This window comes from Lissotriton helveticus, chromosome 10 (genome assembly GCF_964261635.1).
Source record: "Lissotriton helveticus chromosome 10, aLisHel1.1, whole genome shotgun sequence".
NCBI classification, from domain to species: Eukaryota; Metazoa; Chordata; class Amphibia; order Caudata; family Salamandridae; genus Lissotriton; species Lissotriton helveticus.
In genome coordinates, this window is record NC_136071.1 from 51881358 (window position 1) to 52025536 (window position 144179).

Here is a 144179-nt window from a genome sequence, read left to right on the forward strand (position 1 = left end):
TCCCCCAGCGCCTTGAGACCCTCCCGGGTGAGTAGTGCGCTATACAAATGTCATGATTGATTGATTGATTAGGGACAAAAAACAATCCAGAAATTTGGGTAGACTCCTGTAGGGCCATATACATTACAGATGGTTGTTATTAATCTTAATAGTCAGTAAGATCCATTTACCTGCACCATCTCTGACTTCATTCATAACCTGAAGATGTAAGGATTTGAGAACCAGGATTATTACACCAGTTGTGCTATTAACAGCATGTGCAACACAACATCTACATAAAAATGCAATGTGCTGTTTTTTAAGGTGCTTTTCTTGTAAAGGTGAAATTTGGCAGTTTAGTTTTGAGAGCTGAGTGAGCGCTCTCTCCTTTTTAACTGGGTTGCATAGGCCTTTTACATTCCAGGAAACAATATGAAAAGTATTCACTTTAGAAGCATATGATGACAATTAGGCAACAAAAACTTTAATATAAGCAACAGAAACTGTAGGAGGATTGGTTAGAGGAAAAGTGGTGCAAATGTTACAACCATGAAAAGCCTACCTGAGAGGAAACTCATAATATGCTTGGCGGAACCGTGGCGGTCCCGCCAAGCATATTGTGCCTTTAATTGCCACTCCTACACAAGGGAATAACAGTTCCCTGGCATAGCCGGCGGTCCCAGGGCTCTCCGACTGCATGGCTGTCCGACTGCCCGAGTTGTAATCAGGCAGTCGTACCTCCGGTGCGGCAGTGGCTGGATCAGCCACCAGAAGTCTGGCTGTCCTCGGATGGCCATATTCGTAATAGGGCCCTACGTGGCAGAACCCTTTTGGTATTGTTCTCATGTCAATATCCTCCTGTCGGTATTGGTATTCCGGTTGCAGTGTGCTAATAACAATGACATCGTAGACTAGCATTACATTTAGAATAGAATCCATTCAATCGTGAAGGAAACAGTACTAATGGTGGTCAAGATTTTTGTTGTACATAAATTAAGTAGGCAGCAGGACACGTCTTCCAGTAGTTAAGTTGGATTTATTAAGTTACAAGGAATAAGATAAACAGCAGAGCGCAAAGCCTAACAGCTGACCAGACCAACTGCCAAGGCTAGAATCCCAACACACCAGATAGAACACAGCTAGATAAGAAGATAGAAACACAAAGAAAGGACTAAAGAGTCCAAGAAGCCATATAAAGCTAAGTATAAGTTTACAACAATTTTATAAATGATAACTTCTAATGAGGTTCACACTCCTGCTATGGCATTAGTTCTTCTATACTCATATGAAGCCTCAGTAGACATTGTTGTTCAAACCCATATGGCAGTCAGCCTACCGCTTCAGACTGACTGATCACAGTGCCCCAGTCACCTAATAGGAAAGAAGCAGTGTGCTTGGTTAAGAGAGATTAAGAGTGGTTAAATAGGACTCTGAGTGTGATGGGATAGAGAGAAGAGGGGTTGGAGGACAAGGGAGGGATGACAATAAGACTAAGAGGTGGAAAAGAGGATCACTGAAAAGGATGCTGGAGAACGAGTGGGCTTGAAATAAAAGTGGAAAGGAGGATGCTGAATTGAGAGAGGAAGTGAGTCAGAGTTATGGGTTTTGTAAAAATAAATTGGGAGAGAGATGTGTTAGGAACGTAAAAGCAAAACAAAAGTAGAAGAAAAATGATGGACTAAGGGCCTGATTCAGAGTCTGACAGATGGGTTGCCCTATCACAAATGTGTCAGATATCTCGTCCACCTTATTACAAGGTCCACAGGATATAATACTAATGTAGGGTCCACAGAGATGGTGACCTGAATAGGACAAGACCATCCAGCAGCAGAGGAGCAACTACTGTGAAGGGAGACATTGGGATGTGCTCTGAATCAGCAGAAGATATTCTCTCTCCTCTTGGGTAGTAGTATGGGTCCTTATGGTTATTAACACATTAGGCTCATGCAGATTTCATCATGCAGGATTCTAGGAATCTTGGACTCTTAACAGTGGGCCATGCCTCTGTCTTTTAACTATGAAGATTGCTGTGAGTAGGTGCTCAAGTTCAAAGGGGGTTCAGTAGCATGACCACCATATTTGCCATAATAGAAAAAAGCCTATTCCCAGATGTTGAGCCTGCCTTTCCATGTTACCGGCCAAGCAAAACCGTCTTAACTTGGACATCCGCACTCTTATTGCAGAATGTTTACGTGGAATTTTCAAAGGAAGGTACTTTGCTTCTACTTATTCTCAGGCCTTATTTCCTTCAGTCCAAAATGGTAATTGGGGGCTATTTGAAGGAGCATGAGCCCCTTCTGCCTTCTCCCTATATATGTTCATGGGAGAGGATCTCTGACTACAGAGAAAGAGCTCGGGTAACCTCCTATTGATTTGTTCTTGAGTCTTATTACAGGGGATAAACCACACAAAGATTTACACCCATCCACTCCCATTGATTTATTAGTAGCCATATTCTTTAATAGCAAATGTCTAACATGTCAGGCTATCCCAATTCACATACTTACTGAAAGGTTGGAGAAATGTAGCAAGTCTTAGTTTCGTCATTCTTGTTTTCGTAATGTCCATCCAAATAGAATTAAAAAACCTATCAACAAAGCTAACGGTGCTGCAAAAACACTGTCCACTATTTGGAACACTTTGTCATGTTTTAAGTAATTGAGTGATGATTGTTTGCCCAGTATAGTGCCATTGAGGCGTTGATACTATGCCTTCTATTTCTTCTATAGGTGCTTAGTCCTCAAAGTACAAATGAATGCCCACAACTTGACTACAGTGACAGAGTTTATCCTCCAGGGCCTATCAGATGTTCCAGAGCTGCAGGTCACACTATTCATTCTATTTCTGGCCATGTACCTGGTAGGGGTACTAGGGAACACTACCATCATCACACTAATTACTGCTGACCCCAAGCTTCACACGCCCATGTACTTCCTTATCAGGAACTTATCGCTGATCGACCTCCTCCTCATGACAGTCATCGTCCCCAAGCTCTTGATCAACATTATCTCTGTAAAGAAGACCATCTCCTTTGTCAATTGCATGGCCCAGTTGTTTTTCTTTGTTTTATGTATGGGGATGGAGAGCTTCCTGCTTGGAGTGATGGCTGTTGACAGGTACATTGCCATCTGCAATCCTTTGCACTACTTGTTGGTCATGAACAGGAGAATGTGTGCTCTCTTGTTGTCTGGCTGCTGGATAATTGGTGTCCTGCACTCCCTTCTGTACTGTGTGACAACCTCACTGCTCCCCTTCTGCAGCATGAACAAAATTCAGCAGTTCTACTGTGACCTCCCACCGCTGCTAAAGCTCTCCTGCTCCAACACCGATTCCAACGAGCTTATCATTTTAGTTGAAGGTTTCATCCTTGCTACAGCCTCCGTTCTTGCTATAGTTGTCTCCTACGTCAACATAATAATCACCATCTTGAGGATCCGCTCTAGAGAGGGAAGGCAGAAGGCCTTCTCCACCTGCTCCTCCCACCTGATCACTGTTACTTTGTACTATGTAACTGTTTCTTTTAACTATTTCCGCCCCAAATCCAGCTACTCACTAGAAAAGGACAAGTTTGTGACCCTGATGTACACTGTTGTCATACCAATGCTTAACCCTTTCATCTACAGCCTGAGAAACAAGCAGGTGAAAGGTGCTTTCAGAAAGATTTCTGGCAGATCAGCTCTATAGAAAGTAGCACCTCCCTTCCAACGATGCATTTGTGCATTAATTGTGACCATAAGACATTACTATGTGTGCCTTTGCATTTTTCCAAATGGAACAAAATTACACATGTAAAATCACTCTTATTTCATAAGGTATACTGATTGAAAAGATTCAAGCTGTGTGACTAATTGCACTTTTCAATGAGATAACATGCTGACTTCCTCTGTTTGGGGAGCTTGCAGTAATAGCCGCCCTTTTTCCATGGCTATACCCGAATTTATTTTTGTGTATAATCTGAGAAAAATGTCTTCACAGGTGGAGGCCATTTAAAGCTAGCACAGATTGTGATCATAATCTGTAATTGTTATGAGACTGGTCTAGGTTAACTTTATGTATCCATTTGTTGCATGAACAAACAACAATCAACAAACCCAAATTGTCTAACTTTTGAAGTGTATATAATTTATGGGTGGAGATTGGATCAATATGTGCTTTGGCATGTAATTTGGCAAAATCACATTTGAAGGGATTACACATGTATGCTTTTTTAAACTGTTGGGTTGTATGTGTGGGTGAGTTTTATGATGGTGAAATGGGTGTATTACTATTCTATGTTCAGCATGTAACCATATTGTGATGGATCCATCATGGGGGCAGGTACGGATTCACAGGTATCATGTCGCCAGATATGTAGACAGAAACATATGTGCCATGCAGTAACATCATATGGGGAGGAACCTCAGCACACAGCGATTATTCCAATCATATGAACTCTTGAGGGGGCCTAAAAGAGCTTCCTGAAACTGGGTATTGAATGGGGCTTATTTATGAGCCCTTGAGTCACTTTTGCGCCGCTGGTGCGTCACTTTTTGTGCCGCATCAGCAGTATAAAAAATGCGCCATGTTGCATCATATATACAAAGTGACGCATCTAGGTAGATGCGTCATTTTGTAAATCCCTGCGCCACATTATACCTGCATCAGGTATAATTGTATGCAGGGTGGGCGTTCTGACGCAAGTTAGCCTCGTAGAAGTGACGTAGTGAAATCTATGAGATTTCACTGCGTCACTTCTAGGACGCAAATGCGTCAATATCTTACGCCTGCCTCACAGCAGGCGTAAGACTGACGCAGGCACATATGAAATGGGACTTGCCCATGTGAAATAACCCATTGAGGGAGTTGCGTCACTTTTGTGACACACTCCAGCAATGCGTCATTTTTGCGCCTACAGAAACGTCAGAAATACTGATGTATCTGTAACTTCTTGCGATATGATGCATCATACTGTAAACATCCAGCATGTCGCAAGGAGGGCTCAATGGAAAGTGACGCATCGCTGTTTGCACGCAGCGATGTGTCACTTTTCATAAATGAGGCCCTGAATATTTCTGTAACTCAACCTAAAATAGGAGTTCATGTGACCTTCAGATGACGGGCAATAAAATGTTGTTGGGAATTTGATAGACAGTCCAAACTTATTTGGTCTAAATAAAAAAGAACTGCCATTTGTAGATTGCCTACAGTCGGGGCATTTTAAAAGCACTACTCTGCAAAGTCCCAGTCCAACTCCTGGGTTACATAAATATAAAATGTTATGACCACCTCACATTGCTATAATTGTAAAACATATTGTGAAAGACATCAAATCAATCCATCTCTCTAGTTAGCAAGCCCAGTTGTGGTCACACAAATTGACACACCACAGATATCCCTGCCCCGCAGGCCTTTCCTCTGTAGGACCGGACATGGCTCAACCAGTGGACACTGATTGCACCTCTGCTGCTGATGTACAACAGGACTAAATATGTAGGAAAAAACCTTTTTGCAGTGCTTTGGATTTGTGTTCCCCTCTCTGTGTTTCCTTTGTCTGCCTACTTTGTATCTATATCTTTGAGACTACTGAGGCAGGTCATGGCTTTGCGAATGTGCAGTCAAAGTACCAAACTCTGCTGGACATGGTTTACACTCAGAATTATCCTCACTCTTTTGTTTACTACCCTCTCAAAAAGTTAGGGGAAGATGTACAGTTAGTGTTGGTTGATCACATCTGCAGGAGCACTCACCTTATAAAGTCTGTCCAAGGAGAATGTTGACAGATCCCTTTCATGGCCACTTTGTTCAGTCCTTCAGAATTTCTCTTCTCCCTGAGTGTCCTTTGTGGATTGCAACAGGTGGCATGTTTGCGAATATACAACTAGAAGAGGTAAACAGTGATTGGTGCATATGACAGAGATTGTCTTCATCTTGGTGTAAGCAACAATGTGCATGAAGCTCCCCCATTAAAAACCCTGTAGACACTTATTGAAAGTTTTGTGAATCAAGATCCAAACTTGGTTACTCTTGAAGAGTGGCTTGGATTGGACCTTCTCCTAGAAACATTGGGCCTTATTTAGAGTTTGGCGGAAGACACAATCTGTTATAGATGTTGCAGATTTTCCAAAACCTCATATTACAACTGCCATAGGATATAATGCACTTGTAATGTGTCAAACAGAGCATTCAACAGGTATTTCAATCTGAAGAAAGCAAGTGAAGTACTTATAAGGAACTAAAAGTCAGACTATTGACATTCTTGTTACCCAAGAAAAATGTTTATTGCAAAAGACACATTTCATTCCACTGTTTAAAGGTCTGGTGAGACGACTGATTTATTTCAGAATTTCGCAAGTTGGACAAAACACAGACCATAGCTCAAGTTTTTCACACAGGGAATATCGAGGCTGAAATAATCACCAAACACTAACATCAAAATGTAACTTAGAAATTAGTAAATATTGTGAAAGACTTGTTCATCAAAGATAATGACCCCAAATGTCTAGGCTACCAGTGTGGATGCCACCTGCCACACACCAATCTACGACTTCCCAATCACAGCAAGCACCATAAGGGTAGTCTCTGTCACCAGATGACACAAGACAACTCAAGGCCAAAGTCACACGAACCTCAAGATCACATCATAGCATTAGAGAAGTCACAGCTTACAATGATTATTCCCCCATATCATCCACCGAAAGAGAGACAATGAATGCAGCCAAACACTTCTCTATTAGAGGCAGTTTTCTGATGGCTGCTGCTGCTGCTGATGGCTTAGCCTGTCTTGGACAGTGATATCTAAAGAATATAATTTTCAATCTTAGAAACTCCATTCTTGGTTGACACAGGTACCACAATTAATGTATTTTGCAATTGTGTCAATAGCCATTAATCAATCATTCAATAAATGGAGAGGGAAAGGATCACTTTTAAAGCGTTATGCACATGTCATCGTATCATTGGGGGAAAGGCGCCCGACCCCTTACAAAGCCTTATCACTCCATACAGACCTAAGCGGATGCTTAGATCCACTGGTTCTGGCTTGGTAGCTATCCCCAAAATTAACAAAGCACGCATGGGGGGCAGATCTTTCAGGCTCCTTGCAGCCAAGAGTTGGAACATGCTTCCGCTAGAACTGCGTCTAGAACCCTCTGAGGCTAAGTTCCGTAGAGATCTCAAAACCCACCTGTTCCGGTCCGTACTGGTGTAACCAATCCCTGTCTGGCCTTCTCATATTTTCTCACTCTAGCGCGGGGACACGCCGGTGCGCGTAACCAGGCACTTTACAAACTTCCATAATAATAATAATAATAAACCAGTCAAATTCTTAACAATAAATTAGGAAACCTAAGGCATAGACGACATTTTCAGATTGTATTTCCGAAAATTAACTACACTTCTTTCTGCATAGTCCCTGAGTTCCTAATTATTTTTTTATTTGTATACACACGTTTCACTTTCGTGAGTTTTGTGTACTTTCTGCTCAAGTCAAGTCAAATTAGCTTTATTCTACAGAATTGTCATGAAAGCACAGACATCAGTATTACAACATACAATTTAAAATCTATAAATATTCCACCTCTTAAAATCAGTTTAAGAAAATATTAAACAATGAACTGTCAAAAAAGTAGTTCTAAAAGTTATTAAAATACACAATTCATAAAGATCAACATTAAACACAGTCATTTCAAAGCTCCAGTTCATTATAAAGAATGCAGGGTGACATTAAACAGATGGATCATTTAGGTAATCCTAGTGAAGCGCCCTGGCACGGATAGACCAGGCCCAACCCAGGAACGTAGCCACTGCAATTGCTGTTGGTAGCGATGAGCCCGTGGTTAGGACTCTCAGCGCCTCTTCATGCCTACTAAAGCCTAATAGCTTGCAAATCGGTATTACCCACATGGCACGGGGTTTCTTGTATAGTGATCAGAAAAAGAACAGGTGACTGGCCGTTTCTTCTCTATCATGGCACTTTGGGCATTCATTCACAGTGGCCCCTACCCATTTACTGGTAAATGCCCTGATAGGTAGAGTACCAGCCCTCAGCTGGAAATACAACTTCCTGTCAAATGGTTTCTCAATGGCATCCCAGTACTGTTCCAATACAGGCTTTGTCTTGAATTCTAAAAACCGGCCCGTCAAATGTTTTACTGAGCCACTAGAGCATACTGTTGCCATTACCATATCCCAGTACATCTCCTTCAGGGTTTTCTTTGACGGAAAAAGAGCGTTGAGGGGATCAGCCCATAGTTCACTCAAACCTAGGTTCACCAACAATGTCCTGATCTCTCTTAGCCATTTACCCTTCTGAAAACGATCAGTATCCATTGCGTCTTTGAGCCCCTTTGTGTAGTGTGCAAGTTCAGCCCTACACCATAATCTTCGCCAATATAAAAGTGGGCGAAGATTCGCCAAGTCCATTACTGCTTTCCTACCCAGGTCTAGCAGCAATGGGTGCATAGGTGTACTTTTCGGGAGGCTGGTAACCTTTCGCAAAAAAGAGTTTTCCGCTGCAGATAGGGTAGATAAGTTTGAAAACCCCCAGAGCTCATCTCCGTAAAGAGCGGAGCTTAGCACTTTCATGCCATAGATCTCCATCAATGGACTGATCGGCTTGGAAAAGGATGATCTAAATTTGGCTGCAAGGGCCCCGGCCTGTTGTTTATGCTTTATTGTAGCTACATCAATTTGTTTAGACCACCCCATATCTGCCTGTAGTGTGACTCCTAGGTAAGTAAATGCATAATTTTTTTCGAGGGGTACATTATTCATATATACCTTACCCCTAAATGGTCTGTGCTCATTAAAGGACATGAACTTAGTTTTTTCCGTATTAATTACGAGGCCCCGGATGGAGCAGAAATCCTCAAACCTACCTAGGGCTTTTTGCAAACTGCTGGGAGTTTTGAAGACGATTAAAGTATGGTCCGCGAACATGAGGATGAGTGAAGTGGTGTGGCTCACTGGTTAGAGGCGGCAGACCCGTAAGCAGAGGACGGCCCGGGACCAGGGTTCGATTCCCGACGCGGCAGGGTCGTGGACCAGGGTCAGCGGGCTCGATAATTCTCGCCTCGGTGCCTACTCCAGTCAGGGACCACACTCGGCAACTCTGGGCATTAGCTTGCCTCATCTTCACAACGGCCCCCCAGACCGCCGGGGATGCTTGGTTGCACCTTAGAGATACCCATTAGGGACCATCTCTCAGGGTGAGCCAGGACGGGTTCCCCAGCGGTCGAAGCGCGGAGATACTCCTCCGGGAGTTGATTCTAGCGCTATATAAACCCACAATTAAATTAAATTATATGTTCTTCCGCCAGCATCGGGGCATCCGAGGGGACCGCAGAGAGGAAATCAGCCACCCCGTTAACGAAGAGTGAAAACAGGGTCGGTGCAAGCACACAACCCTGGCGCACTCCTCTGCCAACAGCAAATGACTCAGTCACCTCACCCTTGGACCCCCACCGTACCCGTGAATGGTTACCCTCATGTAGGCGGACGAAAAGGATAGTAATTTGGAGGACATCCCCATCTCACTTAAGACACTCCACAACCTACATCGAGGCACTAGATCGAAGGCTGCCTTCAGGTACACAAATACTGCATACAGGGCCCCTTTCTCCAAGACAACTGTCTTCCAATAGATATTAATGAAACGGAAGACCTGATCAATTGTACTTGTGAGTGGTCTGAAAGCCGCCTGCAATGGGGTGAGGATTTGTTCATCTTCCATCCAAGATTGCATTTTTTGAAAAATCAGTCTGGCCATGATTTTTTGAATGGAGTCTATTAGACTAATAGGCCTATAATTTGCTGCTACGGATTTGTCACCCTTCTTAAATACGGGAATTATCTCTGCCCCTTTCCATGAGGCTGGGATTGGGGCACCACAGGCAATTGCATTTGCTAGATGTCTAATGTACAATCGCCAAGAAGATTTGTGACTCAAAAAGACGTCTGCAGGGATATTATCCATTCCAGGAGCACGTCCACCATAAGCGTGGAAGGGTATACTCAGATGTGAGTCCCTTGCTCATTGCACCATCAGGATTCAAGCAAGCCGGGCCGACGACGCCTGAAATGGCAGAAACCGGTCCCCGGAGCTTGTTTCCTTCCCAGTACAATAATTGGCTTGGTAGTTTGGTTTGCCCTGTTCCCATCATGCACTGGGACAGGAACAGACTAATTTGCATATAGCCAAGTTCTGAGCTGGGATGGTGCAGTGAGCTAAAAAACGGTGATGGATCAAGCCCTGATCTTTGGACTGGGTAAGAGTGGTCTGCTTAATTCAGGCACTCTGTTCATCACCACCCCCTTTTCTGAATCATTTTGTCCACCATAAGCGTGGAAGGGTATACTCAGATGTGAGTCCCTTGCTCATTGCACCATCAGGATTCAAGCAAGCCGGGCCGACGACGCCTGAAATGGCAGAAACCGGTCCCCGGAGCTTGTTTCCTTCCCAGTACAAGAATTGGCTTGGTAGTTTGGTTTGCCCTGTTCCCATCATGCACTGGGACAGGAACAGACTAATTTGCATATAGCCAAGTTCTGAGCTGGGATGGTGCAGTGAGCTAAAAAACGGTGATGGATCAAGCCCTGATCTTTGGACTGGGTAAGAGTGGTCTGCTTAATTCAGGCACTCTGTTCATCACCACCCCCTTTTCTGAATCATTTTGTCCACCATAAGCGTGGAAGGGTATACTCAGATGTGAGTCCCTTGCTCATTGCACCATCAGGATTCAAGCAAGCCGGGCCGACGACACCTGAAATGGCAGGAACCGGTCCCCGGAGCTTGTTTCCTTCCCAGTACAAGAATTGGCTTGGTAGTTTGGTTTGCCCTGTTCCCATCATGCACTGGGACAGGAACAGACTAATTTGCATATAGCCAAGTTCTGAGCTGGGATGGTGCAGTGAGCTAAAAAACGGTGATGGATCAAGCCCTGATCTTTGGACTGGGTAAGAGTGGTCTGCTTAATTCAGGCACTCTGTTCATCACCACCCCCTTTTCTGAATCATTTTGTCCACCATAAGCGTGGAAGGGTATACTCAGATGTGAGTCCCTTGCTCATTGCACCATCAGGATTCAAGCAAGCCGGGCCGACGACGCCTGAAATGGCAGAAACCGGTCCCCGGAGCTTGTTTCCTTCCCAGTACAAGAATTGGCTTTATTGTTTTGTTTGCCCTGTTCCCATCATGCACTGGGACAGGAACAGACTAATTTCCATATAGCCAAGTTCTGAGCTGGGATGGTGCAGTGAGCTAAAAAACGGTGATGGATCAAGCCCTGATCTTTGGACTGGGTAAGAGTGGTCTGCTTATTTCAGGCCCTCTGTTCATCACCACCCCCTTTTCTGAATCAATAAAATAAGAATGGGCATACGGATCAGTGTTCTGTTCATCCGCCAAGGGAGCATACTGGGATTCAAAGTATTCGACCCATAAGTAATGTGCAACATTATTCTAGGGGGATCTGGGCACCCCCCCTGTCCCACTTAAACGTGTCCCAAAATACTTTAGAATTCCGGGACACGGATGCTTCCTTAAGTTCCTGCCATCTTGCCTGGTCCCAAAGTTTTTTGACTTCTTTGACTGCTTTCCTGTAGGAATCCCACGCAAACCTCACTCTCACTTGGTCCTTAACACCTAAAGCTGTTGCCAATGCCCTCCGTGAAAGGCGACATTTATAATTAAACCACCTTTCCATTTTCTTATGCCTGCCTTTCTTAATGTTAGCAGGTTTGTAGAAGAATAATTTTAGCCTATTAAAGAGCATAGTATGCGTCTCCTTAACCTGCAACGGCAGGGTCTAGCTTCCCTCGCCAGTACCCCACACTTCCAGTACCCTGTCTACCTCCTTATTCATGGCTGATAAAGTTTCAGGAAGTTCGGAGACATTTCTCCATTTCAGATGCTGCATGTCGTTGGCTAGTGCCAGCTCTCCACTCCCAGCCTCTACCCTTTGAGGTGAAGCTTCTTCTAACAGCCCATTCATTGTAACAATAAGCGGGTCATGAGCGCTTTCAGCACGAGTGGTAACGACCATGTCCCTTACAAACTGCCACAATGGCAGACTTACTAGCACATAATCAATGCGGCTCGTTCTGAGGCCATTATTAATGTAAATGTAAATGTACATGAATTTATATAGCGCAAATCACCGAGCGGTTTCTAAGCGCTTGCTTAGGGAACCCGTCCTGGTATTCCCCTGTGAGATAACCCCGGCAGGGTATCCGCAAGGTGAAAGCCAGGCATCCCGCCGCGAGGGGCCGTTGTGGAGATTAAGCAAGCTATTGCCCAGAGTCGCAGAGTGTGAACCCGTGAATCGAGTAGGCACCGGAGCGAGAATTGTCGAGTCCATGGACATTTTAGGACTCAAGACCCCGCCGAGCCGGGAATTGAACCCTGGTCCCGGGCTGACCTCTGCTTCCAGGTCTGCCTCCTCTAACCAGTGAGCCACACTTCTCCATTAAAAGTATCGGCCCTCTGCTTGTCCGACAGTGTTTGCCCATTTACGGCCCTCAGCTGCTGGACTACACACATCCCCTGACCATTTCTTAATTGGCTCAATCTCTAGGGTAGGTATGCCCCATTTTACATCTTCATCCTCCGTGAGGTACTGATCCACAAGCCCTAGGGGTTCAAACGTAGTATTGAAATCTCCCACGACTATCGTACCAGTATTCCTCGGCATACCATCCAACAACCCCTCCAGGTCCGCTACAACCTCTGAACGTCTCCCACCAGTAAGGCCTCTTGCATAGACGTTAAAAAATGCACAAGCTAGGACCCTGCTCTGGGATGATTTTTATTGCAAGGATATCAATGTTATATGTGGGTATTTGGCATACTTTGCACCGCAAAGTCTGCCGTACCCAAACCAGTAAACCCCCCCCTTGCTCGGCCCTTTACTTGCTTTACCGTGGGAACCTGAAAAGTAAGATACCCTAGCCGAAACACTGACTCTACCGCCCAGGTCTCCTGAAGGAGACATATATCATGGGCTTCAATAAACTCTGACCGTCCTGGAAGTTCTAACTTGGAGCCCAGCCCTGCAATATTCCAGGATAGTAGAGCCATACCAGAAGCCCTGTAAGTACCACGGTCCACTGCCATGGAGCAGTCATCCTGGGTCGGGGTTGGATCAGAACTCAAGGTCAACCACGAGGACAGCAACAATCCATTAACCCCAGTTCCACCAGGGGATTTTAAACTAACATCAACAGCAGGGGCGGTGGGTGAGATTTTAAAGTGATGGGGCGGAAAGTGATTGTGATACAGCACCGTAGCGAACGAGCACAGCGAGCGAGACCGAACCCCAAAAGGGGTGCATTTTCAAGCAAATTTGAGAAAGCAGGAAGGTTAATAAAGCAATTGTGAAAGTGCAGTTATTACATTAATAGATGGCATAACATAGGTAGCTGCTTATTCAGTATAACCACAGAGCTTTATACATTCCGCCCTATTATGCTCAGGTGCTGAATTCAGACTATAAGACTTTCACGGAAATCTTAGCTCTAAGAGTATAAGAAGTTGCACAGCAGTGTAATGGTTGCCAGGCTCGTTCCGCAGGAGCGTCAGGAACTTGAAGAAAAGTCCACAGTCTTCCCCTATGGCCTTCCGACTCTATAAGACTGTAGAGTAACGAATGGCACACCAGGGGAAAACAGGGAAACAAAACAAGGAAAGGCGGGGGAAGAAAAACAGGTCTTGAGCGCGGGAACCTCTTCGTGAATTCTTGAAGAATAGGCAGGCTGTAAAGGAAGGAAGATGTTACACTCTATTCTTATCTATACTACAGAGAGTATGAACACACCTGCATATACAACCTACACAGCTTTCATTCTTGGTTCTAGTAGACAAATGGCAGGTTAACATAGGTTGTACCCCTATGCAACAGAAGGATAAGATTATGAGCACTATGGTCCAACACAATGTCAGTATATACAATGAAAAGGTATGTATGGCTCATCACTCTATTCCCAGAGTGGAGTAAGAGGAGTGCGTATTCTTCTGTAGGTTATACGTACAAAGAATAATCTGCCAGGAGAGAGTGGTGATAAAGGTCACATGAAAGACTAACAATATACTGAATATAAAAGAGGCAGCGCAACGCGCTGTTACCGTGATTCTGGTTGAGCTGAGCTTTATACACACACTTTACATATGTCCACGCAAGTACCCCAAACATAACCTCTTCGGGAATTCTTGAAGAATAGGCAGGCTGTAAAGGAAGGAAGATGTTACACTCTATTCTTATCTATACTTCAGAGAGTATGAACACACTTGTATATACAACCTACACAGCTTTCAGTCTTGGTTCTAGTAGACAAATGGCAGGTTAACATAGGTTGTTCCCCTGTGCAACAGAAGGATAAGATTATGAGCACTATATGGTATCAAGGTTTTCGCAAGTTGCCAAGGGGAAAGGTTTGATAGGCAACACAAGCAACGAATCGTTCAACCTGCGGGAGAAAGCTCCAGCCAGTGAACAAAGGTGAGCAAAACTGTGTAGTCTCCAAATAGAACAAACACTACAAAACTTTTAAAAACAGAGATAACAATGCATTTCTTACCTCAATCAGAATTTTTTGTATTCAACCAACAAGTAGCAGCATTCACTTTTTGTAAATGAAATCAGCACGTCTGTCTTTCAGTGTAGCAAACTTGTCAATTACTTTCATATTGAAGTCCGGTATCTTTTGGACTAGCTTGCTCTCTACAGACAGCATCGCCAAAGCATTTAGTCTTTCCTCTAGCATGGTGTTCCTGAGGAATGTCTTTATGCGCTTAAAAGGCTGAAAAACATCGTTCAGCTTCTACTGTTGTCATTGGAGTCATAATCACAATTTTGAGTAAAGTCACTGTCTCTCTAAGTGAGTTTTCCATATGCAGTTTATGAATTAAACTCAGCAAACTCAAGGCGCTTGTGGCCTTCCGGTACACAGGCATTCCGTAGAGTACAGTTAACTCAGTTCTCAACTGCTCTTTTTTGAGCATAGGATATGCTTCCACAGCCTGATTCAGAGCACGCTCAGGGAAGGATTCATCATATTGTGCAAACTCTTGCAATAAAGTGTCAGTCACCAAATGTTTTGTGAATGAAAAATGTTCTTTTGCCTGCACAATTACAATATCACATATCTCTTTTCCAATTCGAACCAGAGAGGTGATGTTTTGTCTGCGGTTTGCAAAAATAGAATGCTCCGGCAGTTTGCTCTCCAAATCGTCAACCCCATCTCTCACTTCCATTATCTTTTGTACAAATGCAGATGTAACGGCTTTCACAGAGACAGTATCTATGTCTTTTCGTTGTAACTGATTGTATAACCCATTAACATGAGACATTATGTCATGAAATAAAAACAGTAAGAACTGAAACTCTTTGTCTTGTAGTGTTCTAAGAAAGCCATGGGCTTCATTCTGACTTGTGCGATCAAAGTCTTCTCTGGATGATATGGCGACAAAACATTTCTCAAGGCCCTCCCTCTCTTCAAAGATTAAGTTGACTGTACGAATGTGAAAGTTCCAACAAGTTGAGGATCCCCTTGGTACGCTTTTGTCCACAATCTCATGAAGGGCTTCTGTTCTTTTGGGGGAACGTGTGAAGAATGCTGCTATGCCTCCGATATCCTGAAAGAAAACTCGTGTCTCTCTGATCTTTGATACCGCCTGTTGCATAATAAGATTGAGTTGGTGGGCGTAACAGTGCACAAAATGAGCATTAGGGTACACATCTCGAATTCGTTTCTGTACTCCACCAAGGTTTCCACTCATTACGGACGCACCATCATAGCTTTGTGCGATAAGTTTTTGTTTTTGAGGCAGGTCCGGGAAAATTAAGTCCAGTTGACACAGTATAGCTTCAGTGATGGTTGCTGCACTAGAGTCTCTTAAATGTGTGAATGCACAGAACCTCTCCACAATGTTTCGGTCACTGTCAAGGTACCGAAACACTAACACGGACTGTGTTTTAGTGGCCACATCAGTGGTGTCATCAGCCTGAATAGCCACAAAGTCTGTGTTTCGCAACTCTTGCACAATATGGCTTCTTATAATTTCGAGCACACAGTCAAGGAGTTCATTTTGTATTGTATTAGATGTGCCCTTAAAGACTGTAGCACGTGCTAAATGTGTTTCCAAATCCTTGTCTATGGTTGACATTAAATCCACTAGGCCTCGGAAGATCCCAGGTTTTGAGGAAGTTTCTGATTCGTCATGGCCTCGCAATGCCAGTTCGAAAGCACCACAGAAACGAATGCAATCAATGATCCTGGATAGATTTTGTCTGTTCCTATCAACACCTTCATTGTGTTTTTGAATGGATTTGCGATATGCATCACTTATCTGCTGCTCAATTGGTGCGTCTTCCCCCAACATTCCCAGTCTTGTCAGGTTTTCCAGATGATTTCTTGTGAGCGCATGCTTCTTTATTTTTTCAGAAATGTGCTTCAAGTCCACTAGTCCTTGTCGTGTCCAAGAAAAGCCACCACCAAACAGCAAGCAGGGGAAGCAGAACAGAGAATTTGTTATAGGGCACCCTGTAAGCCAATCAGCTTTTGTGTACCAGGCATTTGAGAATGTACGTTTTGACATTTTTCCTCTGTCCTGGGTAGTTTGCTGTAGGTTTATTTCAGGCTGATGAGGTCCTAATTGCTTTATCTGTAGTTTTTGTTCAAGTGGCCGTGACTGGAATGACCTTGCAATCAGCTCTTGTACTGTATTCATGATGGTGTGTTGCTGGCCTTACCAATATATATATTAAAGAAACCTGTCAATAATCAAAGTACAACGTATAAGGTGCAGTGCAATAATATGAAATTTCAGTATAAATACATATATCTTGTGCATTATCGTAATACATCTCAAATGACTGCTAAAAATAGAGCCGTACTCGCTCCTGCCTCTCTGTGCCATAGTGGTTGCTGGAGGCCCCCCTGAAAGAGACACTGCTTGAGGGCCTGGAGAGTGACCAGATACATAGCCCTAACTCCCATGTAAAAAAATATACGGCATCAGTTTCCTTACCTTTAACACTGGTGTTTGCTGGGTTGTAGCCGGGGTGAAAGAGCAGCAAAGGAGGTTGGGGTCCTCTTGTTGTTTGCTGATAAACCTGTCAATAATCAAAGTACAACGTATAAGGTGCAGTGCAATAATATGAAATTTCAGTATAAATACATATATCTTGTGCATTATCGTAATACATCTCAAATGACTGCTAAAAATAGAGCCGTACTCGCTCCTGCCTCTCTGTGCCATAGTGGTTGCTGGAGGCCCCCCTGAAAGAGACACTGCTTGAGGGCCTGGAGAGTGACGAGATACATAGCCCTAACTCCCATGTAAAAAAGATATACAGCATCAGTTTCCTTACCTTTAACACTGGTGTTTGCTGGGTTGTAGCCGGGGTGAAGGAGCAGCAAAGGAGGTTGGGGTCCTCTTGTTGTTTGCTGATAAACCTGTCAATAATCAAAGTACAACGTATAAGGTGCAGTGCAATAATATGAAATTTCAGTATAAATACATATATCTTGTGCATTATCGTAATACATCTTTGGGCTGGTTTCGCAATTGATCATGTTTGAACAGAAGAGTGGAATATGTGATAGACAGACAGACAGGCAGTATAAGAAAGCAGAAAAAAGGAGTGAGCGACAGACAAGGGAGAAAAATAGAATGACAGAGAGGAATACTGAGAAATAACTGGAAGAAGAGAAAGGAAAAAAAAGACAATGAGAGGGAAAGAGGGAGACGATGAAAGAGGCCTAAAATAGCTTTCATGTGAACTTTTCCCTTGCAAATGAAGAAAACAGTGAACCCTATTGTGAGACATGACCATGTGCTTCACGAACAACCATGCCGAATCCAGCATCTAGCAACTTTTGAGTTTTTGGCTCTATATAAAGGAGAATTTGATTAAATATTTTTTTCCCAATCAATTTGTAAGTGTCTTGGTGTTTAGTGTTCAATAACATGTAACACAATCATTAAGCTTGTCTGTAAGTGCTTCTGCTTCACCTACGACCAAAGACACAGAGAGATAAAAGATCTAGTCTACCGGTAACTGCCCACTGCCTCTGAGATCACTGCTGGGTTGGGTCAGTGACAGTTACATGCCTCATGTCCATGCTGCCCCAGCCACACCTGCTGTGTAATGGAAAAATATATGGAGAAGGTAGTTCTTAAAAAATGTCAGTGCCTCGTCAAGGATAGCGTACAAGGATTACCTCATAAGGGATTACATCTTCTGCAGCCCTACTGACAAGTCTGCCAGTAGACACATCAGATACCCAAACAGTGCAGCCCCTCTAAACTGTCAGTAGGGCTGGGAAGATTTCAGTCACGTGTAATGTGTGGGGAGGACTTCAATGCGGTGTGGAGACTGGAGTACTGAAAACAGAGCACTATGTTCGGATGTGTCGTAGAGTAGTGCAAACGACCACAAACCCCTTTCTTTACTCCCCAGATGGTCCTAGGCTGCTAATGTTTCTATTCACATAGTGCAAACCGTAAAATACATTGTCTCTTGGTGCACCATTTTTGCAGCTTATACTTTTCAACCATAATACAGGCATATCTTAAACTCGGTGCCTGCTCTTCTCCCTTGTATGGTTAATTCATTCGAGCAACACCCAACCCTAGGTGCTACTGCTGCCATCCTTACTCTGAAGCCTCTGTCCTGTAGCAGGCCTCTTCGTTGCAATGTGCAACAACACAGAACCCAAAACCGGTGTCTTGCAGACGCCCCTGTCGGAGCTTCTTCTGACATAATCTGTAAAAAGTGCCAGGAAGTGAAGTATTCGACGAACGTTCCTAGGTGCTATACAAGTACATACACAGTAAACATAACTCGGTACTCGGTAGGATTTTACTCCTCCCTCAGAACTTGCTGAAACACAAAAAGGACAGGGTTGTTGCTTTATTAACCAGCGCAATTGTATATGCTCACAAGTCCCAACCTCGAGCCCCTTTTCTTTAGACTAACAGCCAATTTCTAACTTGATGGCGTCTATTATTTGTGTATATGCTCCAGGATATGCAGTTTTTGAAAAATAAAGGGAGAATTTTCTGTTTTGCCCTCACAGTTTTAACTTACTCTTTTGCTTTAATGTAGACAGAATTCATTATTTCATAGACCAGTTGTTCACTCCTGAGACTGCACAGTCATTGTTTAAGAAGCTGTGCTGTATTTGGGGTGACTTGCTTTTAGCAACCGGCGGAAGATGACTATCAGTACAGAGAAAAGAAATGCATTCCCAAAATAGTATTTGGTATAGTATTTGGGGAATGCATTTCTTTTCTCTGTACTGATAGTCATCTTCTGCCGGTTGCTAAAAGCAAGTCACCCCAAGGCTGAGCCAGGCACAGCGCTCCATAAAGTGCCTATGTGTTCTGTCATCGCCTCTGCAGTGGGTATGCATAGTGCCTAGTGTACTCCGTGGCCGCCTCCTCTACTTGGATAGCAATACTGCCTTACGTATTCTGTCACCTCGGCCCCTCTGTAGTGGTAATTGATCGTCTTCTGTGTGTTCTCTGGCCTCCGCCTCTACTGAGGTATTAATACTCCCTTACATGTTCTGTCTTCTCTGCGTCCTCCCTTGCCACCTACTCTACTGAAGTACAAATACTGCCTTGTGTGTTCTGCCATCTCCTCTGCAGCGAGTATTGATCATGCTGTACGTGCTCCCTTGCCTCCGCCTCTCTTGGGGTATTAATTCTGCCTCATGTGTTCTGTCAACTCCTCTCCAGGGGTATTAATGCCCTGTGTGCTCCCTCGCGCCTACACTGGGGTATTAATACTGCCTTATGTGTTCTGTCATCACCTCTGCAGGGGTATTAATGCCCTGTGTGCTCCCTCACCGCCTACACTGGGGTATTAATACTGCCTTATGTGTTCTGTCATCTCCTCTGCAGGGGTATTAATGCCCTGTGTGCTCCCTCGCGCCTACACTGGGGTATTAATACTGCATTGTGTGTTCTGTCATCTCCTCTGCAGCGGGTATTCATGCTGCCCCATGTGCACCCTCGCTGCCTACTTTGGGGTATTAGTAAAGGCACTCACTCTGTGTTCCAACAACTCTTCTCCATGGTGTTAAAGATGCCCCGTGGGCTCCTAATTCCCTTCACTCGTTTATTATTGACTCATTCTGTGCCCCCTAACCTCCTGCGCGGGGGTCATGTGAATGCACCGCGTGCTGCTTAACTTCGTCCTCCGGGTATTAGCAACGCCCTGCTGCGTGCTCACTCATCACCACCGCCGGGGCATTAACAATGCAATGTGTGATCCTCGCCTCCCGAGCAGGTGCAATAATAAAGCGCTATGTACGCCTCACTTCTTTGTGCCCACGCCCCAACTCATGGCAACGTGGTAGCCGCCCGTGTAATCACAAGTGAACCCCAACACTCTCGCTCCCGACCGGGGTATTAAAACTGCCCCTGGCTGCTTCCCTCCTCAGCATGCTCTGTGGGGGCAACTTACTCCCTTCGCCTCCCCGCCACCCCCACGCCAGGCTCCGCCACCCCAGCCCCGGTCTCGCTGCCCCTCCCCACACACGCAGAGACACCCTAATAAGGCCTTAGACAGCAGAGCTAGTATTGGTCTGTTACACATTTCTCAGTGACGACGAGCCATTGCCAATCAGCTTTCACAGGCCTGCCAGGCCTGCCCCCAAGCGCGACCTGGCTGCAGTGCACACCGTCACCTACTTTTTTAGAAGTCAGTCAGCCCACCGGCGACTCGATGCCGATGGATTGATGATGAATGACGATTGACGATTCTCTCCGTTCTTAGTCACTCTCTCAGTCTCAGAGTAGTCGATGCACAATGTCTCTTCTCTCTCAGTCTCTCTCTACGCTGCTGCTCACGTGGAGTCGCGATGACAGAGAGAGCCCCCACCCCCACTTGCAACTTAAGTAGTACAGCAGCAAACGTCACCGCGCGCACCGCGCACGTCCCCGAATCAGAATGGCCATGGCCAATCACTGAATGGCTTCACATGCTGAAGTCACAGTGATTGGCCATGATGATAGTGCGCGGCCTGAGCCAGTGTGCCACCACCCACGACGCGCGGCATCCAATAGTGGATTGCCTGTCCTTCAGCGCGGTGGACCAGCCAATCCTGGCGCTGCATAAGCGCCAGGATTGGCTAGGGGGGCACACAGACTCCTCGCCCTGGCACCTTCTCAATCAACGGGGCCAGGCTAAAGACTCACCCCCTGGCCCCTTCGATCCGTGCTGGTCAAATTGCCAGTAACGCGCATGCTCGGGCAAGTTTCTGCCCTGAATGCCTCATGCGCAGAGTCCAACTGAACTCGCAGCCGGTGTGTTTGTTATTGAATGTTGTTGTGTTACCCAGGTTACCAGGCCAGCCCCACCCCCTGCGCACTCCCGATTACAGCTGGTCTGTCCCGATTCTGAAGCGCTGTGCTGTGCTTCATTTTATTTTTAGGTGCTCTGAGTGACTGAGTCTCTTGTCGCAGCCGCAGGTGCGTCCACCAGGCTTAGTGGGGCTACGCCCCTACGCCCCATGGACGCACCGCGGCTGATCAACAGGGACTGTGTTTACTATGGTCCTAACCGGTTGATTATTAAATAAACTAGGAACAGCATCAACCAGATCACCCAGGTTTTGACTAAAGTGAACAAGGTTGTCAACTTTCTGAACACATTCTGGGATTTGGGGACCAGGAGTGATTTGATGTCAATCACACTCCTCTAGGCCCGATAGAACGTCATACCTATTCCCTGTACAGACACCAAAACCACCCCCATGCCTATGAGTAGACCCACTCCTTTCTGCCTGGGCATGTACATGTCCTCGGGAGGTGGCTGGATAGAAATAAGTTAGCGGGAATGGTTTGATAAGGGAGTCCATACCATGGTAATCCCAGCTACAAATGTGTTCCACAGCTCTAGTATCCCTGAAGTTTATAATAATACTGTCCCCTTTTACAGTTTTGCACCTTGACCCAACCCAATACACCCTTCTTACAAATAGGATTTCGGCCGATACCCTGGGGGGTAGAGACCGATTAACGGTGAGCCAATAAATGCACTTATTTTTCAGGTCTAGATAATCCTCTCGTTGGCCTGATCTCAATGACAGGACTCCTGTCACAATACACACATAGGGTGCGGAGGCCGGGGGAAGGTCAATACGTGGGAGACAATCTAACAATGGGTCATTGGGCACCCTTTTTTTACAGCCTGGGTGATTGGTCCCTAGGTTAGGACCACCCACCCCTGGTCCTTTACCACCCGGTAGCCGCACTCCATTGCTACCATTCAAGCAGGTCTGAGAGGTAGATTCAGTAGCAGTCATAGCGGTGTTGCTTCTCAATACCGTTACCTGCGTCGACTGCAATGGTGGGTAAATATTTGGGATAGCCTCAGAAACTCCCACGGTCCCATGCTCAGACCTTGTGCTATCCACAGATCCACCAATGTCTTTGGCCATGTCCCCTGCAGCTTCAAGGGTTGCAAGTCTCTTTTCAATTGAATCCAGTCTATTATAGATTGGAATACAAGACCTATAAAAAAGCTGCTCAAGTTTGTCCCACATTTCATGTGGCCAATCCAACGGAGTGTCCATCCTAGGTGGCGTCATTGCATCCGTCACATTTGCCATCGGGGACAAAGCCTCTGTACTATTATTTAAATATGTTGACATAACACCAGGAGTTTCAGCTAGAGCTTTTGTCTTCTTAATTTTAGCTTTTCTTCCCTTCTGGGCTGCACCCCCATGCTTCCTTTGGACCACCGGTATTGATTGTACAGATTTTATGCCTCGCATGGGGCGAGCCCTTACAGTACTCTCCCCGGGGTCAAGCAAAATGCTGGAACCAGTTCGTTCATCCTGCATATTACCTTGGGCGGGGCATGAATGAACAGGCTCCCCATGGGCTGGATGTATAAGAACTGAATGGGTACTGTGATTCCCCCCAGAGACTTCACTAAAAAGAACGTCAGAACCTGGGATAGTAATAGGAGACACAACTCTGGTCAATTGACCTATTGAGGATCTTTTATTGAATATGGGGTCCAGAGACAGCCTTTTCTCAGTACGGTCTATTTCACGAGCTACGATTGATGAAGCCCGCACAATGAAATTGTCCAGCGTTCCCATAATAGTACCAATTGGGGTCATTTTCCCACCCTTCAGAGCCTTTGTAGCCATTTTTTAGCGATAGGTATAATCTTGCTACAGTTGCTACACTTGGTATTCCAATGAGGAAGAAACGGCAGACAACCCAAGTTCAAATAGCAAGGCCTTGGAGGCCACAGGGACAGTAACAGGTGTAACAGGTGTAGATTACCTTGATAATCGTCGAAAGGGACTGGCCCCGTCCCGGCCTCGAGCCGTTCTTGAACGAGCTCAAAGGGGCTTAGCCCGCGCGCGGTCCCGCGACGCGGGGGCTCCCCTCAGATTTAAAGCGCCTTCGGGCGCGTGAATGGCAGTGACAGCTTTCGCCTGCAAGGGAGCCTGGATGATGAAGTCTCCCTCCACACTGCGGCCACGGAAGGTGGAAGGCTGCGGCGGCGGGAGTGAGAGCTGGCGACCAACGAGTAAAGCAGGAGCAAGGGTAAATGTCTGAGTTCCCCCGTGATTGAGCAGGAGATTTCACGAAGCAAAGGGTCACTTTATGGAAATGGCTCACTTGCAAGCACTATATTGATTTGTTTGGGTAAATTAAATCATATCTTTTCATCTATGCAACCTGTTGGTGTAGAATATCTGTGATATATGAATAACACAGTGGCGGTTTATGTCATCTTTCTACCACAAAGTGCCACGTTTGGGGCATTACCATACCAGTCAGCGTGTGACATTGGTCTTAGGAGAGGTGTGGCGCCGCGGCCAGGGCGACTGACGCTGGAATCTGGGGACCACGGTTCGATCCCCGGCTCTGGCGGCAGGTTAGCCCAGCACCATGTGACTCTGGGCAATAGCTCGCTTAATCTTCCCGACGGCCCCCAGCGCCTAGAGACCCTTACGGGTGATTGTGCGCTTTACAAATGTGGACTTTTAGTTTCAATGGCAAACAATTCATTTTTCATGATTTTTAGGTTTTCAGCACATCACGTGACTCCAGACCAATAACATTTGGAGAGGATAAAACGTCGATTATGTGAGAGAGAGCATAGGTGTTTAGGTGCTGAAACCTGAGTCTGAGTAGGTAGGATATATGGCAATAAAAAAAGAGTATGATTTTCTATCAAAATAATGCATATATTTGGCTTGAGGAATCCATTTTGTAACAAAGAGACAACTTTTCGAACTTGCAAAGGAAAATGCATCTACCCAATATTTTTTTCACAGCCCCTTTCATCTGGTCATTCTTCAGAATGTAAATAAAAGGGTTCAGAATCGGAGTCACCATGGTGTACATTACAGCTATGGATTTGTGCTTCTGAAGTGAGTCCGATTCTGAACCCTTTTATTTACATTCTGAAGAATGACCAGATGAAAGGGGCTGTGAAAAAAATATTGGGTAGATGCATTTTCCTTTGCATGGGCAAAGCTGAGAGGTGAGAGGGGTTGGCCTAACGGCTAAGGCGCTCGACCTCGGACCTGGGGATCTGGGTTCGAGTCTCGGTAACGACGCCAAAAAACCCCCTGTGATTCTGGGCAAATCACTTAATCTCCCCGTGCCTAAAAATGAAAGTGTGTCCTCATGTAACGTAACTGGTGCTATCTAAAGCGCTCTGATAACTGATTCAGTTCGGTTCTAGTTCGCGCTATATAAAACTCTGCAAAAAAAAAAAAAAGTGGGCTCTGGACCAGGGCCCCAGCCTTTCAGGTTCTGTTCTGCAGATAGTTTTGTTTTTAATATGTGTGATGTGTATAGTCTATTACATTTTGGAGAGAAATATTGTGTACATGTTTCATACAACAGCCATAAAAAAAAAAGTTCTGTTATATCAAAAAAGTACCTCACATGTGAGAAATGGGAGGGTGTAACAGAGATTATTTGCATTAATATTAGTGAGCTGCTGCTATGGTACAATATTGAGAACACACCTCACTGTCTGTAAACACATTTAGGGCCTCATGTAGGTAAAAAGTATTTACCGGTTCGTAAAAACCGAATTTTACCGATTTGGTATTTACGAATCGGTAAAAGCTATGTGGCTAAAAAATCAGTAAAAATTACTGAATCGTTAAGATTCGGTATTTACCGAAGCGGTATTTACCGATTTGGTAATTGCCATTCATTCCTATGGGCCTGTAGGCCCATAGGAATGAATGTCAATTACCGAATCGGTAAATACCGATTCGGTAAAAGGGGGAAAACATTGGAGGGTGGCAGGGTGTCAGTTTGACACCCTGTTGCACCCCTCAATTGTTTATGGGTGCACATGTTGCATGGGTGCATACATACCCCTAAGGGCATGTATGTCTGCAACATGGCACTAAAGCAATTTGCATTAAATTGCTTTTTTTTTTTTTTTTCGTTATTTACCACCAACTTGTAGTTGGTGGTAAATAACGAATCCTAACATGGGATAAGCACTCATTTAAGTGCTCCCTACATTAGGAATTCGGTAATTTACCGAATCAGTATTTAAGAATTCGGTAATTTACCGATTCCTTAAATTACCCATTCGGTAAATTACCGAATCCTTAATTTCGGCCCCCTTCATAAGAAAAGCCCATTACCGGTCGGTAACGGGCGAAATTCGTTAATTTCGGTCGTTACCGACCGGTAATGAGCCACCTACATCTGGCCCTTAATATTTGGACGAATGAGTCTGTGCAGTGTCAGTGACCTGGCTAAAGAGGGCGTGAGAGAGCATAAATTGGACCATAAGTTCAAAGCTGTTCTGAACAGGGGCCCACAGAATATGTTTGACCCAGGGCCCCCAACATTTTTAAGATGTCCCTGGGTAGAGCTGGGCCGGCAATAGGTGAATAGAATGGTCCTATAGTACAATGTAAATACAAAGAGGTGTGACGAGCATGTGATGAAGGTTTTAGTCTCACACCTTACTTGTGCGGATGTTTAATACAGTCGAAATAATGTGGGTGTATGATATCACAATAGAGATAATGGAGATCATCAGGACTACAGAAGATGCCTCTGTGAAACCCAGGAGCTCATTTATGAATGTGTCTGAGCAGCAGGAGAGCTTCAGTAGCAGTGGAAGGTCACAGAAGAAATTCTGAACCAGTTTAGATGCAAAAAAAAGACAGTCTGGTAATCATCGTGCTGGGCAACAAAGAATGCAGGAGTCCAACTATGAAGGAAACTGATACTAACTGGCTAATGAACTTCTTGTCCATCATAGTGATGTGATGCAAGGGCTTACCGATGGCAATGTAGCGATTATAGGTCATTGCCTCAAGTAGAATAAAGGCAGTACCACCCATAACAAGAAAATATGTTTGTGCAATGCAACAGAATAAGGAGATTTTCCTGCTCTGTGAAATGTGGTTGACCAGAAGCTGGGGCACTGTGACTGTTGCTATGAAAAAGTTCACCAGGGACAGGTTTTCGATGAAGAAATATATGAGTTAATGAAGCTGCTGGTCAGTGGTAATGGCCACCATGATGGTGCTGTTGTTTACTGGACCAACTAAGTAAATTGTAAGGAACAGTGTGAAGAGGACACACTGCTGCTTAGAATGGTCTGACAGACCCAGAAGGATACAATTCTTTTCAACGGTCTAGTTCTTGATGTACATTATTGTTCACCAGCCTTTCCTAGAAAGTAAAGTTAAAAGGTATCGTAATGCAGCAGGAAAAAAGAGTAACTATTAACAAAGCCTAAACTATATTCAGAGGGGTGTGTAACTGAATGAGCAAATAGGAAAAATATACTGATTTGGTAGAGAACTCCAAGGTCTCTATCTGACATAGTCTACGTTTTTACAAAGGGAAGAGCTGATCAATTATAACAAATAAACTGATAAATGACTGAATGGTAGAGGTCAGATGTTGATAATTCATTCACCTTGTTTAAGTATTTTATGCTATGTAGTGGAATTTCATAAAGACCATTTTGCATTCAGTGCTTAATAGTGGAGTAATAAATAATTTCTGGATGAATGGCAGATGCAAGGTTAATATTATGAACAATTCCATGACTTTATAAAGTGTACTTTAAGAAAATCAAGCTACAATGGTGATGAGCCCCAGTTAAACAGTCCATGTCAGATTGCTAGTCCCACAGAACAAGATTATGCAACCTAAATCAGGTATGGAAGAGCCCGGATATTATCAAAAAAGAGTTGCTAAATCCTCTTTATGAACATAATTTCTTTTGCACATGTACAGCAGAAATATAAATAAGCATTACTCATCTAATTATAATAAATCTTTCTCAAACCCAAAAAGCTCGTTTTCACAGATTTCATAGACAATATCACAATTTCTCAAATACACGAGGCAAAAAAAACATCATGCATATAAATTAATGTTTCTAATATAAAATGTAAACAAACAAACTGACTAAATCCAACTGCGACAAAAACGATATGTGCTCAGTCATACCCAGTGGAACCCATTGACCTTAAAAACACAAGGATGATAATGTTACTTTCGATACGCCCTGTGCAATATTTCAGCTTCCTCATATAATTTCCACAGCCTTCTTCTTGGAGAAATTTTATCAAGATAAATACACGTGTGTGTGAATGTGGTATGGTGGTAATAAAAGCAAAGCGCACTAGAATAAAAGGTCTTTAAACACTTTATGTGAGCTGTATAAGGGAATACATTATACACTCGTGATTCATGTTTGCGTGACTGTGAGGACTTTGAGGAGACTTTGGGCCATATGTATCAAGTCCAAATGTGTTCGCAAACGCCGAAATTCGAAATTCCGGCGTTTGCGAACGCATTTTCGGTAAATGGTATGTATCACGCAAATCTGCATGCAAAATAAGGAATCGCAAAATTTGCGATTCCTTATTTTGCATTTGCATTTAAGGAATCGCAAATTTTGCGATTCCTTAAATGCAATGTATGAAGCCAAAAAAAGTAGTAAATGCCCGTAAGGAATCGCAAATTACCACCAACTTCTAGTTGGTGGTAAGTTGCGATTTCTTTGAAAAATGCACATTTCAGCATTTTTCAAAGTGCCATGTGACGAACATACATGCCCTTAGGACATGTATGTGCGCCACATGTACACCCATGTATATTTCAGGGGTGCAACAGGGTGTCCTTTGGACACCCCTGCACCCTTGACATTATTATCAATTTGCGAATCGCAAAATTGAGAATACCTTCCCATTCATTCCTATGGGCCTCCTGGCCCAAAGAAATGAATGGGAAAGTATTCCTTATTTGCGATTCGCAATTTGCTAATCGCAATTAAGGAATACTAAGAAATCACCAAAAATAAGCGAATTTGTACATACATACCAATTTGCGATTCTGAAATAGCGATTTCTTAAAAATCGCTATTTCAGAATCGCAAATCGGTACTTTCATACATATGGCCCTTGGTAAGGGAATCCATTACCAAATTGTATATTCCAAGGGGCACATGCATCAATATTGCTTTTTGCGATTCCTTAATTGCGAAAAATAAGGAATTGCAATTAAGGAATTGCAAACTGCAATGCATCAAGAAATCGCTAAAAATTAGCGATTTCTTAAAATTCCTTAATTGCGATTCTCTAATTGAGAATCGCAATTAAGGAATACCTCCCCATCCAATCCTATGGGCCTAGAGGCCCATAGGAATGAATGGGAAGACATTCTTAATTTGCGATTCACCATTAGAGAATCGCAAATACAGAATGCAATTTCAAGGGTGCAGGGGTGTCCAAAGGACACCCGGTTGCACACCTGACATCTGCCTAGAAGTACATCTTGCACACACACATGCCCCAAGGGCATGTGTGTGTGTAAAATGAAACTTTGAAAAATGCACTTTAGTGCATTTTTCAAAGTTTTCGCAAATTACCATGAAGGTCAACTTCATGGTAATTTGCTCCCCTTATTTGCGAATGCTCACATTTTTTACGTTTGATGAATTGCATTTAAGGAATCTCAATTTGAGATTCCTTCAATGCAATCGCAATTTAAGAAATCACAAAAATTGAAATTGCATTCGCAAACGGACACATTTTGCGATTCGCACCATTTGCGAATGCAATTTCCAATGATGCATGTCCCCCTAAGAGAGAATGTACATCGTGGCTTCTAGAGCTGGAGGGGGAGAGACAGAGAAAGAGAGAGATATGGAGAGAGGGAGAGAGAGAGAGAAAGAGAGAGATGGAGAGAGGGAGAGGGAGAGAAAGAGAGAGAGAGGGAGAGGGAGATAAAGAGAGAGAGAGAGGGGGGGAAGGAGAGAGAGAGAGAGAGAGAGAGAGAGAGGGTAATATGGGTGTGTGACAGAACTTTACATGCTTTTAACACGCATGCCTTTAAAATGCGGGCAGTGCAGCAAACACATTGTTCCCACACATTCCTATACCATGCAAGACATTACAACGACTTGCCTTGGGGAAGTGCTGCCCTTTAGAATAGTATAATTAACTATTCCAACTCCAGCCTGTGCAACAGTAGGCAAGGTGTTGGATTTAAAATCAGACACCTATCCAACAACTCGTTGCCTAAAGCAAGTCATTGTAACAGCCTCTGGGGTAAGGAAACACGTGTCAACAATGTTTTTGTGGTAGTGCCCACGTTGTAAAGGCACTGCGTGGTTTTGGCTGTGTAGTTAGTGTTGCTCCCCGGGTAATTTGCAATCCCCGGATATATAGCAATCAATCAGGGGGTTAGTAAAGTGCGGCTACTCACCCAAAAAGAGTCTCAAGGTGCTGGGGGGGTGGGGTGGGGTGCAACTTTTAGAAGTTCACAGTAGTTCATTGAAGAGCCAGGTCTTGAGGTCCTTCAGGAACTTGCAGAGTGTGTGTGTCTGTCAGAGGTGGAGAAAGAGGGTATGCCATGCCTTGGCCGTGAGAAAGGAGAAGAAGCGACCTCCTGTTCTGCTCTTCTTGATGTGAGGTACTGTCACAAGAGTGAGTTAGGCTGAGCGGAGGGGTCTTTGGGGTGCGTGGAACGAGAGGCAGTGGTTTATGTAGGTGGTGGGGTGTTGTGGGGGGTTTTATTTGCATGGGTGAGAAGTTTGAAGGTGATTCTCTTCTCAACAGGGAGCCAGTGTAGTGTCCTTATGTGTTGGCTGATGTGTCAGTGGCGTGGTAGGTTGGGGACTAGTCTGGCAGCTGCATTCTGGATGTTCTGAAGTTTGCGAGTGAGTTTCTTGTTAATGCCAACATAGAGAGTGTTTCTGTAGTCCAGTCTGCTGCTGATGAGGGTGTGGGTGAGGGTTTTCTTGTGTTCGAGGGGAATCCAGTTGAAGGTCTTTAGGAGAATGCAGAGGGTGTGGTAGCAGGAAGAGGTCCGGTCTGGCCGTCCATTTTGAGTTGGGAGTCCAGGATGATACCAAGGTTGCGTGCGTGGTCCTTGGGGGATGGAGGGTTCCCTAGGGCAGGGGGTCACCAGGTGTTATTCCAGGCATCAGGTTGTGGGCCCATGATGAGTACTTCAGTTTTGTCCATGTTGAGTTGTAGGCAGCTGTTCTTCGTTGACTTGGTGACTGCTTCCATTCCTTCTTGAGAGTTGTGTTTGGAGATGCTGGGTTTGTTGGATAAGGAAAGGATGAGTTTGGTGTTGTCTGCATTCGATATGATGTTGAGTCCGTGGGATCTGATGATGGATGTGAGCGGTGCCATGTAGACGGTGAACAGGATGGGGCTGATGAAGGATTCTTGGGGGACTCCGCTGGTGGTCATTGTGGTTCCGAGAGGAAAGGAGTGAGTCACACCCGCTGCATTCTGCTGGAGAGGAACAACCAGATTCAGTCGAGGGCCTTGTTTCAGATTCCTGCTTCGTAAAGTTTGCGGGCTAGGGTGCGATGTGAGACTGGTGAGTGGTACAGGAGGATGTAGGTCACAGTCTCTCCTCTGTTGAGGAGGGAGCGGATGTTGTCTGTCACAGCAAGAAGGGTGAATTCGATGCTGTGATTCTTTCTGAAGCCTGATTGGGAGGAGTCTAGAATGTTGTTTTCTTCTATGAAAGAGGCGAGTTGACTGTTGAAGGCTTTTTCTATGACTCTCGCCGGGTACTGGAGTAAGGAGATCGGTCTGAAGTTCTTGAGTTCTGTGGGGTCTGACAAGGGTTCTTTCAGGAGAGGGTTGATCTCAGCGTGTTTCCAGTCCTCGGGGAGGGAGGCAGTCTTGAAAGAGCAGTTGATGATTCGTCGAAGCTCAGGGGTGATGATGTCTGCGGCTCTCTGGAAGATTTGGTGGGGGCAGAGGTCCGGGGAGCCTCAGAGTGGGTAGACTTCATAGTCTTCAGGGTGTCTTTAATGCTGAGGTTGTCCCAGAAATGTTGTCGTTGAAGTTGGACCGCCACCACTTCCAGGATCTAGGATCCCACAGGGACAGCAGTGGGGACCTTTTCATGGTCAGGACCTTGCCCTGAAAAGGTTGGTGGAAAGGAAGGTAAGGGGCCCCAAAGAGGGCGCCCGGGCAGTTCTTCCTAGTGTGAGTAGTGCCTGGGAGCACATATTGTGCCCACCTATGCTTCCAACGTCGTGCATGCACTGTGTGCCATGCATGACATGGTGCATGGCAACAGAACGCGCATGACAGAGGAGGCACTGCAGTGGGCCAGCATTGCCTTCAAACTTTATGCACAAGCTGAAGCATGCCGCCACCGCAACACTGCTGCTGACAAACTGTTCTCCAGACAGCCGCAACAGTCAATGAGTCATCAACCTACTGGATCAGTGTGCCCTCTGAAATTTTAATCTGTTGCAACAAGGGTACTGTCAGTTTAAGTATTTACATTTCTTCATTACCTTCTTATTTAAAACCAAAACTAAAACATGGTTAATTCATTGCTTAACTACAATACCTATTAATATATTACAATTAGACATTTGTCTCACAAAGAAAGATGCAGAATGGTATACACAGGTCAGGAATTCACTTGATATATATACTTGGGAAATTCTATATTCAATGCATTGCTTGCTTAAAGACCAGTCTGTGTGCTAAAGCACAACATATTGTTCTAATGTCTTAGGAACATCTCTTATACCGAAGTAAATTAATATGTTTGATTGATGCAACACAATAAATTCAAATAGCATTAGCAAACTTAAAGTTTCATCAACAACTGAAATTACTGACATATTTCTTCCAATAGAGAGCAGTTGACATTTAGTGAGACTTTGTTGAAAACCATTGTTCTTGTAGAAGAGTTTACACATATATATACAAAGCCCTTGTGTTCCTATTGGGTCAAGGAAAGCGGGGTTAGGCAACACAAGGGCTGCAGTGAGACTTACACAGCCATGCAAAGCCATCTTGCGTGGCTTAGTAAATCTAGAGTAACGCAAGGCAAAGCAAGTCGCTGCCTTGTGTTACTCTGCTATGGGATGGCATTGCATGGGTGGAGCGTGGGTGTGCCCACGCATCTACTCAGATATTTTGTTGCATTCCCAGATTTAAGGACTCTAGTATACCTGGGAAGGCATTAAAATGCTGCACCTCCCTCAAAAGGCTGCACCTCCCCCAGTGAGGTGTAATGAGCAGAATAATTGTTTATTTCTCCTAATTTTTTCTCGAAGGGGTCAATTCCTATCTTACTCGGAAGGCCCTCCAAGAGCCGTCCGTAGTGTTACCTTCCGACTGACTCGTTCCGGGAGCCAGTCCATCCAAACAACAAAGTACGAAGAGCAAATGTCTCCAACTCCTGAGCGACACGTACGTTCCGAATCCAGCGCCATTTTCCGTATGACCCGGCTCCATAAGCGCTGAATGGAGTTGTCCGAAGGCATTTCCAAAGCAGTTTCCGGCCGAGAAAGTATGATGCGTATTTCCTACATCCCGAACAGGTCGCCACCTCCAGCACGTCACAGCATCTGGAAGAGCTGTATTTCAGCTCCGATTCAGCAACACGATCACCGCGTACGAGACGAAGCAGCCATGTATCCGATCGCTCATGCCAACCCGGGACAGTATGCCTACTGTCAAATCAACAACCGTAACCAACGCGTTCGTCACAGATGGTAAGACACCTACCACACACAAACACGTCATGACCCTGCGAAAGGCTACACACCCATAGTGGGTTGATGTCTATCGCTACCAGCATTGTCCACCCCATAGGGGGTGGATATCTATCATTGCCAGCATTACTCCGTGAGTGAACCAAGTGGTAGACAAAGTATGGATGTTTCATCCCAATCTGGAAATGAAGTAGATATATTGCAGCTTTCGTTAGGGGGTGGATATCTATCATTGCCAGCATTCTCTACCAATAGGGCGGTGGATGTCTATGCGCTACCAGCATTGTCCACCCCATAGTGGGTGGATGCCCATCACTCCCAACATTGTCCACCCATAGGGGGTAGATGTCTATCACTCCCAGCATTGTCCACCCCATAGGGGGTGGATTTCTATCACTACCAGCATTTGCTACCTATAAGGGGGTGGATGCATAATACTACCAGCATTCCCTAACCATAGGGGGTGGATATCTATCACTCCCACCATAGATGGTGGATGTCCATCACTACCAGCATTCTCAACCTATAGGGGTGGATATCTAACACCACCAGCATTGTCCACCCCATAGGGGGTGGCTGTCGACCACTCGCTAAAGCCAGCATAAGGCCGGATAGAACCTGCTTATGAATAGGGAGATCCAAAGATAAGATTCTAATGAACTACCTGTGAAAAGAGTGACATTGGAAAGGGGAAAGTGTATATTACATATAAGAGAAATATAGGACCACATTTCCCCCCAAAAGAGATAACATTAGGGCAGAGAAAGAGAAGGTGTATAAGGTCAGCTGTGGGGGATCCACATGTCCAACAGTTCATATTAGTTGGGTGAGAAAATGTAGCTATAGATATAGGAGGGAAATATAATATATGATATAGAAAGAACATATATTGAGTGACAGAGGCAGATTTAGAGATTTTGAGAGATCAGTTCCAAAACTTGTCCCAGCAGGTGATGCTCCATTCACAGTCCAGATCTGCTTCCCAGGCAAGTTCCACCTTACTCTTAGAATGAGCAGCATCAGTAGATAAGGCCTGTCTATTGATTAAGGAGGTCTTAGGAAGGGTTGTAAGAATTTTAAGAAGAGTGTTCTCTACAGAAGACAGAGGAATTGAAGGAAGAGTGTAAAATATGTCAAGAATGATTGCCATTAAAATGGAAAATCTATGCCAAAAAGAATGAGGACACTTAAAAGTGGATTGAAACTGAGGAAGGAACAAGGGGTTGTACCATCAAATTTGTCATTGACCCAAGTTATTACCCTCAGTTGTCAAGATTTCCGAAAGAATGTTTTGTTATTAATGGTAATAAGACAATTATACCATATTGTAGAACGAAAAAAGGTTTCCCTTGAATGAATCATTGGCTGAGTCAATGGTTTCAACAAGGAACACGAGTGCTTGAATAGGAGAAGAGTAGTTTGGGGAGTCTTAGCTAAAAAGGCCAGTACCTCCTTTGTAGAACAGGGTGTAAGGAAAGAGTATTCAATAGTAAGCCATAAAGGATTGAAGGGTAGGATTCAGAAAGGAGCCATTTAGAAGATTGACGAAGGTAAAAGGATTTATGATAAATTCGAAAATCAGGAAAGTTAACACCCCCATTTCTGCTTTGAGCAGTGTTGCAGTGTCGGAGTTTGGTGTTCGGAGCGGTCTAAATCGGTGGGGTGTTCCGGCTGCCAATTGTTTGTGCTGATTGCTTAATCCACTCCCCTCTCTGAAGCAGCCCGATGGCCTTGAGACCGGGTGTGGCTTGCGGGCTCAGTTTGTGGTGCGCCGCTTGTGCAAGAGGAATACGGAGCGCGGAGCGTGGAGCTCAAGCTGCAGGGAGCCCGTTTTCTGCCTGCTGGTACGGCTTGCAGACATCATGGGCATCGCTACAGATTAGCAGGTCAGCCCTTGACATACCTGCTTACCCGCCGGCCTAAAACAACAACACACACCCAGCAAAACCCTGCAAAACCCGGCAAACCCTGGCTGAGCCGAAACCTGCTACAGTATCGCAACCGTCACCAGCCAGCCAGCAGCCAGCTGCTCCTTCCAGCCCTGCCCTTCACCTCATCCCCACCTGATCAACTGCCAGGGATGAATTCAGCTGTGGAAGGCAGAAGACAGTAAGGAGAGGGGGACACTGCAGGGGCAAAATACCCAAAACCCAAAGCGGCAGAGGCAGAGCGGTATCAGAAGGCCTCCCATCTCGCTCCTTAAGACTGTGATATGGTACAAAGCCTTCAAGACAACAAAGCTGGGGGGCACAGGGGGCACAGAGACAGGAGGCCCTCTGCCCAAATAAGAACTCACCGTACTTACCTGACTCTTGGCCTTGGGAGGTGAAGCGGCTGGGGTTAGCTTGCTCGCATTTCTATACCCAGCCTGCTACCCCCTCCCCCCCCGGTGTTCGTCTTCCCAACCATCACTACCCAAGGCCACGCACCAGCTCTCACAGGCTACAGGCTACATTTGTCAGCTACCCATACACATCAACCCTAACCCTAACCCAGATCTGCTGAGAAAACAGGGATGGCAAGCTAAGGGTAGTCAAGAGCAGTCAAGAATAGGTAAGGACATCCAAGGAAACCAAATGGAATAGTGGGGAAGACAGGTCGAAAGGGTAGCATTAAACAAAAAGGACAAAAATACACCTTCTGGCAAAGTTTCAGATTAGGCGAAGAGGGGGGGGAAAGCTAGAAGGGGCAATATCAATAATCACAACAATGAGATCGGGGAAGTCAAGGCAGCAGGGGGCAGCATACTCTAACAAAAGAACACGCAGGGTAACTAAGAAGGCACCCACCAAAGAAAGCAAAGAAGAACAGATGAAGGAGGAGAAAATCCCCTTGATCTCACCACTCCTCACCAGCCCGCAGGCCCTGCCAACCACCATAGCAAATCGCGCAATCACCTTGACCATTCTGACCAAATCAAATCATCAACCAAAAATATACACAAAATTTTCCTTTATAAAAGTCTCCGGGCCGGTCCTGTGCCTGAGAAGCAACAAAGTAAGCAATCTCCCCTCTCCTTTCCAACCAATCAAAGCACACCATATAGCACTGTGGAGAGCCGACAGTCACCGGAAAAAGTTCTTGCGCAGCAAGACTAATAGATGCAAGCGAAGAAGAGAAGACTAAAGGAAATGAGGAAAATGGGATTCAAGCAAAGATATATGGGACCAACCAGAGCCGGTTTTCCTCAAAAACATTGATTAACCGAATGGGAGCGGCCCAGGACAGGCTATGAGATACGCAGAGGCGACAAAAATGGAAGGAAAAGAAAGCATTAACAATCATATCCCTCTCAGGCATATTAAGGAAGAAACCCTGGACAAATGGCTACCACAGCGAATGAAAAAAGAGGAGGAGGATTCACAAGCATGCAGTCATCTCCCTAATAACAGCACCATCCTAAGGGGGGGAATGGGACCCCCAGTACTCCTTCAACAATACAAGGCACAGTCAGAGGTGGAATTCAAACCAGAAAAGCAACTCAACCTCTCAATCACATCCACACATGAGTTCACAGAGGCTACCATGGTTAACCACATGAGCGCTAGCGAAATTCCCCTCCTGTGCTCTTCTTTACAAAAACCCATTATTCATGACGAGCTGGGCTCGTCATGAGCGTAGCAGGAGGCTACCTCATGACGAGCCCAGCTCGTCATGAGCGTCGAAGGGGTTAACAAAGACCCCGACAACATGTCAATCAAATGGCAGCCGGAAAATTACAAACCATTTCTCAAACAACAATGCAAGAATGGCCTGATCAATCAATCCAGGAACAACTGCACAGCCAATTCGAGCAAGGCATAACCCAAGCCCAACCAAACAAAAAGACGCAATGGCCACACACATCAACAACCCAGGATACCGAACCAGAGTCATCTTACCTCACACCAGAGGAATGGGAGGATGTGCTAGTCTCACTCCCTCATTCCTCACGATGAACCACAAGGAAGAAACATCAGCTTCCCAAAGCTTAATACCGAATAGGACAAACGTCAGGAAAAATAAGACATTTGTACCACACTGCTGCACACAACGCAAAGGTCCGTAAACACCATGCAATAGCAATCTGACAAAATGGATATTCAACTTTCAGTTCTCAATTCACTTTCCATCTTCGTCGCAAACATCGACGACATACTGGCAGACCTCAACAACTTGATTAGAAGGGCTCAATCGGAGACACAATTCACACAGGCCAGCTGTGGGCAAGTTAGTGACAATACCAACAGTAATGGACAATCTCCTTTCTGACATAAGAGAGGCTGTGACAAATAAACCAGCGAATGGATCATCCCCCATGAGAAATGATGAGCAACCAGCAAAAAACTCAAGAACTTAGGTTCAGGCCCAGGCTACTTCAGATCTGACACCAGAAGTAAGGCTGCCCCGGGAGGCCGTGGACCTGACAATAATAGGCTCAAACAATCTATTGAGCCAAAGAGCCCCAACATCCCCAACAGTAAGATAGCACTCACAAGCAAGCCCTTCTCAAAAAACTGATTCGGCAACAAGTGTGCAATCCACCAAACAGTGTAGGAAACAGAGGAGGAAGCGGCTAAACCAAAAACTAACACATACTATATCACCTAGCAGGGGCAAGAGCCATAGTTCTGGAAACAAGCCAAAGGAAGCTCTTCGAGATATCTCAATCCTGGTGGGTGAAGCAAAAGAACCAGAGCGAGAGTTAGGAGAAAAGTTGACTTGGAAAGAGGGGACAGAAGTAACAGGAAGCATCTCCCTTAACAAGTGATGGCGTTGATCCCAAGAATTAACTCTGGAAAGGAAGAGGACGCATACAAGGGAACACAATTACAACAACAGGCCCTCACATTGAGATAGATCGGGCATGTGAAAAGTGCCCACATGGTCCGGTAACAACAACAAGTAAACCTACTGAGTCAGTGGATGAATAAACAGCCAAACAGGGCACATCAACCGAACAAATAATACTTCAGGGTTCCACAACAATTGTGTTCCATCCTGAGTACAAATCAAAGGGACGGGTTGACATAATAAATAAGGGAAACATCTTACGCCTACTTAGGTCGATCAGCATTTTGAAGAACCTAAAAAACAATGACCTGGAGTCAGTTGAATTTTTAGAGTCACCAGACCAACCAGGAGTGGAAGCAACTAAAACAGTCTTTGCCACACTAGGCCTGGCTGAAAAAGTTGTAAAAGAACACACCAAACTCAATGCCTGGGGCATCAGGCTAAGGCCCTTTACCTAACGAAGATACCCGGACCCCCTAATAGCCGACACAGAAAACCAAAAAGAACCTGGGCAGGTCCAACCAAGCACACGATCATACTCAGTGCTACAAGGAGCCTGCAGTAAAAGCCCTGAGAGCATAGAACTCGGAGAGTAGCAGGTCCATAGGACAAATAGAACCAAAAGCACAGTCTCACAAGAGTGGAGTTGGTTATCCAGGACCATAAACACCAAAAGTCAAAGTCTGTGACATATTAAGCTCATCGCACCGAAAACTAAAAATATTCTGAAACTTTGCTCCTGGTACATCAAGGCTTGGGAGATAAGACTCTGGACCCGGAACTGCAATCTTATTTTCAGAAATTCTATTTAATCTCACTCCAAGAAACTTGGTGCGAATCACCAACAGCACTGCAGGGATTTAAGTCGTACTTCTTACCAGTTATAAAGAGTGCCAAATTCGGCCATAGCAAGGGAGGCCTTGCCACATACAGCTCTATAAGGAGCATCTATGCAGTGGACCCAAGACACACAATTTAGCGCCCCCCAATGCAATGCAAGTGCTCAGAATTACCACACAGGGGCGGACAGAAATAAGCAGATAATACTTATAAATCTCTACTTACACCTGTGCAACAAAATTAAAGGCAGCCAGCAGCTGAAGGAAGAACTGGTGAAAATATTAACGGAGGAGAAAACAAACAGTCTGATTATCACTGGGGATTTCAATTTAAACATATTCAGTAAAACAGTCAAAGACAATCATATGGAGGAGAACCCATTTGTATGGGAAGCAACATCACAAGATGACAACTCAGGCGGAAGATATACGAAAATAGCTCAGAAGCTTCTAGCAACATTAGAGCAGCTGGGCTTTCGCACATTAAATTGAAGATTACCAGGAGATTGCCCAGAGACCGCAACATTTCATAACGGTGTGGCAAGTACAACAGTAGATTACACATTTTCCTCCCGCTGCATGTTCTCAAAAGTAAAGGACTACCATATCGGCACCTTAGACTACAGTGATCACCTGCCTCAGGAAATCACAGTAGAATCATTATCAGCAATTCAATCACTGCCAGTAAATCCACATTGCCTAGAATATACATCTAACAAGAAAAGAGTAAAAAGCAAAACAGATGGCCCAAAAGGCCTCTTCTCTCTCACAAAACAACTTCTCAGAGAAGCACAAGCAACAGAGCCGGACAGAATAGGAAGCTGGAAGGTGTTTACAAAAAATCTAGGAAACAAATATGGAGCCAAAAAGGGAATCTACCAAAACAGGAGTGCAATTTACCCGCAAAACCAATGTCCCTACTTTAACATCAGAAATAACGCACAACTACAAAAGGTTAAGGCATTGATAAACCGTGTGCTCCGGAGATTGAAGAAAGGTGGCCTAGACCCTACGGCCTTGCAAGAATTGAGGCAATTAAAAGCCACTCGCAGGAAACTAACGTGGCGCCTCAAAAAAGAAGTTGATGAGGCACTTTGAGCTAAACTCCTGCACAACTTTAAAAATAACAACAGCTCGCAATTTTGGCCAAAGATCAACACTCTAGACAATCCGTTGAGCCAGGGCATCAACTCACACGTGATAGAAGAGGCATGGCCAATCTTCCTCGAATCCTATTTTAAGACCGAGGAACCCGAACCTGCATGGACTTGGAAGCATTATCACTTAAAAATGACTCCAACATAACACTGAAACAGGATCTTACAATCACAAACACAGAAATCTAAAAAAGAATTTCCAAGGGCAGGCCTGAGGGAGCTCCAGGGCCAAACGGGATCCCGCCTATATTGCTCAAACAAGATCTGGAATTCTGGGCCTCAGCTTTAAAATCGATCTTTGAATCAATGCTGCAAACATCAACAATACCATTATCATGGAGGGGCTTGATCATTTCACCTATTTATAAAAAAGGCAATAGGAATGACCCAAAAAGCTACCGGTTACAACAAAACAGCCCCTGTACTTGTGCTTTATTAACTATAGCTCAGAGTTTGACCATATAAACAGAAATATATTGTGGCAAAAACTAAAGAGGCTGAATATCCCATCACTGCTCTTAAAACAGCTAATCCTTTTGCACAGCAACACCTGGGTGCAACTAACTCTGGGCGCGGGAGACCACCTAACAAAGAAGATTCCAACAACCTCCATATTGAAACAAGGCTGCGTGCTTGCCCCAACACTTTTTAACCTTTTTATGGCAGTTAACAGCCACTCTTAATGAAAGCAACTCACATGCTCCTAAGCTAGGGGGCCTCCAGCTATCGAATCTATTCTATGCGGATGACTTGGTACACATTAGTCGGACACCCATAGGCCTACAGCACTTACTCAACATTACATCTCGATACTCGGAGGTTAACAAACTCAGCATTAACCAAGAAAAAACAAAAGTTATGAGCATGAACATCCACAAAATCAAATCAAACCACCACTGGCATCTGGCAACTTGCAAGCTGGGAGCCGTACAAGACAATAAATACCTGGGAGTTATCATCGATAGCAAAGGGAACTTCACAGCACAACGTGAAGCCATAACAAAGCGGAATAATGACAGCAATGGCACTATGAAAGCTAAGAAACAAGATCTCAGGCCCAAGTTTCCTCCCAAAACTCATACCTTCTATCACATACGGAAGCAAAGCCATGAGAGGGAGCAATACTGAAACACTGAATGGCACTATAGCTAGAGCATTGTGAATGATCTATATGCTACCAGGATACACACCCACGCACAATTGAGGCTAGAATTCGGAATACAAAGACAAGAGCTGACACGTAATGGAGCATTCATCAAATGCTGGTATAAAATTAGAAGGGGGCAGCCAGAATCGCTAAACGCCTACCTGTGGAAAGAACTGCAAGCCAAGGAGGCATGCCCAGACAGACACTACTTGGACAGCGCACTTAATCAACTGGAGCTAAGGCACCTTTAGGAGTTATCAGGGACCTATTCAAGCTTAAAATGAATAGTAATCAAAACTGATAAAAAATAATCCCTCAAACAAGAAAAAGCTAGTCTGTCAGAACGCGCACATGGCTGGCTCACCACACAGTCCTACAGCAAAGCCTTACCCCAAGCATACTTCCACCAAAGAGAAGTTTCTGAAATTCAGCCTAGGCATATTGCCATCTGCATACCACATGCCGCTGATTTTTCATGACAGAGGAGCACCGTCCAGGACCAAGGTTTTACCATATGATTTGGAAGGTTTATTTGAACCACAGCAAAGTAAGAGGACTCCCATCTCCATATTGGAGTGGTTAGGACCTACAGGCATATTGGCGCCAACAATTCCTTGTTGCCTTGGAAGTATAATAATTTTTTGACATTATCTTCCAGGAACCAATATATAATAGAGGGACTGGACAGGGTGCAGGAGTATAGAGACTTGAGGTGCAGCTCTTGAACACCCATCAGAAATAAGTTTCGTGTACACTGTGTGGAGCCCTAAGGTGCCCGGCGTAGAGAATATTAGTGGTATTATTACCTCACCTACCCATTGATTTCAGGAGGTTTTTAATTGTGTACTTTTTTAAATAAGAGAGACTGAATTTGTCTTGTCTTGAAGAAGGTGGTCGTCACCAGAAAAACACCACCAAAACGCGTCAACACATTTTTCTGTTCACTTGATTGTATCCAAGGAATATGTTCATGCCCAATAGATGATTTCATTGATGGACATATGAACAGATACATGCAATGAATTCCATGTGGAGCAATCCAAGCATGATGTGATCATTATATTGCACTTTGTTATGTGTCTCTCATTTATGTTATTGTGTTTTTTATGTATTGTTATGACCCCGATGAGGTTGTTATTTGTGTCTGTTCCAATGTCTTAACAAAAGAATCAACATTGTTTTTTAATAAATCTATATATACTTCGTATACACCTTGGTAGTAATTAGTTTTTGTACTATAATTGCCTAAGAGGGTCCTTTTTCTAAAAAGTGTATGTGAGGATTGTGTGAGTCTGCCCCATTGGATTGTGATCATTCTAAATGTGAAATATACATTAAGAACCTTTTTGGTGTTCCCAAGAGTTCTTCTATTTTTAGTATGCCCTCCAAAGCCAGCAATCTGTCGACTCTGCAGGGAAGGAGAGCAGGACTCATTACCATATGCAGGAAACTATTACGGGAGCGCCGGACCCTCCTCAGACCACTCTTCAATAAGAAACATATACGGACCTGTAGTCAAGCGGTGCTGGCCAGCTTCTCCAGCAAGGACGTCCAACTAAGCTGCCGCTTTGTAAAATTCCTAATCGCCACAGAATCTAGTATTATAAAAAAAACAAATTGTCTGGCAGGTGGTATTGCAGCTGGGCTGAACCTGGCACCGTGACCCACTTTGCGCAAGACTCGGACTGTACTGTCACTTTATTGAGAACTCTAGCACAGTCAAGCATTGGCACATCATGCACTTTAAATGGATTAACCTCTTCTGAATGGTCGAGGGGGCAGCCCTCCCATGTTCTAACAGTCCTAGAAAATAGCAAACAAGCCTGGAGCTTCATGTTGTGGAACTCTAGGACTGAATTTGTAAAAATTCGTTCTTCTGGATTTTATTGCTTCATAGAAGCCATTTCTATTTTGTACAATAATTTACTTCCAGGTTTTTAATGGTTTTAAATGAACGCATTTGTTTTAATTTAGTGCAAAGGTTTTAAACAACTATGCACTCAAATAAAGAAGATAGCTTGATGTACGCTGAGAGCTAACATCGGGCGCAACAGTGGGTTAACCTTTGCTGTCTTGCACTCATCCATAATGTCGTTCCTGCACTTTGCACAGTCAAGTCGTCCCCACCACGAGATAAATAGGGAATTCCAAGAGCAAAGGAGTTTGTAAATGTGAGAAAGTGCCTCCACTATATTTAGTTTTACAGAAGCAGTTATTGAGTTAGAGAACCATATTCCTAAATACTTAATTTTAGATCTATTCTCCATAAAACCCAGTCGAAGAGAGAGGAATGTTGAGTGCAGAATTTGGTGAGAGCAAACATTTCTGATTAATCTGAGTTAATCTTATAACCAGAAACCAGGAAGAATGAAGAGATTTCGTATAATATGGGAGGAATAGATACTTCAGGGTTGGAAATAAAAAGTAAAATGTCATCTGCATAAGCAGAGAGTTTCAAATGGTGATCACCATAAGGGAAGACAGATATAGAATCATTATTATGGCTAGATGATAAAAAGGGTTCAAGAGATTGGATGAAGAGAAGTGGGAAAAGAGTACAACCTTGATGAACTCCGTGCTTTAAAGGAAAGTAGGAGGATGGACAGCCATTAACTAACACAGACGCTCTAGGTGCAGAATATAGCAGGGAGATAAGAGAGATCATTTTAGGGACAAAGCCATGACAATTAAGGGTTTCAAAGAAAAAGGACCAATCAACCCTATCTAATGCTCTTACCGTATAAATAGAGAACACATTTTGTTTAAGACATTAAGGAATAGACAATAGTTATCCAAGGTTAATCTATCCTTGACAAAGCCACATTGTTCCTTACCAATCAAGAGAGGCATAAGGGGTTCTAGCCTTAGGGAAAGTAATTTAGCAAATATTTTATAATCTACATTAACCAGGGATGTAGGGCGATAGTTTTACAAAACATGGGGTCACATCCTTCTTTATGAATGAAACAAATTGTGGCTTCTTGAAAAGTACTGTTCATTTTGCCAGAAAGAAAAAATTAAAGGAAGAGATGTAGAAGTGTTGGAAGAAGTATAGCAGAAAAGTTTCAATAGAATTCGACAGTGAAACCGCCCGGGCCAGGAGTTTTACCTTTTTTTTAGAATTTTTAAGGCACTGGATATTTCTCCAGGAGATAGGTCAGATTCAAGTGTAGAGAAGTTAAGATGACCATTAGAAGGGGTGGGGGTGTTAGCAAGATAAGATTGGATAAGGGAAGTTGTAGGAGGAGATTCTGGAGTATATACATGTTTATAAAATAACATAAAGTCAATGAGGATATCCTGATCCTTGTGGATAAGCTTCCCATCCGAAGAGTCAATTAAAGTTCGATCTTTCCGGAATTTAAGATAATTGGCAATAAGTTTACCTACTTTATTACGTCCGTTATTGTAGCGAGCGCTGCTACGGAGTAGCATAGATGATGCGTTATCAGTAGTGACTTTAATAACATTTAGATTAGCACAACAAGTTCTTGGATGATAGAGTCCGACGGTGAAGTGTAAAATTTGTGCTCCAGGGATTTAATATTTGCTAGTGTAACTTTATGTTGTTGAAGGAATCGTTTCTTTTTTTTTGCGACATAGTCTATGAGAAATTCCCGAGCCGTAGCTTTAAAAGAATACCATATTATATGGGGGAGAGTATTGGGATCATTATTCAATACAAAAAAATATTTAGCAAAGGAAGTAAATGCAGAAGAAAAAAGAGCATCCTGTAGAAGGGAATTGTTAAAGCAACAACGGGAAGATCTGGGATGCGGAGGAAGCAAGTCAAAATCAGCAACAACCGGATCATGATCAGAAATAACAATAGGCTCAATTGAAGTACAGATAATATTTTGAGATAAGGATTGTGAAAGAAAGATATAATCTAATCGAAAAAAAGAGCTATGAGGAGGAGAGAAAAATGAGAAGTCAAAAGTGTCTGGGTGAGATAGCCTCCAAAGCATCAACAAGTTATGATTGGGAAATAGAATTAAGAAATTGAGTATGAGATGTATGAGGGATGAAGTATACCTAATGGATTGGCAGTCAATAAAGGGGTCAACAATCTGATTGCAATCACCTCCTAGAATAAAGAGATCATCTCTAAACTGAATACATTTTTTGAGTAACAGTAGGCATAAAATGCAAAGTTGGGCTGAGTAGGGCCATACACATTAAACACAGTCAAAGAGATATTATTAATAAGCAATTTAGCTAACAACCATATCCCCTCCGTATCAGTTTCTTGTGATAAAACTTTATATTTCAATTTTTTATGACACAAAATGATAACACCATTTTTTTTGAGGAAGTGGGGGAGACTGAAATGGAACTAACCCATCCCTTTTTCAGTTTTAATACCTTTTTAATACCCCTTCTTCGGTGAGATGCATCCCTTGTAGAAAGGTCAAATCCGGGTTATAAGAGGCAAGATGAGATAAAATTCTCTGTGTTTTGATAGGAATAATAAAACCTTTCACATTCCAAGAAAAAACCCCTGAATGTAGAATATCAACAATTTGTAAAGAGCAACAGATTCAACAGTGCATTAATGATATAAGAAAGGAGAAAAAGGAGAGAGAGGGAGAAATACAAATTGCAATGGTGTCAATGAAAGGGAAAGTAATGGAGAAGTGAAAGATGTCAAGAAAACAAAGGGACACATGTACGACCGGTATTTTGCCATTTAGGATGCATCAAGCCCAAACCCAATTGCAAATTAGGTAATCACAAAGTTTGCGATTACCTATTTTGTAAATGCATTTATGGAATCGCAGTTTGCGATTCCCTAAATGCAATGCAGGAAATTACAAACAACTTCAAATTGGTGGTAATTTGCAAATCCTTAGAAAAATGCACTTTTATGCATTTCTCTAAGTGCCATGTGGTGCACACGCATGTCCTTAGGGAATGTATGTGTGACACATGTGCACACTTACCTGTTTTAGGTGTGCCTCAGGGTGGCCCTTTGGCACCCTATCAGCCCTTGAAATTGCATTCACAATTTGCGAGTACCTATTTGGTACTCGCAAATTGCGAATGCCCTCACATTCATTTTGATGGGCCTCTAGGCCCATAGAAATGAATGGGAAGGCATTCCTTAATGCTGAATCGCAATTTGCAATTCGCTATTAAGGAATATGTAGGAATCACAATTTTTGGGGGGGAACCTACATTCATCCGTAATTGTGACTCCTTAATAGCGATTCCTTAATAATTGCTATTAAAGAATCACAATTCCTACCTTTGATGCATATGCCCCCAAAGAGAAGAGATTGCAATAAAATCAAGCGAAGGAGAGGAAGAATGACACAGGAGAGGAAGGAGGGAAAGGGAGAGAAAAGAAAGAGCAAGAAGGGACAGTACATGCCAGAACTGATGACTGTAAAACGTACCTTCACAAGGGAACAGAGGGAAGAATGAGAGGCGGCAACGGACATACAAAGATAGCACACCCAACAAAGGGCAACGCACCACACCAGGACGTCAATTCAACATAAATAGGAGCGGAAACATGAGGCGGGTAACCAATACGTTCTAAAGGACCTGTAATAGGAATCGGAAAGTCGTGTAAGCAGAAAGACGAACAGACCTAAAAAAGAAAAATCAAAGAGATTAACACTACAGAAGAACTATTAAAATCAAGTGTTAGGAGGACTAGCAATCTCCATCAAGGAAGTAGAATGAGAGTGAATAAATTTTCTGACATCTGCAGGATCCTCAACTGAAGAAGTTTTGTTCAAAAAGGTGACCTTAAAGAAGCAAGGATGGAATAGGCCATATCGAGCACCAGGAGAGTGATGAGCAGGGTGAAGGTCCAGGAATTCCTTTCTTCTTTTAGCGGTGGCAGTTGAAATATCTTGAGAGATAAACAGTTCTGTACCAAACCAAAGAATCCGTTTTTTTGTTTAGCTGCTTTTAGAAAATTGCAGAAATAAGAGAATTACTCCACGGCGGAGCAGATGAGGAAAAAAGAAGCGGTCCCAGTCTATGTGTCCATTGAATATTTAATTTGGTTGTCCTGGGGAGGTCCAAGAGCTGTGGAAGGAAAATGGTAAAATACATGACAGGGTCATCACCTTCAAGGCCTTCATGAAGGCCATATAAGCATAGATTGTTGCGACGATTTCTGTTTTCAAGGTCTTCAGTCGATTTTTTTAGTTGCAACAACTATTTCTCCAAAAGTGTAATTCTTGAAGATTAATCCTGTACATCGATAATTTGTTGTTCCACCACAGATCGGCGGTAGTCCATAGACGACCATTTGTTGTCCAGAGTCTGTAGACAAGTGTTTGTTTCCTCAATAAATGGTCTAGGAGCACACATTTCCTCCAGGATGATATCCAAGGAAATGGGAGACATACATTTGGGTGGAGAAGGAGGATCCTGTTTAAGTCTCCTGATGGTAGATGAAGGTAATTCTGCTTTAGGTGCCATAGTAGGGAAAACTGCAGGGCGAAAAAACACTGCTTGTGCAATTCCTCAGAAGGCTGTGAAGAATTATTGGAGGAGACAGAGTGGGTAGAGCAAGGCACTGGTTCCTTGGACTTATGGCTCCTAGTGAAGTGGAGTAATTTTTTGCTCCTACCCATGAACTAACACAGCCAGAGACCAGAAAAAGGCTTATAAGATAACCCACAAAAATCTACGTAAAGTACTTCACAGAATTTCTTTAAATAGATGGACCTCCAAATACAGGAATAACGTTCAGTAGAGGAAGATGAGGAAAAGATGATCAAAAGTGTGGAAAACAGCATTCCAGAGGTCAAGTTGAATCTTGAGAAAACATAGTGCAGGCTAGAATGCAAAATGGCGTCCCCTAAAAACGGCTGAAGAGTCACCCTAAAACTTTAGGGTTTATCCAGGAACATGGTGGGCTATAAAGCCATCCTCCACTGGAGAAGGTGTTCAGAGATAGAGAAACACCCGCAGAATGCCGAGAACTGTGCTGGAACTGCCGCATTTTCATTTTTATATAGCGCAAACTCGACCCAAAGGTATTGGAGCGCTTTACATGAGCACCAGTTACCTTGCACTAGGACACATTCATTTCCTGGTAGGCACGGGGGGATTAATTGGTTTGCCCAGAATCACAGGAAGCTGAGCCCACGCTGAGACTCAAGTCGGCAGCTTTAGCCGTAAGGCTACAACCTCTCCCCTACATATGTCCCGGTTATGCTGCCGCTCCTTGTCTGGGCGCTCATATTGCAAACAATAGACGGGGACATTAAATCCTGCACATGGGGCAACACGAGACCGCAACTTTCCTTTTCTGAACTAATTGCGAATCAGAAAAATGGGGGTCTGGGAGCTCCTTGCATAGAACTTTACTACAAGGACTTGCATCTAGCACAACTGTTTTCTAGTTCCTGGAGTTACTGACCGCCCCTTCTAGGCTCGCCTGGAATCTGCTATCACTGTTAGTGGTGCTGGTCTGGACATATTCGGCACCTGTTCGACACACATCCACAACAATATAGGACTACCTATGTTCAGAATTTGGATTCACAAGCACAAACTCCTATAAAACTCAACCTCTACACTCAGGTGGCTCTCTGGAACAATGATAACGTACAAGTGGGCAACCAGTCACTACACTGGAGAGAATGTGATTCAGCAGGGATCCTCACCCTAGGAGACGTGGTACTCAACTGCACTCCTAAATCATTTAAATGCCTGCAAACTGAATTCCTATTCCAAACTCCCAATCTGGCACTACAGACAGCAACAAAGCTGTCTATATCGGCCCCTGGGAACGAGAAGGTGAAATATCTCACCCTCTCCCATGCATCAATATCTCACTCTATAGGGAGCATACAAAGGAGTTATGTGGGGGTTCTACAACATGCTGGTATATCAGCTGCACTCTAGACCCCTTTTGTCCCATCTCTGCTACTTAAGGCAAGATACCCTTCACATACAACATACAGGGGATGACTGGAGGGGGTGGTGGACGAACTAAATGGTGAAATGTGAGCCCAGGAGGAGATTCTTCCTCTTTGAAACAGTACAGAACTGGGACTGGACACCCCGGAAACTGGCACCAGCGGGCTGCCTACTCTATTCACAATGCTGGCGATACTACCAATCAGACTGTGGCATGACACATAGTCTACGTGACTGTCCCACCATCTCAGGGCTATGGAATATAATAGTCAACAACCTCAGCTACATTTTGGACATATCTGTCCTACTTGCCTCCCCTCTGATCTTATTATATGACAGGCAAGATACACCTGAACTCACAAACCACAAACGGAAACTACGGGTGACAGCTATCAGCACAGCCCAACTTTGCGTCCAACACCGATGGCGCTTCCCAGGCATGATGATTGGCTGACTGACATGTGCCAAACTCTACATCCTATGCCCGTGGAGCTCCCCCACCATGATGACTGGCTGACTGACATTTTCCAAACTCTGCATTCTATTCCGATGGCCCTCCCCCCATATACCTATGCATGATGACTGGCTGATTGACATGTTCAAGTTTGCATGCTATGAATGACCTACTTACTGAATCCAGGATAAGGCATACCTCTTTAATGCCATTAAGTCTCCGTTCCTTACCACAATGGCAATGCAACTTGCTCCCTTACACCCCTTCCTCTATACGACTGCAAATGCGCAACCCCCACAGCTCCACCCAACCTCCTTCTACCACTACTCAATCCCAGGATACTCACCTCCCTCGATGGGTAGGACAATGTCTTAGCCCCCCACCCCCAGACTGGACCCTCACCTCCCGATTAACCCCCCTCACCAACTAGCACTAACCTTGACTCTCCTCTGTCGCATCGCATGTCTCACCTACATACTTCCCATCCTCACAGGTATACATACACCTCAGGCCACTGTCTTCACTGTTATAGTTATTGTTTCCACCCTGAATGCTTGCTGTTCCCTGTTCTTGTACATCATGTGACTTCTATTTGGTCTGGCCGGCCAAAATAGCCAGGCACAAAGTAGCCTTGATTAAAACAGGCTGGAATCTAAGAGGCACGCCAGAAGCCAACTTGTTTCTCCGCCTTTTCCTTCTGATTTGCTTTCAAATTTTTGAGAATCCTTTGCATTGACTTTTGCCAAAGGTACTGATTAAACTACTTTGAACAGTTCAGATCTCTCAGTAGTCCTATTTACTTTTTACAGCGCCTAAGGTCTGGCTACCTCCTATTGCTTTATAATATTTTACAATGTTTTATAATACCTTATGCTGTTACGTTGTTGAGCTAAACTAAATTGCATTATTTGTACTGGTTCATTCTAGACCTCCTGGGAAGGAAACACACTCTGTACGGCATCAATTATATTACTGAACTGATGTACCATTAGTCTTAAATATCTAATAAAACCACGAAATAAAGTAAATTAAGGGAATTTTGAACACACCTAATCAAGGGTAATGATAAATGGCCAAGATACAGATAGTGGTAGAACATGAGGGTGTGGGATTTATCATGTGCAGGATAAGCCTGGCCCCACCTGGCACATTTCACTTAGCCCCAAGCCAGCATACTATCAATCAATTAATGTCTTTCTTTATTCGGATATTGAGCATAAATATGTCATGCCTGCTTGCAGGGAGCGGGCGCAGCGCTTGTAACTGGAGACGTGATTGGCAAAGAAGAAGTGGTTGGCAAAAGCTCACCATAAGAGTGCGTGCGCATTGCGCATGCGCACGGTAGTTCCTGGTGCATTTAGGACCGCCTTTCCATTCCGGAAGCGCTTCGCGTCTAGCTAGTGTCATTGGTTAGTTCCGGGTCACTGGGGGAAGCCGTCCGAGGAGTCAGCGGTTGGCGTCTCTCCACCATCGGCGTTTACGGCGGTATTCGTGAGTTCAGGAAGATTCCTGAGATAGCGTCTCTCCTTGATTTATTGTTTGTTGCTTATTATTACCTTTGGTTTAGAGCCGGCTGGCTTTCAAGGATTTCACTCCGCTGTTGGAATAGCGGGTCCATTATTATTGTTCTGACTCGAGGGTAGTCAGATTACTAAGTGTTGTCACTGAGTTGTGTTGCAAGTCGAGTCCCTAGTTTTGTTGGGACTTTGTTTTAATCGTACCTTGTGCCGGTTAACAAGGGGTTTGGATGCTTGGAGCACTTATAGGTGTATCCTCTGATGTCAAGAGGTACAGTGCCTGTACAGAGAAACAGTATAGAATTCTAGAAACCTTGAGTCAGAGTCTAATCTCATGTTTTCTTGTTTATAGGATAACACATACTTACATAAGAATCAAGACTTTATACGGGGGAAAAAGCTAAGCACACAACATTCCATAGGTATATATATATATTCTGGGCTATAAGAACACACATTCAGGAAAGCTGGAACAGAACTGTAATAATCATCTGCTTTGTCTTGTAGATACAAACCTGGTGAAGCCTACACCTGTCCCGTTAGACGATTGCTGGTTGCAGTGTCTTCCCCTCCTTTCCTTGTTGTGTTCCCCCGTTTTCCCCCGCGTCACCGCTTATGTGTTAGTGATTATACCTGGCACAGGGAGGTGATAAGGGGCGAAGTTGGGGGTTTGGCATCGAGCTCCGTGGCACTCCTGCGACAATTGGAACCGAGCACGACAGAATGCGAAGCCCATAGTCTATTTGTCTCCCGAGTGCCATGGATCTAACACTTGCAGATGTAGCCAACATGATAGGCAATCTCCAGTTGGAGACCCAAGCCCTTTCAAGTAAGGTAGAAGCCTTACAACGAGATAGAGAAGGAGGGACCAGAGCTAGCTCCTCCACCCCTGTAGTACAAGTGGTTACTCCTCATACCATACCTTTGGCTCCGCCTGAGCGATTTTATGGAGACCCTAATAAATGTGCCGCATTCCTTACTCAATGCAAGCTCCATTTTTTGTGCAAGGCAGCTTGTTTCCCGAATGACCAGGCCAAAGTCGCATTCGTCCTTTCTTATCTAGGAGGTTCTGCTGCTAATTGGACGATTCCTTTAATTGAAAAGGATGATCCCCTCCTCTTAGATTACGATTCGTTCAGACGAGAATTAAGAAAGATGTTTGATAAACATACCTTCACTCATGCGGCAGATACAGAACCTTTGCACCTTAAACAGGGAAACAAGGATCTTATAACGTATATCTCTACATTTAACAGATTGGTTGTAGAGGCTGATTGGCCCCCAGAAAAAGCGCAGTGCACTTTTTTATAAAGGATTAAGGGAGGAGTTAAAAGATGCTCTAGCTCATGTTGTGGACCCCCCTGATTCTTGCCCTGAATTAATAGATTTGGTTGTGAAGCTTGATCATCGGTTAAATGAAAGAAGAAAGGATAAGGGTAGATATGAATATCCTCGAGTAGGTATGAGGGAAAAGAAACCAGAGATAGAATCCAAAATCGAAGAACCAGAACCTATGCAGATAGGTAGCATTAAGGGTCCCCTGACAGAAACTGAGAAACAAAGGAGAAGAGACAATAAATTATGTCTCTATTGTGGTAAAGCGGGGCATTTCCTCAGAGAATGTCCTGTAAAACCTAAACAGTCACGCCGAGCGGAAAACTAGCAGACCCGAGACCGAACGAGACTACTCTCTCGGGTCCTATGAAACATATGGTCTCCTCTGTCATGGTTAACAAGGGTCATTTTTATGTCCCTGCTCAGCTTACATGGATTGGAAACAAAATAGACGTTCCTATTATGGTAGATTCGGGAGCCTCAGGGAATTTTATGGATACGCAATGGGCAATGGAGCATTCTGTTCCAGAAATAAGGAAAACCCTTATTGAAGAAGAGTATACTATTGATGGCAGTCCTTTGAAATCCGGACCCATCACCCATACTTCCATTATGATTGAACTCACGATCAGTTCCACTCATTGGGAAGAAATTGCTTTTGACTTGATAGATTCCCCCCAGTTTCCAGTGGTATTAGGGTTGCCCTGGCTACGCTTACATAATCCCCAGATAGATTGGGAACATTCAAATCTTACCTTTAGTTTAAGATGTACCTCCTATAAAAAAGCTGAGATTGCTCCTATCACACTTGAGAATGCGACAGGGTCAGAAGATCCTAGTCCACAAGAAGAGGAAGCAGAAAAGAAAGTCAATTCCATAACACCTTTCACAGACTCACTCCTTACGGTGGAACAACCTGATGTAGAATTACCTGCAGAATATGGAGAATATCAATCAGTGTTTGATAAGAAACAGGCCACCATACTGCCCCCGCATAGGGTATATGATTGCCGAATAGAGTTACAACCTGGAGCCAAAATACCTACAAGTAGAGTGTATTCTCTCACAGAAAAGGAGAATATATACCTCAGAGAATACCTTGATAATATGCTGGAGTTGGGATTTATACGAGTCTCTCGATCCCTTGCTTCCTCAGCTCTTTTTTTTATTCCTAAAAGGGAAGGTGGATTGCGCTGTTGCATTGATTATCGCTCTCTCAATTCTATTACAATCAAGAATAAATATCCCCTTCCCCTCATATCTGTTCTTCTGTACCAAATAAAGGACGCCAAATGGTTTACCAAATTAGATCTTCGTGGTGCATATCATCTCGTCAGGGTCCAGGACGGAGATGAATGGAAAACGGCCTTTTGTACTAAATATGAGTTGTATGAGTATTTAGTAATGCCCTTTGGGCTTTGTAATGCTCCCTCTGCATTTCAGTACTTCATTAATGAAGTACTGAAAGAACATCTTGATATCAGTGTAATAGCTTACATCGACAATATACTCATTTATTCCAAGACTTACAGTGAACATATTCAACATGTACAGGAGGTACTCCAAAAACTACAAACAAATCAGTTGTTTTGCAAATTAGACAAATGCTTTTTTCACAGACACCAAGTAGCCTTTTTGGGTTTTTTGATTTCGGAACAAGGTTTACAAATGGACCCGCATAAAGTGTCTGCTGTGATGAATTGGCCTCCCCCTACAACTGTCAAAGAAGTGCAACAGTTCATAGGGTTCGCCAACTTCTACAGGCGCTTTATCCATCAATTTTCTGACGTCGTGGCCCCTATTACTAAGTTGTTGCGTAAAGGGGTGTCTTTTGAGTGGTCTAAGGAGGCCGATAATGCCTTTCAGGTACTGAAGTCTGCTTTTACTCAGGCCCCTATTTTGAAACATCCTGATCTCAATAGCCCATTCATTGTGGAGGTAGATGCCTCCCAGGTGGCAGTGGGGGAGTCCTTTCACAAGCTGATCTTACTACGGGAGAATTACATCCAGTGGCCTACTACTCCCACAAACTCACGCCTGCAGAATCCAACTATGCCGTGGGGGAGAAAGAGCTTCTTGCAATTAAGAAAGTGCTAGAAGAGAGGCGTCAATATCTTCTGGGCACACATCACACAGTCACAATAATAACTGACCATAGAAACTTGCAGTATTTACAAACAGCACGAGCATTATCCATGAGGCAAATGAGGTGGACACAGTTCTTTAGTGGGTATGACTTCGTCATACATTTCAGGCCCGGGAGAAAGAATGGAAAAGCTGATGCTTTATCACGCATGGGGTTTGATCCTGTTCCTAACGATGAGGAACCTCCCAACATCATTGGTCCTTGTAAAATCATAGGTGAGCTCACTTCAGAAGAGCGTTTGATAGAACAAGTACGTAGTGCTCAACAAGATCCTTCCTTCCTACCTTTGTTGGCTCATCAAACCGCCACTCTCAAGGACGGTTTGCATTATGTACAGGGTGGACTAGTGATACCTACATACCCCTTGCAACAGCAGATACTTGAGTTGTGTCATTCATCAGGAATAGCAGGACACCCAGGGTATAAAAGGACACTGGAGTTAGTGAGGAGATATTGTTGGTGGCCTAATATGGCAGGGGAGGTGCAGAAATATGTTCGTACATGTCATGTATGTGCCCAGGGGAAGACATCTCATGAAGGGTCAGTAGGACTGCTCCATCCCATCCCTACTCCTCCAGAACCCTGGCACACCGTGTCCATGGATTTTATTGTTGAACTCCCATGCACGAAGAGAGGCCACACCACACTTCTCGTAGTGGTTGACTTGTTCACTAAATTTGCTCACTTCATTCCACTGAAAAAAATACCCACGTCACAAAATCTGGCATCTGTCTTTTTGCATAATATAGTCCGGTTGCATGGCTTACCAGCAGTTTTGATTACAGACAGAGGGACTCAATTCGTATCGAAGTTTTGGAAATCATTGTGTGAGGCCTTACACATAGAAATACGCCTTTCATCCAGTCACCACCCCCAGACAGATGGGCAAACTGAGAGGGTGAACCAAAGTCTAGAGCAATTCATTAGATGTCAGTCACTGCAAGATCAGAAAGAATGGGATGAGTTAGTTTGGCTTGCTGAACTATCATATAACAACAGTCACCACTTTTCTACTTTGTATACACCTTTCTATGGGTCCCATGGTTTTCACCCTAGAATTCTGCCCTTTGCTCCCATCAAACACTGTATTACTCCTGCTGTATCAGATCTGGTCCATCATATTCAATCGGTACATTCCAAGATTCAAGATAATCTTGATAGGGCCAAAACAGAGTATAAGAAGAAGGCGGATGCTCGCAGGAAAGTGGAACCGGGGTATCAAACGGGTGAAAAAGTATGGCTTTCCACCAGACATTTGAATCTAAAAGGTGCCTGTAAATTCAAACCAAAATATGTAGGTCCTTTCGTGATTTCTAAGGTCATAAACTCTGTTGCCATAAAACTGAGTTTGCCCTTGTCTATGAAAGTGCATCCTGTCTTTCATGTGTCCCTTTTAAAACCTGTTGTGCCTGGTACGCGTATTCCAGCTTTGATTGTTCCTGTTTTGATTGACAACAACGAGGAATATGAGGTAGGGGCTATAATCGATTCCAGAAGGGTACGGAGACGTCTCCAATATCTGGTACATTGGAAAGGTTATGGAATCGAGGAGAGGTCATGGGAACCAGCTAGCCAGGTGCATGCCCCTCATTTACTCAGGGCCTTCCATAGGTGCTATCCTCACAAGCCTAAACCAGTGGGAGGTGCTGTGGGAGGGGTATTCTGTCATGCCCGCTTGCAGGGAGCGGGCGCAGCGCTTGTAACTGGAGACGTGATTGGCAAAGAAGAAGTGGTTGGCAAAAGCTCACCATAAGAGTGCGTGCGCATTGCGCATGCGCACGGTAGTTCCTGGTGCATTTAGGACCGCCTTCCCATTCCGGAAGCGCTTCGCGTCTAGCTAGTGTCATTGGTTCGTTCCGGGTCACTGGGGAAGCCGTCCGAGGAGTCAGCGGTTGGCGTCTCTCCACCATCGGCGTTTACGGCGGTATTCGTGAGTTCAGGAAGATTCCTGAGATAGCGTCTCTCCTTGATTTATTGTTTGTTGCTTATTATTACCTTTGGTTTAGAGCCGGCTGGCTTTCAAGGATTTCACTCCGCTGTTGGAACAGCGGGTGCATTATTATTGTTCTGACTCGAGGGTAGTCAGATTACTAAGTGTTGTCACTGAGTTGTGTTGCAAGTCGAGTCCCTAGTTTTGTTGGGACTTTGTTTTAATCGTACCTTGTGCCGGTTAACAAGGGGTTTGGATGCTTGGAGCACTTATAGGTGTATCCTCTGATGTCAAGAGGTACAGTGCCTGTACAGAGAAACAGTATAGAATTCTAGAAACCTTGAGTCAGAGTCTAATCTCATGTTTTCTTGTTTATAAGATAACACATACATACATAAGAATCAAGACTTTATACGGGGGCAAAAGCTAAGCACACAACATTCCATAGGTATATATATATATATATTCTGGGCTATAAGAACACACATTCAGGAAAGCTGGAACAGAACTGTAATAATCATCTGCTTTGTCTTGTAGATACAAACCTGGTGAAGCCTACACCTGTCCCGTTAGATGATTGCTGGTTGCAGTGTCTTCCCCTCCTTTCCTTGTTGTGTTCCCCCGTTTTCCCCCGCGTCACCGCTTATGTGTTAGTGATTATACCTGGCACAGGGAGGTGATAAGGGGCGAAGTTGGGGGTTTGGCATCGAGCTCCGTGGCACTCCTGCGACAATTGGAACCGAGCACGACAAAATATCCATAAAAGCACAGTTTAAAATTACAAAAAAAAAACATAATACATATATACACTTCAAATTGATGTCATACATTATTGGAAATTGATTTACGATATCTAAAAACATTTTTTTTTAAAGTTGATACACATGCAATGGTTAAAACATTATCTAATTTTTGTATGGCCAGAAAAGCTAAGCGGCACTGGTTAAATCCCATCATTCTCAAAAGGGGCGTAATCCATTTTTTCCTTTGGGTGTTATAATGTTTACAAAATAATAAGATATGCATATCCGACTGTGTCGATAGTTCATCACATGGACACTTTTTTAATTCTTTAGTCCAATCATTCATTTTTGGATGACTAATTAATCTATATAAAATGTTCATTCTAAAACGAATTAAAAGAAACCTATCAAATGCTTTCATATCCAATTTCAAGTATGGTTGGATTTCACATGAGATAATGGTTAATTGATGCAGTCTCACTGTACTTTTCTTCATTTCTACATCTGGGGCCAGATGTGGGTAGGGTTTTACCGGTCGGTAACGGCCGAATTCGGCCGTTACCGACCGGTACTTGGCATTTGATATGTAGGGGCAGGTAAACAGGGAAAATCGGTAATTTTACCGATTAGGTAAATATACCGGTCGGTAAATTTACCGACCGGTATATTTACAGAATCGGTAAAATTGATATGTAGGTGGGGCTCTTCTGAGTCCCACAAGGCCTACAAAATCGGTATTTTACCATCAAATTGTATTTGATGTTAAAATACCGGTTCAGGTGTGCATGCACATGTGTGCATGCACACCTGTGCCATATGACAGGCAGACCTGCCCTTAGGGCAGGTCTGCCTGCCATATGGCCCCCGAACCTTTTGTGGGGGTGCTAGAGGGTGTCAAAGTGACCCCCCCTGCACCCTTGTCAAAATCGGTATTTACCGAATCGGTAAATACCGACCGGTAATGCCCCATTCATTCCTATGGGCTTCAAAGCCCATAGGAATGAATGGAGCATTACCGGTCGGTATTTACCGAATCGGTAAATACCGATTCTTAACGATTCGGTAACTGGAACATCTGGATGTTCCTACATACCCCCACTTCTTATTTACCGATTCTTAATTACCGAATCGGTAAAATTCGAAAATTAAGAATCGGTAAATAAGTTTTACCTACATCTGGCCCCATATCTTTTCTCCTCAAGATATATCATGCATTGTCGTTTTAGTTCTTTTCTAGAAATGGACGACATTACGTTAGGGTCATCAAAGTAATCCCTATGTCCAATCTCACTAAGAAATGATTCAATGTAGGCCAACCATCGTATTTTTCTACTTTTTTCAATCAGCAAAGCGTCTTTCAAGATAGCACGGTTAAAAACACACTCCTCCGTTGTCCACACCCGATGCCATAGAAGGATTGGTTGAGTTTTAATTATATCCTCGATGTAGGGTTGTCCTAACTCCATATGGCAATTAAGTGTAGCAACGCTATCAGGGGTTGCAAGGAGGTAACGCATAAAAGAATTTTCCACTAGTTGTAGTGACTTGACGTTGGCATAGCCCCAAATGCCAGCGCCATACGTTGCTATAGCTACACTCATGGCTCTATATCTTTTTTAAAGTTTTTTCCAATCTTCCTCGCAAAGTTTTCAACAGCCATGATTGATTTGGCAAACAGGAGTTTATGAGTTTTAATTGTTGTATTACATTCACCATTCTGTGTAAACAGAATGCCCAGATAAGGAAAGGCTGATGTAAATTCCAGGGGTTTAAGGTTTATAAACATACGTTTCTTTTTCTTTAGACCCCCAGGCCCACAGTTCAAGCAAAACGTTTTTGAGGAATTTACCGTCAGATCTAAACTAGTCATGAAGGTAGTGAGGGAATTGATCATCTGCTGCATAGCTAGTGGGGTTCAAGCCAACAGAACTGCGTCGTCCGCATAAAAAAGGCCGGGAATTGATCTTTTACCTATAAGGGGCATGTACCGACATTCTCCAAGTAAGACCTTTTCCAAATTGTTAATATAAATTAAAAATAGGAAGGGGGCTAATACGCACCCTTGTCGTACGCCTCTTTCAATTTTAAAGATTGTAGTGCTTTCGCCCTCCCTACCATATCTTACTGTGGCCTGTGCACCCCTATATAGTTCTCTCAGGAAGTTAATTATATTTGTATCCACCCTCAAGTTTTCTAAAATCTGCCACACCTTTTTGTGCGAAAGACAGTCGAAGGCAGATGACAAATCGACAAAAGTTAAGTACGGGGTTTTTCCCTTGCTTTAGTATACTTATCTAAAATGATATGTAAATTAAGTCCCTGTTCTATGGTCCCTAGATGTTGCCTAAACCCATATTGAAGATCGCTCAATATAGCATGATCCTCAGCCCAGACTTGAAGTCTGTTCAGAATGACCCTCCCAAAGATCTTTATTGTAGAGTCATGCAGGGATATCGGACGATAACATGCACAACTTAATCTATCCCCCTTTTTATAAATTGGAATTATAGTTGACTCGTACCAGGAGGATAATATCCCTTCAGTACATACTGCATTAAACAGTTTGGGGAGGATTGGGGCCCATAGAGGCAGGTAGTGCTTATACATATCAACAGGAACCCCATCGGTGCCTGGGGCTTTCCCCCCATGCTAACATCTATTCCATCAATTACCTCATTTAATGTTACGTTGAGATCAAACATGTAGGGTTTTGTGCTTATTAATACAAATTTGCAATATTTGGTAATATGTATTATTGATTGGAACATCTATACTCTCATATTTCAAGCTATTTGAGATATAGGTACACAAACCTCCCTTCACTCTTCCTGCTACTGAAGCTTTCGCTGGTACAAAAAATGTTTTATAGCCAGGTAGATGATAAGCCTCCTTTGACCATGTCTCCTGAAGATTAACTATGTCATGATCATTTACCAGTTTCAACCATGTTCCGTCTGTCAGCTTAAATTTTATGCCAGCAACATTCCAGAACATAATCGCCCATCTACCATTATTAAGATTATCTTTACTAGGGATGTAAAGATAATTTACATAATTATGATCGAATTGTCCAGCTCTTCAACTAGACCACCCTGAATATGTAGTCCATCATCAGCTCTAGGATGCCCTTCAGAATTATCCGCCCCTGTCCTAATCAAATTTGTGGTCGTTTCTGGGGGTTCTAAATTAATTTCACAAATAACTGTTCTATTATTTATAGGAAAATCTATATCCATATTTTTTGGGGTAATTAAGGCCATACTTCGTAACTAGGGGCGGGGGGTGGTCATAACTTCGGTATTAATGCACCGTCAATCCACTCCATCCAGTCCCTCTAAATCGTGGAATATATCAAAGCGGTTTTGAATTGGTACCCTGTAGTGATTTTTATAGGAATCCATCTATGTCCTTCCCTGGGAGCTTTCTGAGTAGTTGTTACATTGCTCTTCCAGCGGTGGTGGGTAAAAGTACCTCAAGTCTACTGTGAGTATTCTGCTCTCCATACTTTCCGCCCTCCACCCACAGATATAAGATACTACCCTCCTATCTCTAAAATTCACCAGTACGCAATCACCCTTTTTGTCTTTATATTTCTGGCCCACCCAGCTTAGTCTACGAACATGGAGAATTTCTCCATGAAGAGATGGTGGGATTGGCCTGTACCTGTTGAGCCAATGGCTTACTTTGTTCTTCAGTTCTATATATCTTTCAGACTTGCCCTCTTCCCGTTCTGGTACCCCTACTAAGACCACAGTATATGGAAATGATTCGGGTGGCAGGTCGATACGTTCATTCTTATCAATTCGTCTAGTTTTATCGAAGTAGTCCTTGCCAGATCCCTTGTCCGATCCAATCGCGCTAACTTTCCTGTTTGTATTGCCTGTTTTCATCTCCCCAGTCTGAATAACTTTACCCGCGTCTGATCTAACTTACCCTGATGTGCCTGGATTCTTGTCTAATGAGACTATAGGGCCAGGATCAGGTTGGTTAGCCGGTCTAATGGATGGTTGTGGATGCATATCATTACTAGATTCAGATCTCAGGCCCTCTATATTGCCCACAGGGTTGGTTATGTCATACTATTAACAGAAAATGTAGTTGAATCTACAAATTTCAACAGCATCTCATTATTTAAGTGGACTGCTTCCTCCATTTTTATTACTTTCTCCCCAATGCCTTTTACCCTTTCAAGGAGTGGTAGCATAAGCGATTTCACCATATGTTCCATTTTTATTAGGAGTTCCTCTATACTATCAGAGTTTTCTAATGCATTGTTTACAACGTTTGCCTCAGTAAGATCGATGGCTATAGATTTATCAGTGACTGTCGGCGAGATAGGTTCATGGGTAGTTATTGTCTGTGCTATAATACTCTTCGTTGTTTTATTCTTCCTTCCCCCTCTCTTTGTTGTTGGGGTCTTCGGTGTTTTTATAGTTTTTTTTTGTTACTTTCAGTGTTTTCCTGGTATTAGAAACATGTTTACCTTTAGATCTAGTCCTACGGGGAGATGTTCCATTACTAATTTCGCAGGAATCCTTAGTTTCGCTAAACTCAGGTGAGTCTTCATTACAACTATCCCCCTGCAGTGGAGATGGATCCCTCGTAACTGGGATGGATCCTTCATCATCATTCAACAGGTTGGTTACCCAAGCTTGTATCCTTGCATTTTGAGGTGTACTGGAGTTAGTTAAGACCCCCAAAGATGAGCGCCTCAAGTACAATAGTTCAAATGACAGGCGTTTCTCAGTTATAGCAATTTCCTTTTCGAGCGCAGAAGCAGCTTGTATAAGGTAATTATCTAATGTACCCGCAATACTCCCCCCTGATCCCCCCTTTCTCCATGAGTCATTTTTGGTGGTCATTTTCTCAAAACTGTTAATAGTAGTAGGTAATCCAAGGTATATGGGTACAGTATGTTAATGCTTACAGTTCAGCCAATGATAATTACGTGGCCTCGTACGGTCACGAACGGTCAATAACGGTCCCGCCCTTGTCCCGGGACGCTACCGCGCGCTCCCGCAGCACGGGGGGTGTGTCTCCAATTAAAGCGCCTCCTGGCGCGAAAACACCGTTGGCGGCTTCCGGCCGCTATGGCACCCTGGTAGTTGTAGTCCTTGAGCCTATGCCCCCCCCCCCACACCCCCCACTGCGGCCCCTCTGTGTTGGAGAATGCTGCGGCGGCGGGGAGAGACCGGGTGAGGCAGTGCAGGCAGAAGCAGAGTTCGGGCTCCAGAGATGACCCGAGCAGGGACAGGAATGAAGCACGCAATTGAGCCAGCAAATGCACAGGTGAGTCCCCCCTATACTATCTTACTATCTGGAGAGGTGAAAAGAGAGTGGGGTTTCCATTGAATTCTCTTCAAATTCATATAGAAATTCTCCATGTTAGGAACGAACATTACCTTCCAGAGATCAAAGGTAATATCTTTGATTCCTCCCACCCTTTCTCTAGGGTGAGCAGCCACAAGAGAAGTGAGTTGATATTTTACAAGGCTTTATTCGAAGCCAATGTAGTGCAGAATATATGCAAAATGATAGTATGAAATAGTACAAGAATCATGGTGCGTAAAATTAAACAGAAGGTAAATATAAAATAAGAAGATGGAATTATATTTAATGGCCCTTCCTGCTAGGCACCTGGTTAAGTGTTGCCTAGAGTATGGTGCGGAAATATAGGGGCAGAATTAAAATTACTCCCCTAACTCCCATAGCAAAGTATGGCTATTGCAAGTTTTTTCCCCCTTAAACGGTGAATAGCTGCTAGGAACCTGTTATACCAGGTACTTTACTGAGTGTTTTTTTTTATTATTTCAGAGCACAAACAGTTGACATTTTCCACCTGCTCTGGCAGAATGTGTCAGAGAGAGTGCTGATCAGGGTCAGGGGTGCACACAGCAGCAGCCGGCACAGGTAAGTGCTGTGCGGCTGTGTGGGGGGCGGGGCAGGGTGGGAGGGGGGAAGTTGACAGAATAGGTTAAATTAAAATAATAATTGAAACCTATTCTGTCATCTGTCAACTTCCGCTCCCAGCCTACACCACCGCCGCACCGCGCTTACCTGCACTGGCCGAGTCTGGGTGCACAGCATATTTGTGCTTGTCTGGGGAGAGCATTGTCTGCTGCAGGGTGCAGGTGGGACTGCCCAGGTTACTATCCACAGCCCCTGCCCAGCAAGCATTAGTCACAGACTCGGTGTCTCCAGACGACGGAATTAGGAGGTGCAGAGTTTTTGGACCTGATAATTCCAGTCCCTGACACAATTGGAATGGCGATGTGGGCTATTTCACCGGGAGTTATCTCTCTTTGTAAAATAACCCCTGCTGGTGACATCCTAAGTCTTTGCTAATTAAGGGCCAGATGTATGACCTGAAAAACAGCGCATCGCAAATTGCGAGTCTTTTGCGATTCGCAGTTTGCAATGCACTATTTTGCATGTACAATAGTGTGTTTACACTGTTTGCAATTCCAAATGGGGTCGCAAATTGCGAGGCTCATGAATATTAATGAGCCTCTTGCAATTTGCGAGCCCCTTGGGAATAACAGGCCCTCCCAGGGATGGTGGTCTGCTGGGCTCAGCAGACCACCATGTCTGGGACTGCTTTTTTAAATGCAGCCCATTTTCCTTAAAGGAATTTAAAAAAGAAAAAGGAAACTTTTCAGTTTCATTTTTTAAGGGCAGACAGTGGTCTCTGGGACCACCGCCTGCTCTTAAAAAATATGGTCCAACATACTCACAAAGGGGAAGGAGTACCCTGGGGTCCCCTTCCCCTTTGCAAGTGGTTTACCACCTACTTGAAGTAGGTGGTAAACTGTGAGTGTTTTTCAGCCTCAAATGCGGTCACAAAACACTAGTACAGAACATGTTGACTCACTATTAAGAAGGGATGCCCCTTCCTAATAGCGAGAGTCGCAAATGCTATTACCCTTTTTTGTAGCCACAAATGGGAGGTTCTCCCATTTGCGGCAGCAAAAAAGGATCGTACATCTGGCCCTTAATCTAGCAATGAAAATTAGGCCATCAAGAGAGGGTGGGTGCAGTCCATAATTGCATTCCTGTTTGCTGTTGGCAGACTGTTTGGTGCCTGTAATGCCAGATTCTGCCAGAGAGAATCCATCTTGTGATCAACCAATGGTCTTTGATAGTTAAGAAAAGAGTTCCCTGGATTCAGAAAGCTGTAAATGCCACAGTACCATTTTATACGGCTGTTATAAAGAATGGAACTTGTGATCTATGAGAAGTAGTATGAGAAGGTTATCCTATGAACTCTTAGTGCTAATCATCCATACAGAAAAATAGAAAACAGAAGCTAAATTACCATACATTATATGAATATTTGAACTAAAAACACAGTATGATAAAACGTAAACCTTATTAATATGTGATAACCAGCATAAATGCAATAAAAGCATGCAGCATTTGCAATGATTAATCACAACTGCAAAAAATAATTGATTGGGTTATGATTCCATATAAAAATGTTAAAATCATCATATATTTTCTATTCTGAGAATCACCCTTTTGATGTGTACATGTTTATTTGTTTAGATTTATGTTTCAAATATAAATGTCCAATGTATTATTGTTGTTATTCATTGTAACACAATAATTCAATTTGCTTGAATATATACATTTTTCCGTGTGGTGTGGTGTTCCTTTTGAAGTGATTGTTTTACATAATCAACAAGGCGCGAAAGAAATTGATAGCTTGACTTTTCACTTACTGTTTTTAAACAATAAGCAAGGTGTCATAGAATGTAAGCAAGTAAAAGGTTAGAAGGATTTTACTACTAATGGTGTATTTTGAAACCTTCAGACAGGATATATAAAATCAACAGAGTGTTATGAGATAGAGAGGAGCTTCAAACCAGAGATTTGACAGTCATATGGAGCTGTAATCACCTTGCCTTTCTGAAGATTACAGGATGTTACATCCAGCCTTGACTCAGCTTATCTGCCAACTTGCTAATTCAGACAGGGACAGCAGCTTCTGTTTCTTTGCTAAACATTGGTTCTATTGTTCGGATAAATATGTGGGTGTCACCCATCTATGAATACAATCTCACTATAGGGGTTCTAAAAGGAGGAATTATTACCATCACCGGTACCATTTCATATAATCTACACTCACCACAAAAGGTAACCGAATGGTGTCTCCTAGCAACTAAATCAAAAAGTTAGGGAGAAGGAGGAAGGGACAAACACACTCATGTGTTTAAGACCAGAACCCTCACTCACCCTAGGGTGACATGCTTCATCATTGGGTTCCCTCTTGCACACTCGGACCTCGAGGTACCCAGTGTGGGCTACCACTCCCCTGTAGGAGAGGAGCGTGAGGTGTTTTTTGTCATCCAATGAAGGGCAGAGTGAGGGGCAGAGTGCAAACTAAAATAGAATTAAATGTGAGTGAAAACTACATCCTGTTGGACAAGATTAATCTTTATTAATGTCCCCAGTGGATAGATTAAAATAAGCTCAGCGAAAATAGGATATGGATATTCCCTATTAGGATCAGGTTGACATGTTTCTGACTTAATAGACCGGAAAGGTTCTTGGGATTCCTCAGGACCGTTCACTATGTCACTCTGCTTAGATTGTGCAAAAAAATATTTTAAAATAGGTTACCATACTTTTACTGGTATGGGAATACTCTGTGGTACCAGCTTGTAGTCAGATCTACATTCCATTTGAGACTATTAGTGAACATCCACCTTCCATCTATGTTTTCCCGCAGGAATTACTAAAGGCAAAGGAGGATTTGAAAAGTGTTTTTATTCTTGAGTAAACTGCTGGAAGTAAAGCTTCTCAACAAAAGGTCTACAAAGAGAGCCAGCACATTGGTAAATTCTTAGCCTGGTCTGTAAAAACGTATCAGAGCAAACAATCAATGCAACAAACTAGAGATCCCAGTACTATGAGCCTGGTTAATGAAAAAGCCAAAATTGCCAACATTTTTGTGTCTCATTTTAGGAGGAGGTCCAGATAGGTAGCCCTCGGGCTCTTGCAGATTATTTTATGGCAATCCAGCTACCTATGATCCGTGAGGAGGACTGTATGCTCCTGAGTGAGCTGATTACAACCACAGAATTAAGTGAAATCATAAAATAAATGGCAAATGCGTAGGCAAGTGGTAACAATGGGATCCCTATTGAGGTTTATTCATTTTTTTAGGCAAACTTTACCCGTTTTAGGTATCACTGTATAATCAAATTATGGCTGGAGTGTCGGTCTCAGATACATTTAAGGAGTCAGTTATGATCTCTATTTTAAAAAAAGATAAAGATCCGAAACACCCAAACTCCTACCACCCAATATATACACTAAATGTAGACTATAATCTTCTTATAAAAATTGGGCTAACAGGATATCGGGCTGTGTGCAATACCTGATACATGCGGACCAAACAGGGTTTCTGCCTGGAAGAACGATGGCTGCAAATACTTTTTATCTGCTCCAGGCCATTGATTACTTCTCTGGTAGGAAGGATCGTGCGGCCATTTATTGATGGACACAGAAAAGTCATTCAATGTGGTAGACTGGCAGGCCCTCTTCTTTATCTTGGGGAGGTTTGGCTTTCATGGCACCTGATCAAGATGCTAGAAAGAACTTATGGGGAGCTATCGCAAAAATAATTATAAACTCTGAGGAGACGAGAGAAGTGGAGATAAGGCGTGGTACTAGGCAGGGATGACCTCTCTCCCCCTTTTGTTTTCACTCTTTATCAAGCCATTAGAGATACAAATTCACTCTAATGTATTAATTCAAGCTCCCCTAGTAGGAATGGCAAACATTAAACTGTTTGCAGGCAATTTGAGCCTATATCTGAACCCAGAGAAGTCAAATTTCCAGAGGACGCTGGAAGAAATCCAGGCGTTTTCAGAGTTGTGGGGTTATAGTGTAAATCAGTCCAAAATGGAGCTTCTCCTATTTAATGCATTGGGAATAGAGCTTCCGGAAGGGATAACATTTCTGAATCTCAATCCTATCTGGTACTTGGGCCTGTATGTCACAGTGGACTTCCTTCAACTTTTCCATCTGAATTATGGTAGAACACTTGTTAAAATAAAAAACCTGCTAGAATGATGGTCACTTTTACCTTTGTTGATAATAGGCCGAGTCTCTTTGATAAAGATGTCGATACTTCCCTTCCTGATATAATTGTTTTTAAATCTTCCTCTAAAAATACCAATCTCATATTTTAACGAAGTAGATAGGGTGATTCGGGAGTTTGTATGGGCAGAGAAAAACCTCAGATTAAGTTATCCATTTTACAATTGGATGTAGAGCAGGGGGGACTTGCACAACCTCATTTAGCTACTTATTACCAAGCTGCATTACTTTTTTTTTTTACTTTATTTTCCTTTTCTTCAAAGAACATTGTACATATGTATTTGTTTACCATTGTGTCATAATACATTGTCACACGATATCTATAACTATGATTCTTACAGTTAGCTGTCCTTAAGATGACTACCAGATAATTAAGGCTGTCATATTCCCAGTATGCTGTGAAAAACTGAAAAGAAGGATCCCTGTTGATAACACCTTGCCCAGTTAAAAACTTAAAAAAATCATGCCTTGTGTGTGCGGAATTGACAAATATATGAATTACTTTCAACATCGATAGTACAATACGGCATTAACGTCTGCAGAGATACGATTTCCCACTCCCTCTGGAACTATGCCCTGCATCATTTTTCAATCTGAATCTTTACATAATGTCTCAATGTATGACCGGTAAGGGCCCCGTATGTCTTTGGGATGGGATGAGGTAGGCATCACACTTACGTATATTTCACTGTTAACGTTACAATATGCTAGACTCTGCAGCTAGTTCTGGACGGTCGGAACAGACTTGCACCCCCAATGGATGGCCACCTCACACTGCGCCAGCAGCAACCCAATGCTGCAAACTGTCTGACCTTTCTAGGGAAGTTCATCGTATACTCCAGCAGGGCCACCTCAGGGGTAGGAGTCAGAAAGAGATTGGTCATTTTCCCTAGTGTACAATGTATGAGTTCACGGTATTGTGGCAGTTTCAGACACGTCCAGGTGAGATGTGCAAAATCGGCTTGAGGAGGGAAGCTTTTACGACAGGTATGTGGCTTGGAAGGGTCTATCTTGTGTGCTAATGGTGGGGTGAAATATATGAGGCGTAAAAATTTGAAGTGTAAGAGTTTGTGTCTACTGTTCAGCAAAACGTCCTCATGTGTGTCCTCATGTAACGTAACTGGAAAATATGTAAAGCGCTCTGATACCTGATTCGGTTTGGGTGTAGTTCGCGCTATATAAAACTCTGCAAAAAAAGAAAAAAACTTCCTAGGCCCTACAGACTTTGCTGTTGTCTATGGGTTTCAGTGTCGCACATGCCTTATAGAGTTTTGAAATGAGATGTATGTTATCTGCGTTCTCAATAAGCATATTGGGAGGAGGGAAGGAGATTGGCTCAAGCCGAAAGGATGGGAAGGTGGAGTGTAGGGCAGAGCGGATGCGGCCCATGACAAACCTGTCCATAATGGTACCTGTTTGAACTGGGCATCATCCGTTAAGGAACAAATGTGGCCATCTGGGTATAGGTCCCCTATCCGCGAGAGTTCAAATTTCGTGAGAGTGCGCTGCACCAATCGCTCTCCCGTGATTGGACTCAAACGGGGGTTTACGATGGGCAGAGCTAAAGAATAAAGAGCTTCTGTACCTATGATCCGGCATAGTTTCTTTCATGTGGTACAAAAGGGGGTGGTGATGGACGGAGCATCTGAACCAATCAAACCCAGTCAACAGATCTGGGTTTAATCCATCACCGTTCTTTAGCCCACTCTGCCACCCCAGTTCAGACATGGCCATATGCAAATCAGTCTGACCCTGTGCCTCATGGGAACAGTCCAGCCGAACTGCCAAGTGGACCGGAAACAAGCTTCCATGGACCAGTTTCTGGCATTTCAGCCGTCTTCAGCCCGGCTTGCTTGAATCCAAAGGCAAAGTGAGCAAGGGACTCACGTCTGAGCATACCCTGCCAAGAGTGGGCTAAAGAACGGTGATGGGTTAAACCCTGATCTGTTGACTGGGTGTGAGTGTATGATTGGTTCAGATGCTCCGTCCATCACCACCCCCTTTTGTACCACTTTGTTCGCCATAAGTTGGCAGGGTATGCTCAGACGTGAGTCCTTTGCTCACTTTGCCACTGGATTCAAGCAAGCCGGGCTGAAGACGGCTGAAATGCCAGAAACCGGTCCTCGGAAGCTTGTTTCCGGTCCAGGGAAGGCATGGCTTGGCAGTTCGGGCTGGACTGTTCCCATGAGGCACAGGGTCAGAGTGATTTGCATATGGCCATGTCTGAACTGGGGTGGCAGAGTGGGATAAAGAACGGTGATGGATTAAACCCAGATCTGTTGACTGGGTGTGAGTGTTTGATTGGTTCAGATGCTCCGTCCATCACCACCCCCTTTTGTACTACATAGTTTCTTCCATGCCCAGCTTGTGAAGGAAACGGTTTGGATGTCCAATGGGTCACTGGGTAAGCCCATGGGCAGGGTAGTTGCGAGCTGTCCAGGAAGAACGAGGTCAGCTTCCGGTCGTAGATATGGAATCCGGGCGTCAGGGTGATACCACGAGTAAGCATAGCTACATTGGGCCACTAAGTAGTATAATTGAAGATTCAGAACATTATATCCCCCTCTCTCGTACGGTAACGTGAGGATTGCCCAACGGACTCGCACCTGCATCCCACCCCATATCAAGCGAGTCAAAAGAGTGCGAAGTGTTTGAAAAAAGTTATTTGAGGAATGGGTATGTTATTAAAAAGATATAAGAATTTAGGAGTACTACCATTTTTAGAATTGATACACGGCCTGCAAGTGATAAGGGTAGCCTTAGCCATTTCTCTATTTGGGTTGTGAGTGTGTCGACTGCACACCCATAATTAAGACTTAGTATTTGGGCGGTGTCTAAGTGGATATGGATTCCTAGGTATTTAACTGAATCTGTGCACCATTCTAAAGGAAATTCGCAAACCCATTGTTTTGTGCTGGCTGTAAGCGGGAATATAACTGATCTGTGCCAATTTATGCTTAAACCCGAGAAGCAACCAAATCAAATAATTTCCCTGCTCAATTCATGCAAATTATCATGACGGTGTCGGACATAGAGGATTGTGTCATCTGAGTATCAGGAAACCAAAAGGGGACCGGTGTTAAACTGTAGGCCCCTGTGTAAATGTCATTCCTGAAAATGACGTATCAAAGGGTCCATGGCCAGAATGAATAATAGCGGGGACAGTGGACATCCCTGTCTGGTTCCAGGGGATAGCTGAAAGGGATCAGAGAGCGCACCATTTAAACGTAACCGAGCAGTTGATTTATTAAACAATAACAGTGTTGTGGCAATGAAAACCCATGGGCATGCCCAAGCCCCTCATAACAGAGAAAGAAGGGCCATTCTAAAGAATCAAAGGCTTTCTCTGTGTCTAGAAGAATGGCTGCTGCCTGCGTGTCTGGGTTTATCCTATGAATAACTGAAAAAAGTGTTCGGAGATTAATAGAAGTGAACGATGCGGCACAAAACAAGATTGGGCCGCTGAAATGATGAACTCCATTAATTGGGACAACCGATTAGAAATGACTTTGGCCAAGATTTTATAATCTAAGTTTGGGAGAGATAGTGGCCGATACGAACCGCATTGCGTGGGGTCCTTACTAGGTTTGGGAAGGAGGAGGGCAGTATTTGTGGCTCCGATGCCTCAGCGTATACCTCAATGAGTTTTGGAGCTTATAACTCTTTGTATTCCTTGTAAAGGTCTCCTGTAAATCCGTCCAGCCCAGGTATGGATGAGCCACGAATAGTCTTAATGGCCAATATCACATCTGCAGCCGAGATGGGTCCTGCCCAAAAAATCTTGCATGTATTTCTCGAGATACACTAAGGCTATCTCGTCTAAATAACCCTCCTGGGCTTCATAATCGCTCCCTATGGTGGTGGAATATAGAGTAGAAAAATATTCCAAGAATTTGTTCTGAATGTCCGCCGTGGAGGTGTACATGTGTGCATCTGGGGAATGTATTTCAGTGATGCAAGTCTTGTGATATGGGGGGCGCAGGAGTTGAGCCAGATCTCTGCCAGGTCTCTCACCCTCGCCGTACCGTCGGGCTGTCTGATACTTCCCTAAGATTAGGATCTCCCAGTCATCTGTTTCCCTGTATTCCTCCAGTATCACCAACCTTCTGTTCTCGTAAGTAGATTGTGTGTGATTTGTGGTAGCCTCATCCAATGCCTGAAGGTCGGGTTCTAGATGCGCCAGTGTCTTATGTAGGTCTCTGAGGACTCCTGCGTGTTAGGCTATGCATGTGCCCCTGATAACAGCCTTAAAACCATCCCACAGAACTGCCAACGTGTCCACCGAGCCTCTGTTGATGGTAACGCATTTCCTCTATGGCTTCCTGCATTTCTTCCTTGAATACTTCATCATGCAAAGCTCCGCTGGGGAAGCACCACTGACGTTCAAAGCCCTCTGGGCAGGGGATCTTAAGGTGTAGCAGCACCGGGGAATCAGTAGAATAAGTCCTAGGTAGGGTCCCAACTGATGTGCACCAACCATAAATGTCGGGGGAGAGCAACCAATAATCAATCCTCTTCCAGGTGTTGTGCTGGCCTGAATAGTGGGTATATTCTATGGTGTTTGGATTGCGTTTGCACCAGACATTTAACAACGTGAACTGGTCACAGAGCTCTCGAAGTGCTCGACGGGCCCTTGGCTTAACGTCCAAAGACTTAGAGGTGCTATCCCTATCAGGGTCAAGTAGAAGGCTGAAGCCCCCCTATAATTAACGTCTGTGACTGCAACCTCATGAGTCGTGTGTGAAGGGAATGAAAAAAATCGTGGGCATCAGTGTTAGGGGCATAAACGCAGAGCAATGTGGGATTACTATCCAGCAGAGTCCCAGAGACCGCGAGGTATCTTCCCTCGTCATCCTGAATCATTGAGTTAAAGCGAAAGGGAACTCACTTATGTATTAAAATGGCAGTACCCCTTGTGTAGTTACTGTAATTAGCAAAATAACTATGTGCACCCCAGCTAGTTCCCAGGAGCGCCGTGTCTGTTTTGGGGACATGTGTCTCTTGTAAGTAAGTTTATGGACATTGTGTCGTATCAGGGAATGGAGCACCTGTCTACGTTTCTTAGTATCATTAAGGCCCTGTACATTCCAAGACATTAGGGAGAGGTCTAAGGGACCCACTATGTTACCAAACCGGGCCATTTATCTGAGATAGCAATTTCAACACTGTATTTGTGGCGTTAGCAAACAACTATGAGCAACAGTGAACGACTTGACATGTCCAGTGAGACACAATTTCCAAGTTTGAGCAACCCCCCTCCTCCCCCCACCCAGCCAATCCCCAACCGGGGAAGGGCCATTCCCAACATATCGAAGAACGTGAAGTACCAAATTGTTTTACAATGTAATGAAGATGCCAAAAAACAGTACCTCGGATTAAACCAAACCATTCTCAAAGGATACACCATGGGGGGCGGCAATGCCCCGGCAAGCTTCCAGCTAAATGCAATGTCAATACAAGGATCTCAAAAAACATATTCCCAAGATTTACATTGAAACAAGTTGCGTGAGTTTGGGTGTTGAATCACCCCATGCCAGCACTGGAAAACAGTTTGCCACTTGCGTCGGATCCACTGTGCAGAGGGGAAGGGCCCGACTCACCCTGTTGGAAGGAAGGGTGTTCTGTTTGTCGACTCGGCAGAACTCCAGCTCTTCTGTTCGATTTTCCAAGATTTGAGCCCTGCCGTCCATGTCGACCTTCAAGCTGGCAGGGTATAGCATGCCATATGTTAACCCTAAGTTCCTCAGGGTAGCTTTGACCCCGTTGAATTTACGCCGCGCATCCTGCACTATGGCCGTAAAGTCTGGGTAAAAGGATAGTTTTGCGCCCTTCCAGTCAATGTCACCTGCTTCTCGATCCCGGAAGTTCATGACGCGTGCCACTGTGGGCCTGGGGTGAAGACCGGGGTTGGGGCGAGGACCTAGAGATCTGTGTGCCCTATCGATTACAAATATAATGCTGCCAAAACTGGTAGACAACGCTGTGCACTGTGCATGAGTAGTCCTATCGGACTCTAATAATCCACTCAGTAAGTAAACAACTCAATCATATACATACAATGTTTTTTCAAAAGAATGCTTATTATTCATCAACATTCATTTATGTGTATGTTATACAGTTAATATTGAACACATGAATGTTCCATAAATATTTAGATCACAAAAAGAGTCAATTGTTGGTCCATTAATACATGAATCCAATGGAATAATGATAAACAAAGTATTAGAATCTAAACATAAATCAATACATCCTTGAAGATAACCATCTTGGAAATGCCCGATGCATTTCGGGACTGTAGTGTCCCTTCTTCAGGGGCAATCTGGCTGGTACCACGTCCTGACAACTGAATATATTCAATGGCGGACCCTGTCAAGTTAAAGGCTGCTACTGTAATGCTGTAGAATGTTCGGGAGGGCCACGTAGGGTCACTTTTTTGTAGCCTTCGTGCTCCTTCTGGGTATTTGTACGCTCTAATGTTCAGTCTTACGTTGAGCCAACCGCCAAAGTGAAAGCTTACTCGTGTTTCAAGTCAAAACATCTCTCGCTCGGTGTCTCAATTCAAACGAGTTTGAATTGAGACACCGAGCGAGAGATGTTTTGACTTGGGGAGGAATCACCGTGAAACACGAGTAAGCTTTCACTTCACGGTCTTTAGAAAATTATAAGCGCCAGTCAGGTTACGCTACATAACCCTTGTTGGTAACGTTAAAATCGTGTCTTTAGATGCGGTTGGCTCAACGTAAGACTGAACATTAGAGCGTACAAATACCCAGAAGGAGCACGAAGGCTTCAAAAAAGTGATTCTACGTGGCCCTCCCGAACATTCTACAGCATTACAGTAGCAGCCTTTAACTTGACAGGGTCCGCCATTGAATATATTCAGTTGTCAGGACGTGGTACCAGCCAGATTGCCCCTGAAGAAGGGACACTACTGTCCCGAAATGCATCGGGCATTTCCAAGATGGTTATCTTCAAGGATGTATTAATTTATGTTTAGATTCTAATACTTTGTTTATCATTATTCCATTGGATTCATGTATTAATGGACCAACAATTTACTCTTTTTGTGATCTAAATATTTATGGAACATTCATGTGTTCAATATTAACTGTATAACATACACATAAATGAATGTTGATGAATAATAAGCATTCTTTTGAAAAAACATTGTATGTATATGATTGAGTTGTTTACTTACTGAGTGGATTATTAGAGTCCGATAGGACTACTCATGCACAGTGCACAGCGTTGTCTACCAGTTTTGGCAGCATTATATTTGTACTGATTTTACACTTGATTGACAGCAAGTGTTATGCTGCGGCACCATTGTCACTATATTGTTTAAAATTGTTTGTTTAAAGTGGATTAGTCTGAATATCAGGAGTGCGCTTCCAAATCCTTCTCACGTAATACTATCGATTACAAAGCCAGCAGTAAAGGAGTCTTTGCCGAATAATCCGTTTAACAAAGTCTCAACAAATAGATCCATGTGGCCAGTGGGGTTGTCTCCGGAATGCCATAAATGCGGAGATCATTGCGGCGACTGCGCGATTCGAGGTCTTCATTTTTGATGGCCACCTCCTTTAATATGCGGTCGAACCTTTCCAGACGCTTGGCCTATTGGTCAGTGTCGTCCTCGATATCGGAGATGCGTTCTTCAGCTACATCGAGCCGTCTGTCGTGCACTTGGATTTTGGCGCCCAGACTCAAGATGTTTCTGTCGAGCAGATCAAAGCAGTTGTCCAATGCCTTAAAACCTGCTCTCATCTCCCGGAGTAGAGATGCCATTGTGTTTGAGGGGGTGCCCTCTTGCTCTGCTTGGTGCGCAGATTCCGCCATGGCTGGGTCCCCCTGTGGAGCGGTGTCAATTATTTTCTCAAACGGCAAAGTACTTTGTTTCGGGTCTTTGCGACCCATGCCGTGTCAAAACTGCTTTGCCGTGACCCTCCAGGCCCCAGCGGGTGCTCCCTCCACTATCAACCTCCTCAGCGGCGAAGTATGAAGAGGAATTTGAAATTACGATCTCCGTTGGGTAAGGATCGTATTTTTGTTGGTCAGGGTGTGGCGCAGATGGTGTCTAGATCCAGCCATGAGGTTCCCCCAGGCAAGCGTGAGTGTGGCGTAGGTCGCAGGTAGCAATCCGGAGGGCACTGGCTGGGTGAGAAGGGAGCTCCCAAGGAACACGGGGACTCAGGTGCAATGAGCACCGGTAACTGTTGGGCACTGTGACCCCGGTGCAAGGTCTGAGTGAAGGCCAGACCCCAGCCACAGCGCACTGTTGTAAAAGAAGGAGCTGGAGATAATTGCGCTCATGTACTCCTGTCTGGTGACGTCGGTACACAGTTGGCCCTGAACGGGCAGGTACAGCGTGCTGCAGGCACCCTCTAGCAAGCAGCGGCAGATTGGGGTGGTGTTAGAGGCGAGTAGCATGATTAAGGCCACAACGTAGTAGTGGGCAGAGAGTCACAGCGTTCCTCAGCCAGTCCTTCCGATGGTAAGGTCCACTGTGTTGTGTAATGGAAGGCGGCCGCTGAGGCCTGGCCGCGTCAGTGTGGAGATATCAATCCCCACTCGCTGTCTGTCACAAGTCGGGCAGAATTAGTGGCCTGGGTCGGGGGGGCCACACCGATTCTTCGCGGCAGGATCAGGCCGCCGTCCGCATTGCAATCCTTGTCCCCCGCTCTCGTAGACTCCGCCCGACAGGAAGGAGGCCTGGCGCCGTGCTGGGCCGGGGTGTGACACTGCATCCGCCCGTCTCCGCCGATCATGATTGCGGGCACCGAACGGATCAGTTTTGGGACGGTGGGGTCAACATATCTTCCACTGTCTCCTACGCCGAATTTCGGGGCTTCTGGACGTTGTTTATAAAGGGAATGTGCTAGTGAGCTGCAAAGCGCAATGGAACTTCAGAGCCAGCCAGCCATTTTTGTCGCCGGCTTGGCCACGCCCACCTACAAGCTGCACTACTTAGCTTAACAACCCAGCTACTGGCCCCTCTCTCGAATTTTGATAATTTTGTACTTAGTCTCATGGTAATAGAGAGTGCAATTAAGCTACCAGCATTCCTGTGCATTGCAAAGTTACCAAAGAAGACAAGATATAAGGTTGTAAATATACTCTTAAGCCATATGCAGCAGTTCAATAAAAGCTATAATGTTCCAACATGCCATGCATATTCTTCTCTTTATGACTGTGAGTCATGGGGCCTTAAGCTCTCGCAAAAGGGGATCATGTCATACAATATGCTAGGCTTTCATAAGTTAGAGAACGCTACAACAGCATTAATTTGATATTGTGGGTTGCTATCACAACACAATTTGAACCTCAGAGCTGTGATCTTTGGTTAAGCTTTAGACAGATTACATGCTTTCTCTTGACTAATTATAGAGGAATTAATGAGAGAGCCAGAATAATTTTAAAAGCAGCCTTTGAGGTAAATCTAACTGGAATTGACAGTTGGTATAGGTTTCTGCACCAGGATACAAATAAGAGCCTTGTTGAAACAATGCTCCAGAAAATTGTGCAGGAAACTAACTGCTGGTTTAATATCCAGGAATGGCAACGAGTCTGTGATCTTGGTCATAGGGCTTTGAGGGCGGCCAATTTCAAAAGGATGTCCCTTCTCTCTAGATGAGCGGCATATTACACTCCCTCCAGACTCCATAAATGGTTTCCTTCAGCCCTGAATGACTGTTTTAGATGTAATTTGCCAGAGGCGGGTGATTGGACACATATATTTTTCGTATTTCTGAGATTACAATACTTCTGGGAGGAGGTGGTTAGGTTTAATAGTAAATGCATGTCAATAGACATCCTACCATGCACATTGTTGCCCTTATTTGCCTTTTCTTATGCAGTTAGTCAGCTCTCAATACATAGACAATGTTTTGTTTTTCTAGCCATAGCGGTAGCCAGATCCTCTATATTGAATTGGAGATCTCAGAAAATACCTGCATTGGGTCAGTGGCTACTTAAGCTGGATCGGGCCTATAAATTTGAAAAGGTCTACGCGAAGAGGATAGGGGCGCAGTGGAGATTTGGGCTGACCTGGGAGGGCTATGCTGGGACCATGCGAGCAAACGATACTATGTAATTCAATTGATCTTTTGTATAAATTTAAAATCAATGGTTATTAACCTCCGCTTGTTTCCAAACCTGTCAAAATTTGGTGGTTCGCAAGAGAGAGTTTAGGGTGCAGAATTAAAGTAATTATGAAGCACCCCTCTTCAAAGATGATGCCTGGAACCCTATAGGTTCCCGGAGTGAGGGGATAAATGTTATCGCGGAGCTGCTATCGAGGATGATGTTTTTTTACACCAAGTAAAATAGAATAGGAATTTGCGCTTTCTATCATTGTACTTTTTAAATATGAGACTGGATATTATACAGGTTTACTCTTTTTTTTATATCTTGCTTATCATATTTATGGAAAATGGATTATGAATTTGTCCTATGTATTGTCTATTTTAATATGAGATTGGAGATTATGTAAATGTGTCTGTTTCATGCACCTTGGTTATCATGTCTGCTATTTTACGCTCAATAAAAAAATATTTTAAAAAACCAAAACATCCACCTTCATAAGTCCTTTCGTAGCAGGTATCAGGACCCTTGTATCCTGTTTCCTACCGCATTTCTGAAAGCCTGGAGAGCCTTCTCCCTAGCTTTTTGATTTAGCTGCTTGGAGGCACCATTCGGGTACCTTTTGTGAGTGTAAACCATCTATGAATCTCATAGTATGCATCTTTTGAGGCTAAGGGCCATATGTATCAAGCTAATTAGCATTCGCGAAGGCCGAAATTCGCAGAATTTCGGCCTTTGCGAATGCTAATTAGCTAAATGGTATGTATGAAACATTTTCGCAGCAAAATAAGGAATCACACATTTTGCTATTCCTTATTTTGTGATTGCACTTACGGAATCGCAAAATTTGCGATTCCTTAAATGAAATGTATCAAAGAAATATTTATGCAAAAATGCCAATAAGGATTCGCAGATTACCACCAACTTCTAGTTGGTGGTAAGTTGCGAATTCTTTTAAAAAAGCTATTTATTTAAATTCCAAAGGTGCCATATACTAAATAGCCTGACTCTCTTTAGACGCGCTATAAAAACCCACCTGTTTGCCTCCGCTGACTGATTCCCTCTCTTTTCAGCATCGATCTGTTGTGTTGTGGTTCTTGATCAGGCGCCAGGACGCCCCTTTGCTGGGGCAGCTGTGCGCCTAATAAAAGTTATTAACATATGACGCTCATACATGCCCTTAGGGCATGTATGTGCGCCATATGCCCACACATGTCTTTTGCAGGGGTGCAGTAGGGTGTTCTTGTGACACCCCTGCACCCTTGAAAATATTCGCAATTTGCGATTACCAAATCGCAAATGTCCCCTTCATTCCTATGGGCCTCCTGGACCATAGAAATGAATGGGAAAATTGCGATTAGCAATTTGCTAATCGCAATTTAGGAAAGATAAGGAATCGCTAAAAATAAGCGATTTCCTACATACATACCGTTTTGCGATTTCTAAATAGCGATTCCTTAAAAATTGCTATAGGAATCGCTAAACGGTATGAAGATACACATGGCCCTAAGTTTCCAAGAGAAGGGAGTGATTGGCGATAATGATGCAAAGATGCAATATGATACCGTCATAAAGCCTCCTGACAAGAATCAATGGCACTATCATGTTTATGTTTATAGGAGTTACTAATTATTTTGTGTATACTAGGAGAGGATTTTGATTTATATAAATCTTAAACATTTGTTGAAGGTTTCCTAGTGTTCTTCAGTGTATCTTTTAATGATGAACGGGGTTTTGGTTCCACCACATATCACTCCAAAATCTGTCAGGACTGATCTCTACCTAGAATGCATCTCGCTTAAGTAATGCTCAGTGGCTTGCAATGTGGTTGCAGTACATTGGTTTTCTGTCTCAGATTTGCATATTGATTAAGTCCTTAGAACTTGGGGGTTTAGAAACCCCATTTTTGGGCTGTTGATCAAGAAGGGAATTCATAAAATGCATCAGTAATGGTAGGAGATGCATAATATGGTAGGCACCTATTGATAAAATGAGTAAAAGCAGGGCATTTTAGGTTGGGGGTTAGGTTGTAGTGCAAGTGCAGTTAAGGGCAATGAAGAAAAGGGTTGTGTCGTGATCATAAGCACTGCAGGACATGTGGAAGTATCAACCATCCATCATCGATTTGGTTATTCAAGATGTCCTTTTGGTGTTACAGAAGGAGCCAACTGGCACAGTGGGCCCGATTCACATTCACAAGACAGACTTAAGACAGACTTAAGACAAAATCCTAACTTCTGTGAATACCAAAAGTAGTAAGTTCATTCTGTGAATGCCAAAAGTAGTAAGTGCTTTCTGTGAATACCAAAATAGTAGTAAGTTTAGGATTGAGTCTTAAGTTCATTCTGTGAATCGGGCCCAGTGTGCCTAATGCAAGGCACAGCCAAAGAATGCTCAGAGCCTTTGTATTTTGATAAGTGGCACACCTGAGTGACTTTTTGTGAAACCTTCCATACAATCTGGATATGTTGCTCTCCTGGGGGGATTCACACTTATTTTGAGATTGAGGGACTGGCCAGCCAATCAAGTAGAGTTCTTAAAGTTCTGGGAGACTCAAAGAGATTGTTAGCTAGTTGATTCTGTTAAACTACTTTTGGGGGGAAAATTATCAATATTTTTAAGGGCAATTTTCAAGTGTACTTTCTGGCACCATATGTTCCTTCGGTTGTCGCAGTACTTTACTCTAGACAATTCCAGAAACATATTTCCCTTTCCATGGGATCTTATTAAAATGAAGCAAAGTTTGAATGTGTGTTTACATGCGCCCACAGGTGGCTGAAGCAAACTTATCAGAGCCTCCCTGGGGCAGTCTCAGCCTTGTGCAGTGTCTCTGTTTCTATATAAGCTCTACCTGGACAATGGAAAAGCAGATTCTTTCTCTGTGAAGTGTGTGTCTGGCCGTGATTTGAAAAACATTCCCAGGGCAGGGTCTACCTGCTTCAAGGGCTGCTCTTTTCCTTAAACCTTGAAGTCTGCTTTTGCTGAGGAGGGATCAGTGGCGTAACAGACAACAAAGCCCCCCTTCCCACTGCAGAATGCAATGAGGGACCCCTGAGTAGCCTATATCTCACAGAGGTTCATTGGTCTTGGGCTCATGGGGGCCCCCTGAAGGTTTGGGGCCAATCCCTTCTCTGCAGGGGCTTCACGGCCCTGCCTTGGCCCCCTGCTGGGGATCCTGCACTACTCGGTAGGTTGAGAAATACTCAATAAATATTTGTGAAATGCACTGTATTTTTTTTATTACATTTTTTTAAATACTTTTTTTAACGAAGAGACATAGGGAAGTCACGTTAAATGTGTCTTCTACCATCATTTCTCCTGGAAAAAAAATGTCAAAGTGGGGTATTGGCAATAAGTAATAGCGCACTAAAATCACAGGGAGGAGACGGGGCGAAAAGTATTGCTGTTAGTGCAGAAGAGTGAGTATCAAAAGAGCAACAACACGTGTAATGAAGAGTATGTGCGTGCTTCTATGTTATACTTTGCTTGCATTTCCCTGCATTACATTTAATTGATCATGTATTCTTTCCCTTCGGCACCATTACTTTATTTCATTCAGAATTGAGTTGGAAAGTGTTCTATTTGGGTGTGTTTGTAGCACGTGCGCCGACAACAAGCTGCGGATGTACTTCACGTCTAAAACTTTAACCTAAACGACACAACGCGCTCCAGCGGTTTTTTTCAGCACCTCCTATTGGACCCGCGTGAGCTTGTTGTAACTTGTTACCTCTTTCAACATTTTTAAAAGACACTTTTCATTGACTAAGTGAACTCAAACTCCCAGGGCTCCCGGACGTCGTCGATCTGTGTCGCTGATGCTTGTGTGTGAAGTTGTGAACCCACGTGTGCGTCTTGTTGTATACGAGGAACCTCGATGTCTGGTTGTTTTCCTCCTTGTCCCTCTACCCTTGCCAATTGAATGCCTATTTTGTCATTTATTTATGCGTCATCAACACGAGAACCTGTTTACATACCTGTTTATGTCTCTCTCTCTGGATGCACTATATTTCCATCCGTTTTGTTCAATTAAGCCCTGATTGTTAAATCAATGCCCTGATCAATAGCCCATATGTTTCTATTAGGAATGTATTCTACTATAGTTGCGGTTTTTCTTCTCGATAAAAATAGTGATCCTTGCTTGTAAACACACCGATACCCTTTTGTGCACCTGGACTGCAAAATAATAAAAACCTGCAAAGTAAAATGAAAATGAGTTTAATTACCATGGCGGGGGTCGGGGCTGCTTTCGCTACATTCCTTTACAGCAGCAGGACAGGGGCGGCTCTAGGCTCATGGCGGCCCTGGGCAGGGAGCGTAGGTACGGAGCCCCGGAAGAGGGGTCCGGGCTGGGCGGAGCGCGGAGGCCAGTGAAAAGGGGGGGTCAGGGTGTTTGGAAGTAGAACAGATCCGGAGGCCGCCAAATCCCTGCCAGTGGCCGCCACGTAGATATGCATCCATCCTCAGAGGATTATTATATTAAGGATATATATTGGCGTGGGGGCCCCTGGGGTTTGGTGGCCCTGTGCAGGTGCACAGCTTGCACATGCCTAAGGCCGCCCCTGAGCAGGAGGACAGAGCGAGTGAGTGCAAAGTACTTATTCCCCATGCTAGAGTCAGTGTTGGCAAACCAGGCGGCAGGCAAGTACAGACATTTTCGCCCCAAGGAGGGTGAAGTGATCAGACATTTTCGCCCAAGTAGGGAGGGTGAAGTGGTCAGACATGTTCGCCCTAAGGCGGAAGGGCTCAGTCTAAGTGATAAAGGTCAGTGGCTTGTGAAGTCTGAGCGCTTTGTTTCTTTGAGTTATGTTACACCGCTTCTTTACGTTGCTGTCAATTGAGAATAAAGAGGGTTGGTGGTTACAGGTTGGGTGTATTCCTAATCATTTTTCAAGTTTTATATAACGTGATCTCGACCTGAAGGCTTTGGAGAGCCTTAGGTGAGTACAAGTTACATCACACAAGGACACGTTTATTTTTCAGGCACAGGGAGATTAAGGGCCTCATTTATGAGGCTGTGCCTCACTTGTACGCCGCTGGTGCGTCACTTTTTGTGACGTACCAGTGGCATAAAAAATGCGCCTTGTTGCACCATATTTACAAAGTGACGCATCTAGGTAGATGCGTCACTTTGTAAACCCGTGCGCCACTTCATACCTGCGCCAGGTATAATTTATGCAAGGGGGTCGTATTGACGCAAGAAAGGGTCATGGAAGTGGCGCAGTGAAATCAATGAGATTTCACTGTGCCACTTCTAGGACTCAAATGCGTCAAAATCTTATGCCCGCCTCACAGCAGGCGTAAGACTGACGCAGGCCCCATGTGAAAGGACACATTGCTGGAGTTGCGTCACTTTTGTGACACACTCCAGCAATGCGTCACTTTTGCGCCTAAAGATACGTCAGAAATACTGACATATCTGTAACTCTTTGCGACATGATGCGTCATACTGTAAATATGACTCATCATTGGTGTCGTAAGGAGGGCGCAATAAAAAGTGACGCATCGCTGTTTTCACGCAGCGATGCTTCACTTTTCATAAATGAGGCCATAAGTGATTGTGCCCAGAATCACAGAATTTCGAGTCGACGCCGAGACTCGAACCTGATTTCTCAGTTTCCGAAGTCGGCATCTCAGGCAGAGAGGTTGGAAGGCATGGGCAAAGTGGGCAACTGCATGGGGTACCCACCTTTCAAGGGGCCCCTGAGAAAGTTAACTTTCTCTCTAGACTAGACTGTGTATATTTCGCCATCTCAGCCTGTAAAGTATCAATCAATATCGTTTGGCAGCATGGGGCTTGAATTAGAAGAAAATGTGTAATATTCAACAAGAAGTTTCTGAACCTCCTTGACTTTCCCTTTATTGATATTACAATTGTTGAATGTGTAGGGTAGAATATGTAATGTTGAATATTCTTTGAATATGCTTAGTATTGATATTTTGTTCTTTGTATGTATTGTATTAACTTTTCGCCCACACTACTCACATTTTCCTCTTCTCAAAATATGTACAACCCATATCTATAACCAGCTATTCCTTTGAATTTCAATTATATAAATGTTTAATATTTTGGTGTATTATATACTTGTATCTTAATTTCTCCTAATAAACGTACTTTTCAATCTCAAACAAAATGCGTAATAATGTACAAAGATTGTCTGAATGGGTCCCCTAAAGTATGGCTTGCTCAGGCCCCCCTAAATCCTCACAAGGGCACTGAGCTCTGGCACAGATGCCACATTCTCTCACCTTGATTTTCACGGCTCAAGTCAAGTTGTTAAAGCATTGCATACATTTGCCGGATTTAGCGGCTGAAATTACGTTCCTTTGGTGATTATTTTCAATTAGAGATGGTTTTGGTGACTGCTGTTTTATTCTTCACATTTAATATTATCAAAACTTGTTGCTAACCGTATGCTGTGGTTCAATACAACTAAATTGAGTCACATCTGGTACCTGCACTTGCATCTTAAGAGCCACATTTACAAAAATAAATTATGCAGAGCAGATCCACAAGTCATTTTGCTGCACTGAGCTGCGTCATTTTAACCCGTTGACTGCTGCCAACCTCGCTGGTGCTGCCGTCGGCAAATGGCCGACGCGACCGCGCCTCTTTTTTAAAACGGCGGCACTGCCGCAAAAAAGCGGAAGCTGCCAACGGGTTGATAGCACAGGGATGCATTTTATTAACAACAATACGATGCATCTGTGTGTTTCCACCTGCGGTGGTACACAATTGGCTGCCATGCACCAGCACAGGCACCCTCGTGTCTTGTTACAAGGGTGCCTGCGTTGCGAGGATGATTGCTTTTGTGCAGACAAGAACACCTGCACAAAAACAATCATTGATGTCATTTTCCTCTTTCTATGCGTGCTGCAGTATGCGAGAAAGAGGAAAAATGAGGAGAAATACAAGTATTCTCCTCATTGCACCACACCTACTCCTCCCTTGCGGATGCGTAGGATTCTGACGCATTCACAGCTTTACAAAACTTTATAAATCTGGGAATGTATCATGTTCCATGTATGTTGCCTGCACACACCCATAGAACACCCCTAATGTATGAAAGGGGTCCATATTTACAAGGCGGTGAAAAGTAACACAGGGTGACTTTACGTGGCCTTGTAAATATGGGCGGGCACACTGCGCCACCGGTGCATCAAAAACAGTAACGATGAGAAATACTTTTATTTCTCCTGCTTTTTTACAGCACAGGGGAAAGCTGTTAGCGCTGTTAATACAATGCATCGATGTACTTTTAGAGTGGCGCAGCTCGGCGCAGCAAGATGGTTTGCGGCGCTGAGCTGTGTCATTTTGTGGTAAATGAGGCCCACGTTCTTTTCTGGCCTGTGTACGTCATATTTTGCACTTTCTTTGATTAGAGGCTCGTATTTCAACAATTAGACCAGGCATTTCTTCTATAAATCAATTCTTTGTACACAAAAATAATTTGGACAAGATACTTATTTGTCTCAGACATTTGCACATACTAAAAAAAATGAGATTACAGCTCATACATTTCCTGGAGAAGAGGCCAAAACATATTTCCATTTCTATGATTTGTACTTCTTGGCATCATTTGACAAGATGCTCACGCATCTGTTTAAATATTGTGCTATATTGTGTGTATTGTCGTATAACTCCACTTCTACTTTCTAGGGGCACTTTCCGTATATTAGGAAATGCTGATGAGACAGGATGTCACTACAGCCCTGTGAAGCTGGATGTGCTGGCTGTGATGTTTCCTCTTTCCCCTGTAATCCCTTCATTCCCCTTTAAGTTGTGCCATTCTTCTCTACATTCTAAGTTCTGAGAATGTACCTATTAGCATGATTCTCTTTTAGTCAGTTACCTGTGGCTGTTTATGGATGAGGTTTTATTAAACCCACTCTACTCAACTGAAACGTCTTTTCCTTCATTATTTAATATACATTTGAACAATATTATACTGGCGACGATCGGAAACGAAAACAACCTCAACATAGCAACACATCGAAGTTCCTGACCTGCCCCCTCCTCCAGCGGCTGTTTTCAAGATTGCAAGAGAAGCGAAGACTTCCCAGCGGCAGCTCCGAAAGTGACATATTGGTGAGGAGAGCGGGAGGTTTCGTTAACAAAATATGGGACTTGAAGATTAGTTGATAAAGACTTTGCGCAATTAAAAAAAAAAAGAAACGTTAACTGCTCGCGCTCTGCTCTCGTGCTTTGCTCTTCAATCCAGTGACGTCACCCTGCATTTCAAGCGCATGCGTACCAGATGCACTGACGCCACTCTGCGTTTCAGGAGAACCACGCTGCGGTTCATTAGAACGCGCTGACGGAGAGCTGAACGCGCTGAACGCGCTACATTAGAACACACTGACAGAAAGCTGAAAGCACGGAACGCGCTGAGATAGAACGCGATAATCACACTGACGGCATAAAGAGTTAAAAGGAGTGCAATGTTAAATACAATTGACATTGTTCCTCAGTAAAAAAAAAAAAAGCGTTCCAACAGAATGTACTTTGTTAATGAATAATACTGCATCTCAAAGGGATAATTCTACATTCAGAAAGGTTATCCTTTGTTATAACACGTTCTATTTATTTAAACAAACATTGGAAAGTGGAACATTCAATTTTTCTACTTTAATTCTCCAATTTCGGTACAAAAGAAGATATAGTTCTGACAAAGGAAATTAATCTTAAATAACAAAATATAAACTTATTCTTACATTTGTTTTAAAAAAAAAAAAGAAAAATGCAAAATGTAACACAACCAGCATTTTTTCTTACAAGTCCAGGGGAGCCTAATGTGAAATGGAAAAAATGGAAGAAAATATTCGCAAATTATGCTAAGGTTTGCGGAACCAACTTGAGTGCTGAAAGAAAACATTCACTTCTTCTTCATTGTCTAGGAGGCGAAGGACAAGATGTTCTTGAACATTTGCCAGACTTATCAGCTGCAGAACATAGAAACCTAAATGAATACGAAATTGCCATTGTACAATTGGATAGACATTATCTACCTAGACTTAGCACCATCATGGAAAGGTACCATTTTGGTCTACGTGAACAGAAAAAGGATGAAACTGTAGAAGAGTACGTATCTTCTTTGAGGAAACTTGCTTCCTCTTGCAACTTTGGTCAGACACTTGATGAACGAATACGTGACCAGTTCGTCTTGAGATGCGCACATGATGATATAAGAAAAGAACTGTGGCTAAAAGATGAGCCTCCTTTAGAAGAAGTTTTGACCATTGCTAAACAAGTAGAGCATATGACAAGATGTGTCGGAGAACTAAAAAAAGAAAAAGAAAAGCCGTCCACCTCTGAGTCTAAAGACGAAGTAAAAATTGACGAAACTGTCTGTCAAAAAAAAAAAGTGGAGAATGTCACAAATGATGAGAGGAATGTTAGATCTACTAATCCTTCTTTTTCTTCCTCTAATAACAGATTTGCTTGTTATAGATGCGGTCAAATTAATCATTTAGCTAACTCTCCAATGTGCCCTGCATTGAAAATAACATGTAATGTATGTAATAAGAAAGGTAATTTTGCAAGGTTGTGCAGGAGCAAAACGTATAATGGTGACAACTCAAGAAGGCGGTGGCCTCAACCTCAAATAAGGTCAATTTGTTTTGAAGTTAAGGATGACAAATCTGATCATCCCTCTCATTTAGTTAGAGTGGAAGGCTCAATGATAAATTTAAAATTTGATTCCTGCTCAAAAATAACTATAATTGATGAAAAATTGTATAATGAACTATTTAAAGACAAAGTTAAACTGTTTAAATGTGATATTTTACCGTTGGGGTATAGCGAGAAACCCATTGGAATGGTGGGATATTTCATGGCTGAGATAGAACTTGGTTCAAGAATCACTGTAGGTAAAGTCTATGTGTCAAAGAAAGGTGATGCACTTTTAGGTTGGTTAGAACAACGCTATTTAGGAGTGACACTTGATCCAAATGCCACTCCCCAAGTCAGAATTCAAGAAGTATCTAACCCAGTACAAGACAACAAGAGTGATGAAGGGTTGTCTTTGTCTTTGGCTAAACAATTTCCAAGTGTTTTTAAAGAAGAGTTAGGGTGTCTACGTGGTTACAAACACCATATTAGATTAAGAGCAAATGCTTTTCCTGTAGTGGCTAAAGTAAGGAGGATTCCTCTGATTGAACAAGCAAAAGTACAAGAGGAACTTGACAAACTTGTGAAGAATAATATTATTGAACCTGTGGAAGCAACTGAGTGGCTTGCTCCTGTAGTTATTGCAAAGAAACCTACTGGCGAAATTCGCCTTTGCATTGATCTAAGAGCTCTAAATAGGGAAGTTGTTGTTGATAGGTTTCCCCTTCCCAACATAGATGAGATAGTCAGCACTTTAGAAGGTGCAAAATATTTCACCACTCTCGATTTAGCTTCCGCTTACCACCAAGTTGAGCTAGATACTTGTTCACAAGACCTTACTGCCTTTATTACACCAATGGGCACGTTTAAATTTAAGAGAATGCCCTTTGGCCTCGTCTCAGCTGCCTCAGTTTTCCAACGAATCATGGCCAAGATATTAAGAGGTTTGTCAGGTGTCAAGTGTTATCAAGATGATTTGTTAATCTATGGGAGTAGTGTTATTGAACATGATAGTCGTGTGTCTGATGTTTTGAAACGGTTAGATGGTGCTGGAATGACTTTGAAGAGATCCAAATGCAAATTTAGGGTCCAGGAAGTTAACTATCTAGGTCATTGTATTACTGGAGTTGGTGTATTTCCAAAGAAAGAACTTGTTGAGTCTATAAGCAAAGTTAAAGAACCGACTGGTAAGGAAGAACTTCTCTCATTCTTAGGTATGGTAGAATTTTATGGGAAGTTCATTCCCAATTTTGCAGACAAAACACACAATTTGAGAAAATTAACTGCAAAGAATGTTGTGTATAATTGGTCTCCTGAATGTAAGAGTGAATTTGAGTGTATTAAGAAAGAGTTGAGCAAGGCCCCTTCTCTTCATGCGTTTGTTCCGGGCCTTCCCACTGTGTTGTTCACCGATGCTAGTGATAAAGGCCTAGGTGCCGTGTTGGTCCAGAAAAGAGATGGTAAAGATTACCTCATTTGTTGTTCTTCCCGGTGCCTTAAAGGGTCAGAGTCTAATTACTCCGTAATAGAGAAGGAATCTCTTGCAATTTTCTGGGCTTTGAGAAAGTTTAGGAATCTTGTTTGGGGAACGAAAGTATGTGTACTATCTGATCATAAGCCTTTGAAAGAGGTGTTTTCAAAGAAGGGTCTTGATGCCATTTCCTCAAGAATCAGGAAGTGGATTGTTTCTTTGCAGGAATTCGAGTTTGAAGTAGAGTATATTCCTGGGATTGTTAACAGGTCGGCTGATTGTTTATCTAGATTGGTTGACAGTGAGAATGTTGATCTTGATGATTTTTGTGAACTTGATGAGGGTACCAATGTGTGTGAAATAACTGATGGTGCAATTGCTGAAAATGAATGGAGGTCGGAGTTGGGAAAAGATGATGAGATTTCTCAAGTTATGATGTCTTTAATGAATAAATCTCGTTTGTCCAAACCTTGGACGTTAGTTTCAGATGAACTCTCTGTATATGATGGTCTGTTGACTCGAGGTACTAAACTTGTTCCTCCCTCTTCTCTTAGAAATAAGTTGTTAGCTCATGCTCATTGTGGTCATTTGGGTATAGTAAAAACCAAAGAGTTTCTACGCATGCAATTCTGGTGGCCAGGCATGGATCTTGAAATCGAAAGAATGGTTAGGGAGTGTCCTGAGTGTTGTTCAAGCGATAAGATCCTGAAGACCAAACAGATGCCTTTAGTTAAGAGGGCCTTACCTGATCATCCTTGGGATGAGGTTGCTATTGACATTGTAGGTCCTTTATCTGGTATTGCCGATACTCCCTATCTCATCGTTTTAATTGATCTTTATTCGAGATGGATTGAGGTTTCTGCTGTCAGGGAAATTACCACTGATTCCATCATTAAGTTCTTGGAACCTCTGTTTTATAAAGAAGGTTTTCCAAATAGTCTTCTGTCTGACAATGGTCCCCAGTTCTGTTCCTCAGTCTTTGTTGATTTTCTTAAAAAATGTGGGGTTTCCCATAAGAAATGTTCTCTATATCACCCAGAGTCTAACGGTGCAGTAGAGAGGGTCAATAAAACTCTGAAGGAGTCAATTCAACTTGCCCGTGCCTCTGGTCTGAATTGGAAGTCCACTCTCCAAGACAGGATAAATACCTATCGCTTTGTCCCCCATTCTTCTACTGGGAGGTCTCCTTTCGAACTATTTAAAGGTAGAATTCCCAATACTTTGTTGTGTCCTGGGTGGATGTGTCTAAACAAAGGTCTAGTGGATAATGACATAGGTGAGTGGAGAGCAAGAGAACTGTCCAAGCAGGATGCACGTAAAATATATTTTGACAAGAAGAAAGGTGTGGGTTCTCTGGAGATCAAAATCGGTGATCTTGTGAAAATAAAGACACCAGTTGGGCGCAAACCATGGTCCAAGTATACCAATGTTAGAGCTGTCATAAAGGTATTCAGGAATGCTGTAAAGACTGAAGACGGGAGAATCTGGAACAAGAGTCGTGTTGTGCTGGTTAATCCTAATTCAATTGTTGATTCGTCTTGTTGTGATACTAAGTTGTGCAATAATCTCCTTTCTCCTTCCAATTCCCTATCAGACAGGCTACCCTCTCCTCCTACAAGAAGTCAAAGAGTTCGTAGTGCTCCGTATCACTTGAAAGACTATGTTTAGTCTATATTAATTTTTGCTTGCATTGCTTAATTTAGTGTTCTTCTTCTTTTTGTAAAGAAGGGAGATGTGTGATGTTTCCTCTTTCCCCTGTAATCCCTTCCTTCCCCTTTAAGTTGTGCCATTCTTCTCTACATTCTAAGTTCTGAGAATGTACCTATTAGCATGATTCTCTTTTAGTCAGTTACCTGTGGCTGTTTATGGATGAGGTTTTATTAAACCCACTCTACTCAACTGAAACGTCTTTTCCTTCATTATTTAATATACATTTGAACAATATTATACTGGCCTCATTGTCTAAATATCAGAGCAAGGTTAATATACAGAATCCATCACTGTGCGTGGTTTCCCGCAGTCTAACCTCTGCCTTGCTATCAAAATAATGAGAACGCATGTGGTAGTGTGTGGGCCTTTTCATCTTCTTTCCATAAATTAAGTTAAGAAAACAATCCTTATTTCCTTTCATCTCTCCACAGCCTACAACAGTGATGATCACACAGTACTGAAAAGCTCCACGTGATGTCATGTATAGAATTGTTTCTCCTCTATTTCAGAGAAAAAGGTATGGCCCGGCCAGTGGAGTCTTCGAGGCACAAAGGGCCAGATGTAGGTAATTCTATTTTACCGACTCATAAATACCGAATTTTACCGATTCGGTATTTATGAATCGGTAAAATAGAAGTACCGAGATGTAGGTAAATCCAGATGTGGATTTACCGAATCTTTCAAAGTCGGTATTTACCGATTCGGTAAATACCGACCGGTAATGCCCCATCCATTCCTATGGGCTTTGAAGCCCATAGGAATGAATGTGGCATTACCGGTCGGTATTTACCGAATCGGTAAATACCGATTTTGACAAGGGGGCAGGGGGTGTCACTTTGACACCCTCTAGCACCCCCAAAAAAGGTTCGGGGGCCATGTGGCAGGCATGTCATATGGCACAGGTGTGCATGCACACATGTGCATGCACACCTGAATCGGTATTTTACCATCAAATTGAATTTGATGGTAAAATACCGAATTTGTAGGGCTTGTGGGACTCAGAAGAGTCCCACCTACATCTCAATTTTACAGATTCTGTAAAAATACCGGTCGGTAAATTTACCGACCGGTATATTTACCGAATCGGTAAAATTACCGAAATGGCCTGTTTCCTGCCCCCTACATCTCAAAAGCCAAATACCGGTGGGTAACGGCCGAATTCGGCCGTTTCCGACCGGTATTTGGCTACCTACATCTGGCCCTAGGTGCCCTGAGGTGTATCTCAGGGATTCATCTTCTCATGCCTGTTGTTCAATATCTACGAATACCAGCTGGCACAATTACTTGAGAAATAATTTTCAAGGTGAATTTCGAAAATTTCGCATATCACATGCAAATTACTTCTAGATTGACAGTCAGCGATAATTTACCACATCCATCAACTTGTGTTTGAACCATGTATCCCACTAGATAAACAACCATTACCTCCGTATGAATGCATCCAAAACTGAGATCCTTGCTATGGGACCATGGCCGGACTGGGAACCACAACCGGCCCTGGCAAAGTGCTCGGCCGGCCTCACCCTCCCCACTCGAGGGGGGGGGGGTTTGCAGGTGCCGCCGAGCTCTTTGTGGGGGCCGGTTTTTGGCCAAGCTGCTGCAAAAACAGCCCTGTAACAAAAATGGCCCCCAGGGGCCCAAAACTGACCCCCACCTGTGCGGCGCACCGGGGGATTGTCCAGTGCCCGTTATAGCCAGTCCGGCCCTGTATGGGGCAAAGGAAGACTTGCACATGATCCTGAGACTGGCACCAAGTCTGGGTCCCCTCACCCCAATATCCAGAAAGCCAGGAACCTTGGGATAATCTTTCAGTTTCGTTTGTCTCTCAACTTAACACGTGGTCGAGGACTTTAATGCCAACCTATTCTTAATTTGCAACATTTTTCCACTACCCCAAACAATTATTGGGTGTAGGTGACCCAAGCCCATGTCAGCCTGATCTAGAGACTAAAAGGAGTTTGGAGGAAATATTGATTTAAAAATATCGAGTGACAGAAATATCAGAAAATAAATAATTGGAAACACAAATATTTTGATGCACAAATATAGTTGACAAGAATATCAATTTTAGGTCAAGCCTAGGCAGTGCATGAGCTGTCTCTTCGAGACATGCTGTATCCATTCTGTGGGTTTACAGCATGCCCATAATTTTTTATTTGTAACTTCAAGTGTCCTTTGTAAAGCCTTGTTTCTAAGTGGTTATTTGTTCTTACATGCCCCTTCTTTTCCTATGTTGCTACTGCCAACAGAGTATTCCCGTGTTACTTGTAGGGTTTCTCTTTTCTGCATTTGAGTTTGTTTGTGTGCACTATTTTTTTATTTAGTTTCAGGCATTTGAGCACAGAAGGGGCCAGGACATGCTGCAGCAGCCGAGTGATACTACATGCTGCACCCTATGGTACTCCGGTGTGTTACGCTAAGCTCACACGACTGCTCTGTGTGTGAGCCTCGAATGCTTATCTCCTCTGCAGGGGTGATGTTTTCTATCTGTAGTTACACATGACTCCCTGTGATCCCAATATATCAGGAGGTTCACGCTCTGCTTGTCTTCTTTTATCGGTTATGAGTGTGACTTTAATGACATTTTCCTCTAGTTTAGTTCTGTGAGAGCAGCATCATTCACAACGAGTGGGCTGAGTCCCAGCAACATGTTATTGGGATTTCTGCATGCCTGGCCAACCTTTTGAGAGGGGCTGAGTTACTTGTAACTTGCTTCTGTAATTCTGTGATGCAAGCATCAATTACACACATGTGTTCAACTTGACAACGGATCGGACAACCAAGTCTTAGGAACTGTTGCATGAGCATAGCAGCTTCCTGGGGCATGGAACATTGTTAGAATAGTGGCTTTGGAGGAATTGGTTGTTTTTAAGGAACGGCATCATGCCAATGCTTGTGTCTCTTCCATTTTGTGTGTAGTAATAGGGGAGTGGCCAGGCATGTCTAAGGGCTGAGTTAACTTTCCTGTAGTTTTATTCGTGGGTTAATATCAGTGTGCCTCTTCAGCGGTGTGTGCGTGTGCCTTGAAGGATGGACATTTATTTTAGCCCAGTGAGGATACTTGAATGGCAAAGCGACCCCCCAAATACCTTAAATGGTTTCTTGCACAGCATTCCCCTCCTCACACTCCCTAGGTATTTCTTAAGCTCATCATCCCTCCAATGCAAATCACAGGAAAACAAGAGTAAAATGTGTATTGTTGGTTGCGTTGCGTACCATATTTTTTGAGGTTCTGCGTTCCATTCCACTGTCCAAAATGGCATTGACGCTCTGCGTAGTATTTGCTATGTTAAGCACATCGCGAGCCCAGCTATAGCTGCTCCCCACTATAGAAAACTCCCAAATATACACAAGTGACTTCTAGTGCTAGACAGTACCAGTCCAGTTGTTGATTACTTACAGCAAGCAGGAGAAGAAGCATAGTTGAAAGCCTTGCCATTTATTGTAACACTTAAAAGAATTGTTTATTAAATTCTATAACCCTGTAGATATTCTAGATCCATCATTTTCCTTGCGTGGTGATATTAGTGCATATGGGGAGATAAATCACTGTAGTATGAAAAATCTATTATGTGTGCAGAAAATTGGATCCTCCCAATGATTTTCTGCTATGTTTGTGTGGCAACTGATTTATTTTGCCACGTCAATTATCCAATTTATTTCCCATACAGAACATACATAAACATCTGTTTTCTACTTTACTCGGCTAATGGTCTGAAATTACTAACTTTTTTATCTGTTAGAAAGGTGTATTTCATGCGAGATACTGCAAGACTTCTGTCAAGAGACGTGGACAGTTTCCATTTAACAAACTCCCATAAAATATGAAAAGAATCTATCAACTGGTGAGAATGCTGAATGAGCTTCCCCACCATCGACCCCATGCTTTCTGGGTGTGTGGAGGGTTGCGAGGAAGCACAGTGGTGGCCAGCCTACATGCATTTTCACTAACTCAATTGTATATATTAGACCAGGGTTCTCGAATGTCGGTCCTGGAGGGCAAGATTCATGTCAGATTTTTTTATTTTTTATTTTTTATTTTTGTTGTTGCTGTCACATGGTATACAGTAACGTGCATTAGATCTTTGGTGCAGCGTCAACATTCAGCTGCCACAATCAGTAGAGCAACTTTTTTAATATTTCACCCCCCCAACTGCAACTTGCTACTTTCAGGGTGAACTCCACGAGTCCTAGCAATGGTCCATATCAACATCAGAGTGCCCAAATGCACCTATCAGGTCTCGGTCCAGATATACAGTTCAGTAAGTGCATCTGTGGGCAGGTTTCCAAGGTTCTGTAACATTCATTGTCTCCACATTACACTCCCCCCTCCCTTCCATCAATCCAGACCTTCGTCATCCTCTGAGCTGTCCCCATCCCCTTCCTCAGGCAGGGGCTCACAGAGGTCTCCCCTATACTTGTTCCAAGGTGACCAAATCCCGTTCCATTTCCGAGGATTATGTCTCTGCTGATATACTGCCCGCTCGGTCAGCATAATCATATCCATATTTCTGCACCACTGCGCCAGTGTCGGTGTGTCTTGTGCCCCCCAGTTTTTCGCGATGTCGCGTTTCGCCAGCATTACCCCTATGACCACCCACCTCTTCGCATGCAGTGAAAGATCCGTTGGGCCCCACACATTCAGGAGGCAGATCCTGGGGTCTGGTGTAAATGGGTTCTGTAGGGTCTGACCGATCGTGCGCGTGACACGCCGCCAGTAATCCTGTATATGTGGACACGTCCATATAGTGTGGTATAGCGTACCCTCCTCCCCGCAGCTTCTCAGGCAGTGTGGGTGTTCAGCTCTATGTATTCTATACAGTGTCGTGCGGGTGTAGTAGACCCTGTGCAGCACTTTGAACTGGATCAGTCGGAATCGAGTGGAAATACCCGCCTCCTTGGGCGAAGCCAGGGCCGCATTCCAGTCAGCTTCATCTAGGTCCCCTATCTCGTCCTCCCAATACTCCTTTAGCTTCCCCAGGGGGTCCGGCAGGTTATTCATGAGTTTCCGATAAGTGAGGGAGGTAGCCCCGGCCTCCATGTAGTCCGTTAGCAAACGGTCCTCTAACGGAGCCGACTCCGGAAGCGTCGCCCCAGTGTCTAGCACCGACAGGAGTGCGTGCCTAATTTGTATGTACCTGTATGTTTCGGTCTCCGCAAGGTTGTATTGTTCCCTTAGGGCCGTGAAGGAGAGCACACCCTCCCTGGTCCACAGATCGCCCACCGTGGAGATCCCAATGTTGTCCCATTGGTCGAACCCCTTAGAGCTGCGCAGGTTACCGAGGGCCTTGGCGTCCCATAGTGGCGTGAGCCTGGTGATCACTCCCTCCCATCCCAGCCGTCTCTGAGCTTTGTGCCATAAGGCTACAGTGTGTTTGGTAGGCCCCTCTAACTTCCTCACCATCCCTTTGTTATAGAGTGGGGCTAGCAGGGTGGACAAGCCTAGTTGGTGTCTATCCGCCCTGAACGCTGGGTCGTCTTGCGCTGCGTGGATCCATTGGTTAATCACCTTAAGGTGAGCCGCCCAGTAATATAGTTCAAGGTTGGGGAGTGCTATCCCACCGCTATACCAGTCTCTGGTTAGTTTCAACTGTGCGACCCGGGCCGGTTTGTCTCCCCACAGAAGAGTGGACAGTTGGGCCGAGACGTGGCGGAAGAATGACACGGGAACCACTGCCGGCGTGTTTTCCAGAACATAAAGGAAGCGAGGTAGCGCCAGCATCTTAAAGAGTGCCGCCCTACCTAGCAGTGTTAAGGGGAGATGTTTCCAAAGGCGCACATCAGTCTTCAATTTGTCCAGCTGTGGCTTAAGATTCAGGTCAAGGAAGGTCGAGTGCTCCCTCGTAATCCGTATCCCTAGGTATTTGAAGGCGAAACGTTCCACGAGTAATTGGCAATCTTCAGGCAGTATTGGAAGGTCGCCCTTTATCATATATATCACGGATTTGGACCAGTTGAGCTTATAGCCTGAGGCCGTACCGTGGCTTTCACATAGTGCCAGTAAGACCGGGATACCATTCGTGAGGTCCGTAAGGTAGACGAGCATGTCGTCGGCATATAGGGAAACCCTATCCTCGCCTCCACCTTCCCATGGTATACCTTTCAGCAGCTGGGTGGTTCTGAGGATCGTGGCCAAGGGTTCTAGCACTAAGGCAAACAGTAGTGGCGAGAGTGGGCATCCCTGTCTCGTGCCCCTTGCCAACGGAAACTCCCTCGATATGTGTCCGTTCGCGGCCACTCTAGCCATGGGTTCGGTGTATAGCAGTCTGACCCATGATATGAACGTTGGGCCGATACCCATGTGTTCCAGGACTGCAAAGAGATAGCGCCACTCCACCATATCAAACGCCATTTTGGCATCAAGCGACAGTACCGCTGCCGCTTCCTCCAACTGCGGGGCTCGGGCCAATACCCCATGCAGCCGTCGCAAGTTCAGCGCCGTACTGCGGTGTGGCATAAAGCCCGACTGGTCCGGGTGTATAAGGTGCGCCAGGTGGGGCAGTAGCCTGGTGGCCAACAGTTTCGCCAGGATTTTACTCTCGGCATTAAGGAGGGAGATCGGGCGATAGGATTCGCACTCCTCAGGGGGTTTGCCAGGCTTAGGTATTGCGACTATTGTGGCCGTGCGCTGATCAGGGGGCAGTCGTCCCCGTCCCCTGCACTCCCGAAACACATCGAGTAATGGTGCGGACAGTGTCTCGGACATGAGTTTGTACCATTCTATTGGCACACCATTGGGGCCCAGTGCTTTCCCGGGGTGTAGCGCTGTTATGGCTGCCTGTAGTTCTTCCTCCGTTAAATCGGAGTCGAGCTCGTCCCGTTGGTCTGGGGAGAGAGTGCGGGTCGGCACTCCCACAAGGGAGCTTTCTGCCATTTCCCGTGTGACCTCATAGTCAGGGGAGTAGACAGAGTGGAAATGGTCAGCTAGGAGTTCCACTATTTGTGCCGGACTGGTATGTACCTCACCCTGGGAGTCCCTCAGTTGCAATATCGCCCGCTGGCCACCCCGCGCCCTCTCCAACCATGCCAGGAGCTTCCCAGCCTTATCGCCTATGTCGTACACCCTGCTCGCCGTTGCGGACATATTGTCTCGCACTCTGCGGCGCAGAAAGTCGGAGTGACTCTGCTGGGCCAGTCGGAGCGTGTGCTGGGTGTCTCCAGTCGGGTTCCCCTTGTGTTCTCGTGTTGCCTTATCCAGTTGTTCCTCTAGGTCTGTTAGTTCCTGACGTTGTGTGCGTCTGTGTTGTGCGATCACCGAGATCGCCTGTCCGCGGAGGACTGTCTTGTAGGCCTCCCACAGAACAGTAGGCGACTCCACCGACCCCACATTCTCTGCAAAGTAAGACCGTGTGCTTTTCCTCAAGGCCCTGGACACGCCCGGGTCTTTAAGGTAACCCGGGTAAATAGGGTAAAGTCGTCTGCGGGCTTGTCTCTGACCGGACAGAGTCAGTGTAAGCGGGGAGTGGTCAGAGATCCCTCTCGGCCTAATTTGGGAGTCAGTGAAAGCGAGGAGTCCCCCCCCCAGCGTCAGGAAATAGTCTATCCGCGACAGGCTGTCATGGACTGTTGAATGGTATGTATATTGCCTATCATCTGGGTGTAGCCGCCTCCACACATCTACTAAACCCTGCGCTTCCATGAAGTCATGCAATTTGGAGGGCCCTGGTGTACGCATGCGCGTCGGGTGGCGGTCTAGAGAGTCCAGTGCCACAGCATTGAAATCTCCCCCCACAACAAGATCTCCTTCAGGAAGATCTAACAAGAATTTCCCTAGTTCCGGAAAAGCTATATTGTGTAGCGCTGGTGGGATGTAGACCGAGACCACATTCAGTGGCTTCCCCTCCCACTGGCCGTGTATCGCCGCAAAACGCCCCTGTGTGTCTGTTGCCGTTGATTGGACTATGAACCTGGATGAGCGATGAATCAATATCCCGGAGCCCCGGGACCCTTTTGTGAATCCAGAGTGGACTATCATGCTATAGCCTTTTCTGTCTAGGGCCTTCGTGGCTGAGCCGGTGAGGTGTGTCTCTTGCAGTAGGACCAGGGCGGGGTGTAGCTTCTTTATACTCTGCAAGACCAGCCCACGTTTAATCTTGTCGCCCAGGCCCCTTACGTTCCAGGACATGAGGAGTAGCGGGGACGTCTGCCCTACATTAGTGTCTTCCCCCATCCTGCGTGGGTGTATGGCCTGTGAATTTACGGTCGGGGACGACCATGAGGTCCGTGCAATGCCCCTGTGTGTTGCATTGTGACAATACCATCCTATACTCGTGTGCCCTTTTGTAGCAACTTTGCCCCTGTGTAGAAACTAAAAACCAAAACTCCCTTCTACCCCCAACTCCCCCCCTCCCTGCCCCCCTGCTCAACGGACTCAGAACTGCCCGCCCCCCCAACTCAGCAGAGTGCCTGATCCCGCCCCATAACATAGTACTTGCTCGCTGGGGTGAAGGTTTCTCCGTGGTCAGCGGCCCCCTTCTTCAGCTGCGGAGGCCTCTCCGCCCAGTGTCCAAGGCGGCGTTGCCTTGACATATCATCGTCCGTTCAGTCGGACCATGGCTGTGACTTATTGATCCCCGTTTACATTGTCCTCCTGATGGACGGATAAAGGGGAATGTATCTCTAGATCTTCGTCGTTGGCTTGTGAGTCTTGTCGGGAGCCAGCTGTACGGTGTTTGTTCTGTCTATTTGAGCGACGAGGGCCCGCTGTTCTCCAACCCTCCAGCCAATCCTGCGCCATCTCCGGGGATTCAAAAAACCAAGTCTTGTTGTCCGCTACGACCCGAAGCCTGGCCGGGAAGAGCATCGAGTACGGGATTTCCCTGGCTCTGAGTTCTTTTTTGACCTCAAAAAAGGTTCGCCTCCTCCGTGCCACCTCGGCCGTGTAGTCAGGAAAGAATGCCAGCGTCGCGTTCTGGATCTTAATGGGGGGCGAGTTCCTCGCCGCCTGTAGGATGGCGTCCCGGTCTCTGAAATTGAAGAGCCTCGCTATGATCGGTCTGGGGTTAGCTCCCGTCTTGGGGCGTCCCCCCGGTACCCGGTGCGCCCTTTCCACTGTGAAAAAGGCGGAGAGTCCTTTGGGCTTCAGGGTGTCTTTGATCAAACTCTCCACGTATAGGTCCATCGCCCTCGTGTCTTCCGATTCTGGCACACCAATAATACGGATGTTGTTCCGCCTCGAGCGCCCTTCCTGGTCATCGAGCTTGTCGCGTAGTTCTTTGTTCTCCTTCGAGATGCGTTCCACAGTAATCTGGAGTTCCGAGACGTCCTCGACCAGGGACTTGGTCACAACCTCCATATTGTTCACTTTCTCTGTCATTTTATGGAAGTCCGCCCTTATAAGTGTGATCTCGGCCGAGATCGACCCCACCGTGGCCTGTACCTGCGTGAGGGCCCGCATGACATCATCGATGGTCGCTTTCTTGCCTCCGGTCACTTCGGTTGTCTTACTCGCCTGTGCTTTGGCGTCCTGTGAGGGAGAGGGGGAGCCGGGTTTGTCATAAGCAAAGCGGTCCAGGCGTGATTGTGTCGCCCCGCCTTTATGCCCCTTGCCAGCCATCCCGGAGTCTCTTGGGCCAAGTTAACTTCCTCTGTCGGCTACCGGGGTTCTTCCCTGGGCCCCCGCTGTGGTTATGGGGGTAATAGTGGCCCTCGTGGGGTGTACCAGCGAGTTTGCGGATCTGAACGGGCCTCTGGTGCGTGGCGGCCGGCCGGGTCACGGAATCATTGACGGGGCGCGCAACCGAATATCGCCGCCCTGGAGGACTCCCTCTGTCCCCTTCCAGCACCGCTTACAGCGACCCTGGCTCGCCGGAGCTCCGTGCTTGGTCCCCTGATGGCGATGGGGGGCTCGGGTTGTTCCCAGATAGGTCCTTCCGCTGCGAGGACGGGCGCCCCGCTCAGATGCTCTGCTGGTGCTTGTGCGGGGATGCCCTCGGGTCTGTTGCGCCCTGCCAGGCTCTCCGATCGGTCAGGGGGGGGGCCGCCGTGCAGACACTGAGGCAGCGCAGTTCCGGTTCTGTGCTCCGGCCGCCGCTGCTGAAGACGGCGGCGTCAGCTCCCCCCGTCTTCTCTCCGGGCGCCGGAGTCCGTCCTCACCTAGCGTCTCCCTCACCTCCGCTGAGCCTCCCGACAGGCAGATCGGCTCCCCGCGGTCCGGTGACGGATGCAGGAAGGCTTGGTCTCCGATTACCCCGGCGCTCTCCGTGGTCGGGTGTTTCCGGTGGATGGCTGCCTGACCCAGGCCACTTCCTGTCGGCGTGCCGCTCACTGTGCCTCCCGGCCCGGAGGTCGCTCACAGGCCCGCTCGGGGCGCCGACAGTAACTGTTGTTCCCGACCTCGGATTGAGGTCCAGCAAATTCGAACTGCCGCCGCCTGTTCCTGGGCTTCGCTGCCTTCCCGCCTGGGAAGTTTTGTTACCGGATAGATGTGCGGATTTAGTTGGGAGCCGCCTTAATCACGGAGCTCTCCTTCTAGGCTGTCGCCATCATCGGCTGCTAGCCACGCCCCGATGTCAGATTTTTAAGATAACTTCATGTATCTAAATGTGGATGTGCAAGAAATCTGGCATGGATCCGGCCTTCCAGGACTGATATTGGAGAACCCTGCTTTAGACTTTAATGCCAGAACACCCTCTCACCACATTGCACGAGGTTGCCTTTGTTTTGCCTTTGTCTTGCAGATGCTTCAGAGCAATAACCAATACTTAATGCTTTGCTAATGCGTTGCGGCGATTGAGAACTTTTCTCCTAATCAGCCCATGCAGTCTGCTGCAGAAATCGTTTAGGTTGTGCTGCAATACCATTTTGTTTTTTGGAAGCCAGGCTAGCTGGATGAAGGGCCCCGGCATCGTGTCACTTGGTATATTCTATCTGTCATGGTAAAAACACCTATAAGTGATAATAATAAACCTTTCTGTAGGGAGCCACAAACTGAGCTTGCTCTTCAAACTGAGCTTGCTCTTGTTTTTTTGCAAAACTTTTTATTGATTTCCATTTTAACCAAACCGTTTGATACAGTACACAGAGCAGATGGTACAAAATTGTGATGAGGCATCATGGAATATATATTACTACGCCATGTCAAAACATACAAAATAATTATAACAGTGCATTCCCATGCAAGAGATCCCACCCAAGTGGTTTGATCCCCACCTATTCACTTTAATTCTCCTCTGCAGAAGTGTAGTTCTCCACTAATGGACCAGAGTTGCGGAGGACATGGTTCCAGTGTGATGCCTCGAAAGGTATATTGGATGGTCTAGGCCCATGCAGTGGTTCATGTCCTTAGCCCATTTGCCAATGGACAGGACTGTCATAAGAATATCATTTTTTGAGGTAAGTAATATCATTTTAAATAATATTGATGTTTTTTATTATAATTTTCAATAATACAGTGGTTAAAAATATCGTTTTGTAATTTGAATGTGTTTTAGTTCATTTTACGTGTTACTATTGTTTACATAAAGGTTATTTTTTAATATAGTTTCTAATTTTAAGGGATTTAGAATGTGTTATTCAACTTTATATAGTAGATAATAGTGTTTTAGCGGGTTGTTGTGTTTATAGGGGGACAGGGTGGGAAGGTAATTAGTAAATAATTATTATGAATTAGTTAATGCATTTTATTTGATGATATGATTGATATTTTAATTATGTAAACTATGTAATATTGATTTATTTTTGTTATATGTTATTTGCAGACTGGTAGGTTTGTTGGAGTATAGGGTGGAAAGTTAATTAAGTAATATCTAACAATTAATTGTTAATTAAGAATTTTATTCATTTTAAATGTGTAAGTTATGGAATACTTATTTATTTTACTTATATTTGAGTTGTGGGCTGCTAGGTTTGTAGGAGTCTAGGGTAAAAAGCTTATAAAGTAATAATGAATTAATTATGAATTATTGTGTCTAAATTAAATATTTAATTGAATTGACGTACAACATAGGGGTTTGCGACTGGCAAGGACGGCAAGGAGGAGAGACCACGGTGAGGAGGAGGGCGTGGACAGGGGTAAATCCATTCCGATGCGGAGTAGGAGTTTTGCCTGAACTCCTCATTCCCAACAGTGCGCGGAGTTGGCAAAACTCCACAAACTCCACTGGCGAAGCAGAGTTTGCCGCCCACACTTAATAGTTACCTGATCTAACTATAACTTTCAACCCGCAATGCACTGCTTATGACCTCACATATTAAATCACTCATGACATGGTCAGTGACATCACTGATGACTTCTGAAATGACATCACTGATCACATCATCCAGTGTCTGTGAGTGTTTTAAAAATGTTTATGAGTATTAAATATATATGTAACTCACACAAAGTAGAGAGTAGCAGGGTGGCTAAAAAGGAAAGAAGAATGTGGCTAGTGGGGGCACAACAAGTATATGGACGAAAACCTTCACTCACTCGAGGGTGACATGCTTCATCATTGGGTTCCTCCAACACACTGTGGTCGCAAGGTACCCAGTGTGGGTACAACTTCCCCTTGGGGAAGGAGCGGGAGTGTTTTTAGAAAGCATGTCAGTATATGAGTACCTCTAGGGTATAGATGAAGGACAGAGTGCAACAGAAATGTGTGTATTTAAAAGTATCTCAGTTGAGACAACAATTTTATTATAACATCCTACAGGATCCAAGTAAAAATCAGTGTGAGACAGGGTTATGGATGTACACTTTTCTGTGTCCAGTCGCCTACCTCCACCAAATTACCTCCAAAACATTCATTTGGGAATGATGTAAACCATGTAGTCTGAGGGGAGTATAATACACCAACCACCTTGAAAAAAGGACATCTTTTGAAAGTTGGCCACCCTCAGAGCCGTATAATGGAGCTCACACACCTGTTGCCATTCCAGGATATTAAAGCAACGATTAGTTTCCTGAGCAATTTTAAGGAGCATTGTTTCAACAACACTCTTATTCATATCCTGTTGCAGTAGCTGATACCAATTTCCACTACCACTTAAATTCAACTCAAAGGATGCTATTAAGATTGTTCTTACCCTCTCGTTAATTATTTCATAGTTGTTCAGGAGAACAAATTTTATCTGCCTTAAACGCAACCAAAGGTCTCGGCTAAGTGGTTCAAATTGTGCTGCAAAAGCTTACCACGTTATCAAATTTGTACTATTGTAGAAGTCGCCTAGCTTGAAAAAGCCTAGCAGGTTGTATGATTGCGTTCACTTTTGTGAGAGCTGAATGCCCCATAACTCACAGTCTTGGAAAGAGGTATATGCATGAAATGTTGGGACATTGTAAAATTTGTTGAACTGCTGACTGGGATTTAAATGGGCATGTGGCAAATATAGGATGGAGGTGGTGGTCTCCAGGGCAGGTGTGGTCTGTGAGGCCCCCCCACATAATGAGATTCAGCCCCAGGGAGGTTGAAGTCCCCAGGGCCCACATTCATAATTAAAAATGCCCCAGGGAGGTGGCTATCCCTGGAGCATTGATAAGCCTTACAAGGAGGGGTGCGTGCCCCCCCATCCTATATTTGCCATATGCCCATGGGACCTATCGAAAAGTAAGTCCGGTAGCCCGTTCTTGCTTTTAAAAAAAATTGCAACAAATTCACGATTCCATACATCAGTCCGCACCAAAGTAAAAATAAAATGCATTTTACCCCCTGCGGGTTCCACTATATCTTGAGAGTCAGGGTATTCCTACCCTGCCTCCTTTTCTTTATATGTAACTTATTTTCCGGAACTTGGCATCAAGCCGAATCCCAAGATAGCTGCCTACACTTCCTGCTTGGCATGTTGGCAGCCAATCACATTTTTGTAGGATATTCAAAATCACTGCTATGACTCGTGCCCCAAGAAATCTATATTTTTCTAAAGAGATATCTCAAAAACTACTGACCAAATTTACACCAAATCACAAAGAACATGCTTTCTGGACCAACATATTGCTTTCTGGGGGTAGTCTTGTTTAAAAAATTAAAAATACCCATAGACTTAATATGGGGAAACACTTTTTGGGAACACCATTTTTTCTCAGCTTCTGCTTGAGGGATCACCCCGAAACTTTCAACACAGCAGCTGGACCAAGAAAAAGGGAACTTTTGTTAGAATTTTGTGGAGATTCGTCAAGTGGCGCCAAAGTTATTGGCAAAACAAAAAACGCTTTTCCTATGGAAACCTTGGTCCTAACTATAGCTACCTACTGGCGACTGCCAGGTGTCTATACATATATATATATATATATTTATATAACTTTATAACATATTTAACATTTAATACTTTAAACACTATAATAAAAAATCTATACTTTTGTCTATCTTTGGATGGTATTAGTGTCAACTATATTTTTTTCAGTTATTTTTGTACTTAACATTATAAATATAGGATCACAATATTGTAAACAATACGTTTTATACAATATTTTTGTCAATGATATTGATTATCACAACATTGTGTCAGTGGTCCGACTACAAAGGCTAAAGAAAACTGTGCGTAAACCTCAGAAAATGTTAAAACAGCAAGCGTGACTTGCATCTTCTCTGATGGCTTGCTGTAGAAGCAATCAAAGCTCTCTTCTCCTTCTAGAAAGCCTACTGGGCCAAATTCCCTGAATTGTTGCAGCAAATGGCACTGTGCTACACCCACCAAGATACCATAGGTAACTATCCACCCAACTAATCCATCGACAATCCATAAAAGGTATGAAATGTGGTGGCAGATCCCTGAGAGTACAGGACTCAGATCTTGGAAAGCTTTCCACCCCACCTTAAGATCTGAACGCAACCACCTATGATACAGGAAACGTTGCAAGACTCAACTAGTCAGTCTCGCCTTTTAAGTAAATTCATTCATCCACTCATGCAGCTCAAAATCAAGAACTGTGAACAAGGAACATTGGACAAGTGTCTTACCTCCTTCAGTTAGGCTCATCTTCTCTGCCTCTTCACCGAATTGTACATTATTACCTCCTTAAACACTCTGTTTTACACAAACCCAATAAATAAGTAAATGATGAGTTTAATACATACCTGTTTATGTCTAGCAAAATAATAACAAATGAAGAATACATTATTAGTGGGACATATCTGGAGGATGGCTAATGTCTGGGATTGTAGATTCTGTGCTCTACAAAACATAGGACATGTATAGAAACATTTCACTGGCTCCGTTAACCCCCCTTTTTAGCAAGAGACTGGTGCATATCAATACTTCTGGGAAACATAAAACAGATAAGTTGATGTTTGGAGTTCCTTTGACTTTACTCAGCTAAGCAGCTTTCTGAATAAAATCTGCTGCAAGGAAATGGCATGATGGAGCTGGGGGTGGTGTAATAAATGGAACGAGAAACCAAATAAGGCAATGAGGGGGTGGAGAGAAGGATGGGTGGAGAGAAGGCTGGATGAAGGAAAGACTTAGGGCCTCATTAAGATGGCGGTGAATCCGCATCCTCCGGGCCGGCGGAAGCCACCGCCGGCCCGGAGGATGCGGATTCACCGCTGCGGCCACATCAAACACCCACCGCCAGATTAGGATGGCGGTGGGAATGTGGTGGGATCAGCGGCGGACGGCAGGTCCGTCCGCCACTGATCCGCGGGTTTTGCCGGGCCATTTGGTGGCGGTGTCTGCAAGACACCGTCAGCCAAATTAGGAAGCATGAGTAAACATGCTTTTACGCTGCGGTTTTTCCGCCGTGGAAAAGCATGTGGACCTTTGCTTCTGGGGTAAATGGGGGGTGGGGGTGCACATGGGGGGTACCTATGGTACCCCCCTGCATTTGCATGCACAAAGCGGCAGGCACCGTGCACAAAGCGGCAGGCACCGCACGGTGCCTGCCGCTTTGTGCATGTAAATGTGAAACATGCTTCAAGCAGCACCCGCCGCAAGGTTAAAGATCCAGGATGTGACCACCAGAGTGGCGGTCACATCCTAATTTGCATGGAGGGACCGCCACTGCCCATGTGGACGGTCCCTCTTCCTCGGGGGTGGCGGACGGACGCAGGTCCGTCCGCCATCCTAATGAGGCCCTTAATGTGGGAAAGGATGGATAGAAAGAACGATGAGACATGGGAGGATAGATGAGACGGACACTTTGATTAAATAAATGATCATGTGTGAGAAATAAAGAAATGAACAGTGTAATATATAGATAATCCTGTACATGAACTTTAAACCAATCTACCCTTCTAGAGCTGATGCTCTGCCTTCATGAGTTCCCTAGTTATCTCTGAGTAATAATGTTTAATTTATCAAGTGTGATGTATAATCCCAATCTCACCTTTGTGTTTGACCCTAAACTGAAGACTAAACTAAGCACTCCAGGAAAACCAAAACAAAAACTGAAAGTGACAGGTGAGAACTCTTGCGTGTTACTGGCAGCCTATGGAGCTCCAGGAGTGTCAAAGTGGATACACTAGAAGTGAACAAGGCATCTATCAGTGATGAACTCGACGCTATGTAAACTATGCTTTAACATATAACAACAATAATAGTATCAACATTGCACTATAAAAGATTTCCACCTCCAAATATAGGCAATAAAGGGAGCTGTGGAATGTGGAAATAAGCCAGGCCCAGGACTTTGCTATGATGTCTGCCATGTCCATGAGAACGCAGACAGCTCTGCTTGAGGCCAGGCCAGGGCTCTCTGGGTGCCTGGAGCATTGTAGCTGCTGAAGACCTCCTGCTGGGCCATACTGAAATACCGGAGGGCCTGGAGCAGTATCCCAAGGAGTTGAAATGTTTGTGTGACAATAGACAATAGTGTGGGGATGCAAAGACAATCACTGAAAGCGTTAGAATAACCCCTGATGTGTGGTATTTGCCAGGGTTCTATGACTGTGAACTGTCAGGGTCGGGTCTGGACCATCTGTTTCAATTTTGCAACTGCTCACTCAGTGAAGACCACAAAAGATAAAGAGCCTATGTACAAGTTTGGCAGTCCATCGGACTGCCAAACCCGTGGTGGCGGTCCCTGGACCACCAGACTGGCGATACACATGTTGTTTTGCAGCTACGGTGGTGGGACTGCCACAGGACTGCTATAACTCCCAGGGATCCCTGATACCTTGGTGGTTGTGCAGCAGTGTGAGGCTGTAATATGTTGCTGCTGCTGCTGTGTCACCACCAAGCATATTACGAGTTTCCTCACTGCAACCCTTTTCATTGGGGTGAGCCCGCCATGAAAAAGGTGGCGATGAGTAAACTAAGGGGGTCCTCCAAGGCCCACTGCTGCTTCTGAGCCTGGGTCTCCATGCAGGGGGGCACATGGTGTGCCCCCTTGTAGGTGTGCACCCCCTGATCCTGCATGACATGGACTGCACAGTCCATGTCATGTAGAAACATGCCTTGGTGTTGCCAGGGCACTTCCTTTCTAATGCTCACATACAAGCCTGCGAATGGCACCACCATGGGACTGACGCCGCAGGACCGGATTCAACCTGGGTTTGGCAGTGCTGCAGTGCAGCGCTTGTGTCGCAGCCTGCTGTAGCACAAGCCCATAGCCAGAAGTATATTTTTAGGGATGCATGGCCCTCAGCAATGACCAAACATTAAAGCTGTGCTCTATAGGTGCATTCTTTCCCAAATACAGGTTGTACTACTAAATTACAACTCATAGAATATCATGGTGCAAGAATAACAAGGACAGAATAATGAAAGGAAAGCGCACTTATAAAATATAGATTAACTATTCCTAACTCCACATCTGCATACCTTAAAGATTAATACATTGCGTAGGTGCATATATGTACAGCAAGGTATTGAAATACAATACTTACCTGTCAATATTTTGGATTTGCTATTCTGTCCCCAATATTTAGTTCCATTGATATTGTGGTTTCCATATTCAGGATGCTCATAGTGTCATTCTATGTGAAGGAATATGTGGATTTTTTAAGGTACATTAAAGCATACTCCATCAACTTTCCACAATCTTACTGTAAACCCTATCAATTAGATGGGATTTACAGTAGCAGGATTAAAAGTTGAAAGGTAGGTTGCCCCACAACTTTTGTATTTTCTAAACTGTTCAAGCGTTGTGCAATGCCAACCTAATCAAATTCTTTTATTTAAAACATAAGCTGGTCTCAGCTCAGAGTACTCCCTCCCACACCTTTTACCTGAGGTGGAGGATGTACAATCTCCACACTCTAACATTTTTGCTGGATGATGCCATATCTGGGACAGTCGGAATCAGGAAATCCTCACATCTGGAAGGCTCGAAAGGATAAACCTCACCTCAAGTAAAGTAAGGAAACTTTGCTTCATAAAGTAGGGAGTTTACTAACATCAATCAACTTTAAAAGAGAAGTTGTAATTTAACTCACCACACATTTACAATAACTTCCCAGAGAGCTTGGAACATATCCATCAAGAAGATTTTAGTAAATTAAAATTAGTCGCAAAGAGTGTGATTTAAACCTTTTAGATATAAACAATGGTAAACACTAAAGAGAATTTAAATGTAATTTCACAGAAGTTTCAAAGGCATCACAATTAATTTCTCTGTAAGGTTGTGACATAAGATGGATAGTTCAATTAAATTTCATAAAACGCATCAATCAAAACTTCAAGGAAGCAGGCTCAGACATTGGCATAAACACCTCGTAGTTACAGGCAGGTTTTGCGAAAGTTGTTGTACATAAAGAGACCTTAGTTAGACATTGACCAGCAAAGCAAGTAGGCATGGTAGAGTATAGGTGATTGCGTGCACCTGGGATGGATCCATTTGAGGCCTGTGGCCTATCTGAGCACACTAGCCGCAACACTACCTCTAATGGTCTGATTTGCTACTATGTGATAACCTCTCTCTCTGATGCTGCTTGCTTGGAACTTCCCATTTGGATGCTACAGAGACTCCCACTTCCAGAATTATGTATATTCTCTGCTCTTTCACATACAGTAGACTCCTTGCATAGCAGTGCCTCAATGTGGCACTCTACATGTGGCTACCATTGCTTCGGTGAGTGTGCACTGGAAATGGAGAAATCCTCTACGATCATGGAATAAAGAGGTTAATGCAATGCACCATCATATCCTTGCAGCTTGATGTCAATTGTTGTTAGTCAGTGCATCAAGCATCATGATTTTGTTGGGTTTTAACTGCTTTAGGACAGTCGATGATCCTTTGACGTCCACCACATACTTTCAAAGCACTGTCGACTTCAACGGGTCATCCAAAATACTGGAAAAAATATGTTGCTGGTAAATACACCAGAAAGTTTTGGTTTCCAAAATCAAATTTGCATTACCATCCGTTTATTTGATGTTTTCTTGAAGGTCAAGTAGGTGCACTGGAGCTCCTAGAAAGGATACATTTTCTGTCTGTTCAGAGAATTTTCACGGTAGCTTCTCGTCTGTGAGTTGGCTGATCCATTGTTTATTTCTTGCCATAGTAGGTGGTTTAAAGAAGATACAGCTGTATATTTTAATATATGACAAGATTCACAAATGTGTTTGCTTTACAAGACCAAATCCCATTCACCATTCAATTGTGTGCCTGAAACACATTTTTGGGAAGTGCAATTATGTATCTGTAGGTTTTATCTACAATTAGGTACAATATCCTGGCATCCCTCCCACAGTGTACCTCACTGCTATGTGTCAGTGCTCGGAGCAGTTTGGCAGACATTGCATTCAGTATTGGGAGAAAAGAAGGTCCCCTCAAAGTTTTGTATAGTGTTTAAAATGCTGACATTAGTGCTTGACCTTTTGTTTTAAGTTGTCACAGCCCACGCGAACACCCCCACCCGCCAACGGCCCGTACCAGTCGATCACACGCACAAGTGCGACACGCACACCCCTCTACGCGAACACCCCCACCCGCCAACAGCCCGTACAAGTCGATCGCACGCACAAGTATGACACGCACACCCCCCCCAACCAGCCCACGCGAACACCCCCACCCGCCACCGGCCCGTACAAGTCGATCACACGCACAAGTACGACACGCACACCCCCCTACGCGAACACCCCCACCCGCCAACGGCCTGTACAAGTCGATCGCACGCACAAGTACAACACGCACACCCCCCAAGCAGCCCACGTGAACACCCCCACCCACCAACAGCCCGTACCAGTCGATCGCACGCACAAGTACGACACGCACACCCCCCTACTCGAACAGCCCCACCCACCAACGGCCCATACAAGTCGATCGCACGCACAAGTACGACACACACACACCCCCCTACGCGAACACCCCCACCCGCCAACGGCCCGTACCAGTCAACCGCACGCACAAGTACGACACGCACCCCCCCAACCAGCCCACGTGAACACCACCACCCGCCAACGGCCCGTACAAGTCGATCGCACGCACAAGTACGACATGCACACTCCCCTACGTGAACACCCCCACCCGCCAACGGCCCGTATAAGTTGATCACATGCACAAGTACGACACGCACACCCCCCTATGCAAACACCCCCACCCGCCAACGGCCTGTACAAGTCGATCGCACGCACAAGTACGACACGCACACCCCCCTACGCGAACACCCCCACCCACCAACGGCCCGTACAAGTCGATCGCATGCACAAGTACGACACGCACACCCCCCCAACCAGCCCACGCGAACAGCCCCACCCGCCAACGGCCCGTACAAGTCGATCACACGCACAAGTACGACACGCACACCCCCTACGCAAACAACCCCACCCGCCAACGGCCCGTACAAGTCGATTGCACGCACAAGTACGACACGCACACCCACCCAACCAGCCCACGCGAACACCCCCACCCGCCAACGACCCGTACCACTCAATTGCACGCTCAAGTACGACACGCACACATAACTTCAACACCCAAAGCAGCACAAGGACTTACCAAACAAGTCGCACAACAACACTGAACATGTCTCCTGTGTACACACCATTGAGAATCAATGTCCTGGTCACAGCCAAACAGAGGTCAACACTAACACCCACCCCATATAACACACACACAACCAATTCAAATTAAGCCACACCCACTATTTGACCAATAAAAGGGTCTACACATACAACCCATAATCCTTTGCAACATACCCATTCTTGCGAGGAAACTGAGAGTACACCAACAATTGCAGCCACATACCTTCACACATACAGCCTATCACATCTACACCCACACCACCCCCTTCACAAGCACAACCACACGCCCTCATCCATACACACCATCACACCCTCAATCACATACACCTCACACCATGACCACACCCAAGAATCCAAAGTTCACTAACCCGGAGAATGAGATACTTACAGATGAAGTCATCAGAGTTGAGCCACAGCTGTTTGGCGCATTGGTCAGACAGACCAGCCTGGCAGAAAAAACACGCCTGTGGGAGAGGATCGTAGACCGGGTCAATGCTGTTGCACCCATCAGGCGCACCAGGGCGGAATGCCAGTCCAGGTGGTATGAGCTGCGTAGGATGGTCAAGAAGAAAATGGACCAGGACTACGCCTCTGCACACCACACTGGAGGTGGTGCTCCCCGCAGACCTCCTGTATACCACCCCTGGGAGGAGAGAGTCATTTCCCTGCTGCCACCGGTGGGAGTACATGGAATCGAAGGAGCCGTTGAGTCTGGTGAGTGTACAAAAAATACATGTCACATGGGTGGACTTACAACAGTCCCCAGCAGCATGGGGTGGGTGGCCATGAGTCCTAGCAGGACACAACTAAAAGTGGTTTATTGCAAGTGGGAGCCACAAAGGGTGGAAGGTGGAGGGTAGGAGGCTGCTCTCATTCCACATGTCCCAGGGCCCCACTCAAGTACCATGCCCAATGTACAATGATAGGGAAATATCACACAAGATATTAGACCACAGCTCCTAAACAATTTCATGTTGCGGACACACCTTCCAGAGATGCAATATTTTGTGACACAGTAAGGCAGTGTAGCAAGCGAGCAACCACAAACAACCTGTCTCCATCCCTGTCTCCCTCTCCCTCTGTCGCCCTCTCCCACAGTCGCCCTCTCCCTCTGTCTCCCTCTCCCTCTGTTGCCCTCTCCCACATTCGCCCTCTCCCGCTGTCGCCCTGTCTCCCTCTCCCACATTCGCCCTCTCCCACATTCGCCCTCTCCCTCTGTCGCCCTGTCGCCCTCTCCCACATTCGCCCTCTCACACATTCGCCCTCTCCCACATTCACCCTCTCCCACATTCGCTCTCTCACACATTCACCCTTTCCCACATTCGCCCTCTCCCTCTGTCTCCCTCTCCCTGTGTTGCCCTCTCCCACAGTCGCCCTCTCCCACAGTTGCCCTCTCCCACAGTTGCCTTCTCCCACAGTCGCCCTCTCCCACATTCGCCCTCTCCCACATTCGCCCTCTCACACATTCGCCCTCTCCCTCTGTCGCCCTGTCTCCCTCTCCCACATTCACCCTCTCCCACATTCACCCTCTCCCACATTTGCCCCCTCCCTCTGTTGCCCTATCTCCCTCTCCCACAGTCTGCCCTCTCCCTCTGTCTCCCTCTCCCTCTGTTGCCCTCTCCCACATTCGCCCTCTCCCACATTCGCCCTCTCCCTCTGTCATCCTGTCGCCCTCTCCCACATTTGCCCTCTCCCACATTCTCCCTCTCCCACATTCGCCCTCTCACACATCCGCCCTCTCCCTCTGTCGCCCTGTCGCCCTCTCCCACATTCGCCCTCTCACACATTCGTCCTCTCCCACATTTGCCTCTCACACATTCGCCCTCTCCCACATTCGCCCTCTCACACATTCGCCCTCTCCCACATTCGCCCTCTCCCTCTGTTTCCCTCTCCCTCTGTTGCCCTCTCCCACATTCGCCCTCTCACACATTCGCCCTCTCCCACATTCGCCCTCTCACATATTCGCCCTCTCCCTCTGTCGCCCTGTCGCCCCCTCCCACATTCGCCCTCTCACACATTAGCCCTCTCCCACATTCGCCCTCTCCCTCTGTCTCCCTCTCCCTCTCTTGCCCTCTCCCACATTCGTCCTCTCACACATTCGCCCTCTCCCACATTCGCCCTCTCCCTCTGTTGCCCTCTCCCACATTCGCCCTCTCCCACATTCGCCCTCTCACACATTCGCCCTCTCACACATTCGCCCTCTCCCACATTCGCCCTCTCCCACATTCGCCCTCTCACACATTCGCCCTCTCCCACATTCGCCCTCTCCCTCTGTCTCCCTCTACCTCTGTTGCCCTCTCCCACATTCGCCCTCTCCCACAGTCGCCCTCTCCCACATTCACCCTCTCCCACATTCGCCCTCTCACACATTCGCCCTCTCCCTCTGTCGCCCTGTCTCCCTCTCCCACATTCGCCCTCTCCCACATTCGCCCTCTCCCACATTCGCCCTCTCCCACATTCGCCCTCTCCCTTTGTCGCCCTGTCGCCCTCTCCCACATTCGCCCTCTCACACATTCGCCCTCTCCCATATTCGCCCTCTCCCTCTGTCTCCCTCTCCCTCTGTTGCCCTCTCCCACATTGGTCCTCTCCCACATTCGCCCTCTCCCACATTCGCCCTCTCCCTCTGTCACCCTCTCCCTGTGTTGCCCTCTCCCACAGTCGCCCTCTGTCTGCCTGCCTCCCTCTGTATCCATCCCTCAGTGTTCCTCCCTCTGTCACCTCAACGCATCTCCCTGGGCACACACACAGTTGCACGCAAGCACTGCACAGGCCTTACAAACACCATAGAGCAGAATGTTTAGGGATGTTTCATAAGTACCAGCAGTCATCTACTAAGTGCTTGCAACACACCCACCATTTGCAGGCAACACTGTACTGTGTCAGGACACACATGTCGAAAAGCTCTGTAGTACACAATGGGCACAGGTGTAGGCAGCACAAGTCCCTCCTGTGATCACTGCAAACACAAACACCAGGACAAGGTCACACATCCTGTGCATGAACACAAGACCACGAATATGCCAGCATGCTACATCAGGGGGCAGCCTAATCATGAACGATGGACCCTTGCAATTCACAAGCAAACTACTAGCATGCCCTGTCATACACCCCCTTACAGAAACTCATCCCCTGGGGACAGCCATTGGAGTGCTACACTGTCCCAATTGTCATGTACCACAACAAAACATGCACTCATATGAATATGCATACAACTCATATATGCACATTGCAGATGCTCCACTCCATTGTGCCTCTCAAACAATGCACGTGCCCCATCTCATGAACTTTGTGGATGCACTTAAGTACCAACATGGACATGGGTATTGACAAGGTGATGCGTCTTTGATAAGTGCCAAGTTCTAAAGCCATGATCTATAACTGTGTGTGTACAGGTCCAGGGGTGTTGGCATTGTTTGGCAAGCACGGAACAGCAAAAGACATCCAAAGTAGTAGATGACATGCAAATTAATGATGCTCCGTCTCTTACATCAACATGCTGCATCTGAACTCTGTGCATGCTTGACGCAGACATAAGGATTTACACCGTATCCTGGATGTTGCGTGAACCTGAGCAATGCTTTACACGTGTTGTGCCGGCAAGACAAGACACAGCAATGGCTGTGTCAGTCATTGTCAAGAGAATGGAAGAATGTAAATACCCCATCGTACATGTTATTTTACTACCACTACATACACAACTGAACAATGTCAACAATGTAAAGCTTGTGGAACTGTGATGCTGATAATGGATAACTAAACAAGATGTCACTTGATAGTGCCTTAACAGTGTCTGTCTCTCCCACACACAGGGGAACGTGGGGAGCTCCCCCCCAACCAGGGGGGATAAGGATCCCAGTCCCAGGCTCAGCAGGACCCAGACCCCACCGACAGCGCCGCCCCGCAACGCACTGTGGATGACCCCAACCAACCTGGCTCCTCTGGATCCCAAACCCTTGCAGCAACTGTACCAGCTACATCTCAGCCAACCACCAGACCCATTCCCACCACATCCCAGAAGACAGGTCAGAGCCCTGCCCATGATCCACAAGAGAGCCAGTCTGAAAATGAAGGACACCCTTTGTCGGGCGCCCCTGAGGTTGGTGACGACCTCCACCCTGGCAGCACTCGGGGGGCCCGTCGATCGGATGTACCCACAAGCGCAGGCCGTGTTCGTGTGGGTCAGGGTGGTGGGAGTGGCGGAAGGCGGAGGCGAGATTCTGGACAGTCAGCTGCAGCACCCGGTATGCCTGAACTCGCTAACATCCTGGAGGCATACCGGCGGGACACCAGGGAGGTAAGCCAGCTTGCGGAGGCCCTCAACCAGGTCAAACAACAGCAGGCAGAGCAAATAGCCAGGAAAGACCTACATTATGGACGGGTGGAGGCAAGTCAGGCTCAGCTCTTGTTGGTGCATCGGGACATTTGCCATACGCTACGTCAGATGGCTGCCAACATGCAGCCCCCTCCCTGTGTCACAAGGCCAGCAACATCATGGCAAAGTGCAACACCATCCACAGGGAGGGAGGAGGAGGAGGAACCCTCTGACGTAGCGTCCCATGCACCGTCCATGCCTGCACATGAGGGTCCCCTAAGGAAGGTGGGTCGTACACGGCGAAGACGTTGAGGGGCAGTGGGCCATGGACATCTCCCAGGACACTGGACCTGGCATATTGCCCCTGGGTGCAACAGCAACCCCAATGAGACTCTCCCACATGGACTTGCTGGTCACAGTCTGCCCAATGATGCCAAGCACTGTGGCCTGGACTCTGGTGACTGAAACTGTAAGGCATCTCATCTCCAGCAGTGAACATTGGATTCCACCCCTTTCTGTACAGCACCTATTCATGTTTCCTGCACAAGACCACCCAATAAATATTCAAAACCTCATACGCATTTGGTGAGTTATCTTTGAAACAGCATAAACTGATATGTGTGTGCAAATGTATAAAATGCAAGGGTATACAACAAACAGCAGTCATCCACACACTTCGATCAGAATCTGAGTGAGTACACACATTGGTCAGAAATTCCTAACAACTACATACATGGATGGAAAGACACACCTGCGTGGGACAGTAAATGCTGGAGGGGGGTTTGGATCCCAAAAATGCTAACACATTCAGGCCCAGGAGAGTCACTTTGAGGTCTACAGATCAGTGGCACAAAAGTAGTAGTCCACGTAGGGAGTACTTACAATTGTGTCCTCAGGTATGTGAGCTATCATCAGCATGATGCAGTACTGTGGATGTGATGTGTGGCGCACAGGACAAGGGTGGCAGGACAGACTGTGGGCAATGGGCTGTAGCACTCTACACAAGCACACCTGAATAGGTGACCTACCCCTATGTAGCTACAAGTACTATACTACTGTAATGGGAGCAACGCATACAGAACAACTACACACATCTGACAAATACCTACACCACAACGGGGAAATCACACCACACCCAAGAGACATGGTCATGGTGTGTGTCCCATGTGGCAACTTGACTGACTGTGACAGCTATGTTGCAGTGGTGTGAGCAGGTTGTGTACAGCCACGTGACTGTAAGCAAGCAGTTTTGTGGTTTTGACAAGGTAACACTGTACAATATTGTGCCTATGGAAGGGGTGTGTGTGCTGGACACGGCACATGACCTGGTGGTACGTAGACCCAATGTCATGTGAATCTGCATAGTCGTGCCAGTATGTGTTGCACACACAGGCATAGTAGCAGCAATGGCTGAGTTCGAAGCATTGTGATAGCAGGAGGGTGATTGTCTGGTGTTGTCTGTGTGTAGGGTGGCAGGAGCATGCTCCATAAATGGATGGAAGGAGGGTCATCCTGTAGGTGTCTGTGTTCCTGGATAGTGTGCGCTGCATGGTGGCTGTGTATGCAGCAGCAGCAATGAGTGAAGACATGACGGCAGGAGGGGTGTGACAACTTGCAAAACAAGCACATACCACAAGGGCATTGGCAAGCCACAAAGTGACAAGTGTATGTGAAGGCAGGAGTGTCTGCCTCACTCAGGGTCACTGACAATAAAATGGCACAGTAATCACCAAAGATCACAGTCACTGGATCAGGACCCTTACGGACAAGGGGGGCACAAGACACACAGCGTCAGCAGGTGTAGACAACAGCTACTGTGTTCAAAGCCAAACAGAAGCTACAAAGCCATCTACCTCACACACATCATAGTATAATAGCCTTCCCCAACCCCATGTGTGTGGTCACTTTACAGGTAAACACATAACAAGCATAAGCTAACTTAATGACAAATAGTATAGATGCACATTAGAAGGACATGTGCATTGACATCAAGGCGGCACAATATTCCGTAGGAGTCAGACATCATGCACAACATGATTATTTACATTGTGAGCCAGCCCATGGAGCATTATCAAACATACATGTGCATTGGCAAGAAGTCCAAATTACACTATTAATGATGTCACCTGTAATGCAGCAGTACTATTAGCTACAAGCCTGTCAAGGACTGGCCGTACCTTTCTTCATCAGAGTGGTGTGATGCTCAAAGGGTTCCACCTCCAAATAGCCCCTTGGTCTGAGTACAAACAACAGACACAAAAGGGTGATCAGGCTAGGGAAGGAGAGGATGGGAACTGCTGGGAGGGAGACCTGAAACAGAGGCAAATAACCATTAGGAGTACATTCTCATGTCACTGACACTTCAAAAACCTCATTTGATACACTGTACCAGTCAAACCTGTGAAGTGTACTGACTGGAGACAAGTTTAGATGATTAATCATGCCATAGGATGAGATCCGATGCTATGACACGGACACATAAAACCTAGGACAGTCTGTCATCCATTAGAGTCATGTGTAACGCTCACAAGTGAGCTACCATGCAATTAGATCTATGTTGTTAAAACTCATTCACTGGCTCAGATGAGGTGGACCTTACAAACAAATGGAAACATATGGAAATGCTACTTACACTAACTGTAATGTCTGTATCTGATATTGGTTACCCATAAGGGCCATGTAGGCAAACTTGACTTCACCCACAACAGCTGTAAGTATCACATATGATGAGGAAGCTAATGACCGACATGCAATGAAGGCACTCTGTAGCCAGTCTTTTGATCTGTCAAGTTAGCATTACTATGCAAAACATGACATGCAGGTAGAAGAAATATAAAGTGCTAGTGATGTTGATCATAATGAGACCCTACCATTGTAGACCTTACCATTGCACAGTAATGCTGCACGGGACCAGAGGTTCATGTGAATGACTGCACTCCACTGGTGCAACACAATAAATCACATATGCATCATCCCAACATTTTCATTTTTCATGCTAAACATACATGGCATCATGTGAATCAAAACAGCACTGCTACTCACTGTGAAGGCTGGCAAGGGGCAATGCATCCATGTAAACAGATTCACAGGACAGTTGTCTTAACATGTGGAACATACACTGTGCCACACCCACACCACATGGTTTCATGGTAATCAAACTGGACTGGCCCACAAGCTGGAGGTGAGGATCCAGTCACATTCTAATTCACACAGTGAGGCTGCAATCCCCACAGAGTCCGTGGTTGTGACCTCTGACACAATGTCAAGCCATGGTATTTGCAATGTTGCAGTGGCAATGTCTACACACATTGATGCATTCACCAGAGTCTCAAACTACAACAGATGACAGTCAGATGGGGTGACTATCCTGTCATGGGAGTGGGCATACATGTAATAAGTTACATAATGTAGTTGCATGTATGCATGGTCTCACTACATGCACATGAACATGTACCACACGTTTCAAAACATACCAACGCTAAACAGCCTCATATGAGTCCTTACCCAAATTGACTTCTCCACATGTCCATGCATGCTCCGTTGATTTGGCTGACGTTGCAATCATAATGAGCAATAGCAGGATGACCACGATGACCCCAACGGACAACAGGCAGGGCGAGCTGTGGATGAGAGTGGCACACAAGGGGTCAAGTTCTGTATAATGTCATTTTGACAATGTCCTGTTGAATAGCCAGATGTTGTAGAACACCTGTACATTCCAAGTGCACACATAGCACGTATTTGTGTTGCATTAGAACTGCACATGTGTGACACTGCACAACACACATCCAAGTGACCTTGCATACAGTCTGTTGCATACACAGCATGCTACCCATGCAACTCTATAGTCCATATTTTACATAAAAGCTGCTATGACTCACCATTATGAAAAGAAGTTGCCGATGAGGTGACTCCGGCTATCATCTTCATCCTCCTCGTCACTGGCATCCTGACCAAGGCCTTCATCCTCAACGGGCGGATGTTCCAGCTCATCAGGATCAAGGTAGAGTGGCACGGCCTACTCCACTGCCATGTTGTGTAGCATGCAGCACACGGTGAAGATGTCACACACCTTGCATGGGCTGTATTGGAGGGCTCCGCCTGTCTTGTCCAGGCACCTGAACCGGCTCTTCAGAAGTCCAAATGTTCGCTCGATCACCCGCCTGGTCTTCCCATGGGCATTGTTGTACCGCTGGTCTGCAGCTGTCCTGGGGTTGCGTAGTGGAGTCATTAACCACGGCATGTTAGGATATCCAGCGTCTCCTGCAAATTGACATCATGTACAAGAGTGATTAATATGATGCAGATCATGAAGTTGTGACATACTGACATACAGAGCTGGCAGTGTATACTCACCAACTAGACATGCCCGGTGGTTGTGCAGCTGCAGCATCATCTGTGGTACCCTGCTATGCCTCATGAAGAAAGCATCGTGGCACGATCCTGGAAAATGTGCACAAACATGTGAGATAATCATGTTGGCAAGACACACCACTAGGGCATTTATCGAGTGGTAGTGTTTCCTGTTGCGATACGCTTGCTCCTGAGCCTGTGGTGGTCCCAGAGTAACATGTGTACCATCAATTGCACCAATTACATGTGGCATGCGGCCCAGGGCATAGAATTCCCCCTTGACATCTGTCAACTGTTCTGGAGTAGGGAATGTAATGAATTCATCAAGGTAGAGCAACATAGCTGCCAAAACCTCGGTCAATACTCGGCTAAACATAGTCTGAGACATCCCTCCCACATCACCTATGGTAAATTGGAACGTACCGGTGGCAAAGAAATGGAGGGCTGCCATCACCTTTACCTTGGGTGTCAGTGCAGTTGGATACCTGTGGCGTGGTTGTAGGTGAGCCTCCAGCCTGTCCGTCAGGTCCTTGATCAACTGTCTGTTGAAGCGATATCGACGGATGCAATTGCGCTCCCTCATGGCTTCCAAGTCAGGCAACGGCCTTTCCAGAGGGGGTGCCCTGCAATACACAATTTATCGGAAATGTCTTCAACTGTCTGACTAAGACAATAACAATGTACATGATCGATGGGTTCGACCTTTGCGCCGAGCCTGGCATGCATTTATATGGCATTGTTTGAAGAGGAGTGCATCTACCCCCCTGAACAGAACCCGTTTCGTGAAAACCTCACGTGTTGGCGCCGGTATATCGACGACATCCTGGTGTTCTGGAAGGGTGACCGCCCGACCTGTGAGGCCTTTTGCTCGTGGATAAACCAACAGAACCCTTTTTTAAAATTCACGGGCACGATTTCCAATCAATCCATACCATTTCTGGACCTATCTATATCTCTGGAACCTACCACCATCAGTACCACTCTGTACAAAAAGGATACTGATAGGAACAGTTTATTATCTTACACCAGCCACCACACTAGATCCCTCAGGGACAATTTACCTTTCGGCCAATTTCTCCGCCTCCGGAGGAATTGTAGCTCAACTACTGATTACAAGCAGCAAGCCCGATACTTGCAGACCAAGCTTCAGGCCCGGGGTTATCCCACTCATCTCTTGAAAACCTCCACTAAGAGAGCCCTTAACAATAACAGGGAGGCCCTGCTCGAAATACACCCCAAAGCACAAGAGGACACGATTGTTTGTGTGACTTCTTTCACGAAACACTCCTCGTTCATCAAAAAAACGATCACCTCACATTGGGACCTTCTCAATTCTGTGGGGTTGGAACTCCCACGTCCTCGCTTTGCATTTAAGAGGACGGCTAATTTGAAGGACATGCTGATCCACACCCGTCCTAAGAAGACCAACACCCAGACTGCCAGCACTCTTTGGGACCTTCCCCCAGTAACTGGACACTATCGCTGTGGGTCCTGCGTTGTCTGCCCCCAAACCATCCAAGGCAAGACCATTGTACTCCCGGGCGACTTCACATGGACAATGAATAAGCATACCAACTGCAATAGTTCCAAGTGCATCTATGTGTTGATCTGCCCTTGCGACCTGGTATACATTGGGATGACCATGCGTCCGATCAAACAACGTATAATTGAGCACAACAGCAACATTAGGTGCCAAAAATCGCACACTAGACTGTATGAACACTGCAAAATTAATCATCATCGCCCAGAAAACATCAGGTGGGCAGTACTAGAGTGTGTACCTAACTCCAATCAACAAGCCCTCTTCCGACTTGAACAAAGATGGGTACACCGATTACAGTGCGAGGAACGGGGATTGAACGAGGGGGTGCCCTGGACTGCCCTCGCCAGATAGGTATGATTTTGGACTTTATTGTCCATTCCTTAATGAGTACTGGGATAATAAATCAGCTTCTACTGTACATTCCAAGATGGCCCCCGCATTGAAGGGCGTCCTAGCTGCTGCCTCGAGCTAACCCCTTCTCACTTTCCACTCTGGCATTCCGGGGCCGAGCAACCAGAGGGACACGCCCCCCGCTTGGTGCGCGCCCGTTGTCAATTTCCCCTTTAACTATACTGCAGACTTCCGGGCATCCTAGCCGGCTGTCCTTGATACTTGCGACCGTGGGGGGGTAGGTGCTGAGATGCCCGCCTTCAGCGACGCCTGAGGTAAGGTGTGGAGCCACTTTCATAGACCGCGCGCTCTATGCTAGACGCCCGGCCAGCCATCCGCCAGCGGATCCCCTTCACGAGGGACGCTGCGTGATGGTGTTTACTTTTGACTTTTTACTTTTCACTTCTTCCGTTAACCCAGCGGGTTGCCTTACTTTCCCTAGAGGAACCTCTCACCCGCTGTTGGCCCCACATGGACAGCTTGTGAGGCACCCGGATTCATATGAGCGGGTAAGCGCGTTGTCATCATTGTTGGCATTGTTCGCGCTCACGCGCACACGCTAATCAGGGCACTATCCTTGTTTTGGGCGTTTTTTTCTGTGCCACGATCACCACGCAAACACCGGTCTTGAGCACATGACGGAGTGTCAGACTGGATATGAGCGCCTTGAATTTGTATATATGTGTATTGTGTTTATATTTGCGGTTTCTTTTCCATTTTTTATTTATTGAAATGCCCGGCTGAACTATTCAGTCTGCATTTCTGTATATTCATAACTTTGTAATGAATAAACGGGCCGCCCTTACCTACTGACTGGGTTGGGGCGCTACATCACTAATGGCCCGGCACATTGGGTTCACACAGGACTCGGCAAGTCGCATAGTCGTGACCAACGCCCTTTGCACTGAGATGCATGCTTTAAAAACTTACAGCATGACTGCTCACATATAGAGCGTGTTCGACTGTGCGCACTGGTTGTTTTATTATCACCTCTCTCTCACAGTATCATGCAATTTGCTATGGCAGAGCGTTTATACTCACGGGATATGCACGGTCAAGTCACCTTGATACACAGGCACCTGCTGATGTCAACTGTTGCTAGCATACTCTAACACCATGTATGTCTGTTTATTTAAATTTTCAGTTTCCAGTAGGTTTCCCGCCTGGAACCATTCCAGTACGACACCACTCAGGTCGTATATGGGGGTCTTCGCAATCTAGTAGACACCCAGCAATTATATGAGCACTATGGTCCTGATGAATTGCCCTTACGGCAAGAAACATGTCGACCGTTTTCACATGAAGGGTTGAATAAGGATTGGTCTCATTGTCTATCACTCCTTAATACCCCTTAATTTTAACAAAGCAGCGAGCCTGATCATTAAAGTTATTCTTAATGGACTCGACTGACTTCTTTTAATTCTACACACACACACCCCTTTGCTCACTATTGCACTCCCTAGGTCCCTCACACACATACACCCGCTGGCTCGGAATAAAAGATCTCCATCAAAGTGCGGCCCTTCGGACTGCCCGACGGGCATTGCACCGCCAGCCTGCCGTAGGAGCAGGATACCAATGATGACGCTGGACGGACACCGATTGGGACAACAGGTGTTGGCCTGTCGGTGACTTGTGTGAGGTATCCTAAAATTCTGAAAAGGGTCTACACCATGCACTTGTCCCGCCACCCTAACTGAGAGAGACAATCGACTGAGCTATAACACTGGCTCACACTGGGGAACTCTGTACAACACTCTTTTGCTTGCAATAACAATGTACATGGCACAAGCAACACTGCTTCAAATAATCTAGACAATTTGGAGTGTGGCATGGGATACACACTGATGTAACGTGTGCCAGCTCCCAGCCACTCCTCCGTGAATAATTAAAGACCTGTGGTGTGTGGAATGGATATGACATGCATACAAACGATCTGATGGAAAGGTCTTAGTGAGCATGACAATGTATCATGTCAGTGACACACGTCATGTGAATGTCAGTAGCAGGTTGTCTGCACAACTAGACAGCTGACAGCAATACACACACACACACCACATGTGCCATCATTTGCACAGTTCTGCCTTAGTCATGTTGCGGTGTGTGCTTTCCCTAACTATTCACATCTCCTGAGGCGGAAAGCCGGGAGACGCTCTCTTTTACTGTGTAATATTGTGATTTTAAAACTTTATTTGCTGCTATTTGCTCTGTTGCACCTCGAGGGCTCCGTGTAGCGGATCAAGCGCTCACGTGACGCCCTCCTGCCGGCTGGCCACGCCCACCTTCAGGCCACGCCCCCTTCCCGCCCTTCTTAAGCGCCAGTTCTCGAGCGCTCGCTGGGTTCACATCTCCTGAGGCGGAAAGCCGGGAGACGCTCTCTTTTACTGTGTAATATTGTGATTTTAAAACTTTATTTGCTGCTATTTGCTCTGTTGCACCTCGAGGGCTCCGTGTAGCGGATCAAGCGCTCACGTGACGCCCTCCTGCCGGCTGGCCATGCCCACCTTCAGGCCACGCCCCCTTCCCGCCCTTCTTAAGCGCCAGTTCTCGAGCGCTCGCTGGGTTCACATCTCCTGAGGCGGAAAGCCGGGAGACGCTCTCTTTTACTGTGTAATATTGTGATTTTAAAACTTTATTTGCTGCTATTTGCTCTGTTGCACCTCGAGGGCTCCGTGTAGCGGATCAAGCGCTCACGTGACGCCCTCCTGCCGGCTGGCCACGCCCACCTTCAGGCCACGCCCCCTTCCCGCCCTTCTTAAGCGCCAGTTCTCGAGCGCTCGCTGGGTTCACATCTCCTGAGGCGGAAAGCCGGGAGACGCTCTCTTTTACTGTGTAATATTGTGATTTTAAAACTTTATTTGCTGCTATTTGCTCTGTTGCACCTCGAGGGCTCCGTGTAGCGGATCAAGCGCTCACGTGACGCCCTCCTGCCGGCTGGCCACGCCCACCTTCAGGCCACACCCCCTTCCCGCCCTTCTTAAGCGCCAGTTCTCGAGCGCTCGCTGGGTTCACATCTCCTGAGGCGGAAAGCCGGGAGACGCTCTCTTTTACTGTGTAATATTGTGATTTTAAAACTTTATTTGCTGCTATTTGCTCTGTTGCACCTCGAGGGCTCCGTGTAGCGGATCAAGCGCTCACGTGACGCCCTCCTGCCGGCTGGCCACGCCCACCTTCAGGCCACGCCCCCTTCCCGCCCTTCTTAAGCGCCAGTTCTCGAGCGCTCGCTGGGTTCACATCTCCTGAGGCGGAAAGCCGGGAGACGCTCTCTTTTACTGTGTAATATTGTGATTTTAAAACTTTATTTGCTGCTATTTGCTCTGTTGCACCTCGAGGGCTCCGTGTAGCGGATCAAGCGCTCACGTGACGCCCTCCTGCCGGCTGGCCACGCCCACCTTCAGGCCACGCCCCCTTCCCGCCCTTCTTAAGCGCCAGTTCTCGAGCGCTCGCTGGGTTCACATCTCCTGAGGCGGAAAGCCGGGAGACGCTCTCTTTTACTGTGTAATATTGTGATTTTAAAACTTTATTTGCTGCTATTTGCTCTGTTGCACCTCGAGGGCTCCGTGTAGCGGATCAAGCGCTCACGTGACGCCCTCCTGCCGGCTGGCCACGCCCACCTTCAGGCCACGCCCCCTTCCCGCCCTTACGGCCATCTATAACAATGTGCCATTTCAGTACGCGCAGCGGACGAGCGCAGCGGGAGCGCCGACTTCGCGCCGAAGTCGCGCATAAGTCAAGCCCGTCTGCGCCCGTCCGCGGCCGGACGGGGCCAGGGGCACGTCACTATGCCAAAATTCTGTCCTACACGTCTAAGGACCTCGTCGCCCTCCAAGGCCCCTGGCCTCTCCCGGATTCCGTCCATAGACTTGTCTCTGCACTAGGCCTTGCCCCTACCCTCCCTACACCTCCGCTTCCCCCGCTACGCACCCCCCTGTCACCCTGCCCCCCCCTCGCCGATCCCTGCCCCACGACCCCAGCACTATCTGTCATCCTACTTAATACCAGGTCAGCGGTCAAGCACCAACACGAGTTGTACGTCCTACTCGATTCTGAGAAACCGGACTTACTGCTCTTGACCGAAACCTGGTACTGCGACTCCTCCCTCCCCGCTCTCCTGGCTACCCTTCCGCCTTCCTACGTGGCCCTACGTGCCGATCGCCCGGCGGGCAGGGCTGGCGGTGGGGTAGCCTTAATCGCCAGGTCCGATCTGCACTTTCTATCACTTCCTTTTCCCCCTATGCTCCCTGCTGACTTCTTAGTAGTCCGCTCCCTCCTATCCTCCCCTCCCATCACTTGCCTGCTTGTGTACCGTCCTCCTCAGCCCTCACCCTCATTTCTACCAGCTTTTCAAGACCTACTGGCCAATCTGGTGGTCAATTATGCCTCGGTCTTGGTGCTGGGGGATTTTAATTATTGGCCCGCTGACCCACACGAGTGCCCGGCCTCAAAGGAATTTACAGAATCCTTACTATCTTTCAACTTCATCTCACATATAACTGACCCCACTCACTCCCACGGGCACACACTTGACCAGGTCTGGTCGCTCAACCTTCCATTGGCCTCGGTGGCTGTCTCTCCATGCCCCTGGTCCGACCATGCCCTCATCTCCTTCTCCATCCTCCACAACCCTATTTCCAGAACACCGCGTGCCAAAAACACCTGGGCACGGAACTGGAACAGGCTGGATCTCCCCTCCCTGACCTCCCTGCTCCGTAATTCCATTCCCTCCTTCTCTGGCCTATCATCTGCCTCTCAAGCCAAGGCCATAAACACCTGGCTGGCGGGAGGTTGTGACTCAGTGGCTCCCCTACGTCGCATTTCAATCCGTCGACTCAAGGACTCCAATAGATGGTTTAATGACCACCTAAAAGAACTCAAACTGAGCACCCGACGGGCGGAGAGGCAGTGGAGGAAAGATTATAGCCTTTCATCTAAAACTCACTTCCTGGCATCACTGGCTAAATATAAATCAGCAATCCTGGCTGCTAAAACCGACCACTTCTCTACGAAAATAACGTCTGCCGATAACAAACCCAGGGTAATCTTTGGCATTGTGAATGACCTGGCATTCTCGGACCGAACCTCGTCCCAAATCCCTCCCTCCCAGCCCCTCTGTGATCAACTTAATCACTATTTCTTGGACAAAATCACAACTATCAAGGCCAATATCCCTTCACCCTCGTCTGCTTTTGTTGATCCCTCCCCCCCCACTGTCCTAAACCCTCTCACCTTCATCCCTCCCTTCACTCAGGAATCTTTTCTGGCAATACTCCCTAAAGTTAAGTCGGGGTCTCCGGCGGACGTCTGCCCCGCACGCATCCTACAGCAAATATACTCTAGCTGCCCTGATCCCCCTATCGCCTTTCTCAATAGCTCCTTGGCTCAGGGTGTCGTGACCCCTGCACTCAAGGCCGCCACTATAGTGCCTCTGCTGAAGAAACCCGGAGCGGACCCGTCCATTTCGGCTAACTTTCGTCCCATCTCCCTGCTGCCCTTCCTGGGCAAGGTGATGGAACGCCATGTCACCGCGGTACTGAGCGCTCACACCGAGGCGAATGGGGGGCTGGCCTCTCGCCAGGCAGGATTCCGCCCTAGGCATTCGACCGAATCGGTCGTAGTTTCAGTCCTAGACAACCTCAGAAAGGGTATGGATGACAACAACCACCAGGCACTGGTCCTCCTCGATCTCTCCGCCGCCTTTGACACGGTGGACCACACCATCCTACTTGCCCGTGTCAAGGCGGCCGGTATCGGGGGATCAGCTCTGGTCTGGCTCTCCTCCTTTCTGAGGGACCGCACTCAGGCGGTCCGTCTGGGCGATTTCACCTCCACCCCTCTCCCTGTCACCTGTGGTGTTCCCCAGGGTTCCTCTCTCTCTCCCTTACTCTTTAATCTCTATATCTTTCCTCTTATCTATGCACTCCAGCAGCTGGAGGTCACTGTTTATAACTATGCGGACGACCTCCAGCTCATCTTTGATCTGTCCCCCTCTCCTCTCTCGGTCTCTAATTTTCAGTCGACTATGACATTTATCAGGGACTGGATGAACCACAACCACCTTAAACTGAACCCCGACAAGACCGAGTTGGTTCTTACTGGTGGTTCATCCAGCCCCTGGAATTCTCTTTTCTGGCCCCCCTCTCTTGGCCCGGCACCATCCCCCTCCACTGTGGTCAAGACACTGGGTGTTAAAATGAATAATCAGCTCACTCTTCACTCACAAATTAGTTCCGTGGTTTCCTCCTGTTTCCTCACTCTCCGAACTATCCGCTCTGTCTCCCGCTTTTTCTCTCCCCAGGCACTTAAGATCATCATAGCTGCCCTGGTAATCTCACGATTGGACTACGCCAACGCCCTCTATCATGGCATTCCAGCGTATAGCCTGCGTAGACTCCAAACCATCCAGAACCAGGCGGCCAGGCTGATATACGGCCTTCCACGCTATCACCACTCCACCCCCCTTCTAAAAGAGCTTCATTGGCTCCCCGTGAAACAACGCTCCCTTTTTAAGATAGGATGTATGGTTTTTCAGGCCCGCCAGGGCACTGCCCCCGTCTTCATCGCCGCACTAATTAAACCCTATGTCCCCGCTAGAAATCTTCGGTCTTCCTCCAAGTCCCTTCTTCAGATCCCCCGCTTCTCACGCAAAAAATGGGGCGGTTCTAACTTCTCAACTCTGGCTCCTACCTTCTGGAACTCACTTCCAGACAATCTCCGTTCTGCTACTCAGTATCTCTCTTTCCGCAGAGACCTGAAAACGTTCCTCTTCAGTCAGGCTTTCCCCGCCTAATACTTATTCCACCCTTCCTTGGTCTTTCTCCCTCAGTTCTGAACCTCCAGCGCCAAGAAACCGCAAGGTGTACGCCGCGCTCTACAAGTGTTTTAAATTAGAAATTACATAACAATCATCATACAGGATAAATGTTTTATTTCTCACAAATGGTCTGTGATGCCATCACACATATGAACAGGTCATTAACACATGTGGCATGGTGTGCGTACATTAGTAACCCTGTCATCACGGCAAAGACACAACATAGATGCTCCTACAACATATGTACTGAACAGTATGGACTAGTTACTTACCTTTTGTAACAAAATATCAGTAAGGAACAGTAGTTAGTAGCATATTCCCGACTTTCAATACATACCAAGCTTTTGACCAATTTGCCTCCCTGGATGCCATCGATCTGCCCAGTGAGTCGGGGCTATCCAGGCCACACCGGAAAATAGACTGTGTCGCTGATTGGCATTCTACAAGGGCATGGCCAAGTATTGCCCATACCTACAACGCACACTCTGCCAGCAGTTACACAACCATGTCCCACAGAGAGTGTGGGTAGCGGACAAAGATGCATGTGATGTTGGAAGACCTCACTCCCAGACTCAGGGAGGATGATGACATCTTTCCGTAGTGCTCATACCTCTTGGATACCCTCTACAGTGGAGCTAACGGGAATGTGGTGTGTGATTTGGAGGCCTGGATGCCCATGCTCTCTGGGATGGGGTGGGAGGACAGGGAACATGGTCAGTCCAGTGAGGGGTGTGGGGGTCTGACAACGTGCCGATCTACAGCCAAACATGCTGCGTGGCTGTACATTCTGGCCAATATAGATACAGTACATTCCTCAAGATAGGCCTGCAGAGGCTCAGCGGAGCCTGAGTGGAGTTTCAGGACCTCAGTGAGGAGTTGGTCCTCATGGCAGCAACGGAGAGATGAAGCGCCAAGGCTCCGGCCGCCCACGTAAACACAACACTGTACGTTGCCCGCTCATCCTAAGACACGTTTGGAGTAGAGACATCACCAGTGTCTGGCTAGGTGTCCAGACCACTCGCATCCCCCAGTCCACCTGTCCTGTTGTCTTGGGACTGACACTCACGTGCCAGTGGGTCTTCATGACCATCCCAATACTCATTGACAACCATTGTAATGAGCAGTGCCCGGCTAATTGAAGTTAAACTCTCCATGTAGCATTAATAGCGGTGTTCTGCCGCACAGTTCCCACGCCGGAGCCGTACAGTGTGTGGCATCGGGGACAGCACCACCCGAGAACGGCACCACGGCTGACACCTGGGGGATAGTTGCCAGTGAGGTTGTGAGTTGAACCAGTGGGGACCAGGATGAACATTCAGATCCTGTCTGTCCCAGCGGTTCTGGGACGTATGCGCCGCCTGCTTCCGGGAGTAAGCGAGTGATGGCGTCAGGGGCAATTCAACAGATGCGCTAGTGCCCCCAGACGGGTCCGCTGGGCCAGAAGCCGACACGTAGGCCGTTGGTGGGGTGAGGGACATCATGGACATGAGGAAGTGCACTTACTCCTCCTGCGTCACCTACAGGGCAGGGACCGGAGGTCATGGTGCTGGCTACAACGGCTGCAATTCTGATGGAGCCGCGTGGTCGGTGTCACCCGTAACCCATGCAGCATTGCACGTGCATTGTGGTGATTTGGAATTGCGATTACATATCTCTGACTTATTTGTGTTACCTGACGACTTTGCCCTGGAGGACTGATGTCACATTAAGGGGCTCTGATGTCTCAACACCCACGCCCATGCACTCGTCCTACGTCCAGCCCATAAGCTATTGTGGTGCAGTGCCAACTGCTGGAGTCTGAGTGGCTTGTGGGACCAATCACACCTGGATTCATATGTCTGGTCCCGGCAGTGGGAGCAGCTCTTGTTGTTGTGCTTGACGTGATAAGAGTGGAGACACGGACTGTGAGGGTCAGTCACCAACATGACTCGTTTGCATTCCTCACAGGGTTTGAAACTGACATCGGAGAATTCAAGCAAAATGGTCAGAAGTGAGTGTACTATGATTTTGGCAAAAAAGTGAGTAAGGTTACACTTATACGGGACCAGCGCTGGTGTTGTGAAAAAAGAGGACCTGACGTGTGCACGCAGAGGTGACGTATGAGTACTCAGACTACCTCATCACGGCACACACGACGCCAACAACACATTCAGAGCCGCAGGACATGCCTACCGACACACAAGTGTACTGCAGAACGGAAATTGCCATATCTAGGATGACATGTGTGGATATTCTAAGGTGAGTTATACGATACTGACCTGTTCATTTCATATGCACACAGCAAGCACAATGTCGCACATGGCACACACATGCCGTGGTCACACAGGGTCATGCTGTGCGGCTATTACACCTCTGTGACAGTGGGCATGTTGCTGTCATCATGTGCCAGTTCCCTGTACTGAATGGTGAGCCATTCCAGTGTTGATGTTCCTCGCAACATGTTGCTGACGTTACTCCGGTGCAAAGTGTTGAATGCATCTATCTATATATCTATCTGGTCATTTCTAGAGCGCACTACTCACCCGTAGGGTCTCAAGGCGCTGGGAGGGGGGGGGGGTGCCGTTACTGCTCGAACAGCCAGGTCTTGAGCTTCTTCCTGAAGGAGAGGTGGTCTTGGGTCAGGCGCAGGTCGGTCGGGAGTGAGTTCCAGGTCTTGGCGGCCAGGTAGGAGAAGGACCTTCCTCCTGTTGTCGCTCTTCGGATGCGGGGGACGGCGGCGAGGGCGTGGCTGGTTGATCTGAGGAGGCGCTTGGGAGTGTAGAAGTTGATCCGGTTGTTGAGGTAGCTCGGGCCTTGGTCGTGTAGGGCTTTGTGCGCGTGGGTGAGGAGACGGAAGGTGATTCTCTTGTTGACCGGGAGCCAATGCAGATCTCTCAGGTGTCCGGAGATGTGGCTGCGTCGGGGGATGTCAAGAATGAGTCTGGCCGAGGCGTTCTGGATCCGCTGGAGTCTCTTCTGGAGCTTGGCGGTGGTTCCGGCGTAGAGGGCGTTGCCGTAGTCCATTCGGCTGGTGACGAGGGCCTGGGTGACCGTCTTCCTCGTCTCGGTGGGGATCCACCGGAAGATCTTACGTAGCATGCGCAGGATGTTGAAGCAAGACGAGGAGACGGCGTTTACTTGTCTGGTCATGGAGAGGGAGGAGTCCAGGATGAAGCCCAGGTTGCGTGCGTGGTCCGTCGGTTTGGGTGCGGTGCCCAGGGCGGGGGGCCACCAGGAGTCGTCCCAGGCGGAGGGCGAGGAGCCCAGGATGAGGACCTCCGTCTTGTCCGAGTTCAGTTTCAGGCGGCTGGTCGTCATCCATTCGGCTACATCTCTCATCCCTTCGTGCAGGTTGGCTCTGGCGGTGGCGGGGTCGTTGGTCAGGGAGAGGATCAGCTGGGTGTCGTCGGCGTAGGAGATTATGTTGAGGTTGTGTTGGCGTGCGATGGCCGCGAGGGGGCTCATGTAGACGTTGAAGAGGGTGGGGCTCAGCGAGGATCCTTGAGGGACGCCGCAGATGACTTTGGTGGCCTCTGACTTGTACGGTGGTAGGCGGACTCTCTGTGTTCTTCCGTCGAGGAAGGAGGTGATCCATTCCAGTGCCTTGTCCTGGATCCCGATGTTGCCGAGGCGCTGTACTAGGGTGCGGTGGCAGACAGTGTCGAAAGCCGCGGAGAGGTCCAGGAGGATGAGGGCCGCTGTTTCTCCGTTGTCCATCAGAGTTCGAATGTCATCGGTGGCAGCGATGAGGGCGGTCTCGGTGCTGTGGTTCGCTCGGAAGCCAGACTGTGAGGGGTCAAGGGATCCATTCGTCTCGAGGAAGGCGGCCAGCTGTTTGTTGACGGTCTTCTCGATGACTTTGGCCGGGAACGGGAGGAGCGAGATGGGACGGTAGTTCTTGAGGTCGGTGGGGTCTGCTGTGGGTTTCTTGAGAAGAGCGCTGAGTTCGGCGTGCTTCCAGCTCTCAGGGAAGGCGGCGGTGTCGAAGGAGGTGTTGATGATGTCCCGCAGGTGGGGTGCGATGACAGCGTCGGCCTTGTTGAAGACGTGGTGAGGGCAGGGGTCAGTCGGAGATCCGGAATGGATGGAGTTCATTGTGTGGATGGTGTCTTCGGTGCTGATCGGAGTCCAGGTGCGGAGGGTGGTGGTGGGTGGCGTTGTTGCGGTTGTGGCTTGCGTTGGTTGGTTGCTGAAGCTGTTGTGTATGTCCGCGATCTTGTTGTGGAAGTAGGACGCGAGGGAGTTGCAGAGGTCTTGCGACGGGGTGATGTCATTGTTTCCGGCGTTGGGGTTGGAGAGCTCTTTCACGATGTTGAAGAGTTCCTTGTAGTTGTGTGCGTTGTTGTCCAGCCGTTCCTTGTATGTATTTTTCTTGGTGGCGCGGATCAGTTGGTGGTGTTTCCGGGTGGCGAGCTTGAGGGTGATCATGTTGTCCGTCGTTGGTTCCCTTCTCCAGACTTTCTCGAGGGCTCGGCAGTTCTTCTTGGAGCTCTTGAGTTCGTCGGTGAACCATGGTGTTTTTCTGCTGCAGGGTCTGCTGGGTGGGGTTCTCAGAGGGGCGAGTTCGTCCGCGCAGTTGTTGATCCACTTCGTGAGGTTGTCGGCGGCCTGGCTGGGGTTCGCTGAGCTGGCGGGAGGGTGCTGGCTCAGGGAAGTGGTGAGCTGGTCGGCTGTGATCTTGTTCCAGCTTCTTCGGGCAACCTGTTGCTGGTGGTGGTGGATCGTCGTTCTTTTGAAGGTGAAGTGGATGCAGCTGTGGTTCGTCCAGTGGAGTCCTGTTGCGTGGCTGAAGGTGACGTCTTTGCTGGATGAGAAGACGGCGTCGAGTGTGTGTCCGGCGAGGTGGGTGGGGGTGGTCACCAGTTGCTTGAGTCCGAGGTTGGCGAGGTTGTCGAGCAGGCTGATGGTGTTGTGGTCGTTGTTGTTCTCCAGGTGGAAGTTGAGGTCCCCCAGGAGGATGTAGTCGGCGGAGGGGAGGGCATGCGGGCTGATGAAGTCGGCGATGTCCTCGCTGAATCGTGTGCGTGGACCCGGGGGTCGGTAGATCAGGGTGCCTCTGAGGGTGGTCTTCGGGTTGGTGTGGATCTGGAAGTGCAGGTGTTCAGCGGTGGTTAGGGTGTCGTCGGTGTTGGTCGTGATGCGGATGGTGTCTCTGTGGATGATGGCGATGCCTCCTCCCGTCTGGTTGGCGGTGCGGTCCCTCCGGATGATCTTGTAGCCCTCCGGGATGGCGATGGCGATGTCTGGGGCTGAGGAGGCGTTCATCCAGGTCTCGGTGAGGAAGGCCACGTCAGGGGCGGTGGTGTCGAGGAGGTTCCAGAGTTCTACGGCGTGTCTGTGGACGGAGCGGGTGTTGAGCAGGATGCACTTGAGGTGGTTGCTGCTGATGTTCGGCTTGGCGAGTGCTGGTGCAGGGTGAGTCTGGATGCAGGTGAACTTGCAGGCGTGGCAGCTGAAGGGTCCGTGGGTGTGCTTCGGGGCGGCTCGATGACATCCTGGGATGCGGCCGGTGTTGAGTGCGATGAGATCGCGGCGTTGTAGGTTCGTCGGGTCGGCTTCCGTCGGTGGGGGCCAGGGGTCCTGGCCCTGGGCGCGGTCCAGGCGCGGACGGGCGCAGACGGGCTTACCTTTGGCGCGCCTTCGGCGCACAATCGGCGCGCCCGCTGCGCGTCAACGCTGCGCGTTCGCACGGTCGCCATATAAGGCCAAGTGCGCGGGTGGGCGGAGCAGCTGGGAGGCGGGAGCGGGGAGGGAACAGAAGGAAAAAAGGAGCGGGGTCGGCGGTGGTGGCGGGAAGCGGGGGGCGGGGAGGGAGGCGGGAAACAGGGAGGAGAACGGGCGAACCTACGAAAACAAGCACAAATGATTGACAAAAGATACGCTTAACACGGGGAAAAACTATGGAAGAAAACAGGCACAAATGATTGACAAAAGATACGCTTAACACGGGGAAAAACTATGGAAGAAAACAGGCACAAATGATTGACAAACGATACGCTTAACACGGGGAAAAACTATGGAAGAAAACAGGCACAAATGATTGACAAACGATACGCTTAACACGGGGAAAAACTATGGAAGAAAACAAGCACAAATGATTGACAAAACAGAGCAGAGCACACAACAGCAGGGTCAGCCGGCAGCGAGGCAGGCAGCGAGGCAGAGGGCACAGCAGAGGGGCACACGCAGCAGCTGGTGGCCGTGCGGCGCGGGGGTGTCCCACAAGTGGGTCACACTCACCTGTGTCGCACGGTCGCCATATAAGGCCAAGTGCGCGGGTGGGCGGAGCAGCTGGGAGGCGGGAGCGGGGAGGGAACAGAAGGAAAAAAGGGGCGGGGTCGGCGGTGGTGGCGGGAAGCGGGGGGCGGCGAGGGAGGCGGGAAACAGGGAGGAGAACGGGCGAACCTACGAAAACAAGCACAAATGATTGACAAAAGATACGCTTAACACGGGGAAAAACTATGGAAGAAAACAGGCACAAATGATTGACAAAAGATACGCTTAACACGGGGAAAAACTATGGAAGAAAACAGGCACAAATGATTGACAAACGATACGCTTAACACGGGGAAAAACTATGGAAGAAAACAGGCACAAATGATTGACAAACGATACGCTTAACACGGGGAAAAACTATGGAAGAAAACAAGCACAAATGATTGACAAAACAGAGCAGAGCACACGACAGCAGGGTCAGCCGGCAGCGAGGCAGGCAGCGAGGCAGAGGGCACAGCAGAGGGGCACACGCAGCAGCTGGTGGCCGTGCGGCGCGGGGGTGTCCCACAATGTGCGCGGGGGTGTCCCACAATGTGATGCACATGTGCAATATGATTGATGACATGTCTCGCAAGCTCTTCACACATCAACTGAGGCACAAGGTCACAATCCCTGTGCTTCTTCAATGTCTGCCACACCAGGGCATCCTGATGTATGTATGCCATGCTGATGTATGCACCCACATCGTCGACATGAGTGTAGACTACATCCCTGCTATGTGATTTCCTGGTGTCACTCTCCCAATGGTGACATGAAGGTGGACAGGGACGCAGCCTACACAATCGTTCACTTGACCATGTCTGACGCACTGTACCCCAATGTTACGTGCGTGTGTACGCCTCGTTTCCCTATTGCATTTCAGCCATGCGCGAGCAAAGCGTACCCCAATGGTACGTGCGTGTGTACGCCTAGTTTCCCTATTGCATTTCAGCCATATGCGAGCAAAGCATACCCCAATGGTACGTGCGTGTGTACGCCTCGTTTCCCTATTGCATTTCAGCCATGCGCGAGCAAAGCGTACCCCAATGGTACGTGCGTGTGTACGTCTCGTTTCCCTATTGCATTTCAGCCATACGCTACCAAAGCGTACCCCAATGGTACGTGCGTGTGTACGCCTCATTTCCCTATTGCATTACAGCAATGCACGAGCAAAGCGTACCCCAATGGTACGTGCGTGTGTACGCCTCGTTTCCCTATTGCATTTCAGCCATACGCGAGCAAAGCATACCCCAATGGTACGTGCATGTGTACGCCTCGTTTTCCTATTGCATTTCAGCCATACGCGAGCAAAGCGTACCCCAATGGTACATGCGTGTGTACACATCGTTTCCCTATTGCATTTCAGCCATCCGCGAGCAAAGCATACCCCAATGGTACGTGTGTGTGTACGCCTCGTTACACCATTGACTGGGTTGCATTAGCAACGCAATGTCACCGTACTTGTGTGGGCATTTGAAAAAATACATAGGGAACAACTAGGGGAACAGTGTTCTGATAAAAATGCAACCAGGTTGTCATGGATACAGATTATTTTTGAGCCTCCTACAAGTGTTCTAGAATGTTCAGTTTGGCAAAAGTATTCAATGTTGCAAAAGTTGTTGTTCAGCTCAGGCTCAATTTTCAAACCATGCATATGTGTGTAATGGGCTTATGTGTGATGTGATTGGATGGAACATAGGATGCTAACTATGGTGGCCTATCACACACTACTCCTTGGACTCACAGACCCTCTGCAGCACAGATATAAGGCAGCATGTGGCTGTGGGAGGGCACTTGCCTGCACAACATTGGTGTGGTAACCACAGCTGCTGTCTCTGAATCCTCTGTACCCTGATTAGCTGAGCATGGAGAGGGCACCTGCATTCACTGATGGTGAGAACAAGGCCCTGCTGGATGCCCTCCTGCCCAACTACAGCAAGCTGTATGGGAGAACAGAGGATCAGGTGAGTGATGTGTGCAATACCTTGGAGTGTGCACCTGTTGTGTGTGTGACATAATGGCCACTGTGTATGTATGGTGTATAGATGCAATGTTGTTGGGAGTGAGTGCCAGGGTGTACAGTGTTGTTTCAAGAGGGTTCTTTCTTGTAGTGGGGTGTGTGACAGCGTGTCACGAGCTGCAGTGCACCCAGATGTAGCATACATTGCTCTGTGAGTGCCATGCTCTAAGAGTGTTTAGCGCACGTCATGTCATCTGTAGCCTTTCAATGGCATGTAATGCAGAAGTGTTTGCTCACAGGCCACATACTCCTGGACAATGATGCAAATGTGTGGAGCCTATGATGCCCTGTTGTCATCAAGTATTTTGTGCAGATATGTGTGTCTTTTGAACATGGACCAGGTGTACTGATGCTCTTTTACTTTACATTTGTGACAGGTATCTGCCTATGAGAAGGGTGAAATCTGGCTGGACATCGCCAGGGCTGTCAGGAGTGAGGGGGGCCTCGCAGGAGGCTCAGAAACATCAAGAAGAGGTGGCAGGACATCCGGTGCTGGACCTGCCGCATCGCCAGAGTACAGCTGCATCTGGAAGCTCCACGCCGGCATGGCAGCACCCGCCACCTCACCCCCCACATGCTCCGGGTCCTAGAAGTGGTGTTCCCAGACCTCCATAGGCAGTTGCAGGAGAGACAGCAGCAAGTAGGTGGTAGGTACATGTCTGTTTGTTGTCATGTGTGTCACATGCTCCCTGCAGTGCTCCAAGGTATGGTAACACTCCCATAGTTTGAGTGGTGTGGTCAGACAGGCACTCCATGCATTGGCATTAGAATGTCCCAGTTTCTGCAGCTGCTTCTTTACATGCCTTGCCGTACTCCACATTTGCCCTGCGCTTTGGCTGATGTTTGTTTTTCACATGTACTCCTATGGTGCAATGTCTCAGTATGCATCTTCCTTTGCACATCATCATGTTGGAGGGGGGTCTGTGACACCTGTTGGTACATTACATGTAGCACCACATGTGCACTGTGTCTGCCATTCTTCATATTTTGGCACTGATCTTGAGTCTCAACATGTGTTTTCTGCACGAGTCTGCCTCAGTGGCCTTGGTCCATGGTACTCTTTCGAATTGTCATGTGTTGGATACAGGTGCACAATGTACATGTGCAATATTTTGGCCTTATGCATACTCACACTGGGCAGTGCGTGTGTGCATATTCGCCAAATAAGTAGAATATTGTTTCTAACTAATAATGATGGTCAGCCACACAATGAGGCTTTGGGTGTCAACAGCTGTGATGCCAGTGTGAGGTGATGTTACACTTGGTTCATGTCCCAGGATGGCATCACATTTCAGTTCAGGCAGGACTTTTCCCATGTGGCACAAGGTCTAAGCAATTCAAACATGTCCAGGTCTGGGTTTGGGTGGCAGGGTGGGAAAATGAGCTGGGATGCATAATCAGCTATCCTGTTGTCAGGCAGTGGATCATCATTGTGTCTCTCATACAAGTTTTTGCCTTGCCTGTTGCTTGTATCCTACTATACATTGAGCGTTGTGTCTCTCACAATTGGCCACAACTAGACTTTTCATTGTGCAGAGTTCTGTGTCATGTGACTCATGATGCATGCCATGTTTAGAAATGAGGCAGAATGTATTGTAGCTGATATGTCTGATGTGTACAGGTGACTGATATGGTTTTGTTGTTCTCCTTGCCCACAGCATCATCATCTGAATCTGGAGGAGACACAGGCGCGGACCAGGCAGAGGGACCCAGCGACAGTGCCACCTGCTATGAGGAGTCAGAGGGAGGTAGTGGCACGGAGGGTGAGGAGAGTCTGCAGGACGAACGACATGTGACTGACACATCTTACCATGCCGACAACTCAGAGTCAGACTCTCAGGAGGAGGGGGAATATGCAGCAATGGTCACATCTTCATCTTTGGCTGCCCACCCCTACTCCAGTACCATCTCCACCCTCCCAGTCGTTAGTGTCCCTAGGGTCCGTGCTAGACCCCGTGTCTCCTTTGTTCCCGGCACCGCAGCCCCTGCCCCTGTGTCCCCTGCTGCCCTCAGTGCTGAGACTGTGGACCTACTCCGGCAGATTGCAGTAGGTCAGACATCCATGCTGACTGTCCTCCATGGACATACACAACTGCTTACACAGGTGGTGTCGTTCATGGAGGGCATGTCATCGGCCATGTCTGATCTACGTCGGAGTGTGGCTGCCATAGAGTCAACACTGACGGCAGCTCTGTACACCCAGCAGCATCTGTACCCCCCATCCTTCAGACCCATCCACCTCTGCCTCTCACATACCTACACAGCATACTCGCACACGCCACAGGTCAGACACACCCAGCGCACACACACAGCATAAGAAGCTCAAAGCTCCACGCACCCAATCTCAAGGGAAAGTAGGCATACCCACAGGGAGAGGGGAGACACCTCACACACGCATCCACACACCCAGTAGAACAGACTCACAGCCCTGTACCTCCACCCCCAATGTGTCCCCGGGTTCAGGTGGTAGTTTTTCCGCACTGGCTGAGGTGTGCAGCCAGGTTTTTGAAGCTACTTTCGGCGATGCCCCAACCAGTGTGGATGAATCCACTACACCTGCACCCACTCCACCTGTCCTTCCCTCTCCTGTCCATGCGGTGCCGGAGGATTCCACAGATGGTGCCCCCGTAGTTTCCACAGCGGATTAAACGCCATGTGCAGGCAAGTTTGGGTGTGATCACACCCATGGAGGCACAAACTGTTGCAGAGACATCTTTGGACTGGTCATTGGCCTTTAATGAGCGAGGACTCTTATTTGCTTTTCTATTTTGAAGCAGCTGAATAAAGCTATTATTTTCCTTTTCTGAACTTTAGTTTGTGTGAAAATGTCTGTGACTGCTGTGTGCTTGGGAGCTGGTGTGATGTTAAAATATAGGTATGTTGACGTGTCAATCTCCTGATGGTAATGTGGTTAACAATGGTAGGTTTTTGATGTAAAGGCTGGGCACTGTTGGGCAGTGGTGGGTGTGTTGTCCACACACACACTCTGATGCTGGGCACTGGTGGGCAGTGGTGGGGGTGTTAGCCATACACACACTCTGATGCTGAGCACTGGTGGGCAGTGGTGGGGGTGTTAGCCATACACACACTCTGATGCTGGGCACTGGTGGGCAGTGGGGGGGGGGGGGTGTTAGCTATACACACACTCTGATGCTGGGCACTGGTGGGCAGTGGGGGGGGGGTGTTAGCCACACACACACTCTGATGCTGGGCACTGGTGGGCAGTGGTGGGGGTGTCATCCACACACACACTCTGATGCTGGGTACTGGTGGGCAGTGGGGGGGTCTCAGCCACACACACACTATGATGCTGGTCACTGGTGGGCAGTGGGGGGTCTCAGCCACACACACACTCTGATGCTGGGCACTGGTGGGCAGTGGTGGGTGTGTTGTCCACACACACACTCTGATGCTGGGCACTGGTGGGCAGTGGTGGGGGTGTTAGCCATACACACACTCTGATGCTGGGCACTGGTGGGCAGTGGGGGGGGGGTCTCAGCCACGCACACACTCCAATGCTGGGCACTGGTGGGCAGTGGTGGGGGGGTGGTGTTATACACACACACACTCTGATGCTGGGCACTGGTGGGCAGTGGGGGGGGTGTTAGCCAAACACACATTCTGATGCCGGGCACTGGTGGGCAGTGGTGGGGTCTCAGCCACACACACACTCTGATGCTGGGCAGTGGGGGGGTGTTAGCCACACACACACACACTGATGCTGGGCACTGGTGGGCAGTGGTAGGGGGGGTGTTATACACACACACACTCTGATGCTGGGCACTGGTGGGCAGTGGTGGGGGTGTCATCCACACACACACTCTGATGCTGGGTACTGGTGGGCAGTGGGGGGGTGTTAGCCATACACACACTCTAATGCTGGGCACTGGTGGGCAGTGGGGGGGGGGGTGTTAGCCACACACACACTCTGATACTGGGCACTGGTGGGCAGTGGGGGGGGTGTTAGCCACACACACACTCTGATGCTGGGCACTGGTGGGCAGTGGTGGGGGTGGTGGTGTTATACACACACACACTCTGATGCTGAGCACTGGTGGGGGTGTTAGACATACACACACTCTGATGCTGGGCACTGGTGGGCAGCGGTGGGGGTGTTAGCCATACACACACTCTGATGCTGGGCACTGGTGGGCAGTGGGGGGTGTTAGCCATACACACACTCTGATGCTGGACACTGGTGGGCAGTGGGGGGGGGGTGTTAGCCATACACACACTCTGATGCTGGGCAGTGGTGGGCAGTGGTGGGGGAGTTAGCCATACACACACTCTGATGCTGGGCACTGGTGGGCAGTGGGGGGGGTCTCAGCCACACACACACTCTGATGCTGGGCACTGGTGGGCAGTGGGGGGGGTGTTAGCCACACACACACTCTGATGCTGGGCACTGGTGGGCAGTAGTGGGTGTGTTGTCCACACACACACTCAGATGCTGGGCAGTGGTGGGCAGTGGTGGGGGTGTCATCCACACACACTCTGATGCTGGACACTGGTGGGCAGTGGTGGGGGTGTTAGCCATACACACACTCTGATGCTGGGCACTGGTGGGCAGTGGTGGGGTCTCAGCCACACACACACTCTGATGCTGGGCACTGGTGGGCAGTGGGGGGGGTGTTAGCCACACACACGCTCTGATGCTGGGCACTGGTGGGCAGTGGTGGGGGGGGTGGTGTTATACACACACACTCTGATGCTGGGCACTGCTTGGCAGTGGTGGGGGTGTCATCCACACACACACTCTGATGCTGGGCACTGGTGGGCAGTGGGGGGTCTCAGCTACACACACACTCTGATGCTGGGCAGTGGTGGGCAGTGGGGGGTGTTAGCCACACACACACTCTGATGCTGGGCACTGGTGGGCAGTGGTGGGTGTGTTGTCCACACACATACTCTGATGCTGGGCACTGGTGGGCAGTGGTGGGGGTCTCAGCCACACACACACTCTGATGATGGGCACTGGTGGGCAGTGGTGGGGGTGTTAGCCATACACACACTCTGATGCTGGGCACTGGTGGGCAGTGGTGGGGTCTCAGCCACACACACACTCTGATGCTGGACACTGGTGGGCAGTGGGGGGGGGTGTTAGCCACACACACACTCTGATGCTGAGCACTGGTGGGCAGTGGTGGGGGGGTGGTGTTATACACACACACACTCTGATGCTGGGCACTGGTGGGCAGTGGTGGGGGTGTCATCCACACACACACTCTGATGCTGGTCACTGGTGGGCAGTGGGGGGTCTCAGCCACACACACACTCTGATGCTGGGCACTGGTGGGCAGTGGTGGGTGTGTTGTCCACACACACACTCTGATGCTGGGCACTGGTGGGCAGTGGTGGGGGTGTTAGCCATACACACACTCTGATGCTGGGCCCTGGTGGGTGTTGGGGTGGGGTGGTGTTATACACACACACACTCTGATGCTGGGCAGTGGTGGGGGTGTTATCCACACACACACTCTGATGCTGGGCACTGGTGGGCAGTGGGGGGGGGTCTCAGCCACGCACACACTCCAATGCTGGGCACTGGTGGGCAGTGGTGGGGGGTGGTGTTATACACACACACACTCTGATGCTGGGCACTGGTGGGCAGTGGGGGGGGTGTTAGCCAAACACACATTCTGATGCCGGGCACTGGTGGGCAGTGGTGGGGTCTCAGCCACACACACACTCTGATGCTGGGCAGTGGGGGGGTGTTAGCCACACACACACACACTGATTCTGGGCACTGGTGGGCAGTGGTGGGGGGGTGTTATACACACACACACTCTGATGCTGGGCACTGGTGGGCAGTGGTGGGGGTGTCATCCACACACACACTCTGATGCTGGGTACTGGTGGGCAGTGGGGGGGTGTTAGCCATACACACACTCTAATGCTAGGCACTGGTGGGCAGTGGGGGGGGTGTTAGCCATACACACACTCTGATGCTGGGCACTGGTGGGCAGTGGTGGGGGTATTAGCCATACACACACTCTGATGCTGGGCACTGGTGGGCGTTGGGGGGGTGGTGGTGTTATACACACACACACTCTGATGCTGGGCAGTGGTGGGGGTGTTATCCACACACACACTCTGATGCTGGGCACTGGTGGGCAGTGGGGGGGGGGTTCAGCCACACACACACTCTGATGCTGGCACTGGTGGGCAGTGGTGGGGGGGTGGAGTTATCCACACACACACTCTGATGCTGGGCACTGGTGGGCAGTGGGGGGGGTGTTATACACACACACACTCTGATGCTGGGCACTGGTGGGCAGTGGTGGGTGTGTTGTCCACACACACACACTATGATGCTGGGCACTGGTGGGCAGTGGTGGGGGTCTCAGCCACACACACACTCTGATGCTGGGCACTGGTGGGCAGTGGGGGGGTGTTAGCCATACACACACTCTGATGCTGGGCACTGGTGGGCAGTGGTGGGGGTGTTAGCCATACACACACTCTGATGCTGGGCACTGGTGGGCAGTGGGGGGGGTGTTAGCCATACACACACTCTGACACTGGGCACTGGTGGGCAGTGGAGGGGTGTTAGCCATACACACACTCTGATGCTGGGCACTGGTGGACAGTGGTGGGGGTGTTAGCCATACACACACTCTGATGCTGGGCACTGGTGGGCAGTGGGGGGGGGTGTTAGCCACACACACACTCTGATGCTGGGCACTGGTGGGCAATGGTGGGGGTGTCATCCACACACACACTCTGATGCTGGGCACTGGTGGGCAGTGGGGGGGTCTCAGCCACACACACACACACTCTGATGCTGGGCACTGGTGGGCAGTGGGGAGGTGGTGTTATACACACACACACTGATGCTGGGCACTGGTGGGCAGTGGGGGGGGGTGTTGTACACACACACACTCTGATACTTACACTTACAATTACTTAGCAGACGTATGTCCCACACGTCTATTACACTGGTGAAGTGCGGTGACGTACTTCGATGACGCACATGCGGCACGTATTACACTGGTGGAGTGCGGGGACATACTTCGATGACGTAGGTGCGGTACGTCTCTGTATTGAACTGGTGTTGTGCGGTGACGTACCGTACCCCGAGCTGGATGACGTACATGCAGCACGTATTACACTGGTGGAGTGCGGGGACGTACCGTACCCCGAGGTCGATGACGTAGGTGAGGTACGTCTCCGTATTACACTGGTGTTGTGCGGTGACGTACCGTACCCCGAGGTCGATGACGTAGGTGCGGTACGTCTCCGTATTACACTGGTGTTGTGCGGTGACGTACCGTACCCCAAGGTCGATGACGTAGGTGCGGAGACGTATATTACACTGGTGTTGTGCGGTGACGTACCGTACCCCGAGGTCGATGACGTAGGTGCGGTACGTCTCCGTATTACACTGGTGTTGTGCGGTGACGTACCGTACCCCGAGGTCGATGACGTAGGTGCGGTACGTCTCCGTATTACACTGGTGTTGTGCGGTGACGTACCGTACCCCGAGCTGGATGACGTACATGCGGCACGTATTACACTGGTGGAGTGCGGTGACGTACCGTACCCCGAGGTCGATGACGTAGGTGCGGTACGTCTCCGTATTACACTGGTGAAGTGCGGGAGTGTGTGGTGCAACGTACCCAGACATGACAGTCGTGCAATGGAGATGTGCGCGTGTGGCAACACGTACAGGTATGTTGGAGTTCGTTGTACTCACCTTCTGCACCGTCGTCGGTTTCTATGTACAAGGTGGTGGCCGTACAGGATAGGGATGAGACGGACGATGGCGTTCATGTCCTGCTTGTCGCGTACTGGGGTGCGGGTC

The 144179-nt window shown here is 46.5% G+C and overlaps 1 protein-coding gene across 1 annotated transcript; it reads left to right on the top strand.

Moving 5' to 3' along the window:
- Positions 1-2730: 2730 nt before the first annotated feature.
- LOC144783832 (olfactory receptor 5J3-like) lies at positions 2731-39090 on the top strand. Its single transcript, XM_078662585.1, has 3 exons — positions 2731-3643; positions 5555-5578; positions 38846-39090. The coding sequence occupies exons 1-3, from the start codon at positions 2731-2733 to the stop codon at positions 39088-39090; spliced, it is 1182 nt and encodes a 393-aa protein (XP_078518711.1).
- Positions 39091-144179: the final 105089 nt, after the last annotated feature.

What these genes read in the sequence shown, in the direction of transcription:
- LOC144783832 (XM_078662585.1), top strand. Translation starts at nt 2,731, where the DNA reads ATGAATGCCCACAACTTGACTACAGTGACAGAGTTTATCCTCCAGGGC. An exon ending in AGGTGCTTTCAGAAAGATTT is followed by an intron (nt 3,644 to 5,554) that starts CTGGCAGATCAG and finishes TGAGGCAGGTCA; the next exon opens with TGGCTTTGCGAATGTGCAGT. An exon ending in TTTGCGAATGTGCAGTCAAA is followed by an intron (nt 5,579 to 38,845) that starts GTACCAAACTCT and finishes ACAAAATTAAAG; the next exon opens with GCAGCCAGCAGCTGAAGGAA.